The sequence below is a fragment of the Temnothorax americanus genome, unplaced genomic scaffold (genome assembly GCF_048541705.1).
Source record: "Temnothorax americanus isolate GAGA-0224 unplaced genomic scaffold, ASM4854170v1 Scaffold44, whole genome shotgun sequence".
NCBI lineage: Eukaryota > Metazoa > Arthropoda > Insecta > Hymenoptera > Formicidae > Temnothorax > Temnothorax americanus.
In genome coordinates, this window is record NW_027509591.1 from 703,455 (window position 1) to 847,633 (window position 144,179).

At 41.8% G+C, this 144,179-nt stretch overlaps 8 protein-coding genes and 4 pseudogenes across 12 annotated transcripts; 7 read left to right on the plus strand and 5 right to left on the minus strand.

The window, feature by feature from the left end:
* Nucleotides 1-31,879: 31,879 nt before the first annotated feature.
* LOC143903206 (uncharacterized) lies at nucleotides 31,880-33,080 on the minus strand. Of its 2 annotated transcripts, XR_013258645.1 has the most exons (3): nucleotides 32,731-33,080; nucleotides 32,396-32,630; nucleotides 31,880-32,316 (listed from the first exon to the last, which is right to left on the minus strand). XR_013258645.1 is itself a non-coding variant. In XM_077416662.1 (2 exons), exons 1-2 carry the CDS (start codon nucleotides 32,999-33,001, stop codon nucleotides 32,533-32,535), a joined length of 369 nt encoding a protein of 122 aa, XP_077272788.1. In that variant the 5' UTR covers nucleotides 33,002-33,080; the 3' UTR covers nucleotides 31,880-32,532. The 2 variants fall into 2 exon arrangements, 1 of the variants encoding a protein (XP_077272788.1); XM_077416662.1 differs by having other exon boundaries at nucleotides 31,880-32,630.
* Nucleotides 33,081-37,615: 4,535 nt separating this feature from the next.
* On the plus strand, nucleotides 37,616-38,411 carry LOC143903248 (uncharacterized). Its single transcript, XM_077416701.1, has 2 exons — nucleotides 37,616-38,133; nucleotides 38,256-38,411. Exons 1-2 carry the CDS (start codon nucleotides 37,920-37,922, stop codon nucleotides 38,384-38,386), a joined length of 345 nt encoding a protein of 114 aa, XP_077272827.1. The 5' UTR covers nucleotides 37,616-37,919; the 3' UTR covers nucleotides 38,387-38,411.
* A 784-nt stretch (nucleotides 38,412-39,195) lies between these two features.
* On the minus strand, nucleotides 39,196-49,202 carry LOC143903214 (uncharacterized; annotated as a pseudogene). Its single transcript, XR_013258648.1, has 9 exons — nucleotides 47,870-49,202; nucleotides 47,249-47,407; nucleotides 47,056-47,135; nucleotides 45,357-45,378; nucleotides 41,094-41,228; nucleotides 40,638-40,740; nucleotides 40,098-40,545; nucleotides 39,658-39,889; nucleotides 39,196-39,581 (listed from the first exon to the last, which is right to left on the minus strand). The product of XR_013258648.1 is annotated as an uncharacterized LOC143903214 (transcript).
* A 62-nt stretch (nucleotides 49,203-49,264) lies between these two features.
* LOC143903213 (uncharacterized) lies at nucleotides 49,265-55,491 on the plus strand (annotated as a pseudogene). The gene is made up of 3 exons (XR_013258647.1): nucleotides 49,265-49,549; nucleotides 50,310-50,530; nucleotides 50,760-55,491. The product of XR_013258647.1 is annotated as an uncharacterized LOC143903213 (transcript).
* Nucleotides 55,492-62,219: 6,728 nt separating this feature from the next.
* On the minus strand, nucleotides 62,220-62,624 carry LOC143903190 (E3 ubiquitin-protein ligase rnf146-like). The gene has a single exon (XM_077416650.1). It carries the CDS (start codon nucleotides 62,622-62,624, stop codon nucleotides 62,220-62,222), a length of 405 nt encoding a protein of 134 aa, XP_077272776.1.
* LOC143903212 (uncharacterized) lies at nucleotides 62,619-64,301 on the plus strand. Its single transcript, XM_077416667.1, has 2 exons — nucleotides 62,619-63,880; nucleotides 63,955-64,301. The coding sequence occupies exons 1-2, from the start codon at nucleotides 63,708-63,710 to the stop codon at nucleotides 64,091-64,093; spliced, it is 312 nt and encodes a 103-aa protein (XP_077272793.1). The 5' UTR covers nucleotides 62,619-63,707; the 3' UTR covers nucleotides 64,094-64,301.
* An 8,526-nt stretch (nucleotides 64,302-72,827) lies between these two features.
* Nucleotides 72,828-85,802, plus strand: LOC143903191 (uncharacterized; annotated as a pseudogene). Its single transcript, XR_013258643.1, has 8 exons — nucleotides 72,828-74,305; nucleotides 74,405-74,527; nucleotides 75,172-75,252; nucleotides 75,615-75,777; nucleotides 82,463-82,593; nucleotides 84,751-85,113; nucleotides 85,253-85,383; nucleotides 85,486-85,802. The product of XR_013258643.1 is annotated as an uncharacterized LOC143903191 (transcript).
* Nucleotides 85,703-88,560, plus strand: LOC143903192 (uncharacterized; annotated as a pseudogene).
* Nucleotides 88,561-89,814: 1,254 nt separating this feature from the next.
* On the plus strand, nucleotides 89,815-90,557 carry LOC143903193 (uncharacterized). Its single transcript, XM_077416651.1, has one exon. The coding sequence runs from the start codon at nucleotides 89,823-89,825 to the stop codon at nucleotides 90,555-90,557; it is 735 nt and encodes a 244-aa protein (XP_077272777.1). The 5' UTR covers nucleotides 89,815-89,822.
* Nucleotides 90,558-99,749: 9,192 nt separating this feature from the next.
* Nucleotides 99,750-102,690, minus strand: LOC143903210 (uncharacterized). Its single transcript, XM_077416665.1, has one exon. The coding sequence runs from the start codon at nucleotides 101,266-101,268 to the stop codon at nucleotides 99,976-99,978; it is 1,293 nt and encodes a 430-aa protein (XP_077272791.1). The 5' UTR covers nucleotides 101,269-102,690; the 3' UTR covers nucleotides 99,750-99,975.
* Nucleotides 102,691-104,954: 2,264 nt separating this feature from the next.
* Nucleotides 104,955-107,529, minus strand: LOC143903194 (uncharacterized). Its single transcript, XM_077416652.1, has 6 exons — nucleotides 107,465-107,529; nucleotides 107,108-107,186; nucleotides 106,248-106,366; nucleotides 105,865-106,144; nucleotides 105,409-105,592; nucleotides 104,955-105,211 (listed from the first exon to the last, which is right to left on the minus strand). Exons 1-6 carry the CDS (start codon nucleotides 107,527-107,529, stop codon nucleotides 105,024-105,026), a joined length of 915 nt encoding a protein of 304 aa, XP_077272778.1. The 3' UTR covers nucleotides 104,955-105,023.
* A 21,273-nt stretch (nucleotides 107,530-128,802) lies between these two features.
* LOC143903195 (uncharacterized) lies at nucleotides 128,803-129,690 on the plus strand. Its single transcript, XM_077416653.1, has 3 exons — nucleotides 128,803-128,957; nucleotides 129,044-129,431; nucleotides 129,661-129,690. The coding sequence occupies exons 1-3, from the start codon at nucleotides 128,926-128,928 to the stop codon at nucleotides 129,688-129,690; spliced, it is 450 nt and encodes a 149-aa protein (XP_077272779.1). The 5' UTR covers nucleotides 128,803-128,925.
* Nucleotides 129,691-144,179: the final 14,489 nt, after the last annotated feature.

Sequence of the window (144,179 nt, forward strand, 5' to 3'; positions counted from 1 at the left end):
CATGGAAAAGCATTAACGTACCTATCTGTATTAAATTTGAAACCTAACTAATTAGCATAGACCTATACATAAAACGTAAAATAGTTTTAATTTATAATAAGATCTAGCAAACATTAACTAAGAGTAATATAACCTGAATATCATAATTTCCTACTCACCAATATAACTGTTATCGAATCCAGCGTCGAGCGTCATCGTGAAATTGTATCTTAAATTATAACTTGCAATCTGCAACCTGCAACCTAGCCGGCAAACTGCTTCGTTCTGATTGGTTGGTTTCAAACACTCCGGCCGGTATTCATAGTCGGTTTTTATATTTAAGACCATCTTAAGTACAATCTTAAGATGTCATTAACCAATAACAAAGCCGTATTAGCATCTTAAGACATTACTTAAGCCGGTCTTAAAATAAGAACCGACTATGAATACCGGCCTTAATCGTATCCTCAACCGCAACCGAATCCGCAACTCGTAAAGGCCTTTACACACGAATCGACAGAAGACGTAAGACGTAAATCGTAAGGAAATCCACTAATCAGAATCGACTATTCCCCTTTTCTACCCTCTTAAAGAGGGGAATAGTCGACTCTGAGGTGGATTTCCTTACAATTTACGTCTTACGTCTTCCGTCGATTTGTGTGTGAAGGCCTTTACGCGGAGTAAATTATCGCAAGTTACTATACAAAATCCCGTTTACGCGAAGGAATTATCGTAAGTTACTACAGAAGTAAAGCTCGCGTAAACGTAGTAATAGTTAATTAAAATCAGCTCTGTTAGCATTTTAGTGATTCGTGCATAATTATTAATATTAATTAATATTTAGAAACACACTAGATTCTCGTTACCTTAAATTAAGGATCGTCGACTTCCCCGACAAAATCGAAAAACCTAGCATTGCGTCGCTGATCTTTGTTATATATTTTATGTACGACGTAATAAAATTTAATAGCTATGATATGAAAATGTTGGATTATAAATTTGAAAATTTATATTTTCAATCTCCGCAGTTGATAACATCAAATAGAGTCAAGTAGAAGCAAAGCTTATAAAGGACGGTAAATAGTTCTCTTTCTCTCTCAAGGATTATTGAGATTATTGGCGAAATCACGTATAGGTTCAAGAAACTTCAACACAAATCCTTGGTGTCTACCAAATAAAGATCATAATAACCAATACTACGTTTACGCGAGCGTTATTTCTGTAGTAACTTACGATAATTCCTTTGCGTAAACGGGATTTTGTAGTAACTTATAATAATTTACTCCGCGTAAACGAGTGAATTATCGTAAGTTAAGCATAAACGTAGTACAAGGCAAATAAATAAATGATGTTAATATTGTTATGCAAGGTTTGTATTTTTATAAAGTTTTTTGTGTGTAAAATCTTATAGAATTTATTTCTTCTTATCTATCAATTATTCTTAGACGTCACATCTCTACTGTAAGTCATCGAAGCTAACGAGACATTCCAGAATTCTTGCGTCGTGTTCTTCAACTTAAAAAGTGATGGCGCACTCATAACGAAGCACATCATTGAGCGGACAAGCGCCTCAATCTTAAGTTTAAGAGATGTCAACAAAAATCTTAATTTATATTAGTTAAAAGAGCGTCTTGACGATAATCGAACCAAATTGTCTTGGCGATTTTAATGGCCAGTAGAGGAAACATCTTTATTGCTTGGTACATCAGCTTTTCTCGCCATTTTAAAATTACGCAATAAAATAACTCCTGTAATAATAAAACTGAAACAGTATGCTGCCTTTATATAATCCGCGTATACAAAATTTAATATATTTCTCAGCAATCTTTCTATTGATAATGTGTTATAAATATCACTATTTATATGTTTATTTACTTTTTCGTAAGTTTCGAAGTCTTCAATAAGTATTCTTTTTCTCCTGCCTACCATCTGATAAATACGTGAATAAATGTTAATGTAGCTTCTGCTAAACAAAGCCATTTAGAATAAAAGAAATATTTTTGTAACATCATGTAAACTTCCGTTTTCGTTTTTTTTTTCAAAAACATTTATATTTATAAATATTTTTGTAAATATTATGTAAAATCATATATATTTCTAATATAAAATGTTAATTACTTTTAGTGATGAAAAGGTTTTATGTCTTTTGTAAGCTATTTGCGTTTCCATTCAAGTTTTTCACAAAACTGTAATTTGTACATTTATTTTGAAATCAGTAATTAACAATTTCAAAAAATCTTTGGATAATTATTTTTTTCTGTATCTTTTTTCAAGCATTCTGCAATACAAATGTTTCCTATTTGTTTAATTAATGTAAATAAACTAGATGAAATAGAGTAAATTATTTATACATTTGGGCCCGTATTTGAAACGCGCTTCTAAAGATGTTAGCGCGCATTTTTATTATTCTATTCTTGCTTTACGTCTAATAAACGTTAATCAATGAAAATAAAAGGATAAAAAAATAGCGCTAACATTTTTAAAAACACGTTTTAAATATGACTACAAATGTATAAAGCGCCCGCAATTGCATCTACTTTATCAACATTAATTAAACAAATAAGAAACATCTTTATTGCAGAAAACTTGAGGAAAAAATGCAGAACTAAATTAACCAAAGATTATTATTCTTTCTTCATTTTCTTTTGAAAAAATAGTGGATTTTACAATTTCATCACTGTGCACTATTACTAAATGCTGTGCTAGTTGAGATTGCAGTTTTAAACAAAAAACACAACAGTGCCGTTTGGACTTAACATTACTTTTTTCAACATACATCTCTTCAGCTGCGTTCCAATATTTATTGTCATTATTGGAAATCTATAGTGTACGTTACGTAAACTATAGATTTTCAGTACTCCCAGTGAATATCGGAATGCAACCTTCATCTTTGCATGCTGAGGTACCGATGTACCGATTATACTTATTCTTAAAGAATCTAAATTGGATTATGAGATATAGATGAGATATAGGTTTTCTTACAGCTGATTTTTTCTATAGACTGATTATTATCTGGTGATGTACATTTATTTTCTGATGACACGTATTCTAATTTATCATTACTATTTCCGTCATCGTTATCTATACTTATTGTTAGTATGACAGAAAAGGAAATCATTTTGATATAAATAGATGTTAGATTATATTTTTAAATGTAAGTAATAGCAATCATTTTTTGTAAGTGCATTTATATTAAATAAATGCTTGTAATACCGTAAATTTTTATGTTAAGATGATGCTGGAGTCGTCTGTATTACCGATCTGTATACCGATCTTTTCTGTTTATTTCTCTTATAAGCTTCAAAATCATAAACTGTAAAAGTGTTAAGGGGATCTGATAGTGGCAGTAATTACCGACATTTAGTTAAAAGGCTTTAAATTGGCTTAAATTTAGTTAAATGGCTTTTAAATGACTTTACGGAATTGCAAAATTCTTTTACAGAATTAAAGTACGCACAAAAATATTGAGGGCTAAGGTCGGTATTGCATCAAAAACAAAAAAAAATTAAAAATTTGGTCACATAAAGCTGTCACTGACGACAATATTTGCTTATGCAAAAATACTACAGTTTATATATACAAAATGAAATACAAGCCCTCTAGAAAAAACATTTAAGAACAATATCATGCAATTAGAACAAATATTAAAAACCTAGAAAAAAAGTTGCATGTTTTTAACTTTTATATGTGTAAAAGCACATACAGGTTGATAGGATAAGCAGTATTGCGTGTAGCGAGAGACGTCGCAGCGATCAAACAAGGACAGATTACTATAGTTAGAACAAGGACAGATATAGAAAAAACAGGATTAGAAATGTTGACATTATCGACATCGAGGAAGTTTGGCCTTCGCTATAAGATCCCCTTAACGTCTTTGCACAATGAAAAATATAAAGAACAAGGAACAGATATTAGCGATTAAAAATAAGAAATTAGGAATAAAGCTGGTGTAGCATTAATATATAGCTTTCGATAGGTTAAAAATATATTGCCTGTGTTATTCCCTGTTTCTGTTGCCTGTATTTTTCATCGCATTCAACTTTATTCTTGATTCTTCAGTCCTAATCGCTAATATCTATTCCTTGTTTCTTATATTTTTCATTGTGCGGAAGCCTTTATAATATTTTTATATATTATTTAAATATGGATAGATACTTTCAATTTGAATTACTTAGAATCGTTTATATCACGTAAAGAAATAACCTAACATTACGGCTGGAGCAGCAGGAGCAACAGCTTTTCCGCAGCGAGTTGGAGGCTCGCCTGAAGGAACGCGATGCTGCGGTGGCACGTCTTCAGGAGCAACTCGCCGTACATCAGCTAAGTCCCTCCAATAATGTTTTTTGCGGCGGAATTTTGAATGAGGCGACGCGTGAAATAGGCGCGGGTGAGGGCGCGTGTGCGGGGCGCGCCGCGTGTGGAAGTTCGACTGAGACGGCGTTCGGTTATAAATTAAAGCCCGACACGTTCGACGGGACTGTTCCTTTGCGCGAATATTTAGCACAGTTTAATTTAATTGCGCAAGCGAATGGCTGGGTGGAATCTTCGAGAACCGTGGCTTTAGCCTCGAGCTTAAAAGGGAAAGCGCGTGCCGTATTGGATGGGGTAACCGAATTCGAGAGCCTTCGCTATTCTGAATTAGAGGCTAGGTTAGAGTTGCGTTTTGGCGAAGCGCATATGTCTCAAACGTTTTACACCCAGTTCACTAATCGGAGACAAAAACCCGGAGAAAATCTGCCCGTTTTGGGAGCGGATTTAGAACGTTTAGCGCGTTTAGCCTATTCGGAATGCTCGGCCGAGGTGCGGGATAAGATTGCGTGCGCCCAGTTCGTTGCGGCGCTTTCTGACGGTTTCGTAAAACGAACTCTTCAGTTAGAGGGATTAACTTCTTTGAGAGCCGCCATAGAGAGGGCCATGGCAATAAAAGTCATCCAAGCGAATAGTTTTTCGCGGAAATTTGAAAGTAGAGATCTCGGAAAAGGCAGAGCTGGGAACGAAATTAAATCGGCGGGGAATGAGAAAGATGGAAAGAGTTCTGCAAATTTTAAGAAGAATTCGGGTTTCAGGACGAGATTCGGGCGTGAGGAAAAAGGGAAGATTTGTTAGGTTCTTTGCAATCACACACTTCTGTAGAGAGATATTTCTTGACCTATCCAACGGGAGAAACGGTTCCTGTAAAACATAGAGTGGTGGTTGGAATCGAAATAGAAAAATTTTCTTCGGATTTTCCGGTAATCATAGCGGCCATAAAAGACGAGTGTATTCTAGGAGCGGACTTTCTTTCAAAAATAAGGGTAGGAAGCGTTTTCTCTTCGGTTTTTGAGGAAACGGTGTCAGAGAGTCAAGAAAACTTTTTCTGTTCCCGAATTTGTAGTTTTGATAGGGGGATTCCTTTTTTTCTTAAGGAATTCTTTGAGAAAAATTCCGAAACTCTCAACACTTCTCAAAAGGAGCAGTTTGCTGAATTGGTGATCGAGTTTCAAAATGTCTTTTCGGAAGATGTGGTTGCAGGAAATTGCTCCGTCGTTGAGCATGTTATTAGGGTGAAAAATTCTTCTCCGATTAAACAGGCTCCTAAGCGAATTCCACTGCATATGCGAGAAGAAGTGGAAAAGATTTTAAACGAAATGAAACAACGTGGTGTGTCATCGAAGAATCTCATAGCGCCTGGGTTTTTCTAGCTGTTTTAGTAAAAAAGAAAGATAGAACGATTATATTCTGTATCGATTTCAGGAAGCTCAATGCCATTACAGAAAAAGATTCTTATTCTATTCCCAGAATAGATGATCTTTTTGATCGTTTATCCGGAAATTCCTGGTTCACCACCTTAGATTTAAAAAGCGGCTATTGGCAGGTGAAGCTTCGTCCTCAGGATAGGGAGAAAACGGCCTTCTCTATAGGAAATGGCTTATGGCAGTTTACTGTAATGTCATTTGGATTATGTAATGCTGCTGCTACTTTTGAGCGATTGATGGAGCAGGTTCTTCGTGAGATATTGAATAAGACCTGTATGGTTTATTTGGATGATGTCATTATCTATAGTAAAACTTTTGAAAGAATGCTGGCAAATTTAAGGGAAGTATTTTTTTGTTTACGGGGTGCAAATTTAAAACTCAATCCAAAAAAATGTACTTTCTTCGGGAGAAAAGTGAAATACTTAGGCCATGTCGTTTCAGAAAAAGGAATCATTACTGATTCGGAGAAAATAAAACCGTTCAAGAGTGGCCTATTCCTCAAAATAAGAAGCAAGTGCGAAGCTTCTTGGGACTTTGCTCTAATTATAGGAAATTTGTGAAGGGATTTTTTCTTATTGCTAAGCTATTATTTTCTTTAACTGAGAATCTTAGAAAATTTGTGTGGGATGGGCGTTGTCAGGAAATTTTTGAGAAGTTGTGACGTGACAAAAGTCGCGTCCCTTACCCCAGATGGGAGCTCGGCCGAGGGAGGCGTCAGGGATGGTGCCTCCGCCCGAGGCGGGCGGAGGGCGAGCCTTTAGGTTAGGATTAAGACCTTTTGCGAGCGTTACAGGTCGAGGGAGTGCGGAGCAGATGGCCAGGGTCACGACGAGTGTAACGGCTTATGCCGCGTCGAGGGACTTACGGCTGGACAACCAGAGGCTTCCGAGGGCGTACGATCGGCGGGCGGGTCACGCTGGGGCCCACAGCCGGCAGATCTGATGACCTGTCAAGGCGTCACGGATGGCACGAGCGCACTGCAGCCCGGATACGGGGGACGCCCCGACGAAGGTCCCCGTTAAGGAACGGGGCCACCACCGCTGAGTACCGCTTCCGGTCGACGAGCCATGGCCCGTCCAGCCTGGCCGTCGAGGAACCGGGCGACGAGACGCGGCCTGGACAGCCGGTCTCAAATAGGCGGACTTCAAAACTACCGCCGGCGGATGGGCGCAGTGACGAGGGGCGCTCGCGAAGGGCGCGACGATCGCCTAGAGGGATCGCTGGCAGGCCAGGGCGCAGCACCGATCAGGCTAGGGAAACCGGCGCGCGCGGGCGCGCGCGGGCCCTGCGTGGTCTCGCCGGATCGAGGAAACGCCACTGTCGAGCGAGCCGCCATCCCGGCAACATCCAGCCCTAAGAGCGAGTGACGAGCCGCCGGAACGAGACGAAATTGTAAGGCCACTGCTCAGTCTTCCTCGAAGTAAGATCGCGAGAATACCTAGGCCCTCCCGGGAGTCGCGTTGTGCCGCGGTAAAGTATGAAATCGGCTGGAATTAAAGAATATCGAGTGCCATACCGCGGGAGGGCCCGTGCGACGAAGTGATCGCGAGTGCCCGCCTCGGGGATGAAAACGTACGGCCGCCGACAGTCAGCGTACATGTAATTTCGTTGTGATATCGTTTCGTGTACTTCGTTGCGTATGATTTTGTTGTGAGTAATTTCGTTCGCGTAATTTCGTTGCGGGTGATTTCGTCGCGTGGAATTTCATGAGCGCCGTTGGCTTAACCGTGCCGTAGTTTTGAGAAGTGGCTCTCGCGCGTGAGAGAGCCTCGTAGTTATCGTTGCCGGTTAAGTTCAGGCCATTTGTAAATAGCTATACGTGCGTTTCATCGGGATTAATGGCCCACGGTTGTGTCGAGTTAACGGGTGGGGCCATTCGTGCGTTTCGAGGGGAGAGAAGATCCCCGGCGTTGTCGCGGTAGACCGTCGGGAAATTGCGTAATTGTTTAAGGAGATTGCGTTGGTTATTTGTTAGCACCTCGCGTTTGACCGTCCGGGTGGAATTCGCTGCAACTTATGTCGGGGAATACTCTGGTGCGAATTCAATCGGGATTGCCGTGCAGCTCAGCGACGGAATGAGTATCGCGCTCGTGGGGTGACACGTGGCGTGTGCTCGAATTCTGCTTGTTCGCCGTGGAACCCGCTATCGTCCACTTGTTATCTGCCTTAACCGAAATATAATTTAATGTTATATGTATTTGAGTGTGATGATTGCGCTACGCTCCCTCTCCTATTCCATCCGCGGTTGATCAAAGAAGCCCACGCCTGAGAAATACTGCGATCTCGTGAATCGTGGTGCGAGGAATCGCACCTGGCGCCCAACATAACATCTCTAAAATACTCAGTCGAGCTACCATCGGGGTTTCGGAGAGCAGTATCGCGAATATTGATAGAGATTATAGTGAAGAAAGCGACGGCGCGCTCCTCCACGGCCGGCGAGACCGTGAGGACATCGTCGTCGTCGTCGTAAATTTTGGCGCCCAACGTGGGGCCTCTCGCCCGAAGGTTATCTATTAACGAAAATCGGGAGAGAGAGCGTGCGCAAGTGAATTTGTTTTGTGCAATCATTATATTTATGTGTTTCCCTATGATTTATGTGATTCCCTTGTGTTAGTTATATGTTCGATCGGATTTTCGAATTATTATTTCGTGGCCCTGGAATTTTGGTGCCATGAATGCGGTGTGTAGTGCCGAGTGAAGGCCGCTTCGCTCGACTTTGTTTTGGTTCGCGCACGGCCGGTATTCGGGAACTTGAGTTTTTCAGTCGAATTCCTGCCTGTTTACGATTTCGGGGACGGTGTTGGTTCAATTTCGGTTAAGTTTCGCGAAAGTAAATACTGTTCGATAATATTGCGACTGGCATACCTCTTCGTCCAAATAATAAGCTTGGAGAATAATAACGTACTTGGTAATTCCGCGTATTAGGAAAAGGAAAAAGGCCTTGCTGGTGTCTTCGGTTTCGCGTTCGGTGGACGTCATAAGGGGAGGCGAATAGGACTCCTATGCGGGAGGACGACTTGCTGGAATCGCCTCTTCGGTGGATCAACCGCCTAACGAAAGAACAAGCGGTGCGACATTTAGAAGATCGGGGGTTGGACACGGCCGGAATTTTGCCAACTTTACGCGCGCGTTTAGCTAGATTTGAGGAAAAGTCGATTCGGAAAAAAATGAACGACCAACCGACTCCACCCCCACCCCCGCCGGCCATCGAAATACAATCAGCTAGTCCTCAGGGGGACCAGGGGGCGACCCCGAGGGACAAGGCGACGGGAAGGGAGGACCCCTTCGTGAGTCTGGGGGCGTACAATTTTCCGCCTGACCCCCACAAAACATGGGGGGAAACTTATCAGCGGGCACCCCCGCCGCGAATAGAGTACCCGCCGCGCCATGATAGAGGAAATACGCGCGGATCCGCGGCCGAGGCTTATAATATAATGAGAAAGTGGAACCTTCACTTCTCCGGACAACGCGGTAGCGACGCGGAAGCATTTTTGTTACGGATTAAGGAAGCCCGCTCCATTATTCACGTAGATGACGCCGAACTATTTAAGTGCTTGCCCCTGTTCCTTTCGGGTACCGCGCTATATTGGGTAAGATTGGAAAGCGAAAATTGGCGGGATTGGCGGGATTTTGAACACGCGTGGCGAAGTCGATTTGGCGACCCGGACTATTTAACGACCCTTCGGGAAGAGATACAGCGACGAACGCAGGGAGAACACGAGCCGGCGGTCGAATATTTGACCTGCTTACGGTCTTTGTTCACGCGAATGAGCCCTCCGTGGTCCCTCCCGGAGCAGCTCACATTAGCCCACCGGAACTTATTGCCGCGGCTACAGTTCGCGATTCGACGGTGGGAGTTTAGCGATTTTCACACGTTGGAGGATTTGGCTACGCGGACGGAACGAACCCTCCTCGCGGACAAAATGTATAGACCCCCCCTTGTTACCGGAACAGTCACTTTTTCCGGACTTAGCGTACCACGCGCCGAAGGGGAAACCGCGATCCCCGAATACCGTTGCCGCGGGGGAGGCCGTGGCTCAGGGAGACCCAAGTAGAGGGGAGGCCTGGAGCGCCGCAGCGTCCACCGACGCCACCATACCGAGATCGGTTCCCGATGATTCCAACTTAAAATGTTGGAACTGCGATCAGACGGGCCATCGGGCTAGGACCTGCAGGGCGGCTCGACGGCAACATTGCTACCGGTGCGGGAACCCGGGGTTTACGACGCGGACATGCCCTAGGTGTTCGGGAAACGCGAAAGGGGGTCAGTAGGACGGGTCCCTACGCCCCCAATTATCGAGAACGAGGCCCGGACCGCGAATACCCCGAAAGAAAAACTCTCGTACGTGACGCTCGATCCCGACGAATTCCCCCCGCTGAAGTATATTACAATCCGGATAGGCGGCCGGCCCCTGTTAGCGTTAGTGGACTCGGGCTCGAACATGACGCTCCTCGGTCGCGAGGGGATGCAAATAGTAAAAAGTTTAGGCGTCCCAACCACGCGAGAGGGGGGCGCAACAATCCGAATGGCAAACGGACAAATAGCCCCGATTCAAAAAGAAGCCTCGCTTTCTATCCATCTAAAGGAACGGAGTCGGAAGATCTCGGTAGGCATATTGCCGGATTTGGCCGTGCCGTGTATCGTGGGGATGGACTTCCTGACAAAGTTCGGTATCGCGCTAGACTTCGGAAAAGGGGAGTGGCATTTTGCGGATAGGCCTCGTGTCCGCTACCAGTTTCAATTGAAAGAAACGGACCCCCGCGTTTGTGGGCTCGCGGAGCTAACTAAAGATCAGGAAAAACATCTGAAAAATTTTTTACGGAAAATAGTAGCACCATCGGGAGACCCCGGTCTGACCAACCTAACCGAACATAAAATAGAAGTAGGAGAGCATCCGCCGCTAAAGCAACGCTGCTACTTAGTCTCGCCAAAGGTGCAAGAAGCAATCCGCGCAGAGGTAGATAAAATGTTAGCAGCCGGAATAATTGAGCCGTCAGTAAGTCAATGGTCGAACCCAATCGTGATGGTGAAGAAATCGAATGGCAAGTACCGGTTTTGCCTGGATTTCCGCGGAGTTAATAAGATATCTAAAAAGGACGCGTACCCGATACCACCAATGGACGGGATACTCAATAAGTTACGTTCGGCAAAATATATTTCTACAATCGACCTTAGCCAGGCTTACTTTCAGATTCCGTTGAATAAAGATAGCCGAGAGATTACCGCGTTTAGCGTCCCGGGAAAAGGCTTATATCATTTCGTCCGAATGCCATACGGATTAACGGGTGCCCCCGCGACGTTCCAGCGACTATTGGATAGTTTAATAGGCCCGGAAATGGAGCCTTTCGTTTTCGCGTACCTAGACAATATAATTATCGCGACGGAAACTTTCGAGGAACACCTCGAATGGCTAAAACGAGTGCTAGATAAAATTAAAGCTGCGGGATTAACGATTAATATGGATAAATGCGAGTTCTGTAGATCTCAGGTTAAGTATTTAGGCTTCGTGGTGGAGGCGGGAGGCGTATCGGTGGACCCAGAAAAGACGCGCCCCGTGCTAGAGTACCCGGCGCCTCGAACACTGAGACAATTGCGTAGATTTCTCGGGATGTCATCGTGGTATCGGAAGTTTATACCGGAGTTCGCGACGCTAAGTGAGCCCTTGACCCGCCTTTTGAGGAAAGGCAGGCGCTGGGAGTGGGGGGATGAACAAGTTCATGCATTTAATAGCATTAGGAGTAGCTTAATGGCGGCCCCCGTCCTGGCATGCCCAGATTTTAAAGAACCTTTCGTGTTACAAACCGACGCGAGCTCGGTTGGGTTGGGGGCGGTCTTGACTCAGAACCTAGAGGGGGAAGAACGCGTAATAGCCTATGCCAGTCGCGTGATGTCGGACCCGGAAAAGCGGTACTCGGTGACTGAACAAGAGTGCCTGGCCGTGGTGTGGGCCATTCAGAAGTTTAGGCCGTATTTAGAAGGTTACAAGTTCACCGAAGTTACGGATCATAGTAGCCTGCGGTGGCTCCACAACTTGAAAAATCCCACGGGTCGTTTGGCCCGATGGGCGTTAGAATTACTAAAAAAAAAAAGAAAGTGGTAGTATTATACCTCGAAAAAACCTAAGTAACAAGTGGTAGATCTTTATATCTCAAAAAATCTCGAAAAAATCTAAGCAGTAGTATTTTTATTTCCGAAAAATTATAACCCAAGTGATACACGTCACAAAATTATGTTACCTTATCAAAAAGAAGAGTCGCGCTTCAAGTGATCTATTACAATTACAAAAAAGAAATGATATCTCTTTAAGTTAGAGCGCCAATTACAGAGAGAACATGTATATTGCCTCAAAAAATAATTGTTGCACTACATTGAAAAATCTTTACATTGTGTCAATTAGAAAAGAATGTATAATAACAATTTTAAAAGATTAAAAAATTTTATTTAAATTTAACAAGGGAGTACAAGATATTTAAATACAAAGTTATTTACATGTGTATTTTTTAATGGCCACAAAGAATTACAGAAGTAACAGTACAAAATAAAAATATTTTATTAAAATACATAAATTTTTCTTGTAAAAAAACTTGGCGCTGCTAGACCTCGAAATTTTAAATAAATAAATAAACTTATTCTATACTTAATTATAAGCCGCATTATCCGCCGTCCGCGTAGTCACGCACACCCATATCACTCACTCCCACATCCACGCTGATAATCATTTAATATTACTCCCATTGTATTCTTCTCTGAATTATTTTTATTTATTGTTGTTTTTATTTATTTAAAAGGTCTAGCAGCGCCAAGTTTTTTTACAAGAAAAATTTATGTATTTTAATAAAATATTTTTATTTTGTACTGTTACTTCTGTAATTCTTTGTGGCCATTAAAAAATACACATGTAAATAACTTTGTATTTAAATATCTTGTATTCCCTTGTTAAATTTAAATAAAATTTTTTAATCTTCTAAAATTGTTATTATACATTCTTTTCTAATTGACACAATGTAAAGATTTTTCAATGTAGTGCAACAATTATTTTTTGAGGCAATATACATGTTCTCTCTGTAATTGGCGCTCTAACTTAAAGAGATATCATTTCTTTTTTGTAATTGTAATAGATCACTTGAAGCGCGACTCTTCTTTTTGATAAGGTAACATAATTTTGTGACGTGTATCACTTGGGTTATAATTTTTCGGAAATAAAAATACTACTGCTTAGATTTTTTCGAGATTTTTTGAGATATAAAGATCTACCACTTGTTACTTAGGTTTTTTCGAGGTATAATACTACCACTTTCTTTTTTTTTTTAGGTAACAACATATACACTACTATACGTGTACTTGGCGCCTTTTTTTACCTTTTTTTTAAAAAGGTAATTTTGTACGGATATCACGCCTTTTTGTAGTGTTACGCAACTTAATCTTATAAACAATATATCTTAAAATTTCATAAACCGTATATAATACAAGGTATGAAGCTAAAAGTGTTACGGACTATTATTTCTAAAGAAAACAACAATTTAATATTTTGCTCAGTTTTTTAAAAATAATAATCTGTAACCCTTTTAATTGTACACCTTGTATATATTTTTCAATTTCAACATAAAACATAATCGCAATAAAGCATGATTAATGTTAATAAGTCGTTAACTGTAAAATTCTTTATTTATTTTTATTTGCGTGTCTTACTGAATGTTGTTCGCAACTGTATATGTACCGATATCTTCAGGTATCGATATTTTTGATAATTATTTTTACGTCAGACATAATTTTAATTCATCCAATTTTTATTATGTCTAAACATAATTTTTGTCCAATTTTTATTATGTCTAGACATAATTTTAATTCAGCGATTTTTATTATGTCATGACATAATTTTAATTCTGCCGCTAGGGAAATTTTAAGTCGATTTTTATGAATCAAGCTTGAATTCAATGTTTAGGTGTCCCAGGTTGCTGATGACGAGGTCCACATAGCGCGCTCTATAGTTTTCGGTGTCCAGGTGTATTAATACCTTGAACTTGATGGCCACGTGTTCCAAGTTGCCGATGACGAGGTCCACATAGTGCGCTTCGTAGTTTTCGGTGTCTACATGTATTAATACCTCGAATTCGATATCTACGTGTCCTACATTGGGTGTGTTCAGCCGATACTTTGCTAGCCTAGCAATCGTGAGCAGTCGCTCGTTTTCGCTCGTTTCCTCTTTTTTGACTTACTGGATTAAAAAGAGAAGAAACGAGCAAAAACGAGCAACTGCTCACGATTGCTAGGCTAGCGGAGTATCGGCTGAACGCACCCATTCAGATTTAAAGTTATTAATACACCTAGACACCAAAAACTATGAAGCGCATTATGTGGACCTCGTCATCAGCAACCTGGGACACCTAGACATCAATTTCAAGGTATTAATACACGTAGACACCGAAAACTACGGAGCGCAATATGTGGACCTTGTCATCGGCAACCTGGGATACCTAAACATTGAATTCAACATATTATTACACCTGGACACCGAAAACTACGAAGCGCACTATGTGGACCTCGTCATCGGCAACCTGGGACACGTAGACATCAAATTCAACGTACGATTACACCTGGACACCGGAAACTATGAAGCGCACTATCTGGATCCCGTCATCGGCAACCTGGGATACGTGGACATCGAATTCAAAATATTAATACACGTAGACACCGAAAACTACGGAGCGCACTATGTGGATCTTGTCATCGGCAACCTGGGACACCTAGACATCGAATTCAACGTACAATTACACCTGGACACCGAAAACTATGAAGCGCATTATCTGGACCTCGTCATCGGCAACCTGGGACACGTGGACATCGAATTCAAGGTATTAATACACGTACACACCGAAAACTACGGAGCGCACTATGTGGACCTCGTCATCGGCAACCTGGGACACCTAGACATCGAATTCAACGTATGATTACACCTGGACACCGAAAACTACGAAGCGCACTGTGTGGACCTCGTCATCGGCAACCTGGGACACGTGAACATCAAATTCGAGGTATTATTACACCTGGACACCGAAAACTATGAAGCGCACTATCTGGATCTTGTCATCGGCAACCTGGGACACGTGAACATTGAATTCAAGGTATTAATACACGTAGACACCGAAAACTACGGAGCGCACTATGTGGGCCTTGTCATCGGCAACCTGGGACACCTAGACATCGCATTCAACGTACGATTACACCTGGACACCAAAAACTATGAAGCGCATTATCTGGATTCCGTCATCGGCAACCTGGGACACGTGGACATCGAATTCAACGTATTATTACACCTGGACACCGAAAACTACGAAGCGCACTGTGTGGACCTCGTCATCGGCAACCTGGGACACGTGGACATCGAATTCAAGGTATTAATACACGTAGACACCGAAAACTACGGAGCGCACTATGTGGACCTCGTCATCGGCAACCTGGGACACGTGGACATCGAATTCAAGGTATTAATACACGTACACACCGAAAACTACGGAGCGCACTATGTGGACCTCGTCATCGGCAACCTGGGACACCTAGACATCAAATTCAACGTACGATTACACCTGGACACCGAAAACTACGAAGCGCACTGTGTGGACCTCGTCATCGGCAACCTGGGACACGTGGACATCGAATTCAACGTATTATTACACCTGGACACCGAAAACTACGAAGCGCACTGTGTGGACCTCGTCATCGGCAACCTGGGACACGTGGACATCGAATTCAACGTATTATTACACCTGGACACCGAAAACTACGAAGCGCACTGTGTGGACCTCGTCATCGGCAACCTGGGACACGTGGACATCGAATTCAAGGTATTAATACACGTAGACACCGAAAACTACGGAGCGCACTATGTGGACCTCGTCATCGGCAACCTGGGACACGTGGACATCGAATTCAAGGTATTAATACACGTACACACCGAAAACTACGGAGCGCACTATGTGGACCTCGTCATCGGCAACCTGGGACACTTAGACATCGAATTCAACGTACGATTACACCTGGACACCGAAAACTACGAAGCGCACTGTGTGGACCTCGTCATCGGCAACCTGGGACACGTGGACATCGAATTCAACGTATTATTACACCTGGACACCGAAAACTACGAAGCGCACTGTGTGGACCTCGTCATCGGCAACCTGGGACACGTGGACATCGAATTCAAGGTATTAATACACGTACACACCGAAAACTACGGAGCGCACTATGTGGACCTCGTCATCGGCAACCTGGGACACCTAGACATCGAATTCAACGTACGATTACACCTGGACACCGAAAACTACGAAGCGCACTGTGTGGACCTCGTCATCTGCAACCTGGGACACGTGGACATCGAATTCAACGTATTATTACACCTGGACACCGAAAACTACGAAGCGCACTGTGTGGACCTCGTCATCGGCAACCTGGGACACGTGGACATCGAATTCAAGGTATTAATACACGTAGACACCGAAAACTACGGAGCGCACTATGTGGACCTCGTCATCGGCAACCTGGGACACGTGGACATCGAATTCAAGATATTAATACACGTAGACACCAAAAACTACGGAGCGCACTATGTGGACCTCGTCATCGGCAACCTGGGACACGTAGACATCAAATTCAACGTATTATTACACCTGGACACCGAAAACTATAAAGCGCACTATCTGGACCTTGTCATCGGCAACCTGGGATACATAGACATCAAATTCAAGCTTGATTCATAAGAATCGACTTAAAAATTCCCTAGCGGCACTTTCTGCCAAGCATAGAGAACCTACTTTTCCGTTGACTCAATATTTATTATATATATACCTAATTTTTACTTAAATAGAAATCTTCCTCCTGACCGATAAGTTTATCGACCTAATTTTGAAATACGCGCGCGATATCGAAACTGGCGATACCTGCGCCGCCAGCGGCGAAAAAGTGAAAGTGACGTTTCTCTGATAGATCGCGGCGTTAGGAGGAGTATCTTAAAAATAAATTTTCACATTTGGACTTTGCGTCGCAATATCTCCGCTCGTAAGGCACGTAGCGGAATATTATGAGAGAAACCCCCCCCTAATTGGACCCCAAGCTATCGATCAAGCCTACTTAGAACTTGATCCGTTCAATCGTTATCGAGATCTCAACATCTCGGGTACTCGCAACCCGTCGCGTCGCGTAAAAGAGTCACGGTCGGTCTCGCTCCGCGTGTACTTGGCGCGAGACACTACCGTGTCTCTTGATTAGAGTATGATTACACAGTGGAGTACCGCAAGGGAGCCCTACACCACGTGCCCGATGCCTTGTCGCGAATGTACGAAAGCGCGGAAGGTGGAAGAGTAAACGCCGCCATCGAGATCGAGGAGTGTGAGGGTACAAGTGACGAGTGGTATCGCAGGCGGTATAGGGAGGTAGCGACTGACCCGAAGCGGTTTTCTCACTGGAAAATAGTTGATCGGCAGCTATACTTTTTGCGACCGCGACCGGTGATTTCGGACATAGTTGAGGATTTGGACCGGTGGAAGCTGGTATTGCCGAGAGAATTACGCGCCGAGGCTCTTCGCGAATCCCACGACGCGCCGCAGGCCGGTCATTTGGGAGTCGAAAAGACATATCAGCGTCTCACCGTGTCGTACTATTGGCCAAATATGTTTCGCGAGGTCACTCGGTACATTCGGACGTGCGACACATGTCAGAGGACGAAGGTCGAGCAAGCTAGTCCCGCGGGGTGGATGGGCCGCCGCGTTATAGAAGGGCCGTGGACTTCGATCGCCGCGGACATAGTGGGGCCCTTGCCTCGCAGCAAGGCCGGCTACCAGTACCTTCTGGTGATCCAAGATTTATTCACAAGATGGATCGAGTTGAAGCCTTTGCGAGCGGCTACCGGCCCGAAAATTAAAGAGGCGTTGGAGGATCTTATCGTGTCGCGGTGGGGTACGCCGAAGATCCTCCTCACGGATAATGGAACTGAGTTCGTGAATCGCGTGATGAAGGGTTTCGCTGAGGAGCATGGCATCACGCACGCCACGGTGCCACCGTACCACCCGCAGGCCAACCCCGTGGAGAGGGTCAATAGGACCCTGAAAACAATGATCGTGTCGTTTATTGAGAGGGATCATCGGGAGTGGGATAAATACCTTCCACAGTTTCGTTTTGCGTATAATACGGCGGCGCATTCGTCGTTGGGAGCGTCACCGGCGTTCGTGAATTTGGGACGTGAGCTAGTGCCGCCGAACTTGTTGCGTGACCGGGGGGAGGACGTGACTCAGGTGGAGCCGCGGGACCCGGCGGAGTGGTCCCAGCGGATGATCGAATTAAGGGCCGTTCGAGAATGGGTGGCGGAGAATATGGACCAGGCGAACCAGAGGCAGGCCGCGCATTATAATCTGCGTAGGCGACCGCGAAGATTCCGAGTCGGGGACTTAGTATTAAGGCGGCAGCACGTGCTGTCGTCAGCCGCACAGAATATCGCGGGAAAACTGGCGCCGAAATTCCAGGGACCCCTACGAGTGAAACGGGTGATCTCTCCGGTGGTGTACGAGTTGACACAGCTGGACGGGTCAACCGTAGGGAAAGTGCATGTTAAGGATGTGAAACCGTACTACCCCCCTAACACCGAACCTACGTGTGGTAATTGAGCGTGTGCATGTCGAACCCTTCCGCCTCCTTCCTGTTCCCCGAGAAGGAAATTCGCGTGGAGGTTGGAACAGGGCGAGATGAACGGGGTGGGACGTAGTTGAGGAAATTTGGAAGGGAACAAAGTCGGGAAACGATGGTGCGGTGAATTGGTCGGTTAAATTTGGGGAAAGATTGGGAAGTAATTCGGAGATTTTCGTTCGGGTGATTTTCGTATACCATTGAGTAACGTTGGAAGGGAAGACGCATTGACTGATCGGGGCCGGACGGGGCAAAGCCGTCACCGACGGAGTGAGGTCTCATGAGGGAAATGAATGGGGTGTATCAGAAGGCTTGAGCGGTGGTCCCCGGCGGACCGGGGCGGACGTCCCCCTCGGCACTCGTCTGGGAGCGGGGAGTTGTGACGTGACAAAAGTCGCGTCCCTTACCCCAGATGGGAGCTCGGCCGAGGGAGGCGTCAGGGATGGTGCCTCCGCCCGAGGCGGGCGGAGGGCGAGCCTTTAGGTTAGGATTAAGACCTTTTGCGAGCGTTACAGGTCGAGGGAGTGCGGAGCAGATGGCCAGGGTCACGACGAGTGTAACGGCTTATGCCGCGTCGAGGGACTTACGGCTGGACAACCAGAGGCTTCCGAGGGCGTACGATCGGCGGGCGGGTCACGCTGGGGCCCACAGCCGGCAGATCTGATGACCTGTCAAGGCGTCACGGATGGCACGAGCGCACTGCAGCCCGGATACGGGGGACGCCCCGACGAAGGTCCCCGTTAAGGAACGGGGCCACCACCGCTGAGTACCGCTCCCGGTCGACGAGCCATGGCCCGTCCAGCCTGGCCGTCGAGGAACCGGGCGACGAGACGCGGCCTGGACAGCCGGTCTCAAATAGGCGGACTTCAAAACTACCGCCGGCGGGTGGGCGCAGTGACGAGGGGCGCTCGCGAAGGGCGCGACGATCGCCTAGAGGGATCGCTGGCAGGCCAGGGCGCAGCACCGATCAGGCTAGGGAAACCGGCGCGCGCGGGCGCGCGCGGGCCCTGCGTGGTCTCGCCGGATCGAGGAAACGCCACTGTCGAGCGAGCCGCCATCCCGGCAACATCCAGCCCTAAGAGCGAGTGACGAGCCGCCGGAACGAGACGAAATTGTAAGGCCACTGCTCAGCCTTCCTCGAAGTAAGATCGCGAGAATACCTAGGCCCTCCCGGGAGTCGCGTTGTGCCGCGGTAAAGTATGAAATCGGCTGGAATTAAAGAATATCGAGTGCCATACCGCGGGAGGGCCCGTGCGACGAAGTGATCGCGAGTGCCTGCCTCGGGGATGAAAACGTACGGCCGCCGACAGTCAGCGTACATGTAATTTCGTTGTGATATCGTTTCGTGTACTTCGTTGCGTATGATTTTGTTGTGAGTAATTTCGTTCGCGTAATTTCGTTGCGGGTGATTTCGTCGCGTGGAATTTCATGAGCGCCGTTGGCTTAACCGTGCCGTAGTTTTGAGAAGTGGTTCTCGCGCGTGAGAGAGCCTCGTAGTTATCGTTGCCGGTTAAGTTCAGGCCATTTGTAAATAGCTATACGTGCGTTTCATCGGGATTAATGGCCCACGGTTGTGTCGAGTTAACGGGTGGGGCCATTCGTGCGTTTCGAGGGGAGAGAAGATCCCCGGCGTTGTCGCGGTAGACCGTCGGGAAATTGCGTAATTGTTTAAGGAGATTGCGTTGGTTATTTGTTAGCACCTCGCGTTTGACCGTCCGGGTGGAATTCGCTGCAACTTATGTCGGGGAATACTCTGGTGCAAATTCAATCGGGATTGCCGTGCAGCTCAGCGACGGAATGAGTATCGCGCTCGTGGGGTGACACGTGGCGTGTGCTCGAATTCTGCTTGTTCGCCGTGGAACCCGCTATCGTCCACTTGTTATCTGCCTTAACCGAAATATAATTTAATGTTTTATGTATTTGAGTGTAATGATTGCGCTACGCTCCCTCTCCTATTCCATCCGCGGTTGATCAAAGAAGCCCACGCCTGAGAAATACTGCGATCTCGTGAATCGTGGTGCGAGGAATCGCACCTGGCGCCCAACATAACATCTCTAAAATACTCAGTCGAGCTACCATCGGGGTTTCGGAGAGCAGTATCGCGAATATTGATAGAGATTATAGTGAAGAAAGCGACGGCGCGCTCCTCCACGGCCGGCGAGACCGTGAGGACATCGTCGTCGTCGTCGTAAAGTTTAAACAAAACTTAATTTCTCCTCCTATTTTAGCTTTCCCAATAGAAAAAAGGGAATTTATTCTTGATACTGACGCTTCAAATCACGGCTTGGGCGCGGTACTTTCTCAGATTCAGGATGGTAGGGAGAGGGTCTTAGCTTATTATAGTCGGGTTTTGAGCAAGTCTGAAAGAAACTATTGCGTAACTCGTCGGGAGCTGTTAGCTTTGGTGGAGGCTTTGAAGACCTTCCATCACTTTTTATATGGACGTGAATTCTCGGTTAGAACAAATCATATTTCGTTACGCTGGTTGATGTCTTTTAAAAATCTAGAAGGGCAGTTAGCACGTTGGATGGAACGCCTACAACAATTTAATTTCGTAGTCAAGCACCGAGCAGGAAAGGTGCATGCAAACACTGACGCGTTGTCTAGGCGTCCATGTGCGGAAAAAAACTGCAGATATTGTGATAAAGTGGAGATGGGGAAAGAAAGTATTGTAAGGGGACATGTTAGAAGAATAATCTTCAAACAAATTAAATCTGCGGACTGGAAAAGAATGCAATTGGAGGACCCTTTAATTGTAGGAATTTATCGTGGAAAAGAGGAGAATAGGCGACCTCTTCGTCAAGAAATAGCTCAGAGAGATTCGACTGCTAAGGACTATTGGCTCCAATGGGATTCCTTGGTGATTAAAGACGGGATTTTGTGTAGGAAATGGGAGTCTCCAAATTTATGTTCCGTTGTTTTTCAAACTATAGTTCCTCGAGGAATGATTTCGCGAATTTTAGAAGAAACTCATGATTCTTTCACAGGTGGCCATTTTGGTGTCAATAAGACCTTAGAGAAGATCCGGAAACATTTTTATTGGGTTTTCTGTAAGCAGGATGTCGAACATTGGTGTAGGACTTGTAAAGTTTGCGTTTCAAAGAGAGGGCCATCTGATAAAGGAAAGTCTTCTAAGCAAATTTACAATGTCAGGGCGCCTTTTGAAAGAATTCAAATGGATGTTCTTGGTCTTCTTCCAACTTCTTCTTCGGGAAATAAATATCTGTTGGTGGTTACGGACTGTTTCACAAAATGGGTGGAAGCTTTTCCGCTTGGAAATATTAGGGCTAAAACAATTGCGGAAGTTTTCTTGAGTCAAGTGGTTTCCAGATACGGCATTCCTTCGGAATTACATACTGACCAAGGAAGAAATTTTGAATCTCGATTATTCTTGGAACTAACTCAGTTATTGGGAATTAAAAAAAACAAGAACTACTCCATTTCACCCTCAATTTAATGGTCAGGTGGAACGTCATTATCAAACGTTGTTGAATTATTTGGCAAAGTTTGTTGCTGAAAATCAACAAGATTGGGATCGTTGGATTCCATTAGGGTTGTTGGCGTATAGGTTTTCTAAACATGAAACTACTGGTTTCACTCCTTCTGAATTGCATTTAGGTCGGGAGTTAAGATTACCCTTGGATCTACTTCGCGGACATCCTCCTAGTTCTGAGACTATTCCTTCGGAAAGAGAATATTTCCGTCACTTGAAAGGAAAAAATGGATTTCATTCATAATATTGTATGTCAACGTATGGAAATTAAGTCTCAAAAAGCCAAGGCGCTTTATGATCGAAAGAATAGTCAATTATGCTATGAGCCTGGGCAAAAAGTCTGGTTATTTAATCCTCGAAAAAAATAGGAATAACTCCTAAGTTACAAAGTAATTGGGAAGGTCCTTTTGAAGTCGTTAAAAAAATAAATGATGTAGTTTATTGCATTCGTAAGTCTAAACGGCATAAGAACAAAGTCGTTCATTTAGATAGATTAGCTACTTTTTATGAGAGGTAATTCGTTTCGAATCACGATTTTCATCCGAAGCGCGGAGCCCGAAAAATTTCAATTCATTTAATTAGTTTTTAGGTTTTTTTAAGAAAAAGATATTTTTCTTTTGTTGTTACTTTCAGCTACTTCTCCGGGAATATGGTGCCGAACAACATCAGGCGAAAATATTAGCTGAAAAAAGATCGCCTTGCCCACGGTTTTTGATCGTGGTTTTTCCGTGGGACTTAGGGCAAATGCCAAGGCGGGGACTGGGGAGTCTTGCGAGACGCAGGGTCCACGAAAGCTTCCCCCTCTAGTCCAAAGACTCTCAAAAGGACAGCGCTGGTAGCAGAAGGAAAGCCGACGTTGAAAAGGTTCACACGTGAAAAGAAGCGTTTTTGGATTGAAGGAAGAAACGAAGCTCGTTAACTCACAGCTTAGCTCGAGGTAGAGCAAGAAGCGTTTCAAGTTCCCGGAAATCTAAGAGAAAGAAACTGTTTGTAACTTTCCTCTAGTTGTCGGGACGACAACTTAAGAAGAGGGGGACAATGTTACGCCCGTGCTGGACACTGAGTAGAGAAGTCGGGGAAAGCTGTGAAGCGCGTTCCTTGACAACGGGAGTTTGTTGATGGATTTATTGATTTTCTGTCTAGCGGATTTTTGGAATCCGCACGCGTTCTGTTTTACGAACTTGGAATAAACGCATTTCTTAAGTTCTTTTGAGTTCTCTTTTCTTTTGCGAGTTTTGCAAAATACGTGCGCGAGTGTGGAGTGCGCGATAATGTTACGGCGGCGAGCTTACTCGACGAGCGTAACATATATAAATTATTACTGACATTGTTGGGATGGACTGGATAATAACATTTATATTTCTTATACGGAATGGCTGTGCGTGTAACGAGAGGACCTATGTGCCACATGGCACTCTGTGACTTTGTAAATTCCAGAAATATCGCGAATCTTTAACATATCACTCATAATCGGTCATTGATATATTTAATGATGATCTTGTGCATCGAACCTCGCATATATTATCCGTGTTTTCACGTGATTTATTATATATTTTAACTAAATTATTCCTCGAGTCACGCCCTATATGACAAGATGGCCGCTCTTGCTATATGAGAGGAAGGTATATGAAGGAAGGAAGGACGACACTTATACTTGGTTTTAATGCCCCCGAATTGTATAAACCATCTATCTTATTCTCACTTTATTACATATATGGTGAGTTAACTGTCTTTGCGGAGTCTGTTTCTATATTGGTGCGAGGGAAGGAATATTATTTCGCGAACATGGTTTGCGCATAGCTGTCTTTCGACATTTCGTTCGTCAATTGTGAAAATAGCCGATTTCAGTACGCCTCGTGTCTTCTCACGTTGGCGGTTGCGATCGTTCATAAAATGGCCGATCCCAGTGCGCCTTGTGTTTTCTTATACTGACGGTTATAATCGTTCATAAAATGGCCGATACCGGTGCGCCTCGCGTTTATCGCATTTGTTGATAATGGCGTATGACACGGTGTCAATCGGCGACAAGACATTCATGGTTTTCGCGAGGGTGATATGGCTGCGTTCGCGTCTGTGGCCCGCGAGTATCGGCATTATTGACAATTACAATGACGGGCGTCTTCTTCGCGCGGGGATGACTTTACGCAATTATCTGCGGTGACTGGCCGATGCCAATACCCTTTTCGGTCTACCCGTCGCGAGGTTTCTGTCTAGATCTGGAGAAACTACGGCGTACAACATGATACCCTCGAGAGTGCATTTATCGTGTGTGCATTCTAAAATTACTGGGCCTTATCATTCTGGCCTTCTACACGCATATATGCATACGTATAATACTGTGACAATAACGAGAGGTTAACTCACTGACTTGGCTCGATTAGGACTTTTATATTTAATATACTTAACGAGATCTTTTATCAGACTCTAATTTTCTCTATATGCTCTCGAAATTTTGTTTATTACGATCTCTTGTACAAGATAATTGTATTTTATATATAATATTAATATAGCATTATATTCGTTGACTTATTATAACGTGTGTCATTACCGTGCGAACATAATACATAGAAACCTGCGTTATACTACGTTATTGTACTGATTGCAATGTAGGCTGCATATTGCAATTGACCGACTCTGTAATATATTGCAGAACGATGGGTGATCACATATACTTAAGTGAATGTTTTGTGCTTTGTCATAGCTATTTCGTTCATGTGACTGTACTTATGTCCTGTGTTTTCTGTTAACTACATATTGCAGAGCACATGCATTTTCCATCATGTATGCATATCTGGAGATCGTAAAATCTTATAATGAATAAATAAATTAAAAGTGGTGTAATAGTGTATAATATATATTACTTATTCATGGTTATCCTTCCCTATGTCCTATAATAATTGACATGACATGACATAACCTATATTAGGTGACAGATAGGCTTTGTGTCGTGGAGTGGTTGGTGTGAGTTGGATTCGGACTTGCAGCAACAATTATATATACAAAACACAACAGCTCGACATATCTCACGTTTTTGAGGATATTTGATTTGAAAATCAGAATTTTTTACGGACTATTTTTTACATAAGATACATAGATGCCAGTTACTGGAAAAGAATTATATCCTGGTTGAATCTTTGTACATAGTGCCTATCAGCAAGAATTATATTTAATTTGGCATATAATTATAAATATCTATATATTTGGACTTTTAAATTAGTAATTTAAACATTAAGATACATATTTTCATACCAAATGATCTGAACAATAAGTATATTAAGACGGTTATATTTTTTGGACAAACCTGCATCAATATTATCAAATAGTAATAATTACATATATTTTAATTAATGTCTCGACATTTTTCATGTTCTGTCACATAGGAATCAGTGAAACTCAAACACTAAAAGTCACATTTTTGTATTGAATGGTCTGCATGCTAAGTATTGGAAGATGGTATATTTCTAGGATATATCATTAAACAATAATAGTTACATATATTAGACGCAATATCTTGACATACATTATAGTTTAATACTCATAAAATCAGTTAAACATAAATATTGAGAGTCACATCTTTTATATCAGGTTGTCTGACTGCCAAGTGTTGAAAGATGGCCATATTTTTGGAAAATTTTGCATTAACATTATCAAATAGCAATAATTACATATATTCTAATTAACTTTTCGACATATTTCATGTTCTGTCACATAGAAATCAGTGAAACTCAAACACTAAGAATCACATTTTGTATTGAATGGCCTGCATGCTAAGTATTAGAATATAGTATATTTCTAGGTTAAATTTACATTAATATCATTAAACAATAATAGTTACATATATTAGACGCAATATCTTGGCATACATTATAGTTTATTACACATAAAATCAGTTAAACTTAAATATTAAGAGTCACATGCTGAATGCTAAGTATTGGAAGATGGTATATTTCTAAGATAAATTTGCATTAACATCATTAAACAACAACAATAGTTACATATATTAGATGCAATATTTCAACATACTTTATATTCTATTACATATAAACCAGTTAAACTTATTTAATATTACATATAAACCACACAGTTAAATATTTGGAGTCACATCTTTTGTATCGAGTGGTCTGACTGCCAAGTGTTGAAGGATGGTCATATTCTGGGATAATTTTGTATTAACATTATCAAATTGTAATAATTACATATATTCTAATTAATGTTTTGTTCTGTTTTATGTTCTGTTACATAAAAATCAATGAAACTCAAACATTATGAGTCACATTTTTGTATAAAATGGTCTGAATGTTAAGTATTAGAAGATGGTGTATTTCTAGGATAAATTTGCATTAACATCGATAGTTACATATATTAGACGCAATATATCTCGACATATATTATATTTTATTACATATAAAATCTGTTAAATTTAAATATTGAAAGTCACATCTTTTATATCATGTGGTCTGACTGCCATGTGTTGAAAGATGGTCATATTCTGGGATAATTTTGCATTAACATTATCAAATAGCAATAATTACATATATTCTAATTAATGTTTCGACATATTTCATGCTCTGTCACATAAAAATCAGTGAAATTCAAACATAGGAGTCACATTCCTGTATCAGATGGTCTGAATGCTAAATATTGGAAAATGGTATATTTTTCGGATAATTTTGCAATAATACCATTAAACAACAACAGTTACATATATTTTGTATAGTATTTTCACATATTTTATATTTTGTCATATATAAATTCGTTAAACTTAAACATTGAGAGTCACACTTTTATATCAACTAGTCTGAGTACTGAGTATTGGAAGATAGTTACATTTTTTGGATAAACTTGCATTTATGCTATCAAACAGCAACCTTGTTTGGACATATTCCTCACCTTGCTACATACAGATCTGCAAACTTAAACATCGAGAGTCACGTCCACACATCGAGTGAGAGTTTGTTTTGTTATTTCTTGGGTCGACTTATACTACTGAACAGCAATGATTGTGCTTCAACCGCTTCAGATATGTATATATCTCGAATTACTGTTACCTAATTATCTATGGGAGGATTGTACATGGATACAATGAATGATTTTTACTACTTTACAATATGTATTGTTTTTTGTTTTTTGTTTTTTGTTCTTTGTTTATTTGTTTCCCGTCTTGTCCCTTGTGCAGATACAAAGAGGTCCACAGTAATATACTCTCAACGTGTGATTAGTACAACAACAATCACTGACACTAAATAATAAAATGATAAATAATATACAAATATGAGACCACATAACCTCATAGAATACACGTTGAGATACATTTCTTCTCGATTAACCATTGTTTTAGGACACCTGAATGGAGAGAAGAAATAAATACACATACGCCAAACCTTACTCTTTTCTTTTGTTATTTATTTATCACTGATATGATTTATTACAATATATCTGGACTTCTTTGTCTTAATGTTTATGTCCATAATATGCACTACTACATTATATATACATTATTTTGCTTATACTATGTTCACCCACAGACTTTTATTTAATGTTCATTTACAGACTATTAAATTGAATATGTTACAACAAACATTGTTTATTGATATAGGTAGGTTAGAATATGATGCGCGCGCGTACTGTTTTGGACTGAGTTTCGAGAAGCACATGATGCGAAACTCACTGCTACATGTCTAGGGACTTTTGTCACCTTAAGGCGGATTTACATGTACGCTAATTTTTTGTCTCTATGATACGAGATTTGCAATAGCATTGATGGGCTCATGTGTTTCTTGATCTTTTGATTTATATTTTATAGATAGTATTCTGTACATTGCCTGGTACTTTAATTATAATTAAACAATGAAAACAAATAAAACTATTTGTATATATACCAGGCAATTAGCTTTAATTATATTAAATTGGACTTTATGTGATTATATCTGCTTAAACAACATTATATACATGTGAAACGACTGAACATCAGTCATCATTACGGAAGGTTGACTCTTTAGAGTTTCTTATTGAATGATCTTGGATTATTCTTTAAATTAATCCCTACGTATTGCTCACTCCTGCGTGGGATTACTAACTTTGGCAGTCCTACACCTGACTGCAAGACTCGCAGTTGGACACTGTGAACTCTTCGACGAGCGGTCTTAGGATGCACCATGGGCGGGGTGCACCCAAATATAAATTGTCTTAAGGGGAGAACCCCCCTAAAATAACTAAACAAACTATGGACTGTACGACTAGGGAGAGAAAACTTACTGCCTCAGGGACTTCGGATACCCAGAGGCCGGCGCGGGAGGAGTGCGGTCCCAGCGACCCCCGTGTCGAATTCTGCGATGGGCTAAATAAAACTTTAAAGAAAAATAAAGACAAGAATAAAATAGAAATAGCATTACGTCCTGATTGGACAGGCGCAGTAACTGATAAAAAGACTACCAAGGAGATGGATATGGAGGATGACTACGATCGAGGAGTGGACCTTGCGAGGAAAATCAATGCGGACATCGATAGGAAGTCACCCGAAGATCCACAAATTTCTGATGATGCGAAGGATGATCTTACGTTCGTCCCTCCTGGGGTGTCTGACTCTGAGGAGTCGACGCACCGGGATGAACGCGCAGTCGGAGACGTTATAATGATAGAGGACGACAACGACGACGAGGATGCACCTCCTCTACCTGCCTCTAGCAGGGAAAAAAAAAAGAACGTTTCTCGTCAAACTCCCCGGATAACACGACAAAACCTTTCAAAAAAAGATACACGACTTCGGAGAACGAAGTGTACACTCCTGTTCTGACACCGGCGAAACATAAACTGACTATTCACCAGGTGTCTGCCAACAACTTACGTACCTTTAATACTGAGCAATTGACGAAGTGCGCCTCTGATTGCCTAGAGAAAATGGAAACTATTCGTAAGAGCAGTAAGAACATTAAAGGCAACTTTTCTGGCTATCTCAGAGATGGCATAGCAAATATCTCCGAGATAATAGACATTTATCGCGAACGGCTTGGCGCTACTGGCGACATTGCGGATTTGGAACTACAAAACAAAAACCTCACGACTTAACTGCGCAAGATAACGCGCGAGCAGGCGCTACAAAAGAAGGAGCACTCTATACTTCGTAAGGAGAATGAAGACCTTCGTAGGGACGTCGAGATGCTCCGCGAGGAGATTAGAAGTATGAGGGGTGCTACAAATCACACAAGATCTTTCTCAAAAGCACCTTTTGAGAACAGTCCTGCTCAGGGAGCAAATATTCGCAAAACTGATATTAGGGAGGCAACAAAGCGCCCGGAAGACTATCCTCCTCTCCCTCAGAGGAAACCCAAGTTTACTTCCTCTGAAATACTGCGAGACAAAATTATTAAAATCCGGAAACCCCCTACAAGTGCCTCCGGATCCGAGACTGATATGATTGTAGTTTCTACCTCGAGTAAGAGGAGATCTCCTCCTGGAAAAAAACAAAAAATCTGATAGGGAGACTCCTCCCGCGCAGACTCCTACTCGCATTTGGCATACAGAGGAAGACACTGGTCTTAACTACATGCTCGAATGCATGAATAGACAGATTGCGCAACTAATTACTAATATGGAAGAACTGCGCTCTAAATTTGGTTCAAAACCAGAAGAATTCTCGAGTAGCTACAAGAAGAAAAGGATTAAAAGAACATCTTTTAAGAACGATACCACTGAGACCTTTGGTATCTCCGACGGGAAGGCTTTAGGCCTGCAGATCCCTGCACCGCCTACCGTAGATGTCGTACGAAACGAGGCGACTGTCCGGAACGATGGATCTTGACGGGGGGTCGTCGGTGGTGGCTCTCGTTCGGTTATCCGCCCGCGCAGACCACCAAAGACTGCCGCTGTCTCGATTACCAGCCTAAAAGAGGATGTCAGCTATGCTGATATTTTGAAGAAGGCGCGGGAAAGTATAAACCTGGACACTTTCGGCATCGAGACTTCAAAGATTAAACGCGGTATCAACGGCGGAGTTATTATCGAGATTCCCGGCGCGGATGGCACCTCCAAGGCCGATACGCTAGTAGGAAAGCTCAAAGAGGTCTTGGACAATAATAACATACGTATCACTCGCCCAACTACAATGGGCGAGCTACGTATTTGGAATTTCGATGATTCTATCTCCCCGACTGAGATTCTTAATGAAATTTCAGTAGTCGGAAATTGTGATGAATATCTTGTTAAAATCGGTGGTATACGTAAAATGAACAACGGGCTTAATTCTGTATGGATCAAATGCCCCCTATCCGCGGCAATCAAAATCTCGGCCACGAATAAGCTCAAAATAGGTTGGACCACCCTTATAGAAATGTAATACTGCGAATCATTGGGGAAAATACTGTGATTAAATACTGGCAGTATTTCAGTAATTTTTTGGCTAGTACTTTGTCCAAATCACTGATAAAAGTACTTGATAAAGTCACTAGTATTGATGAAATACTGAGAATATTGATAATTATATATTATATATGGGGCATTCCACGCCAATTCGCAAGGGGTCAAACTTTGACCTTTTTATTTTTGATGGCCGCTTGTTTTTTAACAGGTTTTTACGAGTATTAGACCCCTGTTAAATCGTTTCTATAATAAATGTGGCGTTTCCGAAATAGAGCCTGCGCAAAATGAGGACTGCATAATTTTCAATGAATTTTTTCGCCTATTAGACAACGTTTAAGAAAAAAATTTATTGAACATAAAATACGCTATTTAGATCATAGTTTAAAAAAAAATTATCTCAAATTTTTATAATAATGATTTTAAACTAATAAAGTAAAAAAACACAAAAATTTGAATATCTCAAAAACCCCATTTTCTATTTTTTTGAAATTTATAAGGAATATTCTAGGGAGTATTAGAAGAATTTTAAGACTAGTTGAAAGTTGCGCAGAATTTTTGGGAATTTTTTATAAATTTTTTTGTGAGGCAGTAGTAATATTTGACTCACAAAAGTGTAGTTAAAAACGCGTTTCAAACAATTCTGAATCGATTTAGATATACTTTTTTACTAAAGCATGATGAAGATCTTGGCATAGCACACGACAATTGCGATGAATAGTGTGGGAAAGGCGAAAAAAATAGATTTATGAGGAAGTTTAATTCAATAAGTACATTTGTTTAAGAACATATTATTTATAATTTTATTATTTTGTGCTCAGTATAATCAAATGTACTTATTGAATTAAACTTCCTCATAAATCTATTTTTTTCGCCTTTCCCACACTATTCATCGCAATTGTCGTGTGCTATGCCGAGATCTTCATCATGCTTTAGTAAAAAAGTATATCTAAATCGATTCAGAATTGTCTGAAACGCGTTTTTAACTACACTTTTGTGAGGCAAATATTACTACTGCCTCACAAAAAAATTTATAAAAAATTCCCAAAAATTCTGCGCAACTTTCAACTAGCCTTAAAATTCTTCTAATACTCCCTAGAATATTCCCTATAAATTTCAAAAAAATAAAAATGGGGTTTTTAAGATATTCAAATTTTTGTGTGTTTTTTTACTTTATTAGTTTAAAATCATTATTATAAAAATTTGAGATAATTTTTTTTTAACTATGATCTAAATAGCGTATTTTATGTTCAATGAATTTTTTTCTTAGACGTTGTCTAATAGGCGAAAAAATTCATTGAAAATTTTGCAGTCCTCATTTTGCGCAGGCTCTATTTCGGAAACGCTACATTTATTATTGAAACGATTTAACAGGGGTCTAATACTCGTAAAGACCTGTTAAAAAACGAGCGGCCATCAAAAATAAAAAGGTCGAAGTTCGACCCCTTGCGAATTGGCGTGGAATGCCCCATATGTATGTATGTATATATATTAATATATCTCGTTTTTATTAAAAAAAAACTGTGCAGCTATAGGTGTCTATATATATATTAGTATATATATACTAGCTTTTCGGCCCGCGCTTCGCGCGGGCCTCAAAGCTATTCCCCCGCCAATCAGCTTTTTGGCCCGCGCTTTGCGCGGGCCTCAAAGCTAATCCCCCCGCTGACTCACTATATTATTAGCTCTGATACAATTTTTTATTTGTTTAATTTATAAAACTTCTTTGTATACGATATTTTTTGTATAAGATTCTGGATTTTCTTCAATGAGATGTCCTTGATTGCTTGTTTCATCAATCTTAATTTTGACATTTTCCTTTTTGGTTGCTCTAGAAAATGCCACATAGAGTTGACCATGAGCAAATACAGGATGTGGCAGATAAATCCCAACTTTTTGTAAAGTTTGTCCTTGAGATTTATTTATTGTCATAGCAAATGATACTCGAATAGGAAACTGTCTCCGTTTAAGCTTGAATGGAACTTCCGAGTCATTTGTAATGAAATCGATTTTTGGGATGAAGACAATCTGGCCTCGAGCAGGACCAGTTAGAACCTCCGCATAAATAAGATTATGTTTCAAATCTGTAACAATAAATCTTGTGCCATTGCAAAGTCCTTTCTTAGTATTTAAATTTCTTAATAAGATAATTGTAACACTGACTTTTATTTTAAGTCGATGAACTGGCATTCCAGAAGGTGTCATAGAATTTAAAAACTCAGTCGGATAATTCAATTGCTCTTGTGGATCATCACTTACAATAGAGTCAATTGATAGATATTCCTTTTCTTCTCCTTCCATTAAACGAAGGATTTCGTCATTAATTTTGAAAGTATCTTCATTTTTAGGACAAAGAATCGCTCGATCTGGATTTTCTCTAATCTGTTCCATGGTGATTCTATCACCAAAAATCTCAGTAATAATAGATTCTTTTGATATAAAATCCTGGGGGATTTCAATTGTATCAAGATGTAATCCATCTGTACTTGACAATTTACCATCTCCTAATTGCATTAGCCAATTTGCAAATTCCTTTTCATCCGCAGTTCTCATATTTTGCTGTAATTTAACCTGAGTTACATTTCTCCATATAGGATTGTATTTGACAGTTGACTCAATTATGGCTGCTTTATGTGCATGAGGTACTACTGGGAGATTTTGTCTGAAATCTCCTGCAAATAAAATAACTTTTCCTCCAAATGGTCTAGGATTCTTCATTAGATCCTTGAAGAGTTTATCAACTGCTGTTAAGGCATGCCCAACCGTCATGCTCACCTCATCCCATATAATGAGTTTAGCAGAGATCAGTTCTCGTGCAGCTTGAGAGTTTCCTCTTATATTAGATTTAGCTCCAGCATCAATTGGTATTGAAAGTTTGAACAGGGAATGATAAGTTTTTCCTCCTTTTAGAAGTGTGGCTGCAATGCCAGTTGAAGCACATGGAATAACCATTTCGTTTTTTCCTCGAATAACACTCAGAAATGTGTTAAATAGATAGGTTTTTCCACTTCCTGCAAACCCGTCAATATAAAATAACCGCTGAGGTTCATTCTCATTGTCAATCGCTCGCATAACTATATCGTACACGTATCTTTGTTCAACATTTAATGTTGATAATAAATAGTCACCACGTCTTCTTTCTTCATCTACATTATATTCTGTGACGTAAATATTCACTGGAATTGGATTTGGCAATTGGAAGTTCTCACAGCTACTTCCATTATTTTTCAGAATTTCTTGTATATGGTTTAAAGCCATATTTTCAGGATTGACAACATTGTTGTGTACAAAGTCTTCAATCATGTGATCTTTATATTTATTCCAAAGAGTTAGTACATCTGTTGGAGTTCCATAGATGCAAATGTAGGCAAATAGCTCTCGAAGTTGTACGGGCATTTTGGAATCTGTTGCTTCTTCCAGCGTTTTTTCCCAAAGATCATCAGCTTCTACCAAATTTTTTGCAATTGCTGCATCCTTAAACGTTTTATAAAGAACTCCATTTACAGTTCTCAAATCTTCAAAACATTTAGCTCCAACTACATGAAGTAGAAGAAGACGGAGATAAAATCTCTCAATATCTTTTATACTTACTGTATAAAGTCTTGAAATTATTTTATCACCACCCTTTTTGCGTGGCTTCCACTTAGTTTCTTTTTTATCATAGATATAATGATAAGGAATATCTGTGTAAAGAAAATGCACCGCATTTTCATCAGATTGATTTAATTTAAACCATGCAGTCAACGTGGTATCTCGAGTTAGCTCTCTTTGAGCAGCTTGTTCTTCATTTCCCGCTCGGAAATAAACCATTTGGCGATTAGGCAAATGAACTGCCAGTCTTATTACTGTGTGAGACTTCATGAACAGATCATATCCGTTCAGTCTCCACATTGCTTCTGGAGCACTAACATATCTTGCATCCAGGTATGAATTAACTTCATCTATTTTAATTAACCTTGTGCCATCTTGTGCTTGTACTTCAATTGCAGCACAATCAAATCCTTTATGAATATATTTATATAAGTATTTTACGCTCTTCACTGATGAACATATTTCCAAATTGATATGTCGATCATATTTCATAATTAAATATGGTGAATATGGTACTACCCATCATTTTTTCTTAAAATTCCTTCGTTGATACATAGGATATCCATTTACATTAGCATTAGTTTCTTCACGAAACTCTTTTGGAAAACCTTTTGAACATTTTCCATCATCCCCAGTGCAAGGATATCTCTGAGAATGATCTCCACAAGGACCATGAATCATGTGCCTCAAAACTTTTACATTAAGTTCTGGATATCTTTCTTTGTCAGGAATTTCAGCCCATACCATCATGTCAATGACTTCTTGAAGTCTGGGCTTATCTTCATCACTCAACATTGCAAGTAAATGCAAATGTGGAAGTCCTCTTTTTTGAAATTCAATCACACCTGCATAAGCTACAATATTTCCAAAAATATTATTTTGGGTTAAATCTTTTAAAACTTCTTTGACATCCAAATTAAATGTTTTAGCGACCAAATCAGGTCGAAATTCAATTAAACATCCATCAAGATTATCTTTAATTTCGGGGCATTGAGGATTGCAAGTCATCGTAAGAAAAATATCAGGTTTACCAAACTTTCTAACCAGAGACATGGCATCTTGATATCTTTCTTGCATATTTCTTGGACTGCCCATAAATGAAGATGGTAATATTACAGGTATACCAGCTTTAATTCCTTCATTTTGTGCTCGATTATCTAGGTGATCCATTAATCCCGAATAAAGTTCTGCTCTTAATTGAGGTTGATTTAATTTAATATAATTAAGCCTATTTGCTTCAGTTTTCATATAAGCATCAAGTATAAACTGACATCTTAATTTTCCTGCCTTTTTAAATTGACTAAATTCAACTCTTGGTGCCAACAGGTGAGCATAATAATCCATTTGAGTTACTTTAAATCCTGGATATTTAAGATTATATGATTTAAGTTGTGAATGCCATCCATCGTTACCATATGGATATAACAACGGATAACACATTGGATCACATCTTTTGTCTAGAATTGATATTTGTTGAACATCGTTCGAATTTTTGTTATAAATTCGAATATCTCTCTCAAATGGAGGCTCACCATCAACATTTTGAAAAACCACAGCTATTTCATTAGCTCGTGGAGCATTGTATCTTCTTTGATCGTGTTGAGGATCATTTCGAAAGGACAACATTAAATTTATGGCTTTATTGCCTCTCGGATTAAGATCTTGTTCAACTTGACGCATCATCTTAAAAGTTTTTGCAAATTCATTGCTTTGGATCATAAAGCAGGACAAATCTTTCATTAAGACTGGATCACACTTTTGATTAGCTTTATTATTCATTCTATGATTAATAGCTTCTTCTGTATCTAAAAAATAAAGCTGCGCAAAACGCGGAGCTTGCCCATCCGCTGGGCGCATTGCCGTTGTGGTCAAATGATGATATTGCCCATGAATCTTCAAGCAATAAGGAGCATTGTTCACAACATCCAATGGATTTCTATTGCCCGGGGCACCCATGGAAGCCATAGCTAAAGCGCTATTATATGAACGAATATTATCAAGAAAATTTTTTGATACAGAATCATTTCCCATATATAATTTTTTAAGAAAATTAGGACAATTTATTGGTTTTAATTTAAGCTTTCCCTTTTGGCAACAATATGTAAATTTTCCATCTTTAGATTTTTCACATGCAAAGTTTAACGATTTGCAAAATTGACATTCTACATTCATTTGGCCAAGTGTATGAACTGGCACATTTATTTCATGTTCTTTTGAAATTAGCGCAATGTGATGATTTAATTGTCTAGCTTGGTGCCTTCCCTGAGCATGTCTCTGGGCATCAGCTTTGAGTCGTTTATTCATTGCGTCATCATTTTCATTGACCCTCTGCTGAGCATGTCTCTGAGCATCAGCTTCGAGTCGTTGAGTCCTTGCGTCATCATTTTCATTGACCCTTTGCTGAGCATGTCTCTGAGCATCAGCTTCGAGTCGTTGAGTCCTTGCGTCATTATTTTCATTGACCCTTTGCTGAGCATGTCTCTGAGCATCAGCTTCGAGTCGTTGAGTCTTTGCGTCATTATTTTCATTGACCCTCTGCTGAGCATGTCTCTGAGCATCAGCTTTGAGTCGTTGAGTCCTTGCGTCATTATTTTCATTGACCCTTTGCTGAGTATGTCTCTGAGCATCAGCTTCGAGTCGTTTAGTGTTTGCGTCATTATTTTTATTGACCCTTTGCTGAGTATGTCTCTGAGCATCAGCTTCGAGTCGTTTAGTCTTTGCGTCATTATTTTCATTCGCCCTATGCTGAGAAATTCTTTGAGCATTAGCTTCGAGTCGTTGAGACCTTTCCTCCGAACTTTCATTTTTGCGCATTTGTCGTAAGAGTTTATTTTCGCGACTCACTTTAGTCAAATTTCCGTATTTTCTTTTTTGAGGCATAATTATTTACGTCGTACCGTAGGTATTTATACGAAATGTTATATAACAATACGTAAATAAATAACAATATACGTAAATAAATACAATTATTTTTCAAATCTATATTAGTTTTCAAATATATTCTGAGCGCAAACTACTTATTTGCATTAATATATCAATTTTCTTAATAGATCTTTTCTTTCTCTTGCTTTTTCTGTTTTATTGTTTCTTTATATAGGCGCACAGCAGCTCTGTATCGGCGGATAGTAGTCGTTTTTTTACAGGCGCACAGCAACCTTTTTTATACAGGCGCACAGCAGCTCTGTATCTGCGGATAACAGCCGGTTTTTACAGGCGCACAGCTGCTCTGTCTCGGCGCACAGTAGCCGTTTTTTAAAAGCGCACAGCAGTTTTTTTTGTACAGGCGCACAGCAGCTCTGTGTCGGCTCGGCGGATAACATCCGTTTTTTACAGGCGCACAGCAGCTCTGTCTCGGCGCACAGTAGCCGTTTTTTAAAAGCGCACAGCAGCCTTTTTTGTACAGGCGCACAGCAGCTCTGTGTCGGCCCACAGCACCCTATTTTATACAGGCACACAGCTGCTCTGTATCGTCGCACAGCAGCCGTTTTTTAAAAGCGCACAGCAGCTTTTTTATATAATGTATTTTTTATCTATATATATTAAAAGAAAAATGTAATAAAAATGTAATTATTAATGTAAAAATATCTATTACAAATATTTAAACACATTTATTACATTTAATAAATATTTAAATACATTTATTCCATCACCATGGTAACTTTTTATCCACAATATTCATATTATACGCGTACCACATCTCCAATTGTTTTTGAAGCTGTCCTGCATATTTCTTCTATATAATAATATAGTATATAATATTATATACGATGTAGTTTAAAATGCCTACAGAGATCGAAAGAAACAGCGAAAATGCATGCACTTCACAGGAGCATAATGTAAGTAAATTTGAATTTTATAGAAAGAGAAAGAGAGAGAGAAAAATGACAGAATGAAAGATAGAGAATGATATTAAAAGAGAGAAAAAGAGAAAGTGTGTGTGTGTGTGTGTGAGAGAGAGAGAGAAAGAGAGAGAGAGAGAGAGAGAGAGAGAGAGAGAGAGAGAGAGAGAGAGAATGAAGTTAAGAGAGATAGAGAGAAAGAGAAATTGCCGTTATTAAATATCTATATAGATTTATATATCTTTTTTTAGAATGACATGGAGGATATTAATGCCAAAAATCGGCATTTAAAGAGGAAGTTGCAGGAGTTGCAGCGGCAACTGGCCGCTGCTTTGGCCAAGCAACCACCACTGCAGGCTGTGGTGGCTGCTGACAATTTACAACCTGCAGTGGTGGCTGCTGACAATCCACAGCCTGCAGTGGTGGCTACTGAGATTCCTCCAGTGTCACTGGAGGATGAGATATTGCATCGTAAGTATATAGAATAATAAATAATATAGAATAATAAATAATACTAAATAAATAAAATAATAAAATAATATAGAATAATAATAAATAATACTAAATAAAAATAAAAATTATATTTTTTACAGCAATAAATAAACCTCGACGATGGGCCAGAGGAGGAAGAGGCCGAGGACGTGGAAGCGGGCGTGGCCGTGGACGCGGGCGTGGCCGTGAACGCGAACGTCGCCGCGAAAATACAATTATTATTAACATGTAATAATTTATGTTTTATTATGTTATATGTTATTTATTTATTATTAATGTTAAATAACATAATAAAACATAAATTATTACATGTTACATTAATTTACATAAATTATTACATATTATTACATGTTAACATAATAAAACATAAATTATTACATGTTTATTATAAATTATTACATGTTAAAACATAATAAAACATAAATTATTACATGTTTATTATAAATTATTACATGTTAAAACATAAATTATTACAATTTTGTGTTAAATAAATTATATTCATCCCATTTGATTTTAAATTAATAAATTTGATTCTCTTTCTCTCTCTCTCTCTCTCTTGCTCTCTCTTTCTCTAAAAAAAATTAAAGAAATTACAAAAAACTATACACTTTATGGCACTCCCCGGGAAATTCTACCCCTATTTCATGTACTCGTAGTAAAAATTCGGTCCCTCTCTCTCTCTCTCTTTCTTGCTCTCTCTTTCTCTAAAAAAATTAAAAAAATTAGTTTCTAAAAGGTTGTTAACAAAAAACTATACACTTTATGGCACTCCCCGGGAAATTCTACCCCTGTTTCATATATAATTCTTTTAAATTTAGTCAATTATTTCCCGAAAAATTAGAAGAATTAGAAAAATCGGTTTCCAGAAAATCGGTAGCAAAAAAATGGCCACGACATTTTCATCCCCGGGAAATTCTACCCCTGTTTCATATACTTTTGGTAAAAATTCGGTCCACTAACGAATGAGTAGTTCGCGTACATACAGACAGACAGACAGACAGACAGACAGACGGACGGTACTTATATATATATATATATATATATATATATATATATATATTTCTATAGAAATAAAGCAAAACACTGTGACATTAATTGTTAGTTGTACTTTTAATCGCATGGTCAAATACAAATAATAATACAACAATCTGACTATTTGTATTGTAATTGTATTGATCTCAATTATTAAAAAACAATCGTGGAAAATATAATCGTTATTCTACTTAATTCTATTTACGACGCTTAATCCTGCATTGTTTAGGTTCTTCGCCTTTACGTTGGTTCCTTATTTAATCTTACTTAATTGGTTTCTCCTTTATTATTTAGTCCTCTATTTTGAGGAACTGCATTATTGCACTTCTGCTGCACTGCTTTGCGGAACATCTTGTCGAAATCTTTTTTTGTTGGAAATTTCTTCTTAACGTATGCTAAAAAGCACGTATATTTATCAGTTTTCAAACTAACTATATAAAATCAATACTGTTGCACAAATTATAGTCATACCTTTCATAACTTCAATTTTCACCGTGTCGAGTTTCTTTTTAGCGGCTATACCTTTTTCGCAATGAAAATTTGCCACAGTTCCTGTAAGCAAAGAGGTAGCTAACTCTTCTTTTGAAAATAGCAAAGACATCATCTCGCATATCAACTTAGAGACAAATGTGTGATTGCACAAGGAAAGGCGAATGGCATTCACTATACAAGGTTCTGGCCCTCTAAGGTCGACTGTCTGTTCCTGTGTTAAATATTTTGTATAAAATATGATAACATTTTTAGATAATTATTAAATGTAACGATATTCATATTCATAAAATTGCATTAGGTGAGAATTGAAAACCAAACCAACATCTATAACTATAATAATACACTTGAAGATCAAAACTCCAAAAATATTAATTTCTATTTTAAATAGCATTGTAATTAAAATATATAATAATTTTAACTTTTGGCTTGTGTATTGCGATTGATTGATGATCATTCGAAGACTTTGCTGTATCTGCTGCATGGTTCGATTCATGTACATGTTCCAATTCACGTGTGTTGACTACTTTTATCGCGACGTCTGGAGTATCAGGGAAGTCTTCCAGCAATGATTCTGGGTTGGAATTTTGTGGTACTAAATTATGTCCAAATGTCAGAAGTGTCGGCTCATGTGATGCTGGTTCACAAAACTGTAACCGATCTTGAAGACAATTTCAACTTATCGCTTGGTAGATCTAACTCCTTATTTTGCATTATCGATGCTGGCGATGCATCGGTTGCAGACGATTCCAATTTATTGTTTGGTAGATTCAATTTGCTGATGCAGAACGGATCAGAGTCTAATGTCATTGCTGGAGGAGTGTAACCTCGTTCACGTTCAATAATGCAGTTATTTATTGCTTGTATTTTCTACAAAACAAATGAGCATATAATTAGCACATTGTTTCATACTATTTACAAATATTCAATGTAATGCCAATGTAAATCAAAATTATATATACCTCTTCCAGCTTATCTATTTGATCATTGAGAGACTCGATTTTCTATGATGCAAATTGCAAATTAACCCGAGTTCTTTTACCATTTTTTCCATCTTTGGCAAATTTAAAAAATTAATAACGGTAACCAAGGATATTCCAAAAAACGTTCAAGAAAAAGCATATAAAGATATATTTGTGAAGGAATTTGTGATTAACATTTCGTATTCGCTATTTATAACTCTACCTACCCATTTATATGGTGAGTTGCAAGTATTATAAAATAAAATAAATCGACAATAATATTTAAAAAAATTATTCAGATAAAAATTGAAATCCATTTGATCTGATAGTGTATAATTTGAGCTATACAAGAAGTAATAAAAACAGTGAGATACTCCGAACCTATTTTAACCATTAGTAAAAATTACTCAACCGGCTAAGAACTGTTACAGAGAGAAAAATATTCAACAAGAATACCTTCGTTGACAGATCGTAACGTGCGTAGTCTTTTGTTGTCTCTTTGCAATTTATTGTTTTCTTCATTTAATTCAATGATTGTTAGTTGTGACTTTAATTGAACGGGAGATTTTTCGTTATCTGTATTACATCCACAGATTTATTCTATAATAGTATAAATTTATATCTCAAAGTTTTGTCACGTTTCAAATAAAAAGAATTATACCTTAAAAAAATCTAAGTAACAAGTGGTAGACGAAATCTTTGTATCTTAAAAAATCTCGAAAAAACCTAAACAGTGGTATCTTCACCTAAAAAAAAAACAAAGTAGTAGTATTATACCTCGAAAAAACCTAAGTAACAAGTGGTGGACGTAAGCTTTGTATCTCCAAAAATCTCATCACAAAATTACGTTACCTTATCAAAAAATGAGTCGCGCTTCAAGTGATCTATTATTACAATTACAAAAAAGAAATGATATCTCTTTTTAAATTACAGCGCCAATTACAGAGAACATACACTGAGAAAAAAAATTTGTCAATCCCAAGAAATATTTAGTCCGATACGTTCAACTAAACATTTTAGTTAGTTAACTAAACATTAGTTGAATTAATTAATTCTTGATTAAAGAAACGAAATAAATTGTTGAAACAACTAATATTTAGTTAACTAACTAAAATGTTTAGTTGAACGTATCGAACTAAATATTTCTTGGGATTAACAATTTTTTTTCTCAGTATATTTTTCGAGATACAAAGATTACGTCTGCCACTTGTTACTTAGGTTTTTTCGAGGTATAATATTACTACTGCTTTTCTTCGATTAGAATAAAAAATTGAATCATGAAGAATTACACAGAGGTAACAGTACAAAATACAAATATTTTATTAAAATATTTAAACCCAACAAGGGAATACAAGGTATTTAAATACAAAGTTTATATATGTATTTTAAAAGATTTAATCGCATCGCAAAGAATTACAGAGGTAACAGTACAAAAAATAAAAATATTTTATTAAAATACATAAATTTTTCTTGTCAAAAAACTTGGCGCTGCTAGACCTTAAAATTAGGTCAGCTTGGTGTGTGTGTGTGTGTGTGTGTGTGTGTGTGTGTGTGTGTGTGTGTGTGTGGGTGTGGGTGTGGGTGTGGGTGTGGGTGTGGGTGTGGGTGTGGGTGTGTGTGTGGGTGTGGGTGTGGGTGTGGGTGTGGGTGTGGGTGTGGGTGTGGGTGTGGGTGTGGGTGTGGGTGTGGGTGTGGGTGTGGGTGTGTGTGTGGGTGTGGGTGTGGGTGTGGGTGTGGGTGTGTGTGTGTGTGTGTGTGTGTGTGTGGGTGTGGGTGTGGGTGTGGGTGTGGGTGTGGGTGTGGGTGTGTGTGTGGGTTGGGGTGTGGGTGTGGGTGTGGGTGTGGGTGTGGGTGTGGGTGTGGGTGTGGGTGTGGGTGTGTGTGTGTGTGTGTGTGTGTGTGTGTGTGTGTGTGTGTGTGTGTGTGTGTGTGTGTGTGTGTGTGTGTGACGGTGAATAATGCGGCTTATTATTAAGTATAGGATAAGTTAGGATAAGTTTAGATTTTTAAAGCGATTAGAATTAAAAGTATAGAATAAGTATAGAATAAGTAATATTTACATTTGTAAAAGGTCTCTCTCTCTCTCTCTCTCTCTCTCTCTCTCTCTCTCTCTCTAGCAGCGCCAAGTTTTTTGACAAGAAAAATTTATGTATTTTAATAAAATATTTTTATTTTTTGTACTGTTACCTCTGTAATTCTTTGCGATGCGATTAAATCTTTTAAAATACATATATAAACTTTGTATTTAAATACCTTGTATTCCCTTGTTGGGTTTAAATAATTTAATAAAATATTTGTATTTTGTACTGTTACCTCTGTGTAATTCTTCATGATTCAATTTTTTATTCTAATTGAAGAAAAGCAGTAGTAATATTATACCTTGAAAAAACCTAAGTAACAAGTGGCAGACGTAATCTTTGTATCTCGAAAAATATACTGAGAAAAAAAATTGTTAATCCCAAGAAATATTTAGTTCGATACGTTCAACTAAACATTTTAGTTAGTTAACTAAATATTAGTTGTTTCAACAATTTATTTCGTTTCTTTAATCAAGAATTAATTAATTCAACTAATGTTTAGTTAACTAACTAAAATGTTTAGTTGAACGTATCGGACTAAATATTTCTTGGGATTGACAAATTTTTTTTCTCAGTGTATGTTCTCTGTAATTGGCGCTGTAATTTAAAAAGAGATATCATTTCTTTTTTGTAATTGTAATAATAGATCACTTGAAGCGCGACTCATTTTTTGATAAGGTAACGTAATTTTGTGATGCGATTTTTGGAGATACAAAGCTTACGTCCACCACTTGTTACTTAGGTTTTTTCGAGGTATAATACTACTACTTTGTTTTTTTTTAGGTGAAGATACCACTGTTTAGGTTTTTTCGAGATTTTTCAAGATACAAAGATTTCGTCTACCACTTGTTACTTAGATTTTTTTAAGGTATAATACTACCACTGTTTTTTTTTTTCGAGGTAACAACATATACACTACTATGCGTGTACTTGGCGCCTTTCTTTACCTTTTTTTTAAAAAAGGTAATTTTGTACAGATATCACGCCTTTTTGTAGTATTACGCATTGTATAAACAGTATGTACAAGGTGTTATTTCGAGGTATAATACTACCACTTTGTTTTTTTCGAGGTAACAACATAATACATATGTACTACTATGCGTGTACTTGGCGCATTTTTTTACCTTTTTTTCGAAAAAGGTAATTTTGTACAGATATCACGCCTTTTTGTAGTGTTACGCATCTTAATCTTAACAAAAAAAAATTACACCTTATAAAGAAATGTGTCTGAAGTTGTAAATATATATATATACACATTGCCGGACATTGCTTTTATGTATAATATGCATGTATATTACGTTGCTTGTATAAATTATTTCTTACCAACTTTTTCCAAAAATTATTTTTACGTCAGACATAATTTTAATTCATCCAATTTTTATTATGTCTAAACATAATTTTTGTCCAATTTTTATTATGTCTAGACATAATTTTAATTCAGCGATTTTTATTATGTCATGACATAATTTTAATTCTGCCGCTAAGGAAATTTTAAGTCGATTTTTATGAATCAAGCTTGAATTCAATGTTTAGGTGTCCCAGGTTGCCGATGACGAGGTCCACATAGCGCGCTCTATAGTTTTCGGTGTCCAGGTGTATTAATACCTTGAATTTGATGGCCACGTGTTCCAAGTTGCCGATGACGAGGTCCACATAGTGCGCTTCGTAGTTTTCGGTGTCTACATGTATTAATACCTCGAATTCGATATCTATGTGTCCTACATTGGGTGCGTTCAGCCGATACTTTGCTAGCCTAGCAATCGTGAGCAGTCGCTCGTTTTCGCTCGTTTCCTCTTTTTTGACTTACTGGATTAAAAAGAGAAGAAACGAGCACAAACGAGCAACTGCTCACGATTGCTAGGCTAGCGGAGTATCGGCTGAACGCACCCATTCAGATTTAAAGTTATTAATACACCTAGACACCAAAAACTATGAAACGCATTATGTGGACCTCGTCATCAGCAACCTGGGACACCTAGACATCAATTTCAAGGTATTAATACACGTAGACACCAAAAACTACGGAACGCAATATGTGGACCTTGTCATCGGCAACCTGGGACACCTAAACATTGAATTCAACATATTATTACACCTGGACACCGAAAACTACGAAGCGCACTATGTGGACCTCGTCATCGGCAACCTGGGACACGTAGACATCAAATTCAACGTACGATTACACCTGGACACCGGAAACTATGAAGCGCACTATCTGGATCTCGTCATCGGCAACCTGGGATACGTGGACATCGAATTCAAAATATTAATACACGTAGACACCGAAAACTACGGAGCGCACTATGTGGATCTTGTCATCGGCAACCTGGGACACCTAGACATCGAATTCAACGTACAATTACACCTGGACACCGAAAACTATGAAGCGCACTATCTGGATCTCGTCATCGGCAACCTGGGACACGTGAACATCAAATTCGAGGTATTATTACACCTAGACACCGAAAAATACGGAGCGCGATATCTGGACCTCGTCATCGGCAACCTGGGACACGTGGACACCGAAAACTACGGAGCGCACTATGTGGACCTTGTCATCGGCAACCTGGGGATACCTAGACATCGAATTCAACGTACGATTACACCTGGACACCGAAAACTATGAAGCGCATTATCTGGATCCCGTCATCGGCAACCTGGGACTCGTGGACATCGAATTCAAGATATTAATACACGTAGACACCAAAAACTACGGAGCGCACTATGTGGACCTCGTCATCGGCAACCTGGGACACGTAGACATCGAATTCAACGTATTATTACACCTGGACACCGAAATCTATGAAGCGCATTATCTGGATCCCGTCATCGGCAACCTGAGACACGTGGACATCGAATTCAAGATATTAATACACGTAGACACCAAAAACTATGGAGCGCACTGTGTGGACCTCGTCATCGGCAACCTGAGACACGTAGACATCGCATTCAACGTATTATTACACCTGGACACCGAAAACTACGAAGCGCACTGTGTGGACCTCGTCATCGGCAACCTGGGACACGTGGACATCGAATTCAAGGTATTAATACACGTAGACACCGAAAACTACGGAGCGCACTATGTGGACCTCGTCATCGGCAACCTGGGACACGTAGACATCGCATTCAACATATTATTACACCTGGACACCGAAAACTACGAAGCGCACTGTGTGGACCTCGTCATCGGCAACCTGGGACACGTGGACATCGAATTCAACGTATTATTACACCTGGACACCGAAAACTATGAAGCGCACTGTGTGGACCTCGTCATCGGCAACCTGGGACACGTGGACATCGAATTCAAGGTATTAATACACGTAGACACCGAAAACTACGGAGCGCACTATGTGGACCTCGTCATCGGCAACCTGGGACACGTAGACATCGCATTCAACATATTATTACACCTGGACACCGAAAACTACGAAGCGCACTGTGTGGACCTCGTCATCGGCAACCTGGGACACGTGGACATCGAATTCAACGTATTATTACACCTGGACACCGAAATCTATGAAGCGCATTATCTGGATCCCGTCATCGGCAACCTGGGACACGTGGACATCGAATTCAAGATATTATCACACGTAGACACCAAAAACTACGGAGCGCACTATGTGGACCTCGTCATCGGCAACCTGGGACACGTAGACATCGAATTCAACGTATTATTACACCTGGACACCGAAAACTATAAAGCGCACTATCTGGAGACCTTGTCATCGGCAACCTGGGATACATAGACATCAAATTCAAGCTTGATTCATAAGAATCGACTTAAAAATTCCCTAGCGGCACTTTCTGCCAAGCATAGAGAACCTACTTTTCCGTTGACTCAATATTTATTATATATATACCTAATTTTTACTTAAATAGAAATCTTCCTCCTGACCGATAAGTTTATCGACCTAATTTTGAAATACGCGCGCGATATCGAAACTGGCGATACCTGCGCCGCCAGCGTCGAAAAAGTGAAAGTGACGTTTCTCTGATGACGTCATAATAGATCGCAGCGTTAGGAGACGTATCTTAAAAATAAATTTTCACATTTGGACTTTGCGTCGCAATATCTCCGCTCGTAGGGCACGTAGCGGAATATTATGAGAGAAACCCCCCCCTAATTGGACCCCAAGCTATCGATCAAGCCTACTTAGAACTTGATCCGTTCACTCGTTATCGAGATCTCAACATCTCGGGTACTCGCAACTCGTCGCGTCGCGTAAAAGAGTCACGGTCGGTCTCGCTCCGCGTGTACTTGGCGCGAGACACTACCGTGTCTCTTGATCTAAAGAACATTAAATAGAAATAATATATAGATTTAAGAAAATTACCTGTGACGAGTATTTCTGCTTGTTATGTTTGTACTGTTTTAAAAGTTCTTTCTCCTTTTTCACGTTTAAAGTACATTTCTATAAATAAAAAAACATTACTCATTCAATAGCAAATTTATTTTTAGCATGCGATATTTTAAATTATGATTCATATTTAGTTATGTAAAATATATGTCATTATAAATTTTTTGTTTCGACTTTGTTAGCGCACTTTGTTTTGTTCCTTTTACTTCCGATTCGTCGCTGTCACTCTCTGTTTGCCTTTTTGTAAACTGTTTTCTGTTATGTTTATCAAATTCAGTGACACCATACTTTTCCAAATTGTCTCTGATTTCGCGCATCTTGATCTATCCTAAAATTTTAATAAAGCATTTTGTCATTTAAAATTTTATATAAACTTATATTTATATTTACTTAAATTAAAAATGATTGCCAATTGTTTGACAATTAAGACTCCTCTTTGGAGATAAAACTTTAAAAATGCTGCATAAAGATTTAGTTCAATGGTATGGAAAATTGTACTGTAAACACCGACCATAATGTATTAAGTTAGGAATTTTTTATAGACATTATTCGATAAAACAAAAAAAAAATGCATGTTAGAATTATAATTATAGCCATTTTGCTATGGGATATCTTAGTAGTTAATTCTAATAACAATGAAGTATTTTAAAGTTTTCATCACTTCGTATTTTTTTTGTAAACTGCAGTATAAATGCAATTACACAAAACTCAATTCAACTATCTGCTTGCACATTAAGAAACCGATATTGCCGCATCAATTAGTTCTTTATTATTCAATATTGTTGCTTACCTCCATATGCCCGTAATTTTGTTACAACCTTTTCTCACTGACAATTGGCCAATTTTTTTTTCATTGTTGCTGTTGGTGGGCCTACATCACAGTTTTTTGGCCATCGAACTTTCACTATCGTCCCACGTTCAATTATATTATCTAATTCAGTAATTTTAAATTTATCTTCCAGCCATTTCAAATATCCAATAAATGTACTACTATCTTCTTTATTTGGAAACTCGCACACCATATATCTTTCGTGATCCATTGTCTGTAAAAGAAAAATACAGGAGCGTTTTAATACTAGCTGCGAGTATACTGACAGCATTATCATGTCTATATTGAACTGCATACGTTTGACAGACACAACATACTCGCAGCCAATTCGTAGCAAATACTGAAATGCAGTTGCAATGTATATACAGAAATACAATAACACATTAAAATACTTGAAATAACTGTTTTGATTAAACGCAATTTAGTTTAATTTACTTTGGAATGTCTATGATGGTTGCATTTATTAAATCATAGTTTCTATCTTCAATGTGAGGAAGAAACTGAAAAGGTCACGCACGATTGTACTTTTGACTATCCACAGACGTTCAGAAAATAACCCGTTCTACACATTTATATCGTACGTCCTAAACGTATTAAATTACATCAAGGATTTATTACTTACCTAATGCAAACTCGATGTAAGCTGAAAAACACACAAATGTTCGTCGATGTACTATAGATCCTACGGAAAACAAATGTGCTGTTCAAATAAAATCGCCAGTGGCAGCGATACCAGAATGAAGCCGTGCTAGCTGCCTTGCTCGTACGAATTGCGATACCGAGTCCGAGCGAGCACACGAACGTTTTACGGGTTTTACCCCCTCCACTACGTACACAAAGCGCGGGAGTTTGTCCGTGTGACACGCGCTCAGCGTGCCCGAACACAGCCGAACGCGAGTCGTCACACGGACACTACGGACAGACGAGAACGTTTCTGTGTGCGTAGTGGAGGGAAAAAAACGCTGGTGTGCTTGGGCGGGATCGCTACAGCTCGTCGGTATGACAGGAATCATAACCTGATTTCTGTTAACTTTAACGCTTCGCAGGGCAGAGCGACACTTTTTTCTGCCAGATTCTTTCGTTTTACGCAAAAACGCGTCGAATAAGCCTAAGTTCAACGAAATCGGTGAGGAGGCCACTATTCTTCAGATTTATCAAAATGAATGTGGATAACGAAAATACATTGACTAGAAGAGGGTGTTATAAACAATATTTACAAGACGGTGATTTTTTATCAATACCTGACAATCCGTTCCCGTAGACAACGAGAACAGATGCTATTACAACAAGTGAATCTGTAACCATATATATATGTATACGTATAATTCTTTTCTCTTTGATATTGAGAATTTCTTATTGTATTTTAAAAATATTATATTATAAAAAAGAAGATACCCCTTTTTTCCATAAATATTCATATTTGTATTATAAAACAACCTTTAAGTCCTCATTTGCAATAAAGCGTACTTATTTAATTAGGAACAAGAAATGGATGTCGACGATATTTCTGTGATATCGGGACAACCATCTGTGAGTTCTAATGACAACCAACAGCCCACTGCTGCTGAAGACATGTCGGAAGATAGTGATCAAAATATCGATGATCCAATATCACCTGGCAATCTAGAAAATAATGATACAGTGAGTGTAATCATTGAATCAATTATTTTGGATAAAAGCTCAGTATGTTTGGCAAATACAAACTAACTCATTTTACTATTTTTTATTTAAAAAAATTGTTTTTATATCATTTTATTTTGTATGACTGACGGTTTTGTAAATAAGCTATTTTGGAGGAACAGGAGATTATGAAAATACACAGCTCTGAAATTATTAGCTATAATGGACAAAACGATTTTTTTGCTTAAAATATAAAATAGGATATCCTGACTTCGAGAAGAATGTTGTGTTTGTACTACCGCAATCATCCAAAATGAAATTCTGATTAAACTTTGCTTACTTAGATATTGAAATTTTGACAGAAAAAATTGCTCCGTTTTTGAAAATAGTATACGCCTTCGCAAGAACTAATAATAAATTTCAAGACACGTTGAAAACACAACCCAGTGAAAACAGCCTAAAGTAAAAATAATGTCAATATGGCGTCGTACCAGAAACTCATTCTATATAATTTAATTTTAATTGTGCATTTATATTCCTATACAGGGTGACTGTCATCTTGACATAAAAAACAGACGTTAAAATAACAGTCAAAATCACTATCATGGTATGGGACGTTATGCAATCATATTGCGATCATTTTGCCGTCATTTTTATCACATTTTGACATCATACTCTTTATCAATTTTATATTACTTTAACATAATTTTGACTAGGTTGTTTTCACTGGGAATACTTTTACTAACATTCTTGACAACGTAATTTGTATTTTGTTATATAGGATACAAGTATGGATGACATCTCTGTAGTTAATAGAGTTGACTCTGATATACTGCATCAATATCAGATAGTTCAAACAGTTCAGCTGGAAACAAAAAACGAAGCGTGTCTGATGTAGCTAATGATGACGCATCGGATTTGGAAAATGTGTTTCAAGACTATGAAGAATTCTTAGAGCCTGCAGGGTATGCAAATTTTGTTCCACCAGAGGACAATAATCAGGTACTTTAATCGATTCGAGTAAATTGAGATTTTTTGATGCAAACTTTGCAACCAAAGAAAAATTTGCCACAAATATGTAGCATATTTTGCATTGAAAGATATTAGGATATGTACATTCATATTTTATCTAATCTATATGAAATCTATCACGTACGCTGTAGGTCTTAATTACCCATATCTGAGAATAACTTTTTGAATGTAAAAATAATAATCTCTACTTAATTTACAGGAACGAGTCCCGTTATATGAAGAATCGAATATATCCAAGACAAAAACTCCTCATATTAAACTTTGCTATACGGCACAGTCTGGCCGATGTTGCTCTTGAAGACCTCATCACTTTGATAAACTGTCACTTACCATACTCAGTATACCGTACGAAGCACATATTTATGAAGAAGTATGATACTACAGCGTCAATCTGTAAATGCTATATTGTTCAGTGTTATGTAAAATTGAAAACGCTTGCTGCAGATGATAGAACAAAAGAAAACCTTGTTTGCCGAGAGTGCCAATGTAGATATAACAAACATGCATTGGAAAAAAGCGGTAACTATTTCCTATATTTGCCTTTAAAACAGCAATTGCGCGACTTTGTAAACAGCAACAAATACGCTATGCTTAAAAAAAACGATAATTGCTCTGATATAACTTCTGGAAAGTTTTATACATCTTTAAAAAATACTGGGATAATTCAATTACATTATATCACGCTGCAGATCAATACTGACGGCGTTCAAGTGTTTCGTTCATCGTTTGTATCTATGTGGCCTATACAAGTAATGATAAATGAATTGCCGTACAGAGAAAGGAGAAAAAATATGATGTTATGTGGTCTGTGGTATGGTAAAGAAAAACCTGACATAAATTTATTTTTATCTTTATTCGTTGAGGAATAGACTTATGCATAAAGTAGGTATTACGCGTAACGTGGCAGGCGAAGAAGAAATTTGTATCAGAGTACATGCAATCGCGTGTCCTGTAGATTCTGTCGCGCGGCCTTTATTACAAAACATAAAACAGTATAACGGGAGCTTTGGCTGCAGCTTTTGCTTGCATAAAGGTTGTCACGGCTTTTTGCACTCCCGGACCGCTCCGGGACGTGAGCCGGATCAAAAGGACTTAGGAGAGCGGGATAGTTGGCCTCTCCAGTGGTTTCCTCGCACCTCCGATACTCCACGAAATGCTTCGAATGTTAGACGCGTACCTTCGCGTCCACGAAATCGCGAAAACCTAAACGAGACGCAAAACGAAGTGTGGAGGTGCGTGGAATCGGCTAGCTTGACCTAATCACAGGCGGGGTTAATGAAGGGCGGCGCGATATTCGGCGGGGTGACACGTTAATTTCATACCCAGTCAGATAATAAAGAATATAACATTTATTGAGTACTGGTTGTCGGGAAAATAACAACGTTTATCCATCCGGCTTCGATCAAACACAAGATAATTTCGATAAATAAACTAAGAATAGCCGGTGGCGGGGTGTCGAGATTCATTTAACAGAACTAATATTACTGCGGACGCGAGACACCCACGGAGTATTAATTGGGTCTCTAATAAACCCGCTGAAGATTCTATTCTCACACAAACAATTAATAATATTCTATGAATAATGTGAATAATAATAAGACGCTTAATATCACTCACGAGAGTGAGGTTCAACACAAAATGTCGCGAAATAATGGTGCGTCACGCTTGGATTGCGTGGAAACCACGTCCGGGACCGTACGAAAACTCTGTCGCAATGGTATCTTAACTTAACGCGAGATTTTCGACTCGGGCGCAACGGGGAGGCGCCGAGTCATTCAACCAAGCAAGTCGCGATATCGCTAATAATGTTGGGCGCCAGGTGTGGAGAAGGCCACACCACCGTTGACTCGAAATGCGTATCTACTATCCACGGAACGCCAGGAAGAACTACGCAATTAAAACCTAAACGCACGAAGCGTGTGAACGCCGGGAATTTCTTAGCGCGAGTATAGGACGCAACGCAAGTAATACCGGACGCGAAGTTTCTCAACGCGAGAGCACAATTGTCAACCCGTAATAGCGAGATCCGAACACAAATCGATACGCTAGCACCGACGCTCGAACACCAGAATTTCCCGACGCGAAGAAACGGAACGCAATTGACGAACTACCGGCCCATATGCGGCCGTACACCCAGGTCGCGAGGACAACGCAATATACTCGCGATATCGAACGCATCCACGCCTATCGCGATCTCCAGGGATTCGCCACAACGCTGGTACCACGGTTCCGCGGCCACGATACCATCCCGAGGCCCTTCGCTCTCGTTATCGATCGCGAAATTACACTCAATCTTAACAGACGTTATCCCGAGCGAGAGCGTGTACCGGAGGGCGGTGTCGTGGCTTTACATATCGCGATTTACGGGCAACCTCACCGGGGATACGCCTCCTCCTGGGCTCCTCGCCGTCGCCTTCCACCACGATCCTCGATCCTCCAGACGAATATCGAAATACCCGACTCGGGGTGGCTATCGCGTATCTTACGAAACGTATCTCGCCGACGGACGACCAGAGAGTGAAAACGCTAGACCCGCTCGATTGCGGAATCGATACGGTACCCCTTCCTGAGGGGCGCGCGAGCCAATCGGGCGCGAGCTTGCAAGCCCGCGGTGTCCCGGCGCAGTGCTGTCGATACGAGATCCTTCGGGGGCGTGCAGCGGTCCCTCGGCGGCGTGCGACTCCTCAATTCTGTCCTTAACAGCGGACGGAATTCGGTTCTCGCCGGTGTGCCTCCGGTTTGACCCTGGGGCGGTGATCAGTCACCCCGTAGGTCGATGTTTTGTAGAGATCATTTGCTGAAGCCGGGTGTTCACCCATGCGCTTGGGGCCCCGCTATCGGCGGCCTCGTCCGTCGCTGCCGCCCGTGCCGCCCGCCTGCCGCGCTGCTCTCGCCAGCCCGCGATCTCTGCTGCTTCCGCGTTTGCCACCCCTCCCGGGTCATCGATCGTCCTTGATTTCCCTCGCCAAGTACTCCCTCGAAGGTTGGCCGTGGTGTGGGTGAGGTGCCGCGCGTATTACATTGCACAAAAGAAAAGAACGTAATCAGAAGGTGGAAACGCGATTAATTACGACCCCTGGAGATCTCGCCGTTGCCTCCCTGGTCCGTCCCTGGTCGCGAAATTCCGCGTCCTGTGACGGCGGCGGGGCGTCGCGACGATGCGGCGAGCCGCAACGTCACAAGGTATACACGTTAAAGTCGGTAAAGGAATGACAAGAGTATATCCCGGTTGCGTAAAAGAACCACGCACATTGCGTCAACATGAAGTAGATTGTGAAATTGCTATGCAAACTCGAACTACACCTCACGGTGTGAAAGGGCCATCGGTTTTAATGTTGCTACCGGTCTTTGACATTACGTCTTTGTTTACACTTGATTATCTGCATAATGCAGGACGAGCGTGGCCTAGTAGACAGCGCACTGGTCTATTGAGCCAAAGGTCCTGGGTTCGATTCCCGGTAGAGCTAGAAAATTTTATTCGCTCGTTCTCCTCTCTCGGAAGGCAATGGCAAACCACCGAGAGTATGTCTTGCCACGAGAACTTCTCTAAAAAATTGCCGTTCGAAATCGGAGTTAAACTGTAGGTTCCATATACAATGTGTATAATCCAGGTGCGCAACACATGTATATGAAGAGAAGTCACCACGCTCGGACACGAGTAATAGAACTTGAGAGAGATCTGCATAATGGTTTATTGGGAGTGGCAAAAACTTTTGCGGATGCTTGGTTTTATTCGTCAAATCACGAAAAAGACTGGTATATAGAAAACAAAGTAGATCTTATTAATGAGAAACTTCTGCAAATAAAACCACTGATTACTCGTACGCCCAGATCTATCAGTGAAAGAAATCTATGGAAGGCATCAGAATGGAAGCACTTCTTGCTCTACTACTCTCTTATTTGTTTACAAAATGTAATGCCCTTACAATATGTGAAACATTGGTTCTTTTTTGTCTTTAGTATGCACATATTTCTACAAGAAAAAATTAGTGACGTAGATGTTTTGACAGCTAAAAGAGCATTGGAAATGTTCGTGCTTAAAATAGAAGACTTATATGGCTTAGAATATTACAAGTTTAATGTACATTTGTTGTTACATATCCCAGAGTTTGTTAAACAGTTCGGGGCTTTGTGGGCTACATCTACTTTTTCCTATGAACACTATAATGGAGTACTAAGGAAAATGTTTCGGAATTCGCAAGCCGTTCCGGAACAGATATGCAAATTATATATGAGATCAAAGCGCGTTGAAAGTTTATGCTTAGAGGTATTTTCGAGACCCGATTGTTTCAAAAATGCCAAAATTTTACATGATAAAATAAGTAAAACATATCATACGAAAAATTATCTAGAGTACGAGCCTTATTTGAAAATATTTGGAAAACCAATTTAAAGAACGTTAACGTTAATGGAGCAGACTTGTATAGAAACTTTTTTACATAAAAATATTCTAAACGAGAGTGTCTGTTACAAGCGTTTTATTTTTCGAAACGTGTTGTGGCATGCCGAGAACTACGAAAAATTTCAAAAGCGACAAAATAGTACAGTATTGCTGCACAATGGTATGTTTATAATAATATCCGGGATTTTTGGTGTCCGTATTGTGCCAAACAATTATGTACGATACGTTATTATTGGAAAGATTCTTACCCGTGTTGACGTTGAAATTTGTAAAACGAACAATCTAACACTTTCATAAAATTGTTTTTTTTTTTTTTCACATTACTCGCATGACTGATTCTGTCGTCGCTGTCTTTTCTGACATGTTAAATTCCAAATGTGTAAAAATTCCATACGATATTGATAAGTATTGCATTGTCCGCCTCGTAAATAATATAATAATATTGAACGTGATTAATATATATCAGTATTGTGTAATTGATGCAACTATTTAGTGAAATAAATTGATAATATATAAGTTCATTTTTACATCAACTTTCTTTAAAAGCCTCCTTCTATTTTTAATACGATTCTGTCACGATACATTAAAATATACAATTTAGTACTCATTACTATAGTAGTATTCTCACTAGGGTACAATATACATATGGTATCTAAGTAGATAAGCTAGGCCGATTCCAGACCACATACCGAGGGCGAGGGGTGGTGAGGAGGCGGGGGGGGGGAACCGCGGGCGGGAGGGGGGAATTTTGGGCGGGCGGCGGGGGGGAAACCGCGGGCGGGGGGACCCGCGGGAAGTGGGAGAGGGGGGAACCGCGTTTTTCGGGCGTTACGGGGCGAGGGGCAGAGGGAAACCGCGTTTTTCTGGCGCCGCGGGGGGTGGTCTCTCATTCGCGCGGTCTCTCTCGCTCCCGTTCGCGTTATTTCTCCCTCGCGCGCTCGCTCCCGGCCCCCGTTCGCGCGCGTCTTCTCATTCGCGCGGTCTCTTTCTCGCCCGTTCGCGTTCTCGTTCAGAAATTATACAAAAACTACAAATAGAAAAATTGCATACCACCGCTTGATTTCAACCTAAAACGGCTCTTGAGTCACCTTCCGCACTGTGTGTGACACTGCGACCGCGCGCTTTGGGGGCGAGGCCGGAACCGATCCGACGAGCATGCTCGACGGAGAGGATACCGACTGAGGGAACGAAGGCGACAATCGGCAACATGAGACACCCAAGCCGTAGTGACCTACAGAGGCAATGGGCCAGAGGACCACTCCGCGGTCATGGCGCACGAGTGTGCAATGTCAAATTTACCGACGGAGTAAGGTCCTCGAAAAAGGCACCGACTTCGAGAACAAGATCGCCCAACGGTCTTACCAGGACCTGGGATACCCTCCCAGGAGGTCGGCGCCATCGTCCGGCGAACTTCCGGCGAAACACATTTTCGCCAGGGAACTAGCCGTCCAACGGTCTTACCAGGACCTGGGACACCCTCTCAGGAGGTCGGCGCCATCGTCCGGCGAACTTCCGGCAAAACACATTTTCGCCAGGGAATCAGCCATCAAACGGCCGTACCAGGACTTGGGACACCCTCCCAGGGGGTCGGCGCCATCGTCCGGCGAACTCCCGGCGAAACACATTTTCGTCAGAAACTCGGCTATCCAATGGTCGTACTAGGACCTGGGACATCCTCCCAGAGGATCGGCGTCAACGGCCGACGACATCGACGTCACCCGGACATCTTCGACAGGGAGAACACCCAAATTCGTCATCGGGAGCATCTCCAGGGAAGTGCGCAAGGGTCGGCGCCGTCCGCGTTGAAATTTAATCGCGAGTGAAAACCTGGTGCAGCGGTGCCAAGGAGGGAAGGTTTTCGCACTGCGTTGCGCGTGGAAATTTCCACGGGAACCTTCTAGAACGAGCGTAAACGGGAGATGCGCAAAAGGGCACGCGACCGGGTAGTGAAAATCATCGTGTTTTCGCGGGATCGCGCCAGATGTGCCGGCCGCGAACAATAGACGATCGAGAAAGTTCCGAGGAGTGGGAGCGCGCCGGCATAAGTGGGGAGCCCAAGCGAGAGCGACCGCTCGAGGCAGTCTCTCGGGTATAGCCGTGGCGAACACACGTATCACACTCTGTACGATCGGCATACGCGTTATACTTTACAACCGAGAACTCCCGCGTACTATCGCGTTAAATTACTCGTCTTAACTAACAGCGAGGGGCAATTAATTGCCAAATACACATGAGTGTAAGCAACAATACGCGAGTTGAAATTCGGATACATTGTTAATTAACGGAAGTGCAATTATCGAGTATATAACAACCACGGGCATTGGGTCACGCGGATACGGAATATTGTGCGGACATTATTAATCATTGTATTTAACCACCGAATACTCGTTCGTCAAAACTGCGCACGAACATTGTATAATAGAGTGATGGTCATAGCCGAGTGCGTGATCATAGTTAACAATCGTGGGACATAGAGTCCTCCAATCGGAATAATTATCTGGAATAAAAGCATCGTGACGACTAAACAAATAAACCGAAATACGCAAATCGAATAATTGTGCAACTTTATTGAAATAAAGCGACGTTCACACCGAGGCGAAAAACTCGCGTTGTGAGACACCTTTATGATATTGTGAAACGGCCTGTAACGTTGAAATGATGATCTGGAATTAAAGATTAATTAATTCTGAAACAAATTCTCCTGATTAATTATAAAAAATTATCGATACTTACCTTCTACTTACTTTGTCCTTCGACGATGATCCAACGTTGGCCAGCGGCAATCCGGTATGCGATGTAAAGCGAGGATCCGGGGAAGCAGAGCAGCAACAGAACAGCGATTTATCCGAGGCGGGAACCTGAAAGAAAAGAAGCGAATTAGTACATAATTAAAACATAATTATCGGGACTTACCCTTATCTGGTATGCGAGGTAAAGCGAGGTTCCAGAGACGGGTAACGGCAACGGCGATCCATTCCGGGCGTCGATCTGCAACAAAACCATAAAATAATTATCACATAATTATTTTATAATTACTTACCTCTATCTGGTATGCGATATAAAGCGAGGATCCAGGGATGAGAAGCAGCAACGGTGATCCACCAGGGACATCAATCTGAAACAAATAAATCCTATTAGCGTCTTGCAAATAATCGGAGCGTTGAGGCAAACTTACCTTCTCCGTAGACTAAGGTAAAACCGAGTGGCGACCGTTTGATAGAAATATTATCCGCCGGAATCGGGCTCAACTCGTGCCGTCCGGTCACAACACAACATTGATTGTCTTTTTATTGTTACACTTATTGTTACACTTATTGTTACACTTATTGTTAATCTCTTAGCAGTATAGGTTTCTTAATTTTAGATAATATACACTTAAAATATTTCTCCAGACACTTCCATTTCTTCATCGTTTGCTTCAACTTCCATATCATGTCCTTCAAACTGCAATTCTTCGAAATCCATTTTTTACTTTAATGATGAAACCGCGGTGTTGCACTAACGCGTCTAAATCAATTAGACGTTATATTCTCTATTGTCTTCTCGACCGTCTTCTATTCTTTTTCAATATATTTGATAATAGAGAAACATCTAGTTCGATTGGCGATCGGCGATTCCGATTTCGCGACGGATGCTTCCCAAAAAATCTACAAACGCATATATATGCGGCCTCTCTCTTCGCTTCATACAATGTCTCTTTTAAACATTTCATGATCATCAAAATCCCGCCACATTAGTATTTCACGACATTCATAAAATTCGAGAAACTTCCGATGCGATCGGAGATCGGCGATTCCAATTTCTCGACGGATCTGATATCTCGTTACATCGACGGTTCGCGGATCCCCATTTCTCACGAACGGATCGTTGATTTTCACGATCGGTTTTCCTTCAGGATAGAACACTGGTTTGCAAAGTTTTGCGTACTCGCTCATATCGGTGGGCTTTGATATTGTTGAAATATAGTATACATTTGCCTGTATTCACTTAGGAGACACACTGTAAGTCTCCCCTCTCACAGTATGTACGTAAGTATCACGTGACTGCGAGGGCCACCGAAATATGCGAGGTTCTCGCGTCGAGCACTCCGGCTTGAACCGTTGCTTACGAAGTCAAGACGGACAGTCATGTAATAAGGTCGTAAATAAACTCTTTAGTGTTATTAAGTAATAAAGTCCTCTCTGCTAAACCTCAATTTCTTAACAGATATACAGCTCTTAAGATGGCGAACCAATTGTTGTATAAACCGCACTATCAAGTATGCCAACCGACTCTTACTTTTAGTCTTCGACTACTGAGCGTACATTCATATTCATCCTTCTACATCTCACAATTGTCACATCGTTTTTTATCATATCTAATTTCATCTCAGCATCCATACAATTGCGCCTTCCGAAAAATCTGCGATGTGCAGTTTTGCACGTGTGCAATGATGTCACCGCGAGACATATTCTCGAAAACGATATCGCGCCATTGACTTTTAGTGATTTGATCTGTAAAACAGCTATCAAACAGCTCTTGAACAGCTATCAAACAACTAAAACAGATATCTGTATAACAGCGATCTGTATTACTGCGATCTGTATAACTGCTATTGAACCGCTATCAAACTTCTTTTAAACAACTAAAAACAGCTTTTAAACAGCTATCAAACAACTAAAACAGTTATCAGTATAACAGCGATCAGTATAACAGCGATCTGTATAACTGCGATCTGTATAACTGCTATTGAACCGATATCAAACTTCTTTTAAACAACTAAAAACAGCTTTTAAACAGCTATCAAACAACTAAAACAGTTATCTGTATAACAGCGATCTGTATAACTGCTATTGAACCGCTATCAAACTTCTTTTAAACAACTAAAAACAGCTTTTAAAACAGCTATCAAACAACTAAAACAGTTATCTGTATAACAGCGATCTGTATAACTGCTATTGAACCGCTATCAAACTTCTTTTAAACAACTAAAAACAGCTGTTAAACAGCTATCAAACAAAACAGTTATCTGTATAACAGCGATCTGTATAACTGCGATCTGTATAACTGCTATTGAACCGTTATCAAACTTCTTTTAAACAACTAAAAACAGCTCTTGAACAGCTAAAACATCTATATTATACTACAAAGTATGTGGGAAAAGAAAATAAAACGTTTATATATACATATATAGTTTATTTCAAAAAATCACAATTTTTCTGGTGTCGCGACCACCAGTTAAAAATTTTTAATACATTTTGCAACGCGCAATTCTTAACATGTTTTTTGCATCTTACAGTATTAGTAACATCTAAATTATGTAAAGATTCGATATCTTCATAATCTGCATCCAAAGTCTCAATTTTTAGATTTTTTCTCGCTTTATTCTCAAGCAGATCCACCAGCCATTCTCGTTTCTGGCATCCCTTGACGTACACAAGAGTCGACGTCTCGTTGCTCTCTCCAAGTACGGCCGATGTAATTAGATGTTTCGCCATGCTGTACGGCATGTTTCCATCATCCCATCGTAGTCCATGGTGATTCGCAATCAACCAGGAAGCGCATGACTTGTCGGATTTCATGGCATGGGACACGTAAAAATGTAATGTGCCAAAACGGTACCGTTTCTCAGAACCGCCACCTCTTTCACGACAAATTTCATCCCGACGGTAAATCCTTGCAGATCGATAAACGTCGGTACAATCATGTCGAAACGATGGAGCAATCTGTATCTTATCGCGGTACATCAGTGTCTCTTATATTGCAATATCTGCTGATATTGCAATTTACATGATTTTGAGCACTACGTTCGACAACGGACAGTATTCGATTACGCGATCATGCAAGATAAAACAATAGGCGATAGTATTTGCCGGTACATTCTCTTTGCAGTCAAATTCTATTCGCACATCCACAGTGGCGCTCTTGACAGATTCGTTTTGTCGCGAGCAATCAATGACTACAAAAGGTCCTTTTGTCAGGAATGTAACCACGGTGCAAAACGTATCGAAGCAGTCTTATCAGTAATAAGCTTTACGAAAACGCGCACACATATCGAAAAGGACGGCGTATTGATTTTTGCCAAAATCCAGATTTATGTCGTCGTACGGATAAAATTCAGAATTTATATAAAGTTTTACGTTAAACGTTTCACATTAAGTTAAACGTTTAATGATCGCGCGACGAGTGCGGCACGCTCATTCTTATCGAGAGTTACCGCTCTGTAATTCTAAACCGCTGACGGTGGACAAGGGAACGGTAGACAGAAGGAAAGATAATTTTAGATACAGTGATATGCATTTAGTATACAATTATTTCTCATGTAATGCATCGTGTATAATATTATTTGCAGCATACGCCAACAGTTCACACAATCAATAATTGAATTCTTATCATAAAATTCACGCAAGATTCTAACTGCATTACATTTATCGGTAATACAATTTTAGCGTAAAACTGTTATAAATTGTTTAAATTTTTCACTTACGCCATGAACATTTTGGCATAGTTGAAAATACACATTTTCAACGCAATGTTCTAGTTCGAACAGGAAGAGTACGGTTGACGGTTTCATGTACAAGCTGGTGCCGCACGACGTCAATTTTACAATATCTGCGTCGCGTATTTTTAACGAGTTCCAAATCTCGAAACGCTAGCTATGATGGTGCAGGCGACTGCACGAGTCGCTGAATACCTGCACTTTTTTCGATGAATGTCACCCACATTATTGAATGAAGCAGAATTATCCGATTGTTTCGGTTATCGCCAATAAGTATATCCACAGAGGACATAGGTCCAGCGTTGATTCCAACATCCAAAAATTTATATGCGGTCGATGTCAAGGCAAATCTCTTTCCCAAAATACGAGGCGTGTAGCGGGGTTTATCAAAACTGAAAAATACAATTATGTTTATAAAAGTTTTTTTTTTGCACAAGTATATACGAAAATTAGCGGTACTTACTCATCGTGCTGTTTCTCGCACGTGACTCGATCACACGCTTAACAATATTGTGTGCAATGTTGAACATGATTGTGCATGCATGTATATACCCGATATCAAGTATTTGTATAATGTTGTATGAAACCAATGAATATAGTTGAGTATGTTGTTAAATATGGGTTTGGAAGTGGATCTTCGATCTTAACGGACAAATAATCCATTTTACAAATGTTATTCTACACCCGAGACACCCTTGCACGTAGCATCTTTTTTGTCACGTTTGATATTACGTTTGTAACGTGGGTTGTATATTCTATATTGACATTTCTTTTCAAAGTCAATTACGTAAAGCATGCCACAAATCAAAAGTTTGCATTGCGCGTCCCCATAGTTTGTAAATAGTCTCCAGATCATTGCTTGTCCTCGGATCATATTTCCACCAACCATTTCGACCTTCGTAAAACCATTGGTACTCTTTTTTGGGATGTTCCGACTCCTTCTGAGACTCCTCCACTTCCACCAGCTGAGGTCTCTCGAGAAAATCCGGTGGGATCTCTTGACGACACATCGGACACCGCTTGCTCTGATTAGCGACACCCTTTACGCACAGATAGCAGTATATATGCAGGCATACTGCGCATTCTGACACAACAGTGGGATCTTCCTTTTCCTCGGAATCCTTATCCTTCTCTTTAATGCCGCCGCCAGATTTCTCCGACACGTCGAGCTTCGCTTGCGCCATGGCAGAACGAGTCGCGCGACCACCGTCAGGGTCAGAGTCTCATCCGACGAAGCCCGATACAGCTCTCATGCATGAACGACATAGTGCAAGTGCACCACCCGTTGAATAATAAAAAAATAGTACGCATTCTTTTGTATGTAAATTTAGTGCAACGATTTCCTCACGCGACACAATTCTTTCAATGACTTCTTTACGACCATCTTCTTCATCGCTGAAGTAATCACTGTCGTCCGTTAACGCGCGATTCATATCGGAATTATTATCATCTTGCTATACATTTTTCCAATCGATGTACCGACGCGTAGACTTTCAAATCACAGACTGTGATTTTGACTCGCTTCATTCTTTCTTATATACTTTTTCTATTGCCTTTTCCTCTCGTTCCCACTAGAGCATCGCGTATTGTTTCTTCTGTTTTAGTGCATGGTGTGCATACACTGCAAATTGTGCAATTTCACATAAGTCAATGGAGCGATATTGTTTTCAAGAACATGTCGCGACATGTCTCGCGATGATTTCATCGAACACGTGCAAAACTGCAAATTTTGCAAATAGCGCCGATGTATGGCTGCTGCAATTATACAGATCAAATCACCGAAAGTCAATGGTATGATATCGTTTTCAAGAACATACGTGTCTCGCAATGATTTCATCGAACACGTGCAAAACTGCAAATCGTACATTTTTCGATAAAAAAGCAAACGATGCATCATTAGTAGGATATAAAATGACGAATCTGGGAGATACGCTCAGTAGTCGAGAATTGGAAGTCGTGAGTACAACAAATTGTGTTAGAAAAAAGATCGTGTAATAACATGTGTTTTGTAGAAATACCGCGAGAAATTAAATTGAAGAGAGCGGTGATAAACGTGCAATCAATAGACAATGCATGTTTCACATGGTCAGTGGTGGCTGCTCTGCATCCAGCCCAAAGAAATGCAGAACGGGAATCGTCGTATCCACATTACACGACGGTGCTACATCTTACAGACATTGAGCTTCCAATGACGTTGAATCAAATTAAAAATTTTGAAAATCACAACGACATCTCCATCAACGTGTTTAGCATCGAGAAAAAAAAACATGGAACTTGCAATCCTGCCAATGCGGGTTACTGATCGAAAGATGGACAGACATGTAAATCTGCTGTACGTGCATGACGATAACGTGGGACATTTTGCATGGATTAAGAACCTATCCCGCCTCGTGAGCTCGCAAATCAACAGGCACCGTGGTCGGAAATACTTTTGCGATCGGTGAGTATACATCCTAATAAATAATAAAAATAATTTTTACGTAAAAGATATATAAAAAATTTCATTATTTACAGATGTTTGCACTATTTCTACACGAGCGAGAAATTGGAAGCCCACACCGTCGACTGTCGGGAGATGAACGACTGCGCGATCAAGTTACCGAGCGATAACGACAAATGGTTGGCCTTTAAGAATCACAGCAGGCGTGCATAAGATCCAAACAACACAAAATGTACACCTTGTCCGAAACGAAAATAGCTCTAAGTCCGTACGACGATAAGCGATACATTATACCCGGTTCTACCGAGACGCCGCCATGGGGGCATTATAAAATGCCATCGTAAATATATATTGTAATTACATTTAGATATGTATGAAAATAAATGACTCATTTTTGTATGTATAATATGTTTTTATATTGTAATAAAATTTTACAATACATTATTCATGTGTATCCATGAATTATGTGAATTATCAAATCCTAACCACTTTACATAAATTTCATCCCCCCTTTTACGCAAAACTTTTTCAACGAGATGCACGTCGGGATTAGCAACGCGATGTAACTCGTATTCGTAGAACCCGCCGGCGACGGGTTTTTCGCAGGAATCTTCCAATAGATACGTCACGGGATTAGTTTTCAGCACTTTGACGATTCTAAACACCTCCGTGGTCCAATTTGGTGTGTGTATCCTTTCTTGAAGATTGTCTTGAATTTACTCACGCGTACCGAGTCGCCCACTTTGAATCGCGCGAGAGCAGCGATCATTACGTGGTTGTACACCATTGTTAGGAGCTTGTCGGCGATCGCGGGGGGTAATAATCGATGGGTCGCATGCCGATAGTTCGATGCTTTCGCGCGTTGTAATCCGATACGAGACCCGGCAGCGAGTCAATCCATTTGTAATTTCCATTGCGCGTAAACATTTTCCACATGTCGTTCTTGAGCGTGCGATTGAATCGTTCGACGACCGATGCCTTCATTACGGAATAGGTCGAATAGTGATTGATATTATGTTTCTTCAAGAGTTACAGCACGTTTGCGTTGTAAAATTTTTTCCTCTTGTCAGTCTGCAGATTTTTCAGGCATCTCCCGCCGTCTCGAATTATTTTCACAATCGCCGTAGTAACCTCGGTTCTGCTCTTGGCCTTGAGCGGTACGGCCCATGCGTGCTTGCTCAGCACGTCGATAACGGTGAGTATTTAGTGGTACACTGAAAAAAAAAAAAATTTTTCGATGAAATAAATACATTTCATTAAAATTAAATATTTTGACTTAAATAAATATTTATTTTGTTTAGATAAACGTTTTATTTTGTTAAATAAATTATTATTTGAATAAAAAAAAATATTGTTGCGAGGCGGAAATCGCCGTGTCGTTATTTCGACACCTAGCTGTCAGCGCTTCTTCCGAATATTGCCAAATCCACCTGAGCTGGCATTCCGGGTGTTGCAAGTGACATCCCGGTCACTCACCCGGAAGCAAAAGCGCTGACAGCTAAGTCAGCATCGCGGAAGCAAATACGGGAGTGATAAAAGCCCGCCCTTCCGAGAAGCGGCGGGCAGTCTAGAACGTAAGGCTAATCGCGCACGACCAACGAAAACTATCCTATTGAGAACGCCCGCGAGTCAGGGCAACGAAATCAACGAAACAAGTGTATCAAGAATAAAAGGTCTTTTATTAAAATATCGTCAAGTAGAAAACTCTGGCAACATTTTTCCTCCTTCCTCCCGGCGGATCCAAAAGAACTCCGTGCCGATCCCTCGAATCAGAGGTACGGCACAACAATTGGTGGCAGCGGTGGGATCTGCCAACCGGACGGGAGGACGTCCTGCCAGATTGCGCCTGCGAAGGGAACGGATCGTTAGACGGCGGTAAAATATCCCGGAGAGGAAAAGCCAGCCGGATCCCGAGTGCGTGAAACGACGGCAGTAGCTCCGCGTACTATCAGCGATACCGGAGAGGCCCCGACCTACCGCACGGACTCGCCAGCCCGACGCAGCGACGCAGGGACGCAGCGAGCCAGCGAAGCAGCGCAGCAAGGACGCAGCAAAGCAGACAACGCAAAAGCAGTGAAGCGGCCCTGTCAGACTCGACGCGGCAGAAAGCGGTCACGATGCACTACGCGGCGGTACTGTAAGTCAACACGCCATTGTAAGCCGATACCGGCACGCGCCGCGACGCAACCGTTATATCTCTGCGTGCGTACCCCGCGATAGCGAAAACCGGATAGCGAGAGAAATTTTCGCGATTGCAGGCAATACAACCGCGAAGCGCCGAAAAATTTTCGCGTTTCAGGACGCTAAAGCATAAGCACCGATAGATGTCGGACGACTTGTCCCGGCATCCCCCTGTCAGCAACGCATCATTTGTGTTAAGCGAGCGCGCGCAACGAGCCATCGAAAATAGTATCAGGAATCGTTTTCGCGCTACACGACTCGCGAACGACGAATTAGATCACGTGCGAAGAAACTTAGACGCACAACTCGACGACGCAAGCTCGCCGGTGCTCGAGCTACATCCTAACGTCATCGTAGAACGTGAATTCGAATTCTTAGACGCTAGTCTGTGCGACGCGAACAGAAGCCCACGAGATAGCGTCGACAACACAAGCAGCGACAGTGACGCACACAGATTGCCCCCGACCGACGGTGACGCACGATCGGACACCTCGGCCGACACTCAGAGCGAAAACGCAGGAAGAGGAGAATTCTCCCTGACGTCATACGAAAGCGATATATTCGACCCCGAGGAAGAGGATTATAACCCCCGGGCCGACAGAATGAGCCAGCCACGAGCTGCCGCGACCATCGCGCCGCGAGAGGACATATCCCCGGCGCAAATTAACGCGGAAATAGAGCGGTTTAGACCCGCGGCAAATGGGCAACCGCCCGAAGGCGACCAAGGTCGAGCCCCCGAGCCGACGCAGGTAAGCCCCGGAGCAATGAGCTCCGTGCTCAGCGATGTCCTACGCATGATGCGCGACATGCAGGAACGCATGAACCGTACAGAGGCCGCAGAGTTCGAGCGCTCTGTAGAAGTCCTGCGCGCAATCCGCGAGATACGGGAACGCATGAGTCAAATTGAATCCGCCACTCACGACCGCCCCGATGCGCGAGAACGACGCGTACGGACCACCCAGGGCCCGCTGGACGTGACCTACGGACGAACGCACAGCGACGTCCGTAGTCAGCCAGGGCACCATCTCGGGTTCCTCAGCCTAAAGGAAGCCCGTAACATGATTCCCGAAATGAACGGAAAATCCCGAGAACGCGTTCGCGAATTTATTAATGCAAGCACTTACGCGATGAGAAATATACAGCCCGCTGACGAAACCATGCTCCTAGAAGCAATCTTGTGCACGAAGTTCAAGGGCAAGGCAATGACCGACTTCGACACGCGTGATATTTGCGACTTCGAGCAGCTAAAACGCGAACTCGAAACGGAATATTTCGGAAAACGCGGCATGACCCATCTGCAGCTAGAATTCAACTCGATAAAACAAAAAGCGGGAGAAAGCGCGCAGGAATTCGGGCGTCGAGTCGAGAAGCTCGCGAGAGAACTGTATGAGGCCATGGAAGAAGGCCAAGGGCACTCGCAAGAGCAGCAGAAGGCGATATTGGAAAGTATTAAAATGCAAGCTCTGCATAACTTCCAAATCGGGCTGCATGATAATATCAAGATGCTGGTCCGAGCACAGCGATATCCAAGCCTACAGGAGGCAATAACCAGCGCCAGTGCCGAGGAAAAAATTGGAGGCCCCTCCCCGCGAAACGGACAAGCGGTAAACAGAAATATATTTAATCAGGGAAACGCGCGAAATGAGGGAAACGCGACTGTGAAATGCTACAAATGTGGTAAGACCGGCCATTACGGGCGAGATTGCCGTACGAGCCAGCAAGCTAATAAATTCCTGCTGCCGCGAGCGGATAAGCCCGGTGGCATAAATATAATCGAGTGTACCTACTGCAAGAAAGCAGGACACAAGCGCGACGAGTGCTGGTCGTTAAACGGACGGCCGAAATCCGAGCAACCGCGCCGACCGAAACAGGAAAGTGCGAAAAAAGCACCGATAGGCACAGTAAGAAAAACCAAAGCGAGCGAATCTAGCGAGGACGCACCTTCCGACAGCAGTAGCGAGGAGGAAGAGGAGCCGAAAAGAAATAAGGCACGCGCCGCCGAGACATACCGAGTGTCTCAGGTAACGGAGAAACACAAAAAGGGCCCGCTAGATATCATAACACTGCCTATACAGGAAGCGGAACGAGGAGAAATGAATCTTCTATTGGATTCCGGAGCAACTCTAACATTGATTAAAGTAGGCAACCTAAAGGGAAAAACAATGGTGCGAGAGGAGAAACTGGCATTAATCGGCGTAACAGGACACCAAATCCACACGCCAGGAAAAATAAAAGCGACCGTAGATCTCGGAAAAAAGAAAATACGTCACACAATGTACGTAGTAAAAGATAACTTCCTCATCGAATACGAAGGAATATTAGGAAACGACTTCCTAACTAAACATAAAGCCGATATCTCAAACACATCAAAACAGTTGAAAATAGGCAAAGCCATGTTCAAGTTACGACCGTATCAAAAAATAAAGCTACCTCCCCGCAGTGAAACCATTGTAAAAGCCGTCACAGATCATAACTAGGTAGGCATAGTGAAAAGCGGTGAACCTGCTCCCGGAGTTTTCATCGGGCATTGCCTCGTAAAACCCGTCGAATTTACTTGCCCGGTCAGCATATTGAACGTGACGGACAAGCCGGTGGAGATCCTCACTCCACACGTAACGTTAGAAGACCTGCCGGCGGACGACACCGCGAGCGTACTCACGTTACAGGCAAATGAAGAATACGAGACTGTCACAGAGCGACAAAAGAAAGTGCGCGACCAAGTACAGCTCGATCACCTAAACACAGAAGAGCGAGAGGCAGTAGAAAAAATTTGCGATGAATTTTGTGACGTTTTTTACCTAGACGGAGACAAACTAAGCGCCACTACAGCAATAAAACACGAAATAAATACACGACCCGATAGTGCGCCAGTAAATGTAAAGCCATACCGGTTACCCGAGAAACATAAGGCCGAAGTAAGGAAACAAATACGGAAAATGTTGGACGACGGCATAATTCGTCCGAGCACAAGCCAGTAGAACGCGCCAATAGTAGTTGTCGCCAAGAAACCTGACGCGTTCGGCAGAATAAAATTTCGCGTAGTGATCGACTTCAGAAAAATGAACGATATCACAATGGGAGACTCCTTCCCCATGCCAAACATTACAGACATACTTGATCAGCTAAGCAATGCGAAATATTTTTCTGTACTAGATTTAGCCTCGGGATATCACCAAATCCCGATGCACGAAGAACATAAGCAGAAAACGGCATTTTTGACTCCAGACGGACATTTCGAGCACAACAGAATGCCATTCGGTCTAAAAAATGCACCAGCGGCCTTTCAGCGATTAATGTATGCGGTATTAGCCGGACTGTTAGGATTGAAATGTTTCGTGTATATCGATGACATCGTTATATACGGAGCATCGCTGACAGAGCACATTAAGCGGTTAATCGCAGTACTGCACAGACTACGAAAATACAATCTTAAGTTACAACCGAACAAGTGCGCATTTTTACGAAAAGAGGTCATTTACCTAGGGCATGTGATATCCGAAAACGGAATATCGCCAGACCCGTTTAAGTTACAAGCAGTAAAAGAATTTCCGACCCCGAGAAGAGCGAAAGATATACAATCTTTCATCGGGTTAGCCGGATACTACAGAAAATTTATCGAAAATTTCTCAAAGATAGCCAAGCCTCTAACAAAGCTCACAAAAAAAGGAGAAAAATTCAATTGGTCAATCGAACAACAGAACGCGTTTGATCTACTTAAAGAGAAATTAACGACAGCCCCGGTATTGAATTACCCTGACTTTAGCAAAGAGTTCTTGGTAACTACCGACGCGTCAGATTACGCCATCGGAACCGTGCTCTCACAAGGAACAGTAGGCCAAGACCGACCGATAGCGTACGCCAGCCGAGTATTATGCAAGGCAGAGCAAAATTATAATACCACAGAAAAAAAGCTATTAGCAATCGTCTGGGCGGTAAAACATTTCCGTCCCTACTTATATGGCGTTAGATTTAAAATTATAACCGATCACAAACCATTGATCTGGCTATTTAATGTAAACGACCCCGGCTCCAGACTAATAAGATGGAGGCTAAAACTAGAGGAATACGATTACGAGATCGTACATAAAGCAGGAAAAAACAACGTGAATGCCGATGCATTGAGCCGAAATCCGATAGCCGAAACATCAGCAATAAATGTAACGCAACAGGACGACGACCCCCCGAGAGAGTACTCGGAGGAGGAAAAGCGGCAAATACTCTACGAGTATCACGACTCGCCTACGGGAGGGCACCAAGGAGTCACGCGAACACTAAACCGTATCCGATTACAGCACAGCTGGCGTGGAATTACGGCGTATGTAGAAGATTACATAAATAAATGCGAGTACTGCCAGACGAAGAACAAATTGAGTACGAAAACGAAAATGCCAATGACTATTACAGATACGCCCGAGCGACCATTCGAAAAATGCGCGTTCGACATAGTAGGCCCACTAACAGTCACGAATAACGGAAATAAATACCTCCTCACGTTCCAAGACAATCTAACAAAGTTTAGCAAGGCAGTACCCGTAGAAAATCAGGAGGCAAATACAGTAGCAAAAGCCTTTGTAACGAAAGTAGTCCTAGAACACGGAATACCGGAGAAAATTCTCACGGACCAAGGAACAAATTTCACAAGCGAGATATTTAAGAACATGTGCAAGGTACTGAAAATCGAAAAAATACAGACAACAGCATATCATCCCGAAAGTAATGGAGCGCTGGAAAATCGCATCGTACTCTGGCAGAGTACCTAAGACATTACATAAATAAGAACCGAACCGACTGGGATGAGTGGATACCCTACGCAATGTTCACGTATAATACGACGCCTCATACGACGACAGGACTCACACCGATCGAACTTGTCTACGGACACCAAGCGAACCTACCGACAGCCCTAACAAGGCCCCCGAAACTAACATATTCGTACGAAGATTACGCGAAAGAATTACGAGAACGAATACGCGCAACGAATCAAGTCGCGAGAGAACATACCAAAGAAGAAAAAGAAAAAGCAAAGCAGCAATTCGACAAAAAATGCAAGAAGAAAACATTCAAAATAGGAGACAAGGTATTATTACACGACAAAACAGTACGAAGAAGACGATCTAAAAAACTCGATTCGCAATGGGTAGGACCGTACGTGATCGTGGAAAAACACAGCGACGTAAACTACACCATTAAAGTAAAACGCAAGACGATACGCGTACATGCAAATAGGCTAAAAGCGTTCATCGAGGAATAAGGCTCACGCACAACAGAAAACTAAGCAGTAGAAAGAAAAAAGGGACTTGATAAGATGTTAAAGAATAAAATAATAACACAAAAGTAGCATAAGAAAAGTAGATTGTAACCTCCCAGGGAAAAGAGAAACACACCTAAATAAAGAAAAACTTCGAACGCCTCAGTATTTTTTTCCACGAGGGGAGGGAGGTTGTGTGGCGAAAATCGCCGTGTCTAGACGCCAACCGTCTAAAAGCATTTATAAAGAAATGAAAGCTACTGCCACTCGAAACATTAGTATCGGAATTAAGAGAAGCGACAACCCACCTACCCCGAGGGACATTCTCCCCTTTTAAATTACAAATAGACAATTGAAAAAACATCGAAAAATTTGTAAAAATAAATGCGTACTACAACAATTCCAACGTTTACACAATCCTAACTTTCCCGATTACCACCTACCCCAATTACGAAAAATGTGCGAGTAAACCCCCCCGCCGATGTACGACAATAAAAATGTATTCATAACCCAAAACCTCCCTAGACAAATGTACGCGCTCCGACACAACAGAATTTGTATGCGATACAACCTATCCCGTATATCTCATAACAGCGCACGCATCATGCAAGGTGCAGATCTATGTAAGAGCGTAAAAAGAAAAACAAACAAAAATACGCAACGCGACTTCCTCACACAACAAAAAGCATAAAATAATAATAATAACAATAGAAACACAAAATTTTAGAAAATGACAATACATCACAAGATGAATAAATGCGAAAAACTTCAATTTAAAATCTCAGTTTTTCTTTCCCCCCAGGGGGGAGAGATGTTGTGAGGCGGAAGTCGCCGTGTCGTTATTTCGACACCTAGCTGTCAGCGCTTCTTCCGAATATTGCCAAATCCACCTGAGCTGGCATTCCGGGTGTTGCAAGTGACATCCCGGTCACTCACCCGGAAGCAAAAGCGCTGACAGCTAAGTCAGCATCGCGGAAGCAAATATGGGAGTGATAAAAGCCCGCCCTTCCGAGAAGCGGCGGGCAGTCTAGAACGTAAGGCTAATCGCGCACGACCAACGAAAACTATCCTATTGAGAACGCCCGCGAGTCAGGGCAACGAAATCAACGAAACAAGTGTATCAAGAATAAAAGGTCTTTTATTAAAATATCGTCAAGTAGAAAACTCTGGCAACATTTTTCCTCCTTCCTCCCGGCGGATCCAAAAGAACTCCGTGCCGATCCCTCGAATCAGAGGTACGGCACAACAATATCATAATTTTTAAGATCAAATAAGAAACAGTTTAAAATAAAAACGTATTTATTTAAAAATAAAAAAATCATTTATTATAATGAAAAAAGTCTGTTTTTTTTAAACAAGCAGTCGAAAACAAAGAAGTTATTTATTACTTTAAAAATAATTGGATATATTTAAAATAAAGAAAACAAATGTAGTTGACATCTTTAATTTAAAACCAATAAATGTTTTTTAAATTTATGTGTCTACATTTAATTAGCCATAAAAAATATATATTTTTGAATTTGGTACACCACTCCGCTCAATGGCAATAGGAATGTAGACACATAATTTAAGAAAATATTTTTTTATTTCAAGTAAAAGATATCAACTACATTCGTTTTATTAAAAATATATGGAATTATTTAAAACAATAAATTATTTTTTTATTTTCGATTTTATCGACGCTTGTTCTAAAAAATAGATCCTCATTATTAAAATAAATAACGTCTTATTCTGAAATTGTTGCGTATTTGAAGATTTGACGCGAGGATCGTTCACGAACGCTCGTGAAGCTCCAACCGCGTATGTTTACGTTTTTTCTTTTTTTTCTTTTCTCGAGCAAACGGATCGCAGGTGCGGAGCGCGTGATCGCAAATGACTCGTCTAATAGAATGGTCGCGAGACAATTTGAAGCCAATAGGGCGATTTATCGTCACTACATTCCTTATAGGTGCATAACACGGATGAGCACGGGCCGCGATCGTTTGCTTGCTCCCGCCGGGAGGAGAGTGAGCAGTAAGCCCTCGAAGTTCATACGCGACGTTTCATCATTTATTATTCGCGATTTCGATTCATCTCTTTGATTAAAAAAAACCGCTCCACTGGCGAATTGCCGCGAATAGCGAACTGTGAATCACGAATTACGAATCGCGCATAGTCTGGCGTGGCGTGGCGTGCGTGCGTACGTCCGCGTGCGCCGTGTGGACCGAGTGCCGTCGTGCCGTCGAGCATCGTCGCGGGCGACAAACAGACGCGAGAACGTGAGAGCGAGCGTGGTGCCCGTTGATCCCGTCGAGTGCCGTAAAAGATTCGTGCGACCGCTCACGATATTTCTCACCCTTGGACGTCCCCGGACGGCGGAGATCGGCAACGGAGCGGCCAGGAAAAACCGACCGACAGATAGGCCAAGTGTGTGTCTGTGTGACGAAGGACGAAGGAAAGAGAAGGCGGACAGAGTTGGCTCGGAAAGGAAGAGAGATAACGAGTGTTCCGAAACTCGTATACGTGCCCGTCGCGAGTGAGAGTACATAGGTCCGGAAACATCGGGCGCGCGCTTTACGCGAAGAGAGAAAGAGAGAGATCTCGCGCGATCGGACCATCGCCGGAGAAACGAAACGAGAGGCTAAGAGACGAGCGAGTGAGGGAAGCGGCGCGAGAGGAATCAGCAGGAATCGCTACCGGGTTGCTAGCGCGTGTAAAAAATCCGGCGAAGGAGAAACGGATCGAGCGACGAGAGAGAGAGCGCGAGAAAACGCGAGAGCGAAGAAGGAGAGAGACGGAGATAGAGATACGCGTAACATCGAGTGTGTCACGCTTAATTAAGCTCCTATAGCCGAGTCATCGCACGCACGCACGACAGCTATAAAGGGAAACAAAAACAAAAGCGCGCGGCAGTGAACACCGTCTTCTTCGAGTTCTTCGTCTAGACACGTTGACGCAGATAGATGCGTTTGATATTGACGCCATTTTCATCCTTTGTGTGGACTCGTTATTTTGATGTAAGTATATTAAAACCATGCATTTTGATCAACTTTTCGTCATGTGTTTGACATCCGACCGATTTGATGCGTCTTATTTATTATATTTCGTGTAAACAGATACAACTTCAGTGAACATTGTGACCGGCTGTGAACGTCTTCTTTGTCCGAATACGTTGGCACAGATAGACGCGTTTGGTATTGACGCCATTTCCATCCTTCGTGTGGACTCGTTATTTTGATGTAAGTACATTGAAAACTATTTCGTATAAATCGTATAAACCTCTCGACGCAAGTGTGACATCCGACTGATTTCATGCGTCTTATCATATTTTGTGCAAATAGACGCTTGATAGGTTATTCCCTTCTTTTGTTCGGATTCGTCATTTTGCCAAAATAAGTACAGATTATTGAAACGTTATTATTACTAGAGACCGGATCGCGGTGCAGTTTTCCCTATTCCAAGCGTGTGTTAGCAGTCGTGAGAAGGAATATTCTCTACACTGCGCCGGTCTAGCGGTGTAATCATATTTATTTATTTATATAATTATTCTCACGCGGCGTTTGGCCACTAGCACACTCTTAGAGTAAGGAAAATGGCACCGCAATCCGGTTTCTAATTATTACTTTTTGTATAAACTTCTCGATAAAAATGCATGTGACCGTATTGATGAATAATGAGTTTAACTGAAGGTTACAGTTAACCGACGGTGACAAAATTGACCCTTACTGATTTGATGTATATATATTTACAATTATATTTCAAGTTTATCACATTTCATGTAAATTTTTCGAGAAAAATATTGTTTTTGCATTTTATTTAACCTTAGTAATTCAAATCAATGCCCTCAAAAATCTTACTTTTGTAACTATATTGTTACAAACAGGTAATACAAATATGGCTGATGAAGAAGTTCGAGACTTATTAAGAGGTCTAAAGCTAGAAAATGTCATTGAAACTTTTGAAAGTAAGTTTTGTTTTATTTTTAATATTGCTTGTCATGTTTTATCATGCTCATATATATAATAATTTATTAAGGTCCGGTTACACCAACCTTGCATAATATTTAATTTTTGCTTAACTCACTCTTTGTCTCTTTCTAACTGTCTTCTTAACTATACGAAGAGTAAATATTGCTTGTGTTTTAAAGGACAAATACATGTATTTATTAGGATATTCTTTTGCATTATTTTACCTTTTATAGTTACAGTATGCAAAATTTTGGAGATTCTTATTTTAATAAATAATTTCAAATAAATTGTACTCTATATTTTATAGATGATTTATAAGATATGACAAAAGTTAAGTTTTGGTGCTTTATTTTTTTAGAAAACATGATTACTATGGATACATTAGAACATTTATCGGAATCTACTATATCTGAATTGATACCAATTATTGGTCAAAGAGTGATATTCTTATATTATTGGAAAAAGCATCATAATATCAAAAGTACTTGTCAAACTATAGAAAATTCACCACAAAAAAAATGGTATGTTCTCTGTTTTTCTCAAATATTTCTTATTTCTCTAACAATTATAATACAAATAAGTAATTTTTATTTCGCCAGAAAATAATAAACAGTTAAGAATTTTAATTGACTATGTACTGGCAATGATTATCATCGTGGCAACGATTATAATCGTAACAGATTGTCACCGCGTTTCGACCAAAGATTCTGGTCGTTCTAAATTGATATACTTTATATATAAACATCTTAATTAAATATTACATTCATTGCGGAAAATATTACTTCAGCCAGGGTGAGGTAATATTTTTCGCAATAAATGTAATATTTTATTAAGATGCTTATATATAAATTACATCAATTTAGAACGACCAGAATCCTTGGTCGAAACATGGTGACGACCTGTCACAATTATAATTGTTGCCACGATTATAATCATTGTCAGTACATAACCAATTAAAATTCTTAACTAAATTATAATACATATTTGTATATAATTTTAGTGATTTTGTACATAATACATATTATATATAAAATCAGTAATTATAAGTTTTTAGTTATAATATATGTTTTAAAACCAACGAATTATTGTAGCTTGGTTGTTGAAAGTTTAATTAAGTTGCATATCTTTTACTTACCATCCTCTGCTATGACGAAGTGTAATATGCAAATTTTGGATTCATCTTGTTCCACTTTTTCATCGTAAAAAACAGTTTTTAACAGAAAGGGAATTTTTACGATCTCTTCTAGAATTTATACATGCTACATTTATTATAAAAAATTATGTTATTAAAATTTAAAAAGTAAATTTATAGCCATTGTCTGTAATTTCATTTTATTTTTATCCTACAAGTAGTATTATAAACATTAAAATCTTTGTAGGAATTTTTTGTAACTATCAAATTCTGCATTGTTTTTTCCTGTGATTTATATCAGATCATATGATAGCAAAATTATAATTATATTTAGGAAGACTGTATGTAGTGTATATAAAAAACATTTTTTATAAATAAAACATCGGTTTAATGTATTTTTTTTAAATAATAGAAATTACAAGAAAAAAAAGAAGAAGAGACTGTAATCAATTTTAATGAATCTGTGATGCCCCTTTAAAAAATCTACTTTTAAAATATAAAATAGGATGTCAGATTTTAAGTTATTACGAAAAAGAAAATGAATTGCAAGAAAACTTCAGAAATAAATTGTGTGATATTATCATTAATGATATTGAAGATAAAAATACAAAATATGTTTTTAAATATTCTATCTCATTTTTATATTAATATATATTTTAATTTATATAATACTTATAATATATTTATATACTTTTACTTTTATATATAGATTAACAAACAATTTGGCTGATTATATTTCAAAAGTGATAGTTTCTATTTTTTCTACTGAAGTAGCAACAACGTATTACATCCCTCCTATATCAAAAAAAAATTTTATTAGAAAAAAATCTGTGATTGCCCGTGGTAAATTAATGAAGATGTGGCGAAATAGATGTACTATGTATAACAAATTTAAAGCTAAATTAAAAAGAAAAGAAAATAAAGAAGAAGATGATGGTATGTATATTGATATAAATATAAGAGAAATTTTCTTTCGGTAATTATTTTTGAAATTATATTTGATACTAATACTGTTAAAAGCTCCATTAAGTCTTGTTCGCGAAATCGCTGATTAATCCCGACGATGGAAGCGGGATGAGAAGGACGCGCGTGGAAGGTGGTCACTAATTATTTACTTATTTTTTGTGTAACTCAGACCACAGTCTGAGCCGTCTTTAATGCGTCAAAATTGATACAATCTGACCTGAGATGGATGAGCGGTGAACAAATACGATGTTTTGCTTGTCCTTATAAGCGAGAGACAATTATATTAATTGCCGTCCTCTTCGTGTGGTGAGTCGCCCGTGAGCCTTGGGACACGTGGCGGTCGGCACTCGCGCCCGTGTGAGCTTGAGCTGTCGTGTTGAGGCACCAGAGTTAATGAGCGTTCTATTTTACACTATACGAGACTGTCTAATCAGTGTGGTTACTGCGATGTGCACGGTTAACCGGAGTTACAATGCGAAACGTACAAAGCACACGTTACGCGACTAGTCTCCGCGCGGCCATTTTGCACAATGTGAAGAAGACGTTGGCGATGAGCACGCCCGTGCGGGCGCGAGCTATCGCGGTGATCGAACGTCGTTACCCGATCGATGCTGCTCTCTGAGCCGACGGCGCAACGTTAACGGAATCTCGAACATTCCGCCCGCCATCAGCAACCTTGTTGATGATTCCTTACTCTAGATCCTTCACTTGGTTGAAATGGGCAATATGGCAAGCTTGGCACTAGGCCGGATGAGGGTCGTGGTGGCGGTCTTCAGGGTAACCACCCTGGTGAGTCCATCCTTGCCAGGGTGCAAAGCTGTTACTCTGGCGAGTGGCCATTTGCACGGTGGAGATCGTTCGTCGGTGAGCAGCACAATGGAACCCACCTTGATGTTGTTGTTGGGATGATGCCACTTGGATATCGCCTGCTGGCGTTGCAGGTAATGGGCCGACCATTGTGCCCAAAATTGTTGAACCCGCTGCTGGATGAGTTGCCATCGAGATAGTCGTGAGGTTGCTAGGTCAATCAGAGATGGCTCGGGTATGGTAGTGAGTGGACTTCCAATGAGGAAATGACCTGGTGTGAGCGCTGAGACGTCTTCAGGGTCGTCACTCAGCGGTTCTAAAGGCCGTGAGTTGAGAATGGCCTCGATTTGCGTAAGCAACGTTGTGAGTTTTTCCGTCGTGAGTAGAGTTTCCCCGATAGTCCGTCTCAAATAAAACTTGACGGATTTCACCACCGCCTCCCACTTGCCCCCCATGTGTGGAGCGCCTGGTGGATTAAACTCCCATCTGGTGCAATCACGTTGTAAAATTTGAGCGATTCGTTGATGTTCTTAGGAACTCTGGATGAACATCTTCTTGAGCGCGGAGTCTGCTCCAATGAATGTTGTCCCGCAGTCCGAATATATGGTCTGAGCAATTCCCCTTCTCGCTGAAAATCTTTGGAAGGCTGCGATGAATCCTTCTGATGAGTAGTCACTGACTACTTCAAGGTGAATTGCGGAGGTGGAGAAATAGACGAACACACAGATCCATCACAGATCCTTGCATGTCTTCGCACCTCGTCCTTTCCATGTTTTGATGGTAAGCGGTCCGGCATAGTCAACTCCTGTGTGAGTGAACGGACGTGACGGCGTAACCCGAGAGAGAGGTAGTTGGCCCATCAGTTGATGAGCACGGATCCCTCTCTGCCGAGCACACACGACACACCGCAGGATATGAGACTTCACCGGAGCCCGTCCGCCAATGATCCAGTAACGCTGCCTGACATGAGCCAGTGTCAGCTGTGTTCCTCCATGCAGGGTACGCAGATGGGCGTGTGAAATGATCAAGGTTGAGAGCCGAGAGTGGCGGGGCAAAATCGCTTGATGTTTGCTGTCTTGAGCTAGTGCTGATTGATTGAGGCGGCCGCCAACGCGGATGATCCCTTGAGCGTCTATATACGCAGTCAATCGACTGAATGCGTGAGCAGTTGGGAGTCTCAAGTTGGCCGTGAGCATTTTGATCTTGTGCGTAAAGTATGCCGCTTGAGTAGCTTTAATCCAGAACGATCTGGCCTCCTCCAAAGCTGAGTGTAAGTCCAGTGGCGTGCGTCGGCACCTTCCCAGAAGCGATATAAATCTGAAACAAAGAGTTGTTATTTTCAATAACTTGTTGAGAGTTGAATACCTATATATCAGGTCCCAGTGATAGCCCGGTTGAGAGGCGGCCGCATGTAGCGCAGTGCCTGGCCGAGCCTCGAGTGCACTCAACTCATCCGAAAGCGCGGGTTGTGATGGCCATGCTTCAGGGGTGAGTATCCACGGTGGTCTCGTCCACCATAATGAGTGGCTTTGGAGTTGAGCAGTATTTAATCCTCGTGATGCGCAGTCGGCTGGGTTGGACGTACCAGGTACGTATTTCCAATGTGCGTTCGCAGTGAGCTCTTGAATTTGAGAAACTCGATTTCTCATGAAATCCTTCCAGCGCGATGCATGAGATTTGATCCACGTGAGTGTCACAACAGAGTCCGTCCACAGGTGAGTTGCTGTGACGTTCAACTTCAAGGTGGCTTGAACGTATTGCATGAGTCTTGAGAGCAGCAGTGCTGCGGTGAGTTCAAGTCTCGGGATGGTGAGCCGTTTGAGCGGTGCTATCTTCGTTTTGGAGCACACCAATGAAATCGTGGCGCCATTAGAGCCGTGGACGGTGATAAATACGACTGCAGCCATTGCCAGTTGAGAAGCATCAGAAAAGCCGTGAAATTCCACTGTCGATGTACTCCATGTGTTATACCACCGAGGTATTGAGATCTTGCGCAAGCTGGTGAGTTCCTTTCTGATGATGAGCCACCGTGATGAGAGCTGGGATGGCAGTGGTTCATCCCATTGGAGCTTGTGAAGCCAAAGCTCCTGCAAGAGCATCTTCGCCTTGATCACGACTGGTGATGCAAAGCCTAGTGGATCGAATATCTGAGCCACTTCAGACAAAACGAGGCGTTTGGTGAGATGATCGGGATGCGACGAGATCCTTGTTGTGAATGCAAATGAATCTTCTTAAGGAAGCCATCGTAATCCGAGTATCTTGGTTGCGCAATCGTCAAATGTAATTTGTAAGCCCTGGTCTTGCTCTGCTTGAACCGCAGTGAGCACGTCTGGATGAGTCGCGTGCCACTTGGCTAATGGAAAACCGCCCGCCATGCATAAGTTCTTCAGTTGCAATGCAATTTGAATTAGCTGTTGGACCGTGTCAGCGCCTCCAAAACTGTCGTCGACGTATCGACCTTGAAGGATGGACGGCACTGCAAGGGGAAAATTGTGGCCTTCGTCCTCCACTAGTTGCAGCAGCGTTCTTACTGCCAAAAACGGGGCAGCCTTGGTCCCATACGTGACCGTGGTTAGATAATATGCCACTTCATTGAACCGTTCATCGCTCCATAGAATCCGTTGTAAGTTCCAGTCATCTTCATGTACGTTGATCTGTCTATACATCTTGGTGATGTCCGTGGCAACTAGGTGTCGAAATCGTCGAATCCAGAGCAAGACATCAGTGACGTCTAAATGCAACTTGGCTCCCGTGTGCATAATATCATTAAGGGAGCGGCCAGATGTAGATGCGCTCGAGCCATTGAATACCGCACGTAATTTCGTGGTTGCACTGTCTGGTTTTAGCACTCCGTAATGTGGCAAATAATATTGCGTGTGCTGACTGGAAACGGGTGAAGCTCTCTTCATGTGATTGAGATCTCGATATACCGTCATGAATTGGTGATACAGACGTCTATAGTTGTCATCTCGGGAGAATCTTCTTTGTAAGCTTTTCAAACATCGATGCGCGGTGAGATAAGAGTCGCCGAGAGTATCAGGTGATGATTTTAGTGGAAGTCGAACTGTATATCGACCTGTTGAATCCCGTGAAACAGTACTCTTGAAATGCTCTTCACATCTTTGCTCGTCAGGAGTAAGATCAAGATTGTTGCTCGAAGGCACTTCATCCTGAGTCCAAAATCTCGACAGTAACTCGTCGAGGGCATCTTCCCTCTCCTGAACCGATGCATGATGCACTGTAGCAGATGCCGATGATGATGTGTCGACAGGTCCGAGAACGAGCCATCCGAAAATTGAGAGCTGCGCAATTGGCATCAATGTGTCTTGTTTGATGATGTTGGGCTTGATGATCTGCCCATATGAGTCAGCTCCAATAATAATATCCACTGGCCGTGGTGTCAGAAAATCTGGATCAGCCAAGGTTAACTTGGTGAGATGCGGCCATTTCTGTGGTGCAGCGTTAAATGATGGCAGAATGTTTGTCAACGTCTGCAGAATGTGAGCTTGAATAATGACGTCTGATCTTGAGCGAAGTGAGCGGAGCTTGAGTAATGCAACTCCTCGAGTTTGCGTGGACTTTCCGCCACCAATTCCGGTGATAAGAATGACAGAATGATGACGAGGTATATTGAGCTGACGTATGAGCGATTCCGAGACAAAGGTAAGTTTGGAACCTGTATCGATGAGAAGCCGTACATACTGAGTATTAACCGATGAGCTGATCTGAGCCAGGGCCGTAGCGAGTAATGTTGAGTGTGATGAGCGAGCCAAAAATGAGTGAGTGACGATTGCACCGTTGTCCTATTGAGATGCTGAGGCTGAGCTGGTGGTTGGCTTCGAGGATGAGTCGCTTTGATGTGCCTCATGCAGCATCGTATGATGTCGGTGGGTGCACTTCTTGCACCCCCGTGAGCTTTTGCATGAGCGAACGTTGTGACGGCCGAGGCAGTTGAAGCACAGTCTCCGTGAGATCACTAGCTTCTGTCGATCGCCCGGTGAGAGTTCCCAGAATTTAGGGCACGTCACCACGAAGTGCGTGCCGTTGCAGCAGTCGCATGGATACTCCGTTAAGCCGGTTGCGGCAGCAGTGCGTGCCGGTTGGGCTGCCGCATGATGAGCCGTCGAGGATCGCCGGATTGTTGACGCATCCCCTGCCGAGCTCCCTGAGCTGGCCGTTGACTCTATCATCTCGAGTGCTCGTGCTTGCGAGGAGAGAAATTGCCCGAGTTTCTCGAATCGCGGATATTCGCGCGCGGCGCCCAACGATGTCTCCCACTGTTCCTTGGTTTGGCGATCCAGCTGCCTAGACAACTGGTACACCAGGACGCAGTCGCCCAGATCCTGCAAGACGCCCAAAGATTGTAGGCCTTTGATGCCTTCCTTGAACGTGTTGAGCAGCTTGTCTAATGCCTTGGCGTTCTTCTGCACCGGTGTTGAGCTGGCAAAGAGCTGGTCCAAATACGACTGAATGAGCAGTCGCTTGTTTTCATAGCGATCAACGAGCATTTCCCAAGATGGTTTGAGCGAGTCGCCGGTGAGAGGCAAACCGGAAATGAGCTGAGCAGGTGGGCCTTCCAATGATAGCCGCAGATAGTGGAGTTTCTCTACGTCTGTAAGCCGTTGGCTGTCATAAATCACCGCCTTGAAGAGATCGCGGTACGTAGGCCATGCCTCGTACACGCCCTTGAAGGACGGGATGTTGATGTCCGGCAATCTCTGCTGTGATTGTGAAGGCTGCGGCGCTACAGGAGCTGTCGTTGGTGCAATCCTTTCCGCCAATGCGCCCTTGAGCCTTGCCAGAGCGCGACGAGCCATCATACACTCTTCCGCCTCCACGGCGAAGGCGTTTTTGGAGAAATATTCATGGGCGATGAGCGCCGCCGGCCATGAGACCTCAAAGTAGGCGTGTTCTTTGAGGAATGCCTTGTGCATTTCCTCGAGTTTGATCGAAATCTGCAGAACCTCATCCACGGACGTGTCATCTGGAGTCGATGGCAACGTCTCGCCGATTTTCCGCACTGTCGCGATGCGGTTCAATTGTGTCTGCACCTTCAACGTGAGCTCCGCAGACAAACGGCGAGAAACCTGAGAATCAAAACACGAATGAGAAACACTGCATGAGGCGAGAACGTGAAAGGCATGCCCTGTTTACTTGCTATGTGTCCGAGCTACACTTTAAGTTCCACGCATCCGGCTCGAAGGACCAAATGTTCGCGAAATTGCTGATTAATCCCGACGATGGAAGCGGGGTGAGAAGGACGCGCGTGGAAGGTGGTCACTAATTATTCACTTATTTTTTGTGTAACTCAGACCACAGTCTGAGCCGTCTTTAATGCGTCAAAATTGATACAATCTGACCTGAGATGGATGAGCGGTGAACAAATACGATGTTTTGCTTGTCCTTATAAGCGAGAGACAATTATATTAATTGCCGTCCTCTTTGTGTGGTGAGTCGCCCATGAGCCTTGGGACACGTGGCGGTCGGCACTCGCGCCCGTGTGAGCTTGAGCTGTCGTGTTGAGGCACCAGAGTTAATGAGCGTTCTATTTTACACTATACGAGACTGTCTAATCAGTGTGGTTACTGCGAAGTGCACGGTTAACCGGAGTTACAATGCGAAACGTACAAAGCACACGTTACGCGACTAGTCTCCGCGCGGCCATTTTGCACAAAGTAAAGAAGACGTTGGCGATGAGCGCGCCCGTGCGGGCGCGAGCTATCGCGGTGATCGAACGTCGTTACCCGATCGATGCTGCCCTCTGAGCCGACGGCGCAACGTTAACGGAATCTCGAACAAGTCTTATGGTCAAAATAGTGGTAAAATATAATTTAAAATTGATAGACTAATAATAATTTTGTATTGTTTTGATGGAAAACATTCTTATTGTTACTAAAAAACTTTTTTGGCAAATATCTGAGCGTTTTGTTTTAAATTATTTAACCAATTATTTTTGAAATAAAACATTTTGTAAAAAAATGTTCTATATAAAAGTTGTACGGTTTTAAGGAAGACAAATAATGATAAAGTTAATTTTCAAAAATATCGACTATTTCTTAAGGTTACATGATGATTATTGAAATTTTTTTAAATTAACTTGTACAATTTTGTTATGTAATATGATTCCTCTAATTATTCTACATATAAAAGTATTAAGGTAGAATCATCAAAAAATGAATAGTTTACAAGATATTTAATATTTTATGCGTCAAAATGCACAGAAATAAAGTCTAAAATACCTCGTAAACTATTTATTTTTTATTAATTCTGCCTTCATACTTTTATATGTAAAATAATTAGAAAAATTATATTATGTAAAAAAATCATACAATTCTATGTAAGAAATTAACAATGAGCTTTATGTAACTTTAAAAGAATAATTTTTGTGAAAATTGATTTTATCATTATTTGTTCCCTACAAACGCTACAAATTTAGAAATTACAAAATATATAAAAAGTGATTAATTTTTTATTGGTAAATTATTCTAAATTATATGTTCTATTCGGTTTGAGTTTGTGGAACTGGATAAAGTAAATTATAATTACTTTTAAAATATAATTTAATTTTAATATATAATTTAATTTACAGCTTTACAGGAAATAGATAATAAAGTGCAAAAAAGTATCAAATGGTTAGATGAGAATGTAGCTCCATGGGAATTAGTTCTCCAACATTGGCTGCTTACTTTTGATATCAGGCGCAAGGACCTTAATAATTCTGAAGAAAAAGCTTTGCATAATCTCCTTAATAGATGGTCTGTATTAAAACATCCACAAGGATATCAATTAATTGTTCAAGATTTTGACGCAATGAATCTAAGCAAAGTCAGTTTAGATTTAAATATTTGGCAACAATTTATGGATGTAATAATCAAATATTCAACATCTAACACCAGACATGACGAAGTAAATTTAATGTTGGAAAAATTAAAAGATAAAGACATTTTAACCGGTAATTCTTTTTTCATTAATAATATTTATTTATTATTATAATTAGGAAAATATATACATTTAATAATAATTAAGAAGTTGATAAATGTACAAACTAATTAGAAATATGAATATATTAAGAAATAAATTTAATTTTTTAGATACAAAAGTGGCTGTAGGTCTTATGTTACTGCCACACTTAATTCCGCCAAAAGGATTGAAAAAATAAAAAGGCAAATGTTACAAACTTTCGATAGCTAATGCCAAAGAGAGCCTGATAAAACATGCAAGCGTTAGTACAGTTTAAAATTAATTAAAGTTCTATAATAAAATTTAAGTTCCATGTCGCACAAATTAGTTTACTGTTATAATATTTTTTATTCTGTATTTTTAGATTCCTGGAGATATGACTCTAATCAAACAAGAAGCAAGAAAACATGCTGAGATGTTGAAAATTACGTTGCAACCGTATATAATTGTTCTTGGGTCCCCTTATAAAATTAAAGAATCTTACGTTCAAGTGGATGATATTTTATACAAAACAAATAGTACTTTAGAGGCAATCGATATGTTTTAAAATATTTCATGTTTTTCAAGTAAACTATCCTATAATGAGTGAACACCTTTGGATGTTAATCCAGAAAGGTATTTATAATTTTACTACAAAATGGGATTCTATAATTCCTAATATAGAACATGTACTAAATAAAATATCCAAGTCTTTTGAAAAAAGTGTTAATTCTGATACTATTACTGTGTAAAACACTTTTAAACTGGTTATTATTATTAAAAATAACATTTTTTATACTTATAATAAGTTGCGTCTCGTCTCTCACGACGTTTGTGCCCCTCGAATCGGGTTGGTTTCTCTCTGTTTCGCTCCCCACTCGTTCTCTTACCTCTATCGGTGATAACGTTTGTCGAAAAATATCCTATCGTGGAAAATTACGACTGCTTGGTAGAGCGTGTGTTGCGTTCGGTAATGCGTACGGAAAGAGCGAGGGCAATGTGTGCATTCTTTTGTTCTACAATGACAATGGCAAGAACTTGTTAATTGGTTCTTTCTAGAAGTTTAATTTATAATTAAGTTCTTTCACACTAAACATTTATAAGTTACATGTTTACTGGTTCTATGCCAATCTATAATTTTGTACAATGATTTTATGTTTTTTTTGTGAACAAACATTTTTATCCATAAATACCTTAATGTTACATATAAAAGTGAGACACAAGTTGCTTATTTATTCTACAATTAAGTGTAATTTCAAAGATTGCACACATATATTTAATAACATTTATAATTTACGGAAACATGTTTTAAATACACATATTACAACATCTCTACAGAATGCTTTTGTAAAACAAAATGAAACATTAGTCTCTCAAAATATACTAAAATGTAATGTCAAAGATACCCTTCAGTTTTTTCATACTACAAATTTATCGTCAGATGCGATTGATAATACAGGTGAAATTAATATTGAACATTGTTCGCGAAATCGCTGATTAATCCCGACGATGGAAGCGGGATGAAAAGGACGCGCGTGGAAGGTGGTCACTAATTCTTCACTTATTTTTTGTGTAACTTAGACCACAGTCTGAGCTGTCTTCAATGCGTCAAAATTGATACAATCTGACCTGAGATGGATGAGCGGTGAACAAATAAGATGTTTTGCTTGTCCTTATAAGCGAGAGACAATTATATTAATTGCCGTCCTCTTCGTGTGGTGAGTCGCCCGTGAGCCTTGGGACACGTGGCGGTCGGCACTCGCGCCCGTGTGAGCTTGAGCTGTCGTGTTGAGGCACCAGAGTTGATGAGCGTTCTATTTCACACTATACGAGACTATCTAATCAGTGTGGTTACTGCGATGTGCACGATTAACCGGAGTTACAATGCGAAACGTACAAAGCACACGTTACGCGACTAGTCTTCGCGCGGCCATTTTGCACAAAGTGAAGAAGACGTTGGCGATGAGCGCGCCCGTGCGGGCGCGAGCTATCGCGGTGATCGAACGTCGTTACCCGATCGATGCTGCCCTCTGAGCCGACGGCGCAACGTTAACGGAATCTCGAACAAACATTAAAAAAAAATAGTTTCCGAATATTATGTTCGTTTTGTAACAAAATTGTATGCTAGTGGAAATTTAAAAGTTATTCATGAAATTATAACAGATATAGGTATAAATTATTTTTCTGTGTGTTGTGATATTTTATCTATAAAATTTAAAGATGTTACAGATTTGGATATTTTTTTAAATATTATAAAGAGTGGTTTTGAACCTTTCGAATCAGAATATAAAACATTACAGTATTTACAAGAAAAAAATTGCTTGTTTTTACCAAAATTAATACCTATAAATTCTATTTTGTCATTTAGTAAAGTTAAGAAAAGATCAATCAATCGCATCTACAACATCAGAAATTAAGCATAATACCTTTGAAGGTCATATTACAAAAATTTTTAGAGCTTCCAAATGTATATAAAAAAATAATATCATATATTGAGAAGAGCAAAAAAAGTGAATCGTTAAATTCTATTTTCCAAACTGATTTTTGGAAATCTGTTGAAAAGAATGCAGGTGATAAATTTATCTTGCCCCTTGTGCTATATTTTGATGACTTAGAAATTAACAATCCCTTGGGTTCTTGTAAAAATAAAAGTAAGATTGGTGCAGTTTATTGTGCTATTGACAGTTTACCAAATAAGTTCTCCAGTTTATTAGAAAATATTTTTTTAATGCAATTGCATAATTATATAGATCATAAAGCTTTATGAAATAAAAAAATTTTTGCTCATGTTATTAACCAAATTAATGAACTTAATACTAATGGAATTTCTATTAATGTAGAAGGAAAAACAATACAAGTTTACTTTATTTTGTCTCGTATAGTAGGTGATAACTTGGGACTTAATACAATTCTGGGCTTCACCAAAAGTTTCAATTCGTCTCATTGCTGCCGTATATGTTACATTTCTAAAGATGAAATGCATAACACCACGATTGAAAACAATAATTTATTAAGAAATGTTGAAAACTGTAAAGAGCATTCTATCGAGAAAACACATGGGATTGCAGAATACTGTATTTTCAATAATATTATAAATTTCCACGTAACTAAAAATATATCAATAGATCCTATGCATGACTTGCTGGAGGGTGTTTGTAGATATGACATTGCTAAAATTTTATATGACCTTATATGTAAGAAAAAAGCATTTTCTGTAGAGATACTTAATGAAAGAATTAAGAATTTTTGTCATTTATTTGATAAAAATATCCCTATTATAAAATTAGAATCCATAACAAATAAAATGATCATTTTATCTGCGTCAGAAATGCATTATTTAGTTTCAAATCTTGGTCTGTTTATAGGCGATTTAGTTCCTACTAACAGCTCAGTTTGGAAACTTTGTAACGGCCTGTCTTTATCGAACGCGGACGGGTTTCCGGGATCGGGAGTTCGATGAGAGGCCCAGAGACAGTAATCAATTCGCCATGGGATAGTGACATACGCTCTATTCAAGATTCGATATTACACACAAACGGAACGCGGTATATTACATACGGTACACGGTATATTACATACGGAGCGCGGCCACCGGTATCAGGACGCAGGCGCTCGGCGATATGAACCGAATTAATACATGCGATAACAACGGAACGCGGTATATTACATACGGGACGTGGTATCGTACATATACGGAACGCGGTTACAGGTATCTGGACGCAGGCGCTCGGCGATATGAACCGAATTAATATATGCGATAACAACGGAACGCGGTATATTACATACGGGACGCGGTATCGTTCATATACGGAACGCGGTTGCAGGTATCTGGACGCAGGCGCTCGGCTATATGAACCGAATTAATATATGCGATAACAACGGAACGCGGTATATTACATACGGGACGCGGTATCGTACCTATACGGAACGCGGTTACAGGTATCTGGACGCAGGCGCTCGGCTATATGAACCGAATTAATACATGCGATAACAACGGAACGCGGTATAATATATACGGGGCGCGGTATCGTACATCTACGGAACGCGGTTACGGGTATCTGGACGCAGGCGCTCGGCTACATGAACCGAATTAATACAGGGGATAATAATCGGAACGCGGTACGTTACATACGGAACGCGGTATATTCCATACGGAAGGGTGGCGGAATCCCGGGATCACGGTCGCCTGAACCCTCGCGGCGAAACCGAGTACGCTCGACCCCGCGGTGCCGTGGCCGTCGGGGTAGTGTTTAGGGAGCTCGGGAACACTCTGAGAACCCTCAGTCGAGAACCAGAATGCTGGACCTCGTTGTGCGTGTTGCCCTAGGATTCGGAAGGTAGCTTCGTCAGGGATAGCGGAAAGCCGTGGTAAAGACGAAGTGTTTTTTCGTCGAGCGCGCCGGCTTTTGATACCGCTCGGCGCGGTGAGCTTTGGCAGGAGGGAGACCGATCGTCATGTGACGGTGCGGTGGTGGGAGCGGCGCGATCCCGCGGGCTCGCTTCGGCGGGGATCGGCTCGCTTCGGCGCTCGTCGGCGTCGTGCGGAGAGGCACCGGTGCCCCGACGGGTTTCCCGCGCACACGGCGCGTTTCAAGTCTTTAAAAAATGTGGGCGCACTGAGCCCTGTGGTCGCCCGACGGAGGGTCGGTCGGGCGGCTCCCGGCGGGTGATAGCCGGGGACGATGCCTTGTCTGACGGGGTGCATCGTTACAACTTTATGTGATGTTACGTAAAATAGTCAATATTTCTATGCTAGAATCTGTTACTAATGATATTATAGATTCATTTGCAATATTAATATCTCAATATTTAGAATTATATTTAAAGATTTTTAAATGTTCTTTCAAAGTAAAACACCATTATTTAACACATTATGAAAGAATTATGCGTGAATTTGGGCCATTAAAGAATTTTTCCACAATGCGATTTGAAGCCAAGCATAAACAAATTAAGGAGTATAGTAAAGTTATGACTTCTAGAAAATGCCCTGCATATTCTCTATCGTTAAAACATCAAATGCAACTTTGTCACAGATTTATTTGTAACGAAGGTTTTTTAAAACGATTTTCCTATGGCTCATGTATTTCAAAATTACATTTTGTAAGCGATTATAATAATGTAAAATGTTTGTTGCCAGTAGATTTTGACGATTGCTATTGTGTTTCATGGGTAAGATTATATGGAACTCGTTATGAAATTGACAATTTTATAAATATACAAACATACAATTCTCCAGTTTTTGAAAAAATTAAGTACATTATATTTGATAAAACTAAAAATGTATTTTTTTTAAATTATAAGTTTATTAATATATGTTACTATGAAAACTATGGAACATTTAATGTAAAAGAAAATAAGGAATTGGGATTTATAGCTCAAAATAACCTTATAGATTATAAAGTTTATAATGTTCACATTATGTCAGATAACAAACATTATATTCCTTCTTTTTTATAACTATGATTTATTAAAAGCACATAGAAGATTAAAATTTTGTGCATTCTACAAATTTTTTTATTTTGTCACTTACAGTGTCTTTTTTTATTTGTCTATTTTTTGTATTTCTGTAATAGACATTACAAGTATAAACTTTTTAGATACGATATAATGTACTTTTCTTTTCCTTTTTGTAATTGTTTTATATTTTTTAATATTGTGTGTATGTTCACAATTGCGATACTATGTTTGTTTAGTTGTCTATAAAAATTTAAGAAGAATTAGTCTTTATATATAACACGTATTTGGGTATATATTTGGTTATACGAATTTTGTAATTTGTATAAGTATTTACATTACAATAAAATGTTTATACATATCAAATATTCTTTTTATTCTATACAGGGTGTTCAAAATTCCCGAAAAAAAATTATATTACCCGATTATACAGTCACGCTTATTAATGGTTGGACACTGAAAATTTGAAATACGTTTCGGAAACTTGCTCTTTGTCTCTTTCTAAGGGGGACAATTAGAAAGAAACGAAGAGTGAGTTTCCGAAATGCATCCAATTTTCAGTATCTAGGCATTAATGAGCGCGACAGTACAATAAGAATTTTAACGCACTAAGAATATTACTTATTAATTAAAAATAAATATTTAAAAAAAAAAAAAATTATTTGTTCAAATTGGACAAATACATTTTAAAATTTATAATGTATTTATTAAAGTAAAAAAAGAAATTTATTACAGTAAAAAAATCCTTTTTATTTAAGAAAAAGCATTTTCTTATAAGACTAAATATTTATTTCAACAAAGAAAATATTGTTTTGTGTTAACATCTACAATTCTAGAAATAAATATCTATATTTTTTGAAGTAAATATATATTTCTTTAAAATAAGAGCAATTCTTTTAATTTTAAAGAAATTATTTATTTCAACAAAGAAAATATTGTTTTGTGTTAACATCTACAATTCTTGAAATAAATATCTATATTTTTTGAATTAAATATATATTTCTTTAATATAAGAGCAGTTCTATTAATTTTAAAGAAATTATTTATTTCAACAAAGAAAATATTGTTTTGTGTTAACATCTACAATTCTCGAAATAAATATCTATATTTTTTGAAGTAAATATATATTTCCTTAAAATAAGAGCAGTTCTTTTAATTTTAAAGAAATTATTTATTTCAACAAATAAAATATTGTTTTATATATTAACAGTTACAATTTAAAAATATCTATCAGTATTTCTTAAAATTAATATATTGTGACGTCCGTCGATACATTTCCTTTTTTTCCTTTCTTTTGGACGCCCATGCGTTAATTCTCTCCTGTAGCGTGCGTCTTATTGTTAGTTGCCTCATTGTACACCTTAGTTATTAAGAGTATTATTAATAATCGCTTGTCCTATTTCGCGGAGACACTAGACCAGTAATAGGGAGAACGTGACTTCGGTCGGCAATGTTTTAATTCATTAGAACGGAATAATAACGGACATAACTCCCGTAGCGTTCGCCGGCCCTACCGCGCGGCGAGCGTTATCGGACCGCCTGTTATCTTGCCTATTCAGCACCATTCTCTCAACGCGTACAGTACATCTTCATTCCTTATATTTTCCGCCGTACACCACGCAAAAACGAATTAACTAAATATCGTTAGCGACAAACCGTTCGAGCCCACCGAACGCGTTCGTTTCCTAGTATTGTTACTTATTATTGCACTACGCGCTTGCCCACGCGCGCGCGTACCCTCGCAGTTCGCCATCTTATGTTTTGCTTTCGCTACGTAGCTGTAGATCGATCAATCCTTATTAGCGTAGACTAACGGGCGTAATCCCGAGCCAGCCGCCTCACGACGATACAGCCATGAAGTAAAGAAGCTACCACACGTATACGACGCTATCGCAGTGCAAGTTTCGGCACGTGCATCGCATGTACCCCTCAAATAAGTTTCGTTAACTTCTCATTATTTTCATTCATAACCGGTGTAACGGTAACTATAGCCTCCTGTACGTATGACAGCATAATAGACCACCACACACACCCGACAACACACACACGATTATCACCCCGTCTCAGGGATAGTTGTAATAAACAATTACACTGACCGGTTATGTAAGCTGGATGCAGCTCGCGATCCGCGTAGATACAACTTAAAGGGACAATAGTTAATAATTTTTTATAACGGCTTGGCAATAGATTAATAATAATGTTGTCGTTAGGTTGATAAGTGAGTAATACAGTTTTACTTAAGATCGGATATTTAATGTAGAATACAAGACGTGTGAAAAGACGTGTTACATGACGCTAGTGTAAAGGCGAACAGAAACATAGTATATATAGAGGAGAAGGAAGACTATCAAAGCGTTCACAAACGCCCGTTTTCATCGCCCATGCACATGAGGACTCCCCTTTAGGCTCCTTCTCAACACTCCCACTGAGACCTCGGGTGCATTGTCAAAAGTTCTTTTAATTTATTGAATCGAGGCCTCGGTAGAGTCCTTTGGTTAACAGATCCGCTAGCTGATCCTCTGTTGGACAATACTTGACAAATACTTTGCCTGATTCAACTACTTTTCGTATATACTTATATTTAATGTCCACGTGCTTCGTTCGTTGATGAAACACCTGGTTTGCGCTCAACTGGATTGCTGCCTGATTATCCAAGTTTAGTTCGATTGGATCCATTTCCTCTTCTTGAACGCCATAAAGAGATGTCAGCATTTGTCGCAGCCACTCAACTTCTTGTGCTGCCTGTGATGCAGCCACCAGCTCTGCCTCTGCGGTCGATAGAGTTACTATCTTTTGTCGACGAGATGCCCAAGCCACTGGTACACCATTCATGACTGCAATGTACCCAGAGGTAGATCGACGTTCATCTTCGTCTCCTGCAAAATCTGCATCTGAAAAACAAATACACTCTCGTTTTGGCATTATATCATTTAATGAAATCCCTTCGTTAATTGTTTCCTTTAGATATCTTAGGACTCGTTTTGCTGCGTTCCAATGTCCTGGTCCAGGATCTTGTAAATATTTGCTTAACATATTCACGGCGAACGCAATGTCAAATCGAGTGACATTTGCTAGGAATTGTAGCGATCCAATCAATTCGCTATATGGAATTCTTGACATAGACATCCTCTCTGCATCATTCGATGGACTCATTCGTCTTGATAGCTTCACGTTAGGATCAACTGGAACAGAGATGCCCTTTGCTTCTGTCATCTTGAACTTGTCGATCAGTTTTCTGATGTACGCAGCTTGATGGATTTTGATTATCCGTTGTCTATCATCTCGATCAATTTCGATGCCTACGAAGTAACTTGGCTTGCATATTGTAGTGCTCCTTTGGGACACTGGGATTCGATCTTTCCAATGAGGAGGCGGGAGACAATGTATTAACGCTCATGGGTGCAATAAACTCAACTTTACTGATTACTTTGTTTTTACAACTTATTTCGTACAAGATCCGTTCGTCGCTGCCCGACTCCAATTGCCCTCGCGTCTCCTCTGGTCGCTTCTTTTTGAGTCCTCGTTATGTCCTTCGATATCGCTGAGTTGCTCGATCGTATGTAGGCCGATCGCGCAACTTATCTCTTGCTGATTCGGCTTTGCGTAATTTTTTCGGGCTTTCGCGGTCGCGTTCCCTATTGTTATTCTCGGTCTTTCTTAATACTATTCTTATTTTATTATTACATTAATTGGGGCCGCAACATCCCTCCCCCTTTGAGAAAAGAAAACTACGGTCTGTAGTCTTCGCTACAATTTTTCGCTGCTTATCCTATTTCTATTTTTATTAAGGTTTTTTTTTTTTTTTTTTTTTATTTCGGAGGTTACATTCTTCTTATGTTCTAGTATAGTATCGCTGAGTCGCCCTGTACGTGCGGTCGGGCGCTTGCTCGTTTCTTATGTCTTTTTATTACATAGATGATTATTCCTACTATGCTTAATATAATTATTAACGTAAGTGTCGATCCTACGGGATATATGACATAGGGATTTTTTATTAGGGTGTCTTGGGGTTTTTCCAATTCTTTATTTATGTCGTTTATTTCTAGACTTAATTCCATTAATTCGTTCGGATTCCTAATGACAGGTTCTAATCTAATTTCTTTTTTCGCTTGTTTGTTAATATTTTTATTTTTGTTTGTTAGCGTTAAGTTGAAATCGGCTAAGTGCATTTCTATTTGTCTCATAGTCGTTTGTTTTTTTGTTTTTATAATAATGTCGGATGTGGTTAGTTTACAATTTTCGATTATACTTAGTTTCCCTGTTCTTTCTATTTCTATTTTTTGTTCTGCCTGTTCATTACATTGAATCGTCAGCTGTTGTTTTCTCGGCGTTGAGAATAGCCACGTTTGTGGTTCGCTTAATGTTATCCATAACGTTACGTTTGACATTATTTGACGTTTCTCGCAGGTGTTTACATATCCTGGGGTTTTTACGTAAACTTGTACTTTGCATGGTGCGTCGGCTTTTATAAAATATACCGGGTAGTTTCGGTTACATACATATTTTACTCCGTTTCGTTTACAGTCGTTTAAATCGCATTCTTCTGGCGTTATGTAATTATGATTCTCTTTATCTATTGCTAATATGTTGTGAGTAATTCTTAGGAATGTGAAAATATTCGCGTGGTTGTGGACAGGTAATGGTGTCGCTCTTATTATTTCATACACGGGGTATGCTACCACGGGAAATTTGATTATCGTATAAATGTTCGGTTTATCATAATACGCGTTAATTTCTACGTAGCTTTGTATCTCGTTCCAATTTTCTAATCTAGTTTTAAATGGAAAGTGGGATCCATGCGTCAATTGTGACGTTGCCTCTTTTAATTCGGTTATTATTTTTTCTATTGGTAATAGGCGGGTTAGTATAACTCCTTCTCGCGAATATGTGAGGTAGTCTATCGTGTCTTTCACGTCTTCTATTAGATCCTCTGTAATTGTGGTTAGTATTAATAACTGTTCATCTATTTCTTCTCTTCTAGCGTACAGTGCTGTCTCCAGCTGTATTCGTCTCGTGACGTTCGTCATTAGTTGCTCGTTATGGTATAACGATTTTTCTAAGGCCTCCATGTGGCCTATTGTGGCATTTATCACTTTTAATTGACTTTTTGCGGTGTGCCGTAGAGTCTGTTGCTGATTTTGTATCATTTCAAGCTGCTCTTGTATGTGTTTTGCGTCGTCGGCATCCATAGTGCCGAACAGCGTTTTGCTGATCGTGCCGATTGCGTCTATTAACCCTCGTTTATTATTATTTGTTTTATATATAGTCTGTAATCGCATTAATAGTTGCGTTAATTTTTTGTTATTTTTCTCTATCGTATGAAGAATGTTTTTGCACGTCTGCTGCGTGTCCTTCGCGATTATCGTTTCGCATACTTCTTCGGCTTGCTGTAGAAATTCCTGAAGTTGGTGATATCGGTTTCCTAGGGCTGCTACGTCGATTTTAATCGCTAGTTTCCATGTAGCTTCTACCTGTTGCAATTGTCCGGTTCTCTCAAAGTATATTCCCGGCTCGCTGCTGAATTGTCGTATTTCGTACGATGGTGCTGCCTCAGGTTTCGCTTTTTTCGCGAAGTGCTGGACGACGATCAGCGTCCTGTAAGATAAGGACTCATGTTACCTTTCTTAGAATTTTTACCTTGGCTTGATAATGCATTCTCCTCGCGTTTTTTTTCTCTCCTCGCGCGTTTAGTTGCTTTTGAGGCTTAGGTGCGAGCACATATTGTACTTGTACGCTAATTGTAAAATGAGGTGCAGGCTGTGCGACCGTTTTTTTGTTCCGTCGACGTGCGACGTATGTTGGCGCACGTATTGGTTACGCGCTGCTCGTGCGGGTGCCGTGAGTGGGGGTGCCGTGAGTGGGGGTGCCGTGAGTGCGCGAGTGGCGGCGAATTTGGGTGCGGGGTCGATGTCGCCCCCTCCCTCCTACGCGGAAGAGTTGGTAACACCCCCGGATATATGGATGCATCTCCTCTACCCCCTGGAGGTCACGTTGGACGTGGCCACCGGACGCCGTGTGGTGCGACGTGTTTGATGTTTGGTAAGTACTTATTATCTTATTTTTCTTAGTTTTTACTATCGCCTACTTTTTATCGCCTACTTTCTATTGCTTTTTTTTGTTTTTTTGCGCTGTTTTTACTGTTCTATAAAGGGCTTTAATCGGTTTACGTATACTCGCGTGGTTTTCCATCCCTTTTTGATTGTGTAATTGACGTCTGAATGTTTTTCAATTACTTCATACGGTCCTATCCACGGGGATTCTAATTTTTTCGATCTCCTTCTACGCGCCGTTTCGTCGTGCAAGAGAACTTTGTCTCCCACTCGGAAATTAATTTCTTTTGTCTTCTTATCATACGTCTCCTTGGCCTTAGATTTTTCGTTTCGCAAATGTTCCTTTGCAACCCGTTGTGTCGCTCTTAATTTTTCTTTTAGCTCTTGCGCGTAATCGTCATACGTATACGTTGGTTTCGGTGGTTGCGACAGTGCCGTCGGTAGTGTCGCTCGGTGCCCGTATACTAATTCAAAGGGTGTAAACCCGGTCGCTGTGTGTGGCGTCGTGTTATACGCGAACATTGCGTATGGCGTCCATTCATCCCAGTCTGTCTGGTCCGCGTTAATATAATGTCGCAAGTATTCGGCTAATGTTCTATGAGAGCGTTCCAATGCTCCATTACTCTCGGGATGGTAGGCCGTTGTTTGAATTTTTTCTATCTTCAGTAATTTACACGTGCTTTTAAATATCTCGCTAAGGAAATTCGTTCCTCTATCCGTCAGTATTTTGTCGGGGATACCGTATTCAAAGATAATTTTTGTGACAAATTCTTTCGCGATTGTCTTCGCTTCTTGATTAGATACGGGTATCGCCTTACTGAATTTTGATAAATTATCCTGAAACGTGAGGATATATTTATTTCCGTTTTCGGTCACCGTCAGTGGTCCTACTATATCTAGAGCACATTTTTCGAACGGTTTGTCCGCGGTGTCTGTTATTACTAAGGGTGCTTTATTTTTTCGCGATAACTTATTCTTCTGACATAGTACGCATCTATTAATGTAATCTTCGACGTCTTGAGTTAATCCTCTCCAGTTATGCGTCAACCTTATTCGGTTTATGGTGCGTTCCACACCCTGATGTCCTCCTACAGGTGCATCATGGTATTCGTATAATATACGTTGCTTCTATTCTTCTGTATATTTCCTTTCGCTCTCTTCTTCGTTATTCTCTTCCTTCTCTATCTTGTTGATGTTTGTCGGCACATGTCGACTCAGCGCATCCGCGTTTCTATTCTCTTGACCGGCCTTGTGTACGATAGTGTAGTCGTATTCTTCTAATTTCAATCTCCATCGGATTAATCGTGATCCGAAGTTCTTTACGTTAAATAGCCAAACCAAAGATTTATGGTCTGTCACTATGGTAAATTTTGTTCCATAAACGTATGGTTGGAAGTGTTTCACCGCCCATACTTTCGCTAGTGATTCTTTCTCGGTAGTATTATAATTTTGCTCGGCTTTAGATAGTACTCTGCTCGCATACGCCACGGGTTGATCTTGGCCTATCTTTCCCTGTAACAGTATGGCTCCTATTGCGTAATCTGACGCGTCGGTCGTTACTACAAATTCTTGGGAGAAAACCGGGTATTTCAATACCGGTGCTGTGGTTAGTTTTTCTTTAAGTATTGCAAATGCGTTTTGTTGTTCTGCGTTCCACTCGAATTTGATATCTTTTCTGGTCATTTTTGTGAGTGGCTTGGCGATTGCTGAAAAATCTTTAATAAATCTTCGATAATATCCGGCTAATCCTACGAAAGCTTGGATGTCCTTTACTTTTGTTGGTCTCGGGAAGCTTTTTACTGCTTCTAATTTTGAAGGGTCTAGCGAGATTCCGTTTTCTGTTATTACATGTCCGAGATACGTCACTTCTTTCCGAAGGAATTCGCACTTATCGGGCTGTAATTTCAAATTATAGTTTCTCAGTCTTTTTAGCACTTCAATTAATCTCTTATTGTGCTCTTGTAAACTTTCTCCGTATACTATTATATTGTCTAGATAGACTAAGCATTGTAATCCTACTAGTCCTGCTAAAACGGCTATTATTGCTCGTTGAAATGTCGCTGGGGCATTTTTCAGTCCAAAAAACATTCGATTATACTTGTAATGTCCGTATTGTGTCGAGAATGCTGTCTTTTCTTTATCTTCTTCCATCGGGATTTGATGATATCCCGATGCGAGGTCTAGCGTGGTAAAGAATTTTGCTTTTCCCAGTTGGTCTAGGATATCGGTTATGTTTGGCAATGGGAAGGAATCTCCCTCCGTTAGGTCGTTTACAAACCGAAAATCTATTACCACTCTCAGTTTTAATTTTCCTGATGCGTCTCTTTTCTTCGGTACTACTAGCAACGGCGCATTCCACGGGCTCGTGTTAGGTCTAATAATTCCGTTTTTTAACATCTCTTTCACTTGTCTATTCACTTCTTCCTTGTGCTTTTCTGGCAAACGGTACGGTCGGACGTTGACCGGTACGCTGCCCGCCTTTGTGGTAATCTTATGCGCGACGATATCAGTGCATGTCAGTGGTTCTCCTTCCACGTGCAATACATCGCTGTAATCTCTGCAAATTTCCATAATGGTTTTCTTTTCTTTTTCGTTTAGGTGTTGCGTGCGTATCAATTTTTCGACTATTTCGCTACGCGTCATTGTTTCTTCTGCTTTGTTTACTTAGTTTATTTCTATTTCTTTTGCTTCTTCTTGCTCTAACTCTTTTAATGTTACTTGCGGCATTAGCATTTCGACTGTCTTCTCCGTCGTATTTAGTATGCTTGCCGGACATAGAAAGTTTTCTGGCATCACTAGGCAATTTCCTATGAACACTCCTGGCATTGTCTTTTCTGCCTGTATTATTCCTAGTGAATTTTTATCGGTCGCGACTTGTACTATTGTCTTCGCTTCGCGGTTTCAAAACCATTTTCTTATAGGGGTATAATTTTAATGTGCTATTCCCTATGGGTATTGAGCTCGATTCGTAACTATATGACGCTCGATGTTTCTTTATAAAATCTACGCCTAGTATTCCGTCGTATTCTATCGGAAAATCATCCTTGACGACATATATCGTGTGCTTGATCTTTCTATCTTTCAAGTCAATAGTTGCTGTAAATTTTCCAATCGTATGGGCTTTATGACCTGTTACTTCTGTAAGGGCCATTTTATCCTCTTCTATCATTGTTTTGCCTTTCAAATGTTTTACTTTTATTATTGATACGGCCGCTCCGGTATGAAACAGTAAATTTAGTTTATTGCGCTTCGTTTCTCGCATGGGCAGAGTGATTAAGTCCAGCCCTGCATGCTTTCGCGGCTTGTTCGTCATGTGTGACACCTGATACTCTAACGCCGGTCGGCGCTGCTTTGTGTCCTCTTTGTCTTCCTCATCGCTTATTCGTGGCTGAATTACTGTCCTTTTTTCTCGGGCTATTTGTTTTCGGATAAAAATTTTTATTTTGTCCTCGTGGATTATTAGGTTTGTTGTGATTCGTCCTTTCTTTATTTGGTCGACCATTTAACAGCCAACATTCTTCGCGCATGTGTCCTGCTTTCTTGCAATAATTGCAGACTTTATCTATCGCGTTTACGCGGGGTGTCCTATCGGGTTTCGGTAAGGAGAAACGGTTCGCATATCTATTGGTACGACATTCCCTTCCGAGGTGCCCGTATTTTCCGCATTTTTGGCATTGTAATATTGATCGGTTATCGCGCGGTTGCGGCGAGTACGCATAATTATTTTTGGGACGCGGCGGAAATCCACTCGGCCCGTTTACTTTTTCTTCGGCGCTCGCTCCGGCAATCGCTTCTTGCAATGTTGCAAAATGCTGAGCTCGAACAAGTAACTTGATCTCGTCTCTCAATCCTAATTGGAAATTCTGTAATGCCTGTTGTTGAATCGTTTCTAATATAGTTCGCTTGCTTTCTATGGTGTGATTTCTTCCCTCTATCATGGAGTCGTATAGCTCCATCGCTAGCTTATCAGCTCTTAATCCGAATGCTCTTGCATTTTCTCCGGGTTTTTGCTTGAGTGTATTAAACTCTAGTTGTAAGTGTGTTGTGCTTTTGCGGCTTAAATAGCAAACTTCTAATTCCTTTTTTAGTTGTGCGAAATCTCTTATCTCTCGCGTCTGAAAGTCTATCATCGCTCTTCCTTTTAGCTTTGTGCATAGCATTGCTTCTAATAGCGTTCCTTCTTCTGTAGGATTTATGTTTTTTATTGCATACGACGCGGCGCTTACGAATTCTTGTAATTTACTCGAAGCTCCGTCGAATTCGGGTATCATGTCCCGTGCCTCTTTTAAACGTAGATATCCGATTGCGCGTTCCGCTTGGTTCCGAATATCGTATGACGTTCTTCCGTACGTTACTTCGAACGGGAGGTTACTTGGCTCGCGTCTCGCGTGAAATTCGCGGCGTTCAGGATTCGCCGTTTCTAGTTGATTTACGCGATCTTGTAAGTTGCGGATTCCGTTTAATATCTCGTCGAGAATGGAATCTCTATCGTCCCGCGGCGGTCCGGTTCGTGCGGGTATCCGGTTACGGTGATTCGCCGGGGTGCCTCTTTGTGATAGCACTCGATTAAGACGGTTTATTTCTTCATCTATTTCCTCTGGGGTTATCGGCGCGTTGTCATTTACGTTATTCGCGTCATGGTTGCTATTTGTTGCTTCCGCCATCTCGATTACGTTCACGTGTCTCGGGGCAGAATAATACTCTTGCGGGTCAAATACGCTGCTGTCATACGAGGTCAATGAGAACTCTCGTCTGTGTGTTCGCCTACTGATCGTACTGTCCGCGTCTTCAGATTGTGCGTGTGCGTGTGAGGGGTGGAGTCTATTTTCGTCGGGGCAGTTATTTTGTTCTATTACTCTCGCGTCTAAGATTATAACGGAATCGTCGAATTGGGATTCGCGTTCAATTACGCTGTTCGGGTGTAATTCCGGTTCTGATTCGCTTTCGCTTGAGTAGTACGCGTCTAAATTTCTACGCACAGTTTCGCGATTGTCGCTTACGACTTCTTCGGTCGTTTGCACGGGGCTTAACGGTCTATTTCTACGCGCTCGTCGCGGCGTCGTGACGTCTCGCTATGGAGCCACGATTGGTTTAATTCCGCAGGTGAATTTTCGTTTCCCGACATCTACGGTAATTGCGCTTTACATAATTTGCTTAGTCGACTTACATTACGGTCGCTAGTCGCATGTTGCTGGTCGGTGTTGTGCCGCCTTATCTGTCGGTGAGCCTCCGTTGAGGTAGGTCGGTGCGCTCCCGTGCCGCAAGGCAACCTCGGAGGGAGGGATAGCGCATGGGCCGGTGACGCTCATGCGCTATTGGTTTTACGCGCGGGGGGGCTCATGGACGGATCATGATGTTTCCCGGGGCCCCCCCTTTAAGCGCAGCGAGGGTCACCCGGGGTGGTTTTAGCCGGTAAGAGTCCGGCATAACCCGCCGCCTCTCCCCAGAGGCGGGGGTATCCATGAGGATTTCCACCCCGTCACAAAAAAAAAAAAAAAAAAAAAAAAAAAAAAAAAAAAGGTCGGTGTTTTCTCGGGTTACGCTGCTCGCTGCTCGCTTGTCTCTCGTCGGCCGCTACCGTGTTGTCCGCTGCTTTTGAATCTGGCTGCTGTGTCTCCGTTGAGGATGTTGCACTGCCTCACTGATTCACTTATTTTTCTGTTTCAGCTGCCGTTCCCGTCTTCCTGCCACTGGATCCCTCACGCTGCCACCATTTTGTTGTGCCCCTTTTGGGACACTGGGATTCGATCTGTCCAATGAGGAGGCGGGTGACAGTGTATTAACGCCCTTGGGTGCAATAAACTCAACTTTACTGATTACTTTGTCTTTACAACTTATTTCGTACAAGATCCGTTCGTCGCTGCCCGACTCCAATTGCCCTCTCGTCTCCTCTGGTCGCTTTCTTTTGAGTCTTCGTTCTGTCCTTCGATATCGCTGAGTTGCTCGATCGTATGTAGGCCGATCGCACAACTTATCTCTTGCTGATTCGGCTTTGCGTAATTCTTTCGGGCTTTCGCGGTCGCGTTCCCTATTGTTATTCTCGGTCTTTCTTAATACTATTCTTATTTTATTATTACATTAATTGGGGCCGCAACAGGTGCTTTACTATATATAAGTTCAAGTACAAAATGTAAGTACACAATAGTGTAAACTATTTGAGTAGATATCAGAATAGTTATAATGAGACACATTGGAAGTATGTTTTGCGAATATTGAAATACTTATACTTAACAAAAGATTTGAATTTGCATTATACAAGAAATGAAAATTGCGATATTATAGATTGTTATGTAGACGCAGATTGGGCTGGAGATAATGTAGATAGAAAGTCTACTTCTGGATATGTAATTAGGTTATTCGGAAATGTAATTGATTGGAAATCACGGAAACAAAATTGTGTAACAAAAACTTCTACTTATGCTGTATGTAGCACTATCTGAGGCAGTCAGTAAAGTGAAATTTATACGAGAGTTGATAAGAATTTTTAATGTAAAATTGAGTGATTTTGTAAAAATTTTTGAAAACAATTCTGGAGCGACAAACATTGCGAATTATGTCACAAAAAATTCAAAGCATATAGAATTATGTCACAAATATTCAAAGCATGTAAGGTTGTTTCGGATGAGAATATTGCGGATATACTTACTACGGCATTGTGTAAAGAAAAGTTTGAAAAATTTAGAATGTTAAAGAATATCAGGTAAAGAGAACTAAAAAAAAAAGAAAGTGGTAGTATTATACCTCGAAAAAACCTAAGTAACAAGTTTTAGATCTTTATATCTCGAAAAATCTCGAAAAAATCTAAGCAGTAATATCTTTATTTCCGAAAAATTATAACCCAAGTGATACACGTCACAAAATTATGTTACCTTATCAAATAGAAGAGTCGCGCTTCAAGTGATCTATTACAATTACAAAAAAGAAATGATATCTCTTTAAATTAGAGCGCCAATTACAGAGAGAACATGTATATTGCCTCAAAAAATAATTGTTGCACTACTTTGAAAAATCTTTACATTGTGTCATTTAGAAAAGAATGTATAATAACAATTTTATAAGATTAAAAAATTTTATTTAAATTTAACAAGGGAATACAAGATATTTAAATACAAAGTTATTTACATGTGTATTTTTTAATGGCCACAAAGAATTACAGAGGTAACAGTACAAAATAAAAATATTTTATTAAAATACATAAATTTTTCTTGTAAAAAAACTTGGCGCTGCTAGTCCTCGAAATTTTAAATAAATAAATAAACTTATTCTATACTTAATTATAAGCCGCATTATCCGCCGTCCGCATAGTCACGCACACCCATATCACTCACTCCCACATCCACGCTAATAATCATTTAATATTACTCTCATTGCATTCTTCTCTGAATTATTTTTATTTATTGTTGTCCTTATTTATTTAAAGGGTCTAGCAGCGCCAAGTTTTTTACAAGAAAAATTTATGTATTTTAATAAAATATTTTTATTTTGTACTGTTACCTCTGTAATTCTTTGTGGCCATTAAAAAATACACATGTAAATAACTTTGTATTTAAATATCTTGTATTCCCTTGTTAAATTTAAATAAAATTTTTTAATCTTATAAAATTGTTATTATACATTTGTTTCTAATTGACACAATGTAAAGATTTTTCAAAGTAGTGCAACAATTATTTTTTGAGGCAATATACATGTTCTCTCTGTAATTGGCGCTCTAATTTAAAGAGATATCATTTCTTTTTTGTAATTGTAATAGATCACTTGAAGCGCGACTCTTCTTTTTGATAAGGTAACATAATTTTGTGACGTGTATCACTTGGGTTATAATTTTTCGGAAATAAAGATACTACTGCTTAGATTTTTTCGAGATTTTTCGAGATATAAAGATCTAAAACTTGTTACTTAGGTTTTTTCGAGGTATAATACTACCACTTTCTTTTTTTTTAGGTAACAACATATACACTACTATACGTGTACTTGGCGCCTTTTTTTTACCTTTTTTTTTAAAAGGTAATTTTGTGCGGATATCACCCCTTTTTGTAGTATATTACGCATTGTATAAACAGTATGTACAGGATAAAGCTATTTGGAGGTATAATACTACCACTTTGTTTTTTTCGAGGTAACAACATAACAGGGTAACAACATAATACATATACACTATTATGCGTGTACTTGGCGCTCTTTTTTACCTTTTTTTTAAAAAGGTAATTTTGTACGGATCAACAGCTACGTCTAAAAATAAAATAATGTATCAATATGATATTATGGCTACGATCAACGTGACACTACAAATGCTTCGAAGCATTCCTCTTCTCTTTTCTTTCAATAAAGAAAGAAGGAGAAGAAAAACGCTCCAGAGCATTTGTATCACGTTGACCGTAGCCTATATATCAAGATATATATATATATATCAACAACCTGTTCACCGTTCTCTGGATAGAATTGTAACACTGCTCTTGCGCTTCTTGACAGACATGCACACAACGTTGATAAGAAACGATATAAACGTTTTGTAGGATTGTGCAAAGTTTTGCTTGCATAACACAACCACAAGCGCAGAAATACTGACAGCCCCATCAAACGTACCAGCTTTAAATGGCAATCCTTGACCTATATCTAAAAATAAAATAATGTATTAATATGATATTATGGCTACGGTCAACGTGACACTACAAATGCTTCGAAGCATTCCTCTTCTTTTTTCTTTCAATGAAGAAAGAAGGAGAAGAAGAACGCTCCAGAGCATTTGTATCACGTTGACCGTAGCCTATATATCAAGATATATATAATATCAACAACCTGTTTACCGTTCTCTGGATAGAATTGTAACACTGCTCTTGCGCTTCTTGACAGACATACATACAACGTTGATAAGAAACGATATAAACGTTTTGTAGGATTGTGCAAAGTTTTGCTTGCATAGCACAACCACAAGCGCAGAAATACTGACAGCCCCATCAAACGTACCAGCTTTAAATGGCAATCCTTGACCTATATCTAAAAATAAAATAATGTATTAATATGATATTATGGCTACGGTCAACGTGACACTACAAATGCTTCGAAGCATTCCTCTTCTCTTTTCTTTCAATGAAGAAAGAAGGAGAAGAAGAACGCTCCAGAGCATTTGTATCACGTTGACCGTAGCCTATATATCAAGATATATATATATCTTTCAGCAACGTGCACAACTTCATTTGAGGTTATAATTGGGTACAACATTCATCGCACGATACTTTTATAATTGCAAATCGGAAACGTACCTCGAGTTCAGCTCTTCTGCGATCAACGAAGTCGAGATCGAACGTGTCAGTCGTCACTTTCTGCCAAGCGTAGAGAACCTTCTTTTCCGGCAGCGATAGTAACACGATGGGTGCGTTCAGCCGATACTCCGCTAGCCTAGCAATCGTGAGCAGTCGCTCGTTTCCTCTCCTTTTAATCCATTGGGTCAAAGGAGAGGAAACGAGCGAAAACGAGCGACTGCTCACGATTGCTAGGCTAGCGGAGTATCGGCTGAACGCACCCAATGTAGGGATATGAAATCTTTAGATAAGCACGAAGCAATTCAATTCAGTATATCGCCGGCACGATTACGGTGTTACTGCTGTTTCGCGTACGCGCGTATGCGCGCGTTGTCGCACCTTACCTCGCGACACGTAATAAAGAGTCACACGGTCGGTCTCGCTCCGCGCGTACTACCGTGTCTCTCGATCGATCGAGATAGGTTAACTGATCAGATGATAAACTGACTGACAGGATAGCGCTCTAAACGAACGCATTGTCTGCACTGCACTGCACTGCGATACTAACGCCGCTAGCCGCCAGTGTCAAAAAAGTGAAAGTGACGTTCTCTGTTTGTTACATGTATGTTATAAAGAAGAGCGATCGACGTAGACGACGTATCTTAAAAATAAATTTTTGCATTTGGACTTTGCGTCGTAATATCTCCGCTCGTAGGGCACGTAGCGGAATATTATGAGAGAAACCCCCCCCCCTTAATTGGACCCCAAGCTATCGATCAAGCCTACTTAGAACTTGATCCGTTTACTCGTTATCGAGATCTCAACATCTCGGGTACTCGCAACCCGTCGCGTCGCGTAAAAGAGTCACGGTCGGTCTCGCTCCGCGTGTACTTGGCGCGAGACACTACCGTGTCTCTTGATATGAAAGCGTACAATATAAATGTAAGGAGGCGTGTTAGAATATATGTACATCTATATTGTACGATAGTCAAGTCCAATACGTATTTAGTTAAGTTTAAGAATATTATACGCGAGAATATATAGTATGTAAGCGCGCTATAGTAAGAGTTAGAGCGCGTAAGAGAGAGTAGACGCATACATGTACACCTCCCTTTCCCGGTGTGTGTGAGGCGTCACGTGTGTGATGCGTGAGAGCAAAGCTAAAGTGTATTAAGCACTCACTGCTGTACAGACTCGCGTAGAGGATGGAGCATTTATCACACTGTATCACTTTAGTTAAGTATTAAATAAACTTTTGCTATACTAAAATCTCCAAGTATAACCGGATCCACAATCCCTTCACGTTCAGCAGAACAACTGTCGTCTTATCAATACTCTGCATTCTAAAAGTAACAACCAATCACATCGATTGCTATTGAGCGGTTTGTTCTACTGAACGTGCATATTGCATATGGGTAATGAGTGCCGTGTTGTGAGCTGTTAAGTCTCTTAGAAGGTCAGAGCGAAAGAAAACGGCAGACACGTGTAACAACGTCACGTTTCACTGCATTTTTGAAAAATTCAAGAAATTTTTTCTTGACGCCAAAAACGAGGAGAGAAAAAAAGCTCTGTCATTCCGAAGACAATACAATATAGTTAATTTTTGTTTCAGACCACCCACCTTTCAGAAACCATGTACACCGTCTGCAAAGCATAGTTGCGCGCGAAGGAGTGCCTCATCGCCATTTTGAAATTTTTTACACCAAAAAATTTGTACATGTTCTTGAAACCTTAATAAAAAAAATAAAAATAAAAAATCATTTACGTATCACCAATATTTTGTCTGAAATTAATTACTAAAAATTCGCCTGTTTCAGGGTAGACTAACCCCTTAATAGGCTTTATGTAAACACGAAAATAATTTTTAGTGTTAATATAACCGATAAATATATAAAATTCTTTAATTTTTGTTTCAAAATGAGTTTAATTAATCGAGTACAAACCCAGGTAGCAAACACTCGTCATTTTGACGTCAATATTTGGTCATAATTGGTCAGTAACGTCATTCGTCGATTAAGTGACGTATATTTAACGTCATGTTTTAATACGTCAAAAAGACTTTGTAAAATGACATTATATAGACGTTTAATTGACTACCCAGGTAGCAGACAGTCGTCATAATGACGTGATTCTTACGTCATTTTATGACGCATGTTACGTCATTTATTCCTACAGTTTAACGTAAAAATGACATATTTTTCACAATATTTTTCACAGGTATATTCCTACATTTATAAAGTGTTTCGTAACTTTATGATTGACGTGGTGAATTTATGGTATAAGTGGATCTAGTGTAATTATAGTTTTATGATAACTACTTCATGCAGTGTTAGAACTATCAAGAAGATATCATTACAATATTTTTGAACATTTTAAAGATGTACCTGTTATACACAAGTACAGTTAATAAGAAAGCATCAGGGTGAGAAGATCGTCACTGTCCACTGGATCATCGAAGTCAAGCGACTCCGACGCGGTACTGTACTAGGATGGGTGACCGCCTTGAGAAGACCGGCTATATGCACATGGCATGTAACGAAACAGTTAAAAAAGCTTTTTTTTCTTAAATAAAGAAAAAGAACATATTTTTATAAACGTTTATCAAGTAGACATTTTAAATTTTTAATTTCATAAAAAACATTTCTAGAAACCGGTATGTCGTACATTGGACCTATTTTTGCCGTCAATAAAACGTCAGAAAATGACGTCTTTGGGATGTGACTTAGGACCGTGTAAAATACGTCATTTTTACGTTAAACTCTAGGAATAAATGACTTAACATACGTCATAAAATGACGTAAAAATCACGTCATTATGACGACTGTCTGCTACCTGGGAAATCTTTTGTTGGTCATAAATAAACAAATTAAAACGTTTGTTAGATCATGGTTCGTTTAAAAAGGCAAAAAACTGTATATATGCTGTGGCCACATGTGCATGCAAAAAGTGCGCGAATTTGAAACGCATGTGTACATATGTACATGTGTACATATAATGCAAGTTTGTGTCAGTGCTAAAGGAAGTAATTTGCTGATGCGTATAAACACCGCTTTTCCCTGCATAAAAAAATTAACCTAACTCCAAACCTATTTCTAAAAACCTAAAATTGAAATTTGGTCTAACTTCAAGCCTATTTCAATCAAATTTTAATTTTAAGTTTTTAGACATAGGTTTGGAGTTAGATTAGTTTTTTATGCGGGGAAAGGTTTTCCCGCCTACATGTGTATTATACAGTCTATACGCATCAACAAATTACTTTCTTTAGCACTGACACAAACTTGCATTATTCCCAGTCTACAATAAATGTTTTGAGCCCTAAGCCCTAAGTAATTGACAACAACTGTGATCGAGCAATTTCTTAAAAGGATTCTATAGTGACAGTCGTTACCGACATTTAGTTAAATACATACAACTTTTAATTGGCTTTTCGGAATTGCAAAACTCTTTTACAGAATTAAAATACGTACAAAAATGTAGAGCGTTATAGTTAATTTTATATCAAAAACGCAAAAAAAATTTTAGGCACACAGAGCTGTCACTAAAGACAATATTTGCTTAATACAAAAATACTGCAGTTTAAAACTAAGATTAAAAACCCAGAAAAAGTTGTGTGTTTTTATACATGCAAAAGCACATGCAGGTTGATAGAATAAGCAGTATTGCGTGTAGCGAGAGATGGCGCAGCAATCGGACAAGGACAGATGTATAAATATCTTGTTAGACAAGGACAGATATAGGACGGTAACATAAAAAAAGGGATTAGAAATGTTGACATTATCAACATCGTCGGAGTTCAGCCTTCGCTATAGGATACCTTTAAGGCTTAAGGCTTAAAACACCTATTGTAAAACGGGACTTAAGATTTTTGAACAATGCCAGACAACAGGCAATAACACAGCAATAAATTTTCAACCAATCGGAAGCCGTGTATTAATGTTACAACATTACCCGGCTACCGATAAGTTGAAAATCTGTTGCCTGTGTTATTCCCTGTTCCGATTGCCTGTTGCCTAGCATGGTGCAAGGACTTTTAAAGTCTGAGCAGAATAGCTGACTTGTAATTTTAAAGCAATGTTTTATGCTTTAAGACATTGTCTTTAGTAATGCACAATACTGTCTAAACTCTGATCTACAATATGTTCTTTGCCTTTTGTTTCGTGTTCTCTGCCTTTTGTTCTTTGTTTCTTGGATTTTTGTCACATGGAATTAGATGGAGCCGAGAAACATCGTCATATAACCTTAACTAACGTCAACGCTACGCTAGTGCCGTTTATAGAGCTCACTATCGCTATCGCACTGTTAGCTCCATGAACAGTGTAGGTAGCGTTTGCGTTTACAACCTATGACGACGACGAGTCCTCTTGGTGTCGCCCGCCAATGAGGAGCGCGCCGTCAATTACTCTAAATTACCCAAAAATCTATATTTCTGCAAGCTGGAATTGTTCAAGGCTGTTAGTCACGTATGGTAGCTCGACCCGGTATAATTTTCAAAGCTCGACATAGGCGCTAGATGCGATGACTCGCACCACGTTACGCGAAACCTAACCAGCTCATTCTCTCAGGCTTGGGTCCTGTTGGCGATTGCTGTCCGATCTCGGAGAGGAGGAGAGGGAGCGCACCGCAATCAACACATGAAATAAATTAAAGTATAGTAATAATAGAAAGTATATTTATAAACAAAAAGACAAATAATCAGAAAAGAAAATAGTGTATAGTAAATCTTACAAAAATGACCAATAATGATCACAACGCATCCCGCCACGAATTCCGCGGAAACGCTAAACGTCTCGATACGACTCATTAACTTGGAACAGGATACATTAACGCGGAACAAGATACATTACCTCGGAACAGAATACATTAACGCGGAACAAGATACATTAACGCGGAACGATACATTAATGCGGAACAAGACGATAATTGCGCGAAAGGTAGTTTGTCTCTATGCGAACCTACCTCGCTTCCAATGGTCTCGCAAAATGCATCTGCTATCACGCTTGATACCTCGCGCAATCCGCAAAATCCAACGCAAAAGACGCCCTGCACGCCACAACGCGATCACGCGGAGCCTAACCATCGGTAGCCGGGTATTTCGTTCACTTACTCGACCGGTATTGATTTTTTTTTGTGTTCCGCACGTCTCGCTTTGCGTCTCGTTTTGGTTTTCGTTTGCGATTTCACGGACGCGCGTTGACGCGTCTGGCGCTCAACGGTAAATTCGTTTCGCGAAGTGTCGGAGGTGCGAGAGAATCGTCGGAGAGGCCCGTCATCCCGCTCTCTTTACTCCTTTTGATCCGGCACACGTCCCGGAGCGGTCCGGGAGTGAAAAAGTCGTGACAAAATTTGTCACGTAGTATTTCTCTCGTAGTATTTCTCTCGGCAATACTGAGCGGATTTCACAATACTCGCGGCACAACGCGACTCCCGGGAGAGCCGCGGCGTCAAGACGGTCTTACTTGGTTATAATACGGTGCTTGAGCAGTGGCCTTACAATCTTTCTTTCGGCAGCCGAGTGTCCGTGATCCCGAGCGGAAGGGTAGCACCTCATGATTCGGCGGTTTGCACGACAGTGCCGATCTTCCGGCCCGGCGGGACCACGCTGGCCTCGCGCGCCTGCGCGCCGGGGTTGCGAGCTTTTTTTTTCGCAGGGGAAATGTTTTACGCATACCTCAGCCCCGGGTTAGGACCGGGGTAATGTGGGACTTTCCCGTATGTGGGCCTACCCACTAAAACTCCTGCGGGTATCCATCTCTGGCACTTAGCTAGAGGGTGCCCGGGAATCGCTGAACAGCATGCTTCCGGACACCACCCGCGCCGTTAATCCCTGGGGAAAGAGAGGAGGTATCCCAGTTGGGAAGTACCTCTCCTCCCACAGTCCCAACATTTTTTGAGAATTTCTCCTACTCCGCAACGGGACACCACCTCCGACTCCGTCGCCCAACTCCTGGGAGACATCAGGGAGGTGGAACACTATCCCACTCCACATCCCCTTCCTCTCCTCGGCCAACTCCGCGATCTCCTCGGACCACCAGTAGGCCGCCCGCCTACCGGCACCTCCCTGGCCTCGCGGCATTGCGGCGTCGCATGTCCGTGCCATTACCTCACGTAACCAGGCCACCCTACCCGCAACCCCCCGACTACCTCAGAACTCTTTTGGGGGCCAGGTCGCGATCAGCAGGGCAGCTCTGAGGCGGTCCCCATCTAGCTGCCAGACAACCCACCTCGTCAGGCTGTAACGGCCTAACTTTGTTGTCGAACGCGGACTAGTTCGCTGGGACGGGAGTTCGACTAAAAGGCCCAGAGACAATAATCAGTGTGATTGCATGCAAAATGATTTATTCAGTCTTGGTCTACAAAATGATGTAAGCGCGGTATTTGGTCGAACACGTGCAGTACGGACGGGGGTAACCGATCTATTGCGGGACGCGGTACATTACAATGGCAGGGATAATTGACGAAGCGCGGTACATTACAACGGCGGGGCAGTGCAGGCGCACTCGGCGCGATGCGGTGCGATAGCGGAAACGCGGTATTACAACCGCTTACGGACTCGGTATATTACAACGGTGTGATAGTGCAGGCGCACTCGGCGCGACGCGGTGCGATAGCGGGAACGCGGTATTACAATTGCTTACGGACTCGGTATGTTACAACGGCAGGATAGCGCCGGCGCACTCGGCGCAGTGCGGCGCGATAGCAAAACGCGGTATTACAATAGCTTATGGACTCGGTATATTACAACGGCGGGATAGTGCAGGCGCACTCGGCGCGATGCGGCGCGATAGCGAAAACGCGGTGTTACAATTGGTTGATAGCGCGCGTGGGACCGCGTAGTGTATAAGCGGAGGATTTCCGGAGCCCCGGGGCGGCGGCAGCGAGAACCCTCGTTGCGAGGCCGAGCGTGCTCGACCCCGCGTAACCGTGCCTTCGGGGTTAGTTCTGATGGAGTGCGGGAACACCTGAGAGCCCTCAATCAAGGTTCGGAGCACCGGACCTCGTTGGCGTGTTCCCTAGGAGTCGGGATAGGTTTCGTCCGGAATAGCGGTACGCTGAATATTAAATGAAATGTCTTTCTCTCGCCGGAGCGCCGGTTTACATACCGCTCGGCGCGGCGGGTTCGCTAGGAGGGAGGCCGATCGTCAGGCGAGTTGCGCTGTAGTGGGAGCAGCGCGCCGCCGCGCGCTTGTCTTCAGCAAGGCTCGGTTCCTGTCGGCGTCCGTCGGGAAAGCCCCGGTGTTGCGTCTAGGCCGCGCACCCGGGGTATTTGGACGTATTAAAAATATGGGCGCACCGCGCCCTTGCTTTTGCCCGACTGATGATCGGTCGGGCGGGTTGGCATTGATAAGATCTCTGAAAAAATCACCCGAACCAAAAAATCCCACAAAAAAGATCCCACCAAAAAGATCCCCAAATCAACATCCCGTGCGTAAATATCCCAGATGCAAAGAATCCCGTGCATAAATATCCTAGATGCAAAATATCCCCGAATCGACATCATCCCATGCATATATATCCCACATGTAACAGGTTCCTGGAAAAAATTAGTTGAAGAGATATCAAGGTATATGTGTATCATTATATTATATGATTTATATTACAGCTTTCGAGTTACATATAATCAGCTACCTTGCACCGCACAATTAATGATCATTACAAATAATCTAGTAGAAGAGTTCCGCAAACTACACTGCGCTACAATGCAGCTTTCGAGATGTCAATATTTAAATATAATAACAAGAAACGAAGTTACATATAATCAGGTACATTGCACCGAACAATTAATAGTCCTAATAGGCTAAGTTATGGGCAACACCACGCAGATATTCAACAACGTCGCCTTTACAATAAGTGCCCACGACATTAAGTAACCGATTATTACGATCTCGATATTTTCTGGTTTTCTTTGGTCCAACGTCGCCTCGAAGTATCTGTTCAAGCTTTAATTCAGTTATAGCTTGCTCATCATGCATTAAATCAATAAATTTCCATGGCGTAACATGAGCTTCTTGGGCACGATTGTTGAAGGCGTTGTGCCAACCTTCGACAACGTTGTTGGTACGATCTCTACTTTCTAGAGTAGTTTTGTAATGGTTCTTACTTTACGTCGGTTAATACTGCCGATCCAAGTTGTTTCAAAATAAGAGAGCAACATTTCTCATTCGCCAGCGTGATCAGAGTAAAATGGTGATGCGATTAATGCCTCGTATGCAGCTTCGACGTCGTCCGGGGGTACAAATGCGAGTGCACTCAGCATCCTGAAATTCAACGCGTAGTCACCACTACGAGCATATGATGGTTGCAGTCCGAAGTGTTGAATGTGCTTCCAAATACACTGTGACATGTGAAAAAAAACAACCTTTAACATTAACGCCACAAAACAAGAGTCATCGCTTTGATAAACGCGCGTTCGAAGTCAACCATCACTGTTACCGGTTGTAAACGTGGCTCCATTGACTGTAATTCTTTCAGCATTTTGGTGTAGACTCTCTCGCTCTTACTGGTTGTCAGCACAGATACAAGCGGCAACACCTCTCCTCCAACAGCCCCATGTATGGTGTACATTTAATGAAATATGTTAGGAACAACGCGAAATGTACCATCGGCATACCACACATCACACGTGCATAATGCATTCAAATTCGAATAAGCGAGTGGCTCTGTGTTTAAATCTGCGTCCTCCAAGAAACTTTCGTCGTTAGCGGGCTCGCACGCGAAGGTCCGGGGTTTTATTTCCACGACTTCAGAATTTTCTCGATTCCCCCGGACCCCCGGTAACGAACCGAAAATTCGGCTGATCCAATCAGCTGTCCACGTCTCGAGTAATTCGTTTTGTGTATGCCTCGCGCACCGAGTCTCCAAGACAAAAAAGCGAGTATTATCAGCAACAATAGACCTCTGTTTTTCTGCCCTTCAGTTGCCGGAAAATATTCGGCTATTTCGGCGAACGAATCTATTTTTAACATAGAATGTCACTGGCTTTACCTTTAAAAGCAGAATGTGACCGAATTATTTACAGTTGTTGGAATTATTTTATTCAGGGAACATATTTTTTGGGATCTTTAGAGGGGGATTTATCTGTTGTAGGGATTATTTTAACTGGGGAACATATTTTTCGGGATCTTTAGAGTGGGATTTTTTTGTTGTTAGGATTATTTTATTCGGGGAACATATTTTTCGAGATCTTAAAAGTGGGCTTTTTTTGTTGGGATCATTTTCACCAGGGGATATTCACCGTTCACCGGTCGGGCGGCATCCGGCGGTTGTTGGCCGGGGACGATGCTTTGGCGAAGAGGTGCATCGTTACAAGGCCATATGCCTTGCGAAGGCGGCGGGTGTCTGGCCCGGCTCCGCATCGCGGGTGGGTGAGGGCCATCTCTATATACAGTTGGTCCGACAGGGATTTCACCTCCTAAAGAACCCTCCACCCAGACAACCGACGGGCGGCGAGGGGATTGGCCCAGGTAAGATCGACAATCGATTCGCCTTGGGTCCTTACGCAGGTGCTGGCCCGACCAGAGTTAATCAGCTCAAGGCCGAGTCCAGCAACCCACGCCTCCACCTCGCCGCCTCGGGCATTCGCTTGCGGGGAACCCCATAACGCTGACTTGGCGTTGAAGTCCCCCGCAATAATGAGCGGGCGCCCTCCGCACCGGTGCACGCAGCCGGCCATCCGGTCCAGCAATGCATTGAACTCGACCGGCCAATCGTTGGGCGAGGAGTATACGAAGATGACGTAAACATCTTCGTATCCCGCCGCAACGAAATCGTCGTTCGAGAGCGGCGGCAAGTGCTGCGCGCCATGCCAGAAAATGGCCGCTCTACCGGTCCGGTCCACCACCCAACTTGGGTGGTTCGCCGGAACACGGTAGGGCTCTGCTACCACGGCGAGCACCCTGCACCACGCTCCGCCAGGACCTGTGTCAACAGATTCTGGGCTAGGCGGGCGTGGTTAAGGTTAAGGTTAATCTGGGCAACCTTAGTCGCCGGCATTAACCCGTGAATTTTGGGTTCTCCAACCCCGTCACTTCGGGGCCGGTCCAGCCCTGTCCCTCCCCTTTTTCTAGCCAGAATGACCGATTCAGCTCAGCCGGCTCGGTCAGATCGACCAACGCGGTTGTCATCGCGTCCACGCCCACCAGGGGGAGAACCGCCGGCCGATCAAAACCAGATTGGACGGTCTTCGCCTCCACCTCCATCTTCGTGTCCGCTGCTTCTCCCCCAGAAGAGGAGTTCGCCACCGACGCCGACACGTCCGCGCTAGTAGAGGGGACGACCGCCAGTCGGCCGGTCCGGGAATCCAAGGAACCGAACCGGGCACACACAACCCCCACCTTTATTTTCGCAGGTCCTCCCCCAGAGGGGGAGCCAGCTGCGGGCGCCAGCGCGTCGTCATTTACCGCCGCTCGCGTTTGCGCGCCAAAGCGCGGCGGGCAGGGCGAACGACGCGCCCGTTATCGAGGCCACCCCGCCTCTTTTCTTTTTATTTACAGGACGGCATGCTTTTGACTTCGCCCTGTGCCTCGCCGGTGCGCCCTCCTTAGAACAGAGAAAGCACCGGAAAGGCGCTGCACAATTCTAGGTCCTATGTCCGGGCTCGCCGCAGCGGTAACATTGACCGGAACAGTCAATCTCACTGCGGCATTGTGCCCGGACATGTCCCCCCTCCAGACACTTGAAGCGTTGCAGGGGCCGATGCTCCAAGAGATCGACCCCTGCCAGTGCCCAGCCCACCGTAAGCCTGCCCTCCGCCACGACCCTATTGGCCGCAGCCAGAGGGCAGCGAACCCACGCGGTCCCTGTCCCACTTGGGGCCCGTCTTATGGGCCCCACCTGTATCGAGCTGGCGGGGCACGCGCTCTTGCGCGCCAGCGCCTCCGCCAACTCGGCCGTGGAGACAGAGTCGTCCAGGCCCTTGACGCGGATTTTCGCAGTCTTAACGGGCCTGGCAACCCGTCATACCAACCCATCTCCACGAGGTCTCGCTGGAACGCTGTGTAAGGTGCTGCTTCGGTTCGGTGCGGCTTGGTCCCATAGAGCTTGCTCTAACCAAGTTGGTGGTATGGCGATATAGGTACGCCCCGAAGAGCCTGTAGCGATATAGGCCTAAGTACCGATGTCCATGGTGAGTTGTGGGGCCAAGAAAGGGCACGGTTATTTGGGGAGCTCTCGGTTGTCAATTCGTTTGCTCCCTTACACGCAGTAAATTTTATGGAAGGTCCACGTATGAATGTTAAACCCCCGAGTTCTTGGATGGCCCGGGTACTGCGTGCAAGATGCGCAAGCGATAGTGCCGTTGGTGCGAAGGTACCTGACGGGGTCGTAGCTAGCCCGTCGCGTACTAGGAGTAGAGCCATGTCCGAAGTCACAGAAAGGACAGAAGCATATGGCTGTGAGTTTTGTCCAAGGGAGTTCTAGACCATGCGTGGTCTAAGTCTGCATGTTACTAAGGCCCACCCAGTGGTGGCCAACAGCGCTGTGGATGTCGAGCGCGTGAAAACACGTTGGTCAGTAGAGGAAGTCAGGCTCATGGCTCGCGCTGAGGCTTCAGCCACCTTAGCCGGGGAACGCTTCATAGGTCGGCATCTGCAGGAGATGTTCCCCCATAGGAGTCTCGATGCTGTCAAGGGTAAGCGTCGGCAAGAAGCTTATCGCGAGATGGTTAGAGTCTTTTGCCAAGAGTTGCGATCGCGATACGCGGTTGGGCAATCGATGAGGGCAATAGGGACGGCGCGGCGATGACAAGAGCTGCTGCTGGCCCTGCGACCATAGAGTCTGACACTATTGATCCAAGCGCACATCAGTCTTCCCCTGAGCAAAGATCTCAGAGGCTGCGGGACATTATCAACCAGCTCATAGAGCAGAGCTCAGCGTTCCGTAGCTATCAGACTGATACTTTTGTAGGCATCGCGAGAGATGCTCTACTGACGGGGGTGGTCGACGTCCAGGCCATTGATAGATGGCTGGGCTTGATCTTCCCGCCGTTAGCTGTGCGCCCTCCACTGCGCGCCTTGACGAAGCAGCGCAATCCTCCCAACACAAAAAAGAGTAGGAAACAGGAAAGGAAGAGAGAGTATGCACACGTGCAAATTCTCTACAAAAAGAGCCCAAAGGCCTGTTTATCGCGCATCCTCGGAGGGGGCTCGGCACGTGAGCGACCGTCCGCTGTCGAATTCGAAGGTTACTGGCGTCCCGTGATGAAGGCGTCTAGTGGCGCGGATGGAGACATGTCGGCCTTGCGCGAGTCGTACGGAGAGGCGAGGCAGGTAGCGCGTACTAGCCGGAGCCGTCCACCGACAGCCAAAGGGATTCATCTCGAAGGCCTAGGTGAGGGTGCCGCCACACTGGCCCAACTCGGGTGGCGGATAAGGCCTTGCTCTGGGATCCTATAAAACCTATCGAGGTTCAAAGGATTTCGATTAAGACTGGTACGGCGCCCGGATTGGACCAGATTACGCCGAGGATGTGGAACGCTGTTCCTCTTGTTCTCCGTGCGCTTCTGTTCAATCTGCTGCTCCTGGCAAGAGCGGTACCCTCGTCGATCGCCACAACAAGAACCGTATTCCTGGAGAAGGGAGGGATGTCCGACCGGCCATCACCGGCGGAATACCGACCTCTCAGTATAGGATCAGTCGTGGTTAGACACTTCCACAAAATTCTTGCTAGACGTTTAGCGGCCCTGGACGTGTTCGACACTCGCCAAAGAGGTTTCCGGCCGGTGGATGGGGTGTGTGAAAACGTCACAGTCCTGTCCTCCGTGCTCGGTGATGCCCGGAGGCGGTGTCGAACACTACATCTGGCGTGCGTTGACCTGTCGAAAGCATTCGACACGGTCTCGCACCCAGCGATACATAAGACTCTCAAAGAACTGGACCTCCCTTGGGAGTTCAGAGAGTATATCAGGGCCGTCTATTCAGATGCGCATACGGTGATAGGTTCCATCACCAGTAATGTATCGGCCATATTAAGATCGGCCGTGGCGTGAGACAGGGTGATCCGCTATCGCCGCTACTGTTCAATCTGGTCGTGGATAGAGCACTAGCAATTCTCTCGGAGGATGTTGGCTATCAGTTGGGAGACGAGCTTATCGGCGCCTTAGGCTACGCAGACGACATTGTGCTTCTTGCCTCTACCAGGTCCGGTCTACAGGAGAACTTGACACGGCTTAAGGCTGCTTTTGCGCGTAATGGACTAACAATCAACGCAAAGAAAACAGGAGTGCTGTTCATGGTGGCGTCCGGTAGAGACAAAAAGGTGCAAATTGACACAACACCTTACTTCACCGTGGGGGGAGCGCTGATCCCGCAAAGATCCCCTGTCGATATCTGGGCGTACCTGGGCTGCATGTACGAGGGTGCTAGGGAATTCGCTGATAATCCGCCCTTAGCTCATTCCATCGAGCAACTTACTAAGGCGCCTTTGAAGCCGCAACAGCGGCTGAGGTTTTTGCGTGATTTTCTCCTGCTACGGTATTATCACCGTTGGATAGTGGGATCAGTCACGGCCAAAACGTTAAGGGGCGTCGATATAATGGTACGCACTGCCATTAGACGATGGTTGCAATTTCCCCATGATGTTCCTGCTGGATATTTTCATGCGCCGATACAGAGTGGCGGGCTTGGTCCGCCTCTACTCAAGACTCTAATCCCTATTCTGAAGTTTGACCGACTGCAGCGGTTATGTCGCAGCACTCTGCCCGCGGCGCGCGCCGCCGCCGAAACCACATTTGTGGCTAGGCGGTTGGTTTGGTGCGAGAACCAGATGCGCATCCGGGGTAACAGGGTGCATACGACCGCTGAGCTCAGACAACAGTGTGCAGCCTGGTTGCGCGAGTCGTGCGATGGGAACGGGCTCAGGGACGCGGAAACGTCGAAACTGAGTTTGCACTGGGTGTCGGCGGGAGCCGACCTCATTCCCGGGGCCGACTACGTGCACTATCATCACATACGGGCCAACTGTATTTCGTCTAAAGCGAAAGTCTCCCGAGGTCGTGAAGGGCGCGAGGTTTGTTGTCGGGCTGGTTGTCCCGATATCGAGACGCCGGCTCACTGCGTTCAGCGTTGCTTCAGAACGCACGGAGGGAGAATCCTACGGCATAACGACCTTTGTCGTCGAGTCGGTGGCTTCTTTCAACAGAAGGGATGGCATGTCGATGCGGAGTTAGCATATTTGACCTCTGCCGGCCTGAGGCGGCCCGACCTGACCATTGCTAAGGGTGGTGAGGCGGTGGTCGTAGACGCGCAAGTAGTATCCAGCGAAACTGCGTTAGAGGTGTCGCATGAGCGCAAGGTGGAGAAATACCGATCTTGTAATGATTTAGTGGACCGGGTGGCTGAGCGCACAGGAGTGCCGCGTGATAATGTCCGTTTCACCGCCATTACTATCTCATGGCGAGGTGTCTGGAGCCCTAGGAGCGCGGGTGAGCTGCGTAGTCTGGGCCTAACGCTTCCCAACTGCGTACGCTTACGACTCGCGTCCTTTGGGGCTCATGGCTTAATTGGAAGAAATTTAACAGAATAACAACCCGTTATGTACCGGGGCGGAACGTAACCGCGATTAGTGGTGCACGTCGGGGTGGCACGTAGAGTTGGGTGCTTCCGCATCAGCGGACGAGTAAGAATATGAGTGTGCATGAGTAGTAGAGCGAGAGCTGCTAGACAGCTTCTTTCAAGCACTTCCAGGGTGTTAGCTGCAAACACCGACAGCAAACCACCTTGCAATATCGTTATAGGTTCAGAGTGACTGTGCATTATTGCAGTCGTTTTGCCTTAAACGAAACAAATAGCCAAATGCCTCGTCATCTAATTAGTGACGCGCATGAATGGATTAACGAGATTCCCACTGTCCCTATCTACTATCTAGTGAAACCACTGCCAAGGGAACGGGCTTGGAAAAATTAGCGGGGAAAGAAGACCCTGTTGAGCTTGACTCTAGTCTGGCACTGTAAGGAGACATGAGAGGTGTAGCATAAGTAAGGCTTCGGCTTCACCACCGCTCCCCCGCTCGCCACCTGCTTCCCAGCAGGGCCTGCCACCACCCGGGATAGGCTCGCTTCGAGCCTTGCCACCAGGGTTCCAAACAGCCCATCAAAATGGGCTGTTATTCTGGCAGCGAGTCGCTCCTCCATCTGTGCCTCGGCAGACGGATCGGCCCAGCCCGGCCCATCCACTATACGGGTCATCTCTCCGAGCCCGGGGAGAGCCGCGGCCGGACTTGTCTGCATCTGCAGGCCCGTTTTAGACCTCGGGCCCGGATTAATTTGGCCCGGGCTCGGTGTTTTTACCCTCCTCCTTTTGAGGAAGCGCTTCCCCTCCCCAGAGGCGGCCGTCAGTTCATCGTCCGAGGACGTCCCAACGGCGACCTCCTTCTGAGAGGGCGCCTGGCTCCGCCTTACCTCCTCCAGCTGCTTCTTGAGGGAGGAAATTGCCCTCAAAATGTCCAACTCGGCTTCCCTACCGTTCGGGGAACTTCCCTTCGCCAGCTCACACGCAGCCGCCTTGATGGTGGAGGCGGCTACGTTGAGAGCCTTCACGGTCACACTGAGGCGTGCGGTCGTCCTGTTGATCTTGTCTATAGTGTTCACAGATTCGAGCACCCTCAAAGCAAGGTCCGACGTGGAGACGCTCCTCACCTCCGTTCGGGCCTCATTGCGGAGCTTTTGCCGTTTCTTGGAAAGGGCCGCCTCTACATCGGGGTCTATCGTCCTTTCCTCCTGCATACGCTCCTCTTCCTCACGGTACTGCTCATCCGAAAGCCCCGTGGACTCATTCGCAGACACTACCGCCGGTATTGCTAATGCCGCCGCCGTCGCCACCGATACCGCCGCCCCTATCGATGCTGCTGAGGTGGTCCTGGACAGGCCACCAGCCAACGCCGATGTCACCGACGACATCGAGGCCGCCGAAGCTGACCTGGCCAATGCCTTCCGCTTACCCGATCCCGGCGTTCCAGCCGGCGCCATCGGGGTTGCGAATGCCACGGAGGTGCTCCCCTTTATTCCGGAAACTACCGCCATCGCCTTCTCCTTCGCCGAACCTGGTTTCCACCTTCGCCACACCTGGCTGATGGCGCTATCGTTCTCGACAGCGATGTTCTCCTTTACACTCGGAGCGGAAACCCCAGCGAGATTAACATTTTTGTTTAAAATCTCTTTGTTTGTACTCGTCATTTTTGTTTTAATAAATAAATAAATAAATATACTCCTCCCTCTGTGTTTGTGTGTTAGTGTGCGTATATGTGTGAATGTGAGTGTGGGAGTGGACAAGTATACGTATGTATGTATGTGTGAGCAACCAGTGCTCACCTACGCTTTATCCTCCAGGCGATGCAGATCTAGCGAGTCCCTGTACTCGGAGTCCGAGGGCATCGGCCACAAGGCGGCAGTGGCCTTGGGAGTGCCCCCCACGGCAACGTGTACGGTCCCATCTAGTCACCAGCCGGCAGCATACGCGCCGTGGGATTTTCGCAACATGGTGGGGCAGCTCTCGCACGCTGATTAGGCGGCAACGGGCCCCTGTACTATGTTGCAGCCATAGAATGCCATAACTATGTTTATCTCCTGTACCCTCTGCCGCACCCACGCGGCAGCGCGTTCAGCGCGGGCTGAAACCTTCTAAAGGTCACTCAGAAGAGTGACCTTGACAACATACTAAAATATCAAGGTCATCCAAGGTGGTCCCCCCCATCTAAACAATTACCTTAACTTTTATCAAAAGCGCGCTTTTATCGATGAAAGTGAACTGGGGGCCTATTACGTACTTTGAAACGAGGTAATAAAAATGCGAAAGTAAACAGATTTACTACATTTCGGCCAATAAAATTGTTCATACTGAATTCTCTCATTTTTCGCATTTTTACCTTGTTTCAAGATATGTAATAAGCCTCCTGAGTCTTTAAAGCGTATATATAACAAATATACGGTTCGTTTTATGATACAAATGCTTCAAAGCGTTCTTCTCCTTCCTAGAAACGAGTAGAAGCACATATTTACAACATATAAATACGCACGCACGCACATACGCACGTACGCACATATATATGTAGGCCTGTTGGTATGTTCCAAGATTTTTAGAGCCTGTTTACATGAAGCGTTTCTGCCGCGCGGTTGTCGCGCGATTGCTCTTGCACGTTATCATTTAAAGGAGCCGCGCGCTGTCGCGAGACGAGGTGCGACTATGCGCGCATACGCGCGCACACGAAACGGCGTACGCGCGACGGCGTGCCTATAAATCTAAAATGCCGCAAAGCGTATCGTAGACGCTCAACGTCGCGCCGTTTGCGTACACGCGTATGCACGCGTTGTCGCACTTCGCCTCACAATAACGCGCGGCCACGCGCGGCAGCGCAACCGCGCGTTAAAACCGCTTTGTGTGAACAGGCAAGAGAATATGGTATATCGGCATCACAGTTGTATACACAGGTCTGGAAACCAAGTCAAATTTCAGTGGTGGGGGTAGTCCGCTTAGAATTGGAAATTTTATGTCTCAGGCCGCCACTACGCGTCGTTTTTAGTTATGGTACCTGGTTAAAATGAAGCGCGTGAATAACCTAACTTAACCAGCTCGCTCCTGCTAGTAAAGCCAGGGCCATCGTCTAAGAAGCGCGGAAAGCTCCACTCCTTGTCGGTTCTGTTGTTCGGCGGATCGTGCGTGTTGGCCGCGTTTAACCGTGCTTCTTCCGTGCGCGCCGCTTCCACGTACATCGGCTACGTCGTCGCGTTGTCTGCTGGCACGTATACGCCGCGTAAAATAATAAACGTGGGACGGGACTCCCTGCGTGCCGGTCACGTGCCGGCCAAGCATCTGGGCAAACGAGCTAACTCGAGTGTGTGTGTGCGTGCATGCGTGCGTTAACAACGCAGATCGCGCAGATCAGCGACAGCGGTCGGCGGTCAATCTTCCGGACACGGCGGGCACCTTTTACTTGCGCGCTTACGGATTTTTGTTACACGGCCATCCCCACCCCGCGTAACTGATATTAATATCATTAATACCACGTGCGATTGTGTGATACTGTGCGATATAATGACTAAATCGTGCGCGGTGCTAATGTGCAAATCGCAAAATTATTCAGCAAAGAAGTGTTCGTTGTTTAAAGTGCCGTCAAATATCGAACAATGTAGAAAATGGATTGCTGCGATTCCGGGCATTGTTGATTTGAAGCCGTCGCAATTCGTTTGCGAGAAGCATTTCGAAAAACATCACTTCCTCAAGAAATGGGTGAAATACGATAATGATCGGATTATCACCGAAGTAAGTTTAATGATGATTACATTTTTTCTATGTTTTAATTATATTATAATTATACAGGGTGTTTGAAATAAAAGTACCCACCCGAATAGGGGGGGGGGGTAGATTGGGTCAAACTGAAAAGAAAAGTTTCGTACCATTTTGCAAAATTCGCAATAGTTAACGAGTTATTAAATAAAACGTCTGAGCGAATGAGCGCACAAGGAGCGATAGAGGCGGGCCTCGGCGGCTGGCTGGGCTGGCACGGTGCCCGGCGCGCGGCGTGCGGTGGGGGTCGAGAGACGAGCGGCGAGCGGGGCGCGGCGCGGCGCATCGAACGTCGAGCGACAGATGTTATACACTGCGGCGAAAAAATATTAGAGCCAGTCCATACTAAACTTACGATAATTCCTTCGCGTAAACGGGATTTTGTAGTAACTTACAATAATTTACTACGCGTAAACGAGTGAATTATCGTAAGTTACTACAGAAGTAACGCGCTCGCGTAAACGTAGTAACAGTAGGTAGCACACGTATTGCATATAGGCATTGCCGTAGCGTCTTACGCCTTAGATAATATTAATTAATTTAGCTTGAATTATGTGTAATAGAAACATTTAATTTTAGTAAATTTAATTATTTTGCATGTCAAAGTTTACTAGGTTTACCACAAGCTTTACTTTAACTTTTGTTTATGTTAGAATAACTTTAATGGTGCGTGTCCACCTGCGAGTAAAACTCTCGAGAGTAGCTCTCGAGATTGATTCTCGCAAATGGACATATTCCTAAACAGTACCTATAACGGAGAATGAATCGCAGCTCTCGGCGAGCGAACTTTTCAAGACCTACTTGCAAATCGACACGACGTTATTTTACTCTCGGAGATCAGCTCGCCAAGCTCGAACGCTGTTCGTATTTTGAGAGCTACATATATGTTGAGAGTAAAAATCGAGATGGCAAAAGTTTGTTCAGTAGGAAGAGTATGAGAGTTCTAGGCCGGGGATCTCAGGGGGGGTGAGGGGCGGGGGGAAGGACTCGCGGCCGCGGGGTCTGCCGGGCGGGGGGGGGCTCTAGTGCCACCGTCTCCGAGGAGGTGCGGCGGGGGGGGGTCTGCGTTCCCACCATATGGTGCGAAGGGAGGGGAGGGTGGTGGGTGATCTGCGTTTCTAGCATAGGGTTGGGGGGAGGGGGAGGGGGAGGAGGGGTGGATTAGGCAAGCGCGTCGGGACATGTTCGATAAACAAATGCCGCCTCGCGTCGATGTTCGGCCGATAGTATTTATAAACAGATGTCATTTCACACTTATCAAATGCGAGCGAGCGCCTATGGCAGGCGGCTATAATTTACGACCTGCGACTAGCGTGACACCGCGGTCCTTTTCACTTTTCTTCGTAGGAAGTGCCGTTTATCGGTGTTTCGCGGCGCCATTCGGCTATGGCGTCGCGCGTTACAAAGGCAAGTGCCGATGACATGCAGCTAGATTTTATAAACACTAGACGGCATAAGCGCGGCAACGCGACTCAATTTCTATGGGTATCGACGAACGTCGATGACAGAATTTATAAACGAATATCATCTTGCACTGCGGATGGCCGAGCATCGATGGTCGCGCGACGTAGGTACTCGACCAAAATTTTATGCGACTTAACCGTCGCGGTCTCTTCTCTTTATTTTTCTGTATAGGAAAAGTCGCTTATCGGTGTTTCACGGCGCCATTCGGCTATGGCGTCGCGCGTTACAAAGGCGAGCGCCGATGACAGGCTGCTAGATTTTATAAACACTAGACGGGATAAGCGTGGCAACGCGACTCAATTTCTATGGGTATCGACGAACGTCGATGACAGAATTTATAAACGAATATCATCTCGCACTGCGGATGCGAGCATCGATGGTCGCGCGACGTACGTACTCGATCAAAAATTTTATGACTTAACTGTCGCGGGTTACAAAGACGAGCGCCGATGACAGGCTGCTAGATTTTATAAACAGTAGACAGCAATGCGACTCAATTTCTATGGGTGATATTGTTTCTCTGCAGTGTACCACACCATGCATTAAAACAGAAGAAACGATATGCGATGCTCTAGTTGGAACGAGAGGAAAAGGAAATAGAAAAAGTATATAAGAAAGAATGAAGCAAGTCAAAATCGCAGTCCGTGATTTGAAAGTCTACGCGTCGGTACATCGATTGGAAAAAAGTATAGCGAGATGACAATAATTCAAATATGGATCGCGAGTTAACGGACGACAGCGACTATTTTAGTGACGAAGACGACACTCATGACGAAGTCATCGATAGAATAGTGCTGCGTTGGGAAATCGTCGAACTAAATCTACGTGTGAGACACTGTGTAATTTATTTTTATTATTCAACGGGTGGTGCACTTGCACTATGTTCTCCATGCATGGTTACTTTATGGGACCTTAATTTCGGCATGTACGCTCGCCTAAAACACTTCGTTGAGAGACGCGGAACGACGCATGGCCGATATTGTTCAAGATGTCTCGAATCATTATATATGATATTTCCACGTAATATGTGCCCGATTTGTACACGATAAAAAACATTATTGCGGCTTTTAAAACAATAATTTCGAGGCAGTGATGGATGTAAATTCATCCGACGAAGATCGTCCTTTGTCACCGGACAGCGATTACAACAGTGAAGAAGACGATAACCGTAAAGAAGTTATGAAAAAAATAGTGTCGCGTCCCGATGTTTTAGCGCTGGATGGACGTACGAAGTGTTGCGCAATTTATTTTTATTTTGAATATGGTTCAGATAACCTGTGTCATTCGTGCATGATCGCTTCACCAGACACTGGTGAGCACATACGTGAACGTCGAGAGCATGTGACCGAGCCGTACGACGTAATGACCATTCAATTTTGCACAGATTGTCGTAATACTCCATTGTTTCAAATATATCCATGCAACATGTGCCCGATTTGCATGAAGTAATAAAAACATTATCGCGAGTGGGACATTACGTGCGCAACATGGTGTGGATAATTGAAGAGGAATCTGTGGAGCCTCCAAAATCTGACGATGATATACAAATGGAATGTATTACAACAGATATCATCAATGATTTGCGTGAAGAAGATCAAGGAGTGAAATTGAGGGATGTGCGACGAATATCGCCGGTACAGTTTCTTCGCGATCGCGAACTCGATATACGCGGAACCGGTCAATGCTTCGTTAGACAAAGAGTCGTTATCGATACCTCTTCTCCATATGACTGGGATTCTAACGTGAGAAAAAAAGTATATCGACGGCTGCGGGACGAGTGCGTTAGCGAGGAAGAATCACGTGTAGCTCGCTGTACTGACGTTGTGCCTATTGTTGACTATCGCTATTGGGCGTCTAAATTTTGTGAACAGCTCTATGATTGTGAAGCAACATACATTAAGATTCATACAGGTATTGGGAAATACGTCGAATTGGTGGTGATGAACAATTCGATACGTTTGTATATGTACCCTTACCCTTATCTCAATAATCCTAATCATCTATTGATGCTTCAAAAAACCTTTGAACGTGACTGTGATGATCATGATAATTGGGAGCATAATGTCCCTTACTTCTTGCCTCATTATGTTATGTCTGACTACTATCGCATTCAAAGTGGCAAACGATATTGTTCAGTGTGCGATCGAATCACGTGCAAGTGCTCCATCGAAGAATGTGACGTTATTTAAAAAAGACAATATTAAAAAACAAAAACATGGAACATCTCGATAAAACGGAACGCGACCTGGTGGAAGGATCCAACCAAATCGCTACCTTGGGCGAATATCTTGCATGGGAACAGCGATGCGAGAAGTTTATTGAGCAGCTCGAAGAAGACTGTAGTTCCAAACGTCCGCGGCTCTCAGACGGCTCTCAGACTGTTGGAAACAGATCATCTTTAGTAGCAAGAATCGCGCGACTCGATGGTACAAAGACTCGATTACAGAGACGGTTCGTACATATCGGTGGTGGTGAGCACGCGGCGGGCAGTAGTAGAAGTAGTAGCGGTAACGAAAACGTGGAAAGACTCGTGTGGCGAGAGATTGATGCCGCGTTCGAATGGCGTGTATTGACCGGTGCAGTGATAAATATCAATTACATCGAACCGCGAAAATTTCTCGAAGATGCAGAAGTTATCGTGCTCGATCGTGTGCAAAACGTCATGCAAACACACGCAAGTGTAAATTTAACACCGTGTTCAACGGCGAGTTTGTGACGGGTGACAAACGTGCGAACAAAAGTTTCAGCACGAGTAACTTTGAACTCTTTTGTTCGTCCGAACGGTCCGATCTGCGCGAGTGGTACAAGCTACACGTTATCGAGTCCACATTAGCGAAACTCGAGGATTTCCAGGAACGCGATAGCGGATGGGCGTTGTCGCGTATACTCAATTCGACAGTGAACGTGAACAAGTACAATCCTTTGCGCGCGGGATGTTACATTAAAATTTACCGGAAAAAATTAAATTGAAAAAAGCTGTGATCAACGTGCAATCTATGGACAATGCGTGCTTCGCATGGTCAGTGGTCGCCGCGCTGTATCCTGTCAAGGATCATACATATCGGGAATCCTCTCGTACCCTGATTACAGAAATATATTAAATTTACAAGACATTAAGTTTCCAATGACTTTGAAACAAATTAAAAATTTTGAAAAACACAACAATATATCCATCAATGTGTATACCATCGAGAGAGAGGAAACGCCGACCGTTTTCCCGATACGGCTCACCGACCTGAGGAGAGAAAAGCACGTAAATCTGCTGTATGTGCAGGACCCGCGAGACGACGTGGGACATTTCGCGTGGATAAAAAATCTATCCCGCCTTGTGAGCTCACAATTGAGCATGCATCGTGGTCGGAAATACTTTTGCGATCGGTGAGTACCTATACTCCTTTTAATAAAATTATAAAATATTGTATTGTTATATAAAAATTTACAAAATTGTGTTTTTCTTTTTGCAGATGTTTACATTATTTTCATTCGAGCGAGAAATTGGAAGCCCACGGTGTAGACTGCCGAGAGATAAACAACTGTGCCATCCGACTACCGAGCGAGGACGACAAATGGCTGAGTTTCAAGAATCACAGCAGGAAGGAACGACTTCCATATGTCGTGTACGCCGACCTGGAATGTACCCTTGAGAAGACGGATGCGGATCCGACAATGTCCACGTTCAAGTCTCAACATCATCGGGTATTTAGTATAGGATATTACGTGCGGTGCTCGTACGACGACTCGTTATCCGCGTATCGATTTCGTCGCGATAAGGATTGTGTCGCGTGGTTCGCCGAGGAACTAAGACGTTTAGCACACGACGTAAAGAACATCTTGTCCGATAATACACCCATGGTGGATTTCACGCGAGACGAGTGGAAAAAGTTTAACAGCGCAACGCACTGTCACGTGTGCGAAAAACCGTTCGAGCCAGACGACGTGCGAGTACGCGATCACTGTCACTTGACCGGCAATTATCGAGGTCCCGCGCATTCTAATTGTAACTTAAATTATAAAAATTCTCACTTTATTCCCATAGTATTTCATAATTTATCGGGTTATGATTCTCATTTTATTATAAAAGGAATTGCCACCGCGTACGAAGGACATGTAGACTTACTCCCAATCACAAAGGAAAAATACATTTCGTTTACGAAGAACGTTAAAAGCATTGAAGATAAAGACAACCAAAATTGCATCAAATTAAGATTCATCGACTCGTACAAATTTCTTAGCACGAGTCTCGAAAAATTAGCATCCTTCCTCGATAAGGATAAGTTAAAAATTATACGTTCAAAATTTTCCGCGTTATCCGACCAAGATTTCGAATTATTGACGCGAAAAGGTGTCTTTCCGTACGAGTACATTGACTGCGTCGAAAAGTTGGAGGATACGTGTTTACCATCGCGCGACTCGTTTTACAGTTCATTGACAGGCGACACCGTATCCGAGAGCGATTACGCGCACGCCGTCAACGTCTGGCAGCGGTTCTCCATTTGAACGCTCGGTGACTACAGCGATCTGTATCTAAAGATCGATGTCTTGCTGTTGGCCGATATCTTTGAAAATTTTCGCGATAGCTGCGTCGCGAGTTATGGACTCGATCCGGCGTATTATTACACTCTACCGGGGTTTACGTGGGACGCTATGTTGAAGCATACGGGTATCAATTTCGAACTGCTCACGGACATTGACATGGTCATGTTCATCGAACGCGGTATTCGCGGCGGTTTGAGTCAATGTTCCGGCAGATACGCGCTGGCCAATAACAGGTACATGCAATCTTATGATACATCGAAACCATCGTCGTACCTGATGTATTTCGACGTAAACAACTTGTACGGCTGGGCAATGTGCCAACCATTGCCATATGCAGATTTTCGATGGGTCGAAGACGTCTCGAATTTCGAGTTTAGCGCGATCGCTTTGGATTCGCCCAAGGGTTACATTCTCGAAGTCGATCTAGAGTATCCGCAGAATAAACACGACGCGCACGCCGACTTACCGTTCTGTCCGACGCGCGATAAACCACCCGGCAAACGGCAGGACAAACTTCTCGCCACGCTGTACGATAAAAAGCGTTATGTCATACACTACGGCAACCTACAGCAATGCACGCGCCACGGTCTTCGCATCACAAAAATTCATCGCGTATTACAATTCGCGCAATCTCCATGGCTCCGCAATTACATCGAACTTAATACAAAATTTAGAACACAAGCCAAAAACGATTTTGAGAAAAATTTGTATAAATTGATGAACAACGCGGTTTTCGGGAAAACGATGGAGAACGTTCGAAATCACGTTGATGTAAAATTATTATCAAAGTGGAAAGGTAGATACGGCGCGGAGGCACTGATCTCGAAACCAAATTTTCACAGCAGGAGCGTTTTTCGGAAAATCTGATAGCCGTTGAACTGCGAAAACTCGAGGTTAAATTTGACAAACCTATTTACGTCGGCATGTGCATTCTCGACATATCGAAAGTCTGTTTGTACGAATTTCATCACGAGTACATGTCTCCCCTGTATCGCGACAAGTGTAGAATTATGTATACCGATACGGACAGTCTGATATATCACGTAGAATGTGTACATGAACATGAAACGCGATATCGCTAGATTCGACACGAGCGATTACGCGATCGACAACGCGTACGGTATAACGCTCGAGAACAAAAAAGTGCCGGGCTTGATGAAGGACGAGAATAACGGTGCGATCATGACCGAATTCGTCGGACTCAGGGCGAAAATGTATGAGTAGCTAGAGAATATACATTCCTGCCCCAGGGATCTCGGGTTGCGGTTAGCGGGGTCGGGGGGGCTTCGCTGCCGCGGGGGGAGCGCCGTAAGCGGTGGGCGAGGGGGTCGAGGGACGGTGTAAAGTACAAAGTTGGCGATTGGCTACGCGGACGCGGTTTTCCGATGTACGACGTTGGCGATTGGCTGCTTATTTTTTTGTTTTTTTCCGATGTATCGAGAGAGAGACCGAGAGAGACGATACCGCTCTTTTCGTTCATCCCCCCCCGAACCGTACGTTTCGCTAATAATATTTTTTTATCGCGCGTCCGAACTCACGTTCAAGGTCGCTGTTGACGTTACATCTTCCTTTTGTTTTTCTCATCTCGAGCGACGCGGCGAGCGATTTTTTTTTCGAAAGAGGAGCGAACGTGTTCAAAGGTCGTTCTATTTTTATATGTGTCGCGTGGGGCAGAGGGTGAGCGTGTGAAAACACGTTCGAACGTGTTCAAGGTCGTTTTCTTTCGCGGGATCTCGATTACCTTTCTTTGTTCTTCATCGTTTCAATCCGTCTCTTTACGCATCGCGGATGACGCAATCGCGGGGGATCGTGTGGTAAGCGGAATCGGGGATCGCATCGAAATATTTTAAGTACAGATCTGGAAGTAGGGGAAAAGAAAGTGAGAGAACACGCAGATGAGATTTTCGCGCGAGGGGTACTTATTTATTGCGACAAAATAAAAAAATACATATGTCGATGTGTGTTTACATTTTTTTGTGTATATATTATATATTTTGTAAATAAGCGTCGTGACACTAGGATTTGAAACAGAGCGATCTCACAGTCAACGATGTTGCTGGGATCGAAAAATTCACTCTTCCGTATCGCATGCTTGACCGAAGTTCCCATCTTACACGCGTTGTGGGCTATCTCCCGATAGCGCGAATATTTCGCGTCCACCTCTTCGGTTGCAGCGCCCAGCGCTGAGACGACACAATCGACGCAAAATTGTAAATCGTACAGCGTGTGCACGGTGGTGATCGATATCACCAGACGAGCCGCGTTGGGTAGCTCCATACGCAAGATCGATAAGTTGTTTATCAATCCGAATCGCAGCGTCAGGTCTCCGATCGATATCGGCGAGGGGGAGCGGGTTCCGGGCTCGACGAAGTTGGATCGCAGACTCTCCAATACGTCGCGTTTGCGCTCGATTAGTCCTTTCCACATATCGAGCGTCAGACAGATCTCCTTGCCTTGCTTGTCTCCCAGGGCGATATCCACGTACGAAGGCGATGGTACACCGTACCGCGGCGAAATTTTAGAATGCGCGGGACCTCGATAATTGCCGGTCAAGTGACAGTGATCGCGTACTTGCACGTCGTCTGGCTCGAACGGTTTTTCGCACACGTGACAGTGCGTTGCGCTGTTAAACTTTTTCCACTCGTCTCGCGTGAAATCCACCATGGGTATATTATCGGACAAGATGTTCTTTACGTCGTGTGCTAAACGTCTTAGTTCCTCGGCGAACCACGCGACGCAATCCTTATCGCGACGAAATCGATACGCGGATAACGAGTCGTCGTACGAGCACCGCACGTAATATCCTATACTAAATACCCGATGATGTTGAGACTTGAACGTGGACGTTGTCGGATCCGCATCCGTCTTCTCGAGGGTACATTCGAGGTCGGCGTACACGACATATGGAAGTCGTTCCTTCCTGCTGTGATTCTTGAAACTCAGCCACTTGTCGTCCTCGCTCGGTAGTCGGATGGCACAGTTGTTTATCTCTCGGCAGTCTACACCGTGGGCTTCCAATTTCTCGCTCGAATGAAAATAATGTAAACATCTGCAAAAAGAAAAACACAATTTTGTAAATTTTTATATAACAATACAATATTTTATAATTTTATTAAAAGGAGTATAGGTACTCACTGATCGCAAAAGTCTTTCCGACCACGATGCATGCTCAATTGTGAGCTCACAAGGCGGGATAGGTTCTTGATCCATGCAAAATGTCCCACGTCGTCTCGCGGGTCCTGCACGTACAGCAGATTTACGTGCTTTTCTCTCCTCAGGTCGGTGAGCCGTATCGGGAGAATGGTCGGCGTTTCCTCTCCCTCGATGGTATACACATTGATGGATATATTGTTGTGTTTTTCAAAATTTTTAATCTGTTTCAAAGTCATTGGAAACTTAATGTCTTGTAAATTTAATATATTTTTGTAATTAGGGTATGAGGATTCCCGATATGTATGATCCTTGACAGGATACAGCGCGGCGACCACTGACCACGCGAAGCACGCATTGTCCATAGAATGCACGTTGATCACAGCTTTTTTCAATTTAATTTTTTGCGGTAAATTGATGTAACATCCCGCGCGCAAAGGATTGTACTTGTTCACGTTCACTGTCAAATTGAGTATACGCGACAACGCCCATCCGCTATCGCGTTCCTGGAAATCCTCGAGTTTCGCTAATGTGGGCTCGATAACGTGTAGCTTGTACCACTCGCGCAGATCGGACCGTTCGGACGAACGAAAGAGTTCAAAGTTACTCGTGCTGAAACTTTTATTGCCACGTTTGTCACCCGTCACAAACTCGCCGTTGAACACGGTGTTTATCTTTACACTTGCGTGTGTTTGCATAACGTTTTGCACACGATCGAGCACGATGACTTCGGCATCTTCAAGAAATTTTTGCGGTTCGATGTAATTGATATTTATCACTGCACCGGTCAATACACGCCATTCGAACGCGGCATCAATCTCTCGCCACACGAGTCTTTCCGCGTTTTCGTTACCGCTACTACTACTGCCCGCTACGTGCTCACCACCACCACCGATATGTACGAACCGTCTCTGTAATCGAGTCTTCGCACCATCGAGTCGCGCGATTCTTGCCACTAAAGATGATCTGTTTCCGACAGTCTGAGAGTCGTCTGAGAGCCGCGGACGTTTGGAACGACAGTCTTCTTCGAGCTGCTCAATAAACTTCTCGCATCGCTGTTCCCATGCAAGATATTCGCCCAAGGTAGCGATTTGGTTGGATCCTTCCACCAGGTCGCGTTCCGTTTTATCGAGATGTTCTATGTTTTTGTTTTTTAATATTGTCTTTTTTAAATAACATCACATTCTTCGATGGAGCACTTGCACGTGATTCGATCGCACGCTGGACAATATCGTTTGCCACTTTGAATGCGATAGTGGTCAGACATAAAAAAATGAGGCAAGAAGTAAGGGACATTATGCTCCCAATTATCATCATCATCACAGTCACGTTCAAAGGATTTTTGAAGCATCAATAGATGATTAGGATTATTGAGATAAGGGTAAGGGTACATATACAAACGTATCAAATTGTTCATCACCACCAATTCGACGTATTTCCCAATACCTGTATGAATCTTAATGTATGTTGCTTCACAATCATAGAGCTGTTCACAAAATTTAGACGCCCAATAGCGATAGTCAACAATAGGCACAACGTCAGTACAGCGAGCTACACGTGATTCTTCCTCGCTAACGCACTCGTCCCGCAGCCGTCGATATACTTTTTTTCTCACGTTAGAATCCCAGTCATATGGAGAAGAGGTATCGATAACGACTCTTTGTCTAGCAAAGCGTTGACCGGTTCCGCGTATATCGAGTTCGCGATCGCGAAGAAACTGTACCGGCGATATTCGTCGCACATCCCTCAATTTCACTCCTTGATCTTCTTCACGCAAACCATTGATGATATCTGTTGTAATACATTCCATTTGTATATCATCGTTAGATTTTGGAGGCTCCACAGATTCCTCTTCAATTATCCACACCATGTTGCGCACGTAATGTCCCACTCGCGATAATGTTTTTTATTACTTCATGCAAATCGGGCACATGTTGCATGGATATATTTGAAACAATGGAGTATTACGACAATCTGTGCAAAATTGAATGGTCATTACGTCGTACGGCTCGGTTACATGCTCTCGACGTTCACGTATGTGCTCACCAGTGTCTGGTGAAGCGATCATGCACGAATAACACAGGTTATCTGAACCATATTCAAAATAAAAATGAATTGCGCAACACTTCGTACGTCCATCCAACGCTAAAAATTCGGGACGCGACACTATTTTTTTCATAACTTCTCTACGGTTATCGTCTTCTTCACTGTTGTAATCGCTGTCCGGTGACAAAGGATGATTTTCGTCGGATGAATTTACATCCATCACTGCCTCGAAATTATTGTTTTAAAAGCCGCAATAATGTTTTTTATCATGTACAAATCGGGCACATATTACGTGGAAATATCATATATAATGATTTGCGACATCTTGAACAATATCGGCCATGCGTCGTTCCGCGTCTCTCAACGAAGTGTTTTAGGCGAGCGTACATACCGAAATTAAGGTCCCATAAAGTAACCATGCATGGAGCACATAATGCAAGTGCACCACCCGTTGAATAATAAAAATAAATTACACAGTGTCTCACACGTAGATTTAGTTCGACGATTTCCCAACGCCGCACTATTCTATCGATGACTTCTTCATGAGTGTCGTCTTCGTCACTAAAATAGTCGCTGTCGTCCGTTAACTCGCGATCCATATCTGAATTATTGTCATCTCGCTATACTTTTTTCCAATCGATGTACCGACGCGTAGACTTTCAAATCACGGACTGCGATTTTAACTTGCTTCATTCTTTCTTATATACTTTTTCTATTGCCTTTTCCTCTCGTTCCAACTAGAGCATCGCGTATCGTTTCTTCTGTTTTAATGCATGGTGTGCATACACTGCAGAGAAACAATATCACCCATAGAAATTGAGTCGCATTGCTGTCTACTGTTTATAAAATCTAGCAGCCTGTCATCGGCGCTCGTCTTTGTAACCCGCGACGGTTAAGTCATAAAATTTTTGGTCGAGTACGTACGTCGCGCGACCATCGATGCTCGCATCCGCAGTGCGAGATGATATTCGTTTATAAATTCTGTCATCGACGTTCGTCGATACCCATAAAAATTGAGTCGCGTTGCCACGCTTATCCCGTCTAGTGTTTATAAAATCTAGCAGCCTGTCATCGGCGCTCGCCTTTGTAACGCGCGACGCCATAGCCGAATGGCGCCGTGAAACACCGATAAGCGACTCTTCCTATACAGAAAAATAAAGAGGAGAGACCGCGACGGTTAAGTCGCATAAAATTTTGGTCGAATACCTACGTCGCGCGACCATCGATGCTCGGCCATCCGCAGTGCGAGATGATATTCGTTTATAAATTCTGTCATCGACGTTCGTCGATACCCATAGAAATTGAGTCGCGTTGCCGCGCTTATGCCGTCTAGTGTTTATAAAATCTAGCTGCCTGTCATCGGCGCTCGCCTTTGTAACGCGCGACGCCATAGCCGAATGGCGCCGCCGCGAAACACCGATAAGCGGCAATTCCTACGAAGAAAAGTGAAAAGGACCGTGGTGTCACGCTAGTCGCAGGTCGTAAATTATAGCCGCCTGCCATAGGCGCTCGCTCGCATTTGATAAGTGTGAAATGACATCTGTTTATAAATACTATCGGCCGAACATCGACGCGAGGCTGCATTTGTTTATCGAACATGTCCCGACGCGCTCGCCTAATCCACCCCCCCCTCTCCCCCCCCTTCCCCCAACTCTATGCTAGGAACGCAGATCACCCACCACCCCTCCCCCCTCCGCACCATATGGTGGGAACGCTGGCCGCCCCCCCCCCGCCGCACCTCCTCGGAGGACGGTGGCCCTCGACCCCCCCCCCCGCCCGGCAGACCCCGCGGCCGCGAGTCCTTCCCCCCGCCCCTCACCCCCCCTGAGATCCCCAGTCTAGAAGTCTCATATCTATGCTACTTCCGGAAATCACGGATTTATAACGATTACACCGACTGAAAACGATTGAAACGGATTGGTATTTAAAGATGTAATTTCAATCGGTTCTTATCGGTTTAATTCGTTATAATAAAAAAAATTATTTATTTTAAAATTTTATTACTATTTTTTAACTAAATTTGTTTTTTAAGATGCAGTCCATGGTGTAAAGAAAGTAAGGTATGCTATTACGCAGGTTTTTGAACAGCCAATCAAATTTTGTTCCAGCGGCCGCCATTTTGTAGTGGCAAATTAAATTGACATCACACTCATTTTTATACAATTTGCATAAAATTAATAAAAGGATAAAATAAAGAAAGAAAATAAAATGTACGTTCAATATGCATATATTATATAAAATTGTAATAAAAAAATTAAACATTTACACACATAAAGAAAATAATAATAAATTAAAAAAAAATTTTTTAAGATGAACAAGTAACGAACGGAACATTTTATTACGAACGTATATATATTAAATATACATATACAATATGTATGGTCAAGTATAATAATCCATGAAGCCTCTTTGTATGCATTTGCATGAAAATGAAGCGAACAGATACGAGCTACACATATGTGTACAAAATATATATTATTTTTATTTATTTATTTATTTATTATAGTATTAACAAATACATCAAAATAGAAAGTGTTTGTTTAACATACCATTTTTTACATTAATATTTTCATTTTCGCAGATAACTTTCCATTGCATTACTGGATCTGCAGAAAATCTAAAAAATCTGAGATTTTCAGATCCCTTTTTTCCCGTATAACTTCGGCAACTTTTTACTGCACATGAAGGCATGTTAATATACTTTTTACTCGCGTAATTGCCGGGTACTGCAGCACAGACGTCTAAAATTAAGGTTAAGTGTCTTTCAACGTAAACATACAAATTTAAAAATGGAGGCGGTTGGTACAATGCGCAGAACGATACGAAAACGCGTCCTCGGTATGAGCACACCTTACTTTCTTTACACCATGATGCAGTCTATGATTATAAATATTTTCTCGTATTTGAAAAACACTTACCTTGGGATTCGAACTCGGGACCTTTGCATCGTGAGCCAACTGCCTTATGTGGTAGACTACTTCTTAATTTGATGTAAGCGTTATATGTATATAGTCTACATATATTACAACCCCAGCGCAAATATATAATTTTTCAAAAATCATCTTAAAAAAACAAATTCAGTTTAAAAAGAGTAATAAATTGAATTGGATATATAATATAATAGAATTTTTTAATGTCGGGTGAATGTCAAAAACCAGTGCTGGATCATTATGAAATTTTGTGTTCGTAAATATATTCGTAAATAATCGGGGCCTTATGTTATGTAAGGCCATCTCTAACAAATTTCTACACGGGAACAACTAAACACGCGGGAAGCGGGAAGAGGGAAGGCGATTTCACTTCAAGTTCAGTGAAGTTTGGAGTGACAACTTCACTCTAACGACTTCACTTTAAAAATCAGAGTGAAACTCTGATTTTACCTTAGAGTAAATAAATTTACTCTATTGGAGCGAATATTCACTCTTTTTGAGTGAACTGGTCAGTAACTCCATGATTAGTTATATAACGATTAAACCGATTGGAAACGATTGAAACGGATTCGTACTCAAGGATGTAATTGCACTCGTTTTCTATCGGTTTGAATCAGTCTTAGTCAATCGTTTAAATTGTTATTATGATTTCGTGAACCCTGAAATCACAAAATTATAATGATTTAAACGGATTGACTGACCGATTCAAACTGATAGAATCCGTGAATTTCGAATATATAAACAGGATTATTTACTACTTTATTATAATTCCATTCTTTGTACTACAAATTTATTACAATGTGCAGTATTTATTCAACCCTTTGAGAAAACACCTGTTTTCATTCACGGAGAACACTCTGGGTCAATCTGACCCTACATACATACTTTGATCGTCCACCATTTTAAATTGACGAGTGCGATTAGCTTGAAAAAATTCCCAGATGTACTTGTAACATTGTTAAATCAATTGATATAAATAAAAAGTGTGATTGGAATTATTTACATATTTTAAAAAATTCAAAAGTATTTAAAATAATTTGTTTTCTTTTTAAATTTTTTAAAATATGTAAATAATTCCAACGGCACTTTTTATTTATATCAATTGATTTAACAATGTTCCAAGTACATCTGGGAATTTTTTCAAACTGATCGCACTCGTCAATTTAAAATGGTGTACGATCAAAGTGTGTGTATAGGGTCAGATTGACTCAATGTGTTCTTTTAAAGAAAAAGAAAAGTTTTTTACAAAAAAAATTGTATTTTTTTGTCTAATATTTTTGGCTAAAATGTTTTCTGGCAAAAAAAAAGAAAAAAGGGTCAAATTAACCCTGTGTGTTCTCGAAGGGTTAAATAAAAACATTTTACAGTTTTGCAAATATAGAACTCATGATTTTATCAAAAGAAAATCCTGTAGTAAGAACTCTATTACGTAAAAATTATGTGTTATATACAATTTTAATGATTAAAGCAGATTTAATCTGATTCACATAGCGCTACTTTCCCCAATTTAAATAAATTAAACGCAGATACGATTAAAACCGATTGAGTAGAATTCAGATGAATCCAGAAATATCACATTAAATCCGATTCCGGTGTTGTATTAAAATTTCACAATTGATGCGGATTCAATACGATTCATGTGGTCACTTTATTCACCTGATTAAAATGGATTGGCATTAATACGATTGAAACCGATTCAGTCGGATTCAGATGAATTCGGAAATATCGCATTAAATCCGATTTCGGTGTTGTATTAAAATTTTACGATTGATGCGGATTCAACACGATTTATGTGCTCACTTTATTCATCCGATTAAAATGGATGTGCATTAATACGTTTGAAACTGATAACGACGGTTTCAGATCAATCCAGAAATGCCGAATTAAAAACGATTCCGATTGATTTGTTATTAGAACCGATTCACTTCCAATCGGGCATCCGATTAACCGGATTGAAAATGCATTCATTCCGATTCAATTTCACCAAATTTAATACGGAACCAATCGGATTTAATCGGTCATTTTCAGCAGGGCAGTTAGTTTCGTAACCAAGTGGACAATCGAGAGAAATCAGGACACAAAACAATTCAACGGGGAGAGACGAGGAAGATATAACACACAATGTGCTGTTTATATATATACTTATATATATAACAAATATATTTTCATATCGCATTGGACCCAAAGTTACTACACAGAAGTAACGCTCGCGTAAAAGTAGTAATTGCAATAACTCCGCCATTTTAAATTTATCAACTTTGACATAAGTTTAATTTTCAGCAATCTGAAAAACCCTTAGGTTTGATTAATAGTTATTTGTGCAACAAGTGCTGTAAGATGCAAATTCACGGGTGCGGAGTTGACGCACGAGCCGAAGGCGAGTTCATTATCATTATCATTATCATTACGCACGGCTTGCACACCCTATTTTATGTTGCAAGTGCGTGGAAAGTGGTCTATCACGCACGCGTAGCGTGCTCAATAGGCCAGCACTTTCCATGCACGTGTTACATAATAGTTATTTGTGTAACAAATACTACGTTTACGCGAGCGTTACTTCTGTAGTAACTTATGATAATTCACCCATTTACGCGGAATAAATTATCGTAAGTTACTACAAAATCCCGTTTACGCGAAGGAATTATCAAAAGACACGGTAGTGTCTCGCGCCAAGTACACGCGGAGCGAGACCGACCGTGACTCTTTTACGCGACGCGACGGGTTGCGAGTACCCGAGATGTTGAGATCTCGATAACGAGTGAACGGATCAAGTTCTAAGTAGGCTTGATCGATAGCTTGGGGTCCAATTAGGGGGGGTTTCTCACATAATATTCCGCTACGTGCCCTACGAGCGGAGATATTGCGACGCAAAGTCCAAATGTGAAAATTTTTTATTAAGATACTTCCTCCTAACGCCGATGTTATGATGACGTCATAATCAGAAACGTCACTTTCACTTTTTCGACACTGGCGGCGCAGGTATCGCCAGTTTCGATATCGCGCGCGTATTTCGAAATTAGGTCGATAGACTTATCGGTCAGGAAGAAGATTTCTATTTAGGTAAGGGCCGGTATCACAGTCTCCGATTAACGTGATTCTCCCTAGATTCTCCGATTAAACTCACTCTTCGTCTCTTTCTAGGGGGATAGTTAGAAAGAGATGCAGAGTGAGTTTAATCGGAGAATCACGTTAATCGGAGACTGTGATACCGGCCCTAAATTTAGTAATAATATATATTTTGAGTCAACGGAAAAGAAGGTTCTCTACGCTTGGCAGAAAGTGCCGCTAGGGAATTTTTAAGTCGATTCTTATGAATCAAGCTTGATATAATATATATATTGAGTCAACGGAAAAGAAGATTCTCTACATTTGGCAGAAAATGCTGCTAGGGAATTTTTAAGTCGATTCTTATGAATCAAGCTTGAATTCGATGTCTAGGTATCCCAGGTTGCCGATGACGAGGTCCAGATAGTGCGCTTCATAGTTTTCGGTGTCCAGGTGTAATAACACGTTGAATTCGATGTCTACGTGTCCCAGGTTGCCGATGACGAGGTCCTCATAGTGCGCTCCGTAGTTTTCGGTGTCTACGTGTATTAATACCTTGAATTCGATGTCCACGTGTCCCAGGTTGCCGATGACGGGATCCAGATAGTGCGCTTCATAGTTTTTGGTGTCTACGTGTATTAATAATTTTAAATCTGAATGGGTGCGTTCAGCCGATACTCCGCTAGCCAAGCAATCGTGAGCAGTCGCTCGTTTTCGCTTGTTTCCTCTCCTTTTAATCCATTAGGTCAAAAGAGAGGAAACGAGCGAAAACGAGCGACTGCTCACAATTGCTAGGCTAGCGGAGTATTGGCTGAACGCACCCAATGTAGGACACGTAGATATCGAATTCAAGGTATTAATACATGTAGACACCGAAAACTACGAAGCGCACTATGTGGACCTCGTCATCGGCAACTTGAAACACGTGGCTATCGAATGCAAGGTATTAATACACCTGGACACCAAAAACTATAGAGCGCACTATGTGGACCTCGTCATCGGCAACCTGGGACACCTAGACATTGAATTCAAGCTTGATTCATAAGAATTGACTTAAAATTTCCCTAGCGGCAGAATTAGAATTATATCATGACATAATAAAAATCGCTAAATTAAAATTATGTCTAAACATAATAAAAATTGGATAAATTAAAATTATGTCTGACGTAAAAATAATTATCAAAAATATCGATACCTGAAGATATCGGTACATATACAGTTGCGAACAACATTCAGTAAGACACGCAAATAAAAATAAATAAAGAATTTTACAGTTAACGACTTATTAACATTAATCATGCTTTATTGCGATTATGTTTTACGTTGAAATTAAAAAATATATACGAGGTGTACAACTAAAAAGGTTACAGTTTATTATTTTAAAAAAACTAAGCAAAATATTAAATTGTTGTTTTCTTTAAAAATAATAGTCCGTAACACTTTTAGCTTCATACCTTGTATTATATACTGTTTATAAGATATACTACAAAAAGGCGTGATATCCGCAAAAATTACCTTTTTTAAAATAAGGTAAAAAAACAGCGCCAAGTACACGTATAGTAGTGTATATGTTGTTACCTAAAAAAAAAAGAAAGTGGTAGTATTATACCTCGAAATAACCTAAGTAACAAGTGGTAGATCTTTATAATCTTTGTATCTTAAAAAATCTCGAAAAAACCTAAACAGTAGTATTTTTATTTCTAAAAAATTATTACTCAAGTGATACACATCACAAAATTACGTTACCTTATCAAAAATGAGTTGCGCTTCAAGTGATCTATTATTACAATTACAAAAAAGAAATGATATCTCTTTTTAAATTACAGCGCCAATTACAGAGAACATACACTGAGAAAAAAAATTTGTCAATCCCAAGAAATATTTAGTCCGATACGTTCAACTAAACATTTTAGTTAGTTAACTAAACATTAGTTGAATTAATTAATTCTTGATTAAAGAAACAAAATAAATTGTTGAAACAATTAATATTTAGTTAACTAACTAAAATGTTTAGTTGAACGTATCGAACTAAATATTTCTTGGAATTAACAATTTTTTTTCTCAGTGTATCTTTCGAGATACAAAGATTACGTCTACCACTTGTTACTTAGGTTTTTTCGAGGAATAATATTACCACTGCTTTTCTTCGATTAGAATAAAAGAATGAATCATGAAGAATTACACAGAGGTAGCAGTACAAAATACAAATATTTTATTAAAATATTTAAACCCAACAAGGGAATACAAGGTATTTAAATACAAAGTTTATATATGTATTTTAAAAAATTTAATCGCATCGCAAAGAATTACAGAGGTAACAGTACAAAAAATAAAAATATTTTATTAAAATACATAAATTTTTCTTGTCAAAAAACTTGGCGCTGCTAGACCTCAAAATTAGGTCAGCCTGGTGTGTATGTGCGAGCGAGTGGATATGTACTCGCAACCCGTCGCGTCGCGTAAAAGAGTCACGGTCGATCTCGCTCCGCGTGTACTTGGCGCGAGACACTATACCGTGTCTCTTGATAGTTATAACATCAATGTTATAAACGTTAGTCAATGAAAATAGTAATAAAAAACTCGGGATTTCTATATATTATGTTAACAAATTTTAATTTTTATGTTTATAAATATTTATTTCATTTTATTTACAATTTTTGTATTTATAAACTACATATATATATATATATATATATATATACATACATACATACATACATACATACATACATACATACTGTCACGACTTTTTCACTCCCGGACCGCTCCGGGACGTGTGCCGGATCAAAAGGGGTAAGGAGAGCGGGATGACGGGCCTCTCCGACGATTCCCTCGCACCTCCGACACGTCGCGAAACGAATTTACCGTTGGTTGGGCGCCAGACGCGTCAACG

Bases quoted from the DNA above. Each gene is read 5' to 3' on its own strand.
- LOC143903206 (XM_077416662.1), bottom strand. From the start codon at position 33,001: ATGACGGTTGGGCATGCCTTAACAGCAGTTGATAAACTCTTCAAGGAT. The intron at 32,631-32,730 runs GTAAATTGTCAA...TTTTGGTGATAG, and splicing joins GCTAATGCAATTAGGAGATG to AATCACCATGGAACAGATTA.
- LOC143903248 (XM_077416701.1), top strand. From the start codon at position 37,920: ATGGAGGATATTAATGCCAAAAATCGGCATTTAAAGAGGAAGTTGCAG. The intron at 38,134-38,255 runs GTAAGTATATAG...TATTTTTTACAG, and splicing joins GGAGGATGAGATATTGCATC to CAATAAATAAACCTCGACGA.
- LOC143903190 (XM_077416650.1), bottom strand. From the start codon at position 62,624: ATGGCGCAAGCGAAGCTCGACGTGTCGGAGAAATCTGGCGGCGGCATT.
- LOC143903212 (XM_077416667.1), top strand. From the start codon at position 63,708: ATGGAACTTGCAATCCTGCCAATGCGGGTTACTGATCGAAAGATGGAC. The intron at 63,881-63,954 runs GTGAGTATACAT...CATTATTTACAG, and splicing joins CGGAAATACTTTTGCGATCG to ATGTTTGCACTATTTCTACA.
- LOC143903193 (XM_077416651.1), top strand. From the start codon at position 89,823: ATGTTACGTAAAATAGTCAATATTTCTATGCTAGAATCTGTTACTAAT.
- LOC143903210 (XM_077416665.1), bottom strand. From the start codon at position 101,268: ATGGCGGAAGCAACAAATAGCAACCATGACGCGAATAACGTAAATGAC.
- LOC143903194 (XM_077416652.1), bottom strand. From the start codon at position 107,529: ATGGCGATGAGGCACTCCTTCGCGCGCAACTATGCTTTGCAGACGGTG. The intron at 106,145-106,247 runs GTAAGGTGCGAC...GCTTATCTAAAG, and splicing joins TCTTTATTACGTGTCGCGAG to ATTTCATATCCCTACATTGG. The intron at 105,212-105,408 runs GTAAACAGGTTG...TTTTAGATATAG, and splicing joins ACAATTCTATCCAGAGAACG to GTCAAGGATTGCCATTTAAA.
- LOC143903195 (XM_077416653.1), top strand. From the start codon at position 128,926: ATGCATCGTGGTCGGAAATACTTTTGCGATCG. The intron at 128,958-129,043 runs GTGAGTACCTAT...TTCTTTTTGCAG, and splicing joins CGGAAATACTTTTGCGATCG to ATGTTTACATTATTTTCATT. The intron at 129,432-129,660 runs GTGGATTTCACG...TTATTATAAAAG, and splicing joins TGTCCGATAATACACCCATG to GAATTGCCACCGCGTACGAA.